A 118,751-nucleotide genomic window follows, 5' to 3' on the forward strand; every position below is an offset into this window, starting at 1 on the left:
TCTATGGTCTCCTGATTTGTTCATTTTAGCCACTCTGACTGGCATGAGGTTATCTCAGTGTGGTTTTGATTTGTATTTCCCTGGTGAGGAGTGATGTTGAGCATCTGTAATGTGCCTGTTGGCCATCTGGATGTCTTCTTTAGAGAAGTGTCTATTCATGCCTTCTGCCCATGTCTTCATTGGATTATTTGTTTTCTTGGGTGTGGAGTTTGGTGAGTTCTTTATAGATTTTGGATACTAGCCCTTTGTCCAATATGTCATTTGCAAATATCTTTTCCCATTCCATTGGTTGCCTTTTTGTTTTGTTGATTGTTTCCTTTGCAGTGCAGAAGCTTTTTATCTTCATGAGGTCCCAATAGTTCATTTTTGCTTTTAATTCCCTTGCCTTTGGGGATGTGTCAAGTAAGAAATTGCTGCGGCTGAGGTCAGAGAGGTTTTTTCCTGCTTTCACTTCTAGGGTTTTGATGGTTTCCTGTCTCACATTCAGGTCCTTTATGCATTTTGAGTTTATTTTTGTGAATGGTGTAAGAAAGTCGTCTAGTTTCATTCTTCTGCATATTGCTGTCTAGTTCTCCCAGCACCATTTGTTAAAGAGACTTTTTTTCCATTAGATATTCTTTCCTGCTTTGTCAAAGATTAGTTGGCCATACTTTTATGGGTCCAATTCTGGAGTCTCTCTTCTATTCCATTGGTCTATGTGTCTGTTTTTGTGCCAATACCATACTGTCTTGAGGATTAGAGCTTTGTGGTAGAGGCTAAAGTCTGGGATTGTGATGCCTTCTGCTTTGGTCTTCTTCAATATTACTTTGGCTATTTGGGGTCTTTTGTGGTTCCATAGAAATTTTAGGATTGCTTGTTCTAGCTTCGAGAAGAATGCTGGTGCAATTTTGATTGGGATTGCATTGAATGTGTAGATTGCGTTGGGTAGTATTGACAGTTTAACAATATTCTTCCAATCTGTGAGCACAGAATGTTTTTCCATTTCTTTATATCTTATTTAATTTCTTCACAAGCTTTCTATAGTTTTCAGCATACAGATCTTTTATATCTTTGGTTAAATTTATTCCTAGGTATTTTATGCTTCTTGGTGCAACTGTGAATGGGATCAGTTTCTTTATGTGTCTTTCTGTTGCTTCATCATTAGTGTAGAAGAATGCAACTGATTTCTGTACATTAATTTTGTATCCTGCGACTTTGTTGAATTCATGTATCAGTTCTAGCAGTCTTTTGGTGGAGTCTTTTGGGTTTTCCAGTGTTTCATCTGTTAAATGTTAGCTATTCTAGTGGATGGATATGATTTTACAACACACTCATGCACAAGTACTGTGCATTACATCTGGATATACACATAGAAAATATACAAACATGAATGGGGAGGATGGACACCGACCTCAGGACACTGACTACCTCCAGGCTGAGAGGAAAGCCTGAGGGTAGAAGTTACAACAGAAGGCTTCGTGATACAACATTAATTTTTAAACACGGCAAAGAAACATTTTTAGAACTGGGTGGGAAGTGTATGTGTGTCTTTGATTTTTCTCCATGTTATGTAGGTTTGATTTATACTATAATTAATTTTTTTCATTTAAGGAAAAAAGCTCTTAGAAGAAAAACGACACCCTTCATACGGAAGCAAACAAAGTCACAGTGTATCTGGTTATAAAAAACACCACTTGAAACTTGGCTAATAGATCAGACATTCCCCTCCTGGGTATAATTGTGTCAATATATAGAAATGTTTTAAGAAACTGTAGTACAGAATAAATAATAGGACTGGAAGCAAATATTAAAGGTGGACATCTTCATAATACATGTATATATTGCTAGGAGGGTAATTTCTCATGCTTGGTGATACCTCTCGAGTGTCCATTTAGAAAAAGACTGGGAGATCATGACCTGAGCCGAAGTCGGGTGCTTAACCGACTGAGCCACCCAGCCACTCAGGTAATTGTGACATTTTTAACCTGCCCACTGTCTTTAGCAAAGGAAACATTTATTTACTATTCATACGCTGTCAGCACACAGAGAAGAACCTTGAATGCATCCACTGGGATCTATGTCTCCCACCACGCCCTCATCACTGAGTGCCGCCGTTTCCCCTGCTTGGAACAGTCATGGCGGTGTTATTCCTGAAGGGTCCGATATTTACTTGTACTCATGTTTAGCTTTGGTTTTCTCATCCCGGCTTTCATAACCCACTCCTTCCTTCTGCATTCACTTTCCTTCTTTCAGAAACACATCCTTTAGCAGTTTTTTCAGACATTATAAATGGTCAACTCAGTCTTTTGTAAAAATGTCTTTATTTTTTCCTTCCTTCTCAAATGATGCTTTCGCTGGGCACTGCATTGCAGGTGGTAGTGATGTCTCCCAATCTATGGACCATGTTTTTCTGATGGCAGCCTAAGGGTCTTTCCTTGGCAGGTAAAATAACTTCTCTCTCACTAGCTGCTTTTCTTCTGTTAAGATATTTTATTTTAGGGTGTTCCGTTATCTAGGTAGGGAGAAACTTTTTATTTATTTTTTAAAAAATGTTTATTTATTTTGGGGGCAGGACAGAGAGAGAGAGAGTGAGAGAGAAAATCCCAAGCAGGCTCTGATGTCAGCACAGAGCCCAATGCAGGGCTCAAACTCACAAACCGTGAGATCATGACCTGAGCCAAAGTCAGATGCTTAACCCACTGAGCCACCCAGGTGTCCTGGTATGGAGAAACTTTTAATTTATTATGCTTGGGATTTAGTTTCTTCATTCCCATGTCAACATCAAAGGATGTTGGTGGGGGTCCACTTTACATAGTCACTCAGAGACCAAGGATAACACAGTCCCCCCCCCCCCCTCATCTTGTAGTTGCACCAACTGGGTTAGGAATCTGTTTTTGGAGCTCTTGCTCTCGACATTCTGACTTTGAGTTCCCTTTTCCTTTACAGAACTTGGGGGTTTCCCTTTCTCTCTCTTGAGCTCAGCTGGGTGCTAAGTGATTTTACATTTTCTACAACATTTATATCCATTTGAAGCAGCAGAACATTCATTTAATTAAAACTTCACATTGCCAGAAGTTGAATGTTTTTTTTCCTGTTGTTTATAAACCACCCAATTTCTGGTATTCTTTTAATTTTTTAAAAAATTTTTGCTTCCCTTCCCTTATGTTCATCTGTTCTGTGTCTTAACATCCTCATATGAGTGAAGTCATATGATTTTTGTCTTTCTCTGAGTGACTAATTTCGCTTAGCATAATACTCTCTAGTTCCATCCACGTAGTTGCAAATGGCAAGATTTCATTCTTTTTGATTGCTGAGCAATACTCTAGTGTGTGTGTGTGTATATATATATATATATATATATATATACACACTACATGTGTATATATATACATGTATATAGTATATGTATGTAGTGTATATATATATATATATATATATATATATATATATATACTACATCTTCTTTATCCATTCATCCATCGATGGACATTTGGGCTCTTTCCATACTTTGGCTATTGTTGATAGTGCTGCTATAAACATGGGGGCGCATGTGCTCCTTTGAAGCAGCATACCTGTATCCCTTGGATAAATACCTAGTAGTGCGATTGCTGGGTCGTAGGGTAGTTCTATTTTTAATTTTTTGAGGAAACTCCATACTATTTTCCAGAGTGGCTGCACCAGTTTGCATTCCCACCAACAGTGCAAAAGAGATCCTCTTTCTCTGAATCCTCACCAACATCTGTTGTTGTCTGAGTTGTTAATGTTAGCCATTCTGACAGGAGTGAGGTGGCATCTCATCGTGGTTTTGATTTGTATTTCTCTGATGATGAGTGATGTTGAGCATTTTTCATGTGTCGGTTGGCCATCTGGATATGTTCTTTGGAGAAGTGTCTATTCATGTCTTTTTCCCACTTCTTCACTGGATTATTTGTTTCTTGGGTGTTGAGTTTGAGAAGTTCTTTATAGATTTTGGATACTCACCCTTTATCTCATATGTCGTTTGCAAATATCTTCCCCATTCTGTCGGTTGCCTTTCAGTTTTGCTGATTGTTTCTTTCAATGTGCAGAAGCTTTTTATTTTGATGGGGTCCCAGTACTTCATTTTTGCTTTTGTTTCCCTTGCCTCCCGAGACGTGTTGAGTAAGAAATTGCTGCGGGCAAGATCAAAGAGGTTTTTGCTTGCTTTCTCCTCGAGGATTGTGATGGCTTTCTGTCTTACATTGAGGTCTTTCCTCCATTTTGGGTTTATTTTTGTGTATGGTGTAAGAAAGTGGTCCAGGTTCATTCTTCTTCATTTCGTGGACCAGTTTTCCCGGCACCACTTGCTGAAGAGACTGTCTTTATTCCATTGGATATTCTTTCTTACTTTGACAAAGATTAGTTGGCCATACGTTTGTGGGTCCATTTCTGCATTCTCCATTGTGTTCCATTGATCTGAGGGTCTGTTCTTGTGCCAATACCAAACTGTCTTGATGATTATAGCTTTGTAGTATAGCTTGAAGTCTGGGATTGTGATGCCTCCTGCTTTGGTTTTTTTTTTCAAGATTGCTTTGGCTATTCGGGGTCTTTTCTGGTTCCATACAAATTTTAGGATTGTTTGTTCCAGCTCTGAGAAGAATGCTGGTGTTCTTCACCAGGGATTGCATTGAATATGTAGATTGCTTTGGGTAGTATCGGCATTTTAACAATATTTGTTCTTCCTATCCAGGAGCATGGAATCTTTTTCCATTTTTTTGTGTTTTCTTCAATTTCTTTCATAAGCTTTCTACAGTTTTCATTGTATAGATTTTTCACCTCTTTGATTAGATTTATTGCTGGGTATTTTATGGGTTTTGGTGCAACTGTAAATGGGATTGAAATCTTGATTTCTCTTTCTGTTGCTTCATTGTAGGTGTATAGGAATGCAACCGATTTCTGGGCATTGATTTTATAACCTGAAACTTTGCTGAATTCATGAATCAGTTCTAACAGATTTTTGGTGGAATCTTTTGGGTTTTACATGTAGAGTATCATGTCATCTGCGAAGAGTGAAAGTTTGACCTCCTCCTAGCCGATTTGGATGCCTTTTATTTCTTTGTGTTGTCTGATTGCAGAGGCTAAGACTTCCAATACTGTGTTGAATAACAGTGGCGAGAGTCGACATCCCTGTCTTGCTCCTGACCTCAGGGGGAAAGCTCTCAGTTTTTCCCCATCAAGGATGTTATTAGCTTTGGGACATTCATATATGGCTTTTATGTTCTTGAAGTATGATCCTTCTATGCCTACTTTCTTGAGGGTTTTTATCAAGAAAGGAGGCTGTATTTTGTCAAATACTTTCTCTGCATCTATTGAGAGGATCATATGGTTCTTGTCCTTTCTTTTATTGATGTGATGAGTCACATTGATTGTTTTGTGGATATTGAACCAGCCCTGCATCCCAGGTATAAATCCTGCTTGGTCGTGGTGAATAATTTTTTTAAAGTATTGTTAGATTCGTTTGGCTAATATCTTGTTGAGGATTTTTGCATCCATGTTCATCAGGGAAATTGGTCTATAGTTCTCCTCTTTAGTGGGGTCTGTGTCTGGTTTTGGAATCACAGTAATGCTGGCTTCATAGAAAGAGTTTGGAAATTTTCCTTCCGTTTCTATTTTTTGGAACAGCTTCAAGAGAATAGGTGTTAACTCTTCCTTCAATATTTGGTAGAATTCCCCTGGAAAGCCATCTGGCCCTGGACTCTTGTGTTTTGCAGATTTTTGATGACTAATTCGATTTCCTTACTGGTTATGGGTCTTTCAAATTTTCTGTTTCTTCCTGTTTCAGTTTTGGTCGTGTATATGTTTCTAGGAATTTGTCCATTTCTTCCATATTGCCCGTTTTATTGGCATATAATTGCTCTTAATTTTCTCTTATTATTGCTTGTATTTCTGTTGTGTTGGTTGTGATCTCTCGTCTTCCATTCTTGATTTCATTTATTTGGGTCCTTTCCTTTTTCTTCATGATCAGGCTGGTTAGTGGTTTATCAGTTTTGTTAATTCTTTACAAGAACCAGCTTCTGGTTTCATTGATCTGTTCTACTGTTTTATTTTGGATTTGATAGCATTAATTTCTGCTCTCATCTTTATTAGTTCCTGTCTTCTGCTGGTTTTGGGTTTTATTTGCTGTTCTTTTTCCAGCTCCTTAAGGTGTAAGGTTAGGTTGTGTATCTGAGATCTTTCTTCCTTCTTTGGGAAGGCCTGGATTCCTATACACTTTCCTCTTATGACCACCTTTGCTGCCTCCCAGAGGTTTTGGGTTGTGGTGTTATCATTTTCATTGACTTCCATATACTTTTTAATTTCTCTTTCACTGCATGGTTAGCCCATTCATTCCTTAGTAGGATGTTCTTCAGTCTCCAAGGATTTGTTACCTTTCCAAATTTTTCTTGTGGTTGATTTCGAGTTTCATAGCGTTGTGTTCTGAAAATATGCAGAGTATGATCTCAATCTTTTTGTATTTACTTAGCTCTGATTTGTGTCGCACTGTATGGTGTATTCTGGAGAACATTCCATGTGCACTGGAGAAGAATGTATATTGTGCTGCTTTAGGATAAAATATCCTGAATACATCTGTTAAGTCCATCTGGTCCAGTGTGTCATTCAAAGCCATTGATTCCTTGTTGATTTTTTGATTAGATGATCTGTCCATTTCTGTGAGCGGGGTGTTGAAGTCTCCTACTATTATGGTATTACTATCGATGAGTTTCTTGATGTTTGTGATTAATTGATCTATATATTTGTGTACTTCCACATTTGGTGCATAGATGTTTACAATTGTTAGGTCTCCTTGGTGGATAGACCCCTTGATTATGATATAATGCCCTTCTGCATCTCTTGATACAGTCTTTATTTTAAAGTCTAGAATGTCTGATATGAGTATGGCTACTCCAGCTTTCTTTTGTTGACCATTAGCATGATAGATGGTTCTCCAACCCCTTACTTTCAATCTGAAGGTGTCTTTAGGTCTAAAGTGGGTCTCTTCTAAGTAGTATATAGATGGGTCTTTTTTTCTTATCCACTGTGTTACCCTATGTCTTTTGATTGGAGCATTGAGTCCACTGACATTTAGAGTGAGTACTGAAAGATAAGAATTTATTGCCAGTATGTCACTTGTAGATTTGGAGTTTCTGGTGGTGTTCTCTGGTCCTTTCTAATCTTTTATTGCCTTTGGTAATTATGTATATATATATATATATATATATATATATATATATATATATTTTTTTTTTTTTTTCACTATATGAAATTTATTGTCAAATTGGTTTCCATACAACACCCAGTGCTCATCCCAAAAGGTGCCCTCCTCAATACCCATCACCCACCCTCCCCTCCCTCCCACCCCTCCATCAACCCTCAGTTTGTTCTCAGTTTTTAAGAGTCTCTTATGCTTTGGCTCTCTCCCACTCTAACCTCTTTTTTTTTTTTCCCTTCCCCTCCCCCATGGGTTTCTGTTAAGTTTCTCAGGATCCACATAAGAGTGAAACCATATGGTATCTGTCTTTCTCTGTATGGCTTATTTCACTTAGCATCACACTCTCCAGTTCCATCCACGTTGCTACAAAAGGCCATATTTCATTCTTTCTCATTGCCACGTAGGATTCCATTGTGTATATAAATCACAATTTCTTTATCCATTCGTCAGTTGATGGACATTTAGGCTCTTTCCATAATTTGGCTATTGTTGAGAGTGCTGCTATAAACATTGGGGTACAAGTGCCCCTATGCATCAGTACTCCTGTATCCCTTGGGTAAATTCCTAGCAGTGCTATTGCTGGGTCATAGGGTAGGTCTATTTTAATTTTCTGAGGAACCTCCACACTGTTTTCCAGAGTGGCTGCACCAATTTGCATTCCCACCAACAGTGCAAGAGGGTTCCCGTTTCTCCGCATCCTCTCCAGCATCTATAGTCTCCTGATTTCTTCATTTTGGCCACTCTGACTGGCGTGAGGTGATATCTGAGTGTGGTTTTGATTTGTATTTCCCTGATGAGGAGCGACGTTGAACATCTTTTCATGTGCCTGTTGGCCATCCGCATGTCTTCTTTAGCGAAGTGTCTATTCATGTTTTCTGCCCATTTCTTCACTGGGTTATTTGTTTTTTGGGTGTGGAGTTTGGTGAGCTCTTTATAGATTTTGGATACTAGCCCTTTGTCCGATATGTCATTTGCAAATATCTTTTCCCATTCCATTGGTTGCCTTTTAGTTTTGTTGGTTGTTTCCTTTGCTGTGCAGAAGCTTTTTATCTTCATGAGGTCCCAATAGTTCATTTTTGCTTTTAATTCCCTTGCTTTGGGGAATGTGTCAAGTAAGAAATTGCTATGACTGAGGTCAGAGAGGTCTTTTCCTGTTTTCTCCTGTAGGGTTTTGATGGTTTCCTGTCTCACATTCAGGTCCTTTATCCATTTTGAGTTTATTTTTATGAATGGTGTGAGAAAGTGGTCTAGTTTCAACCTCCTGCATGTTGCTGTCCAGTTCTCCCAGCACCATTTGTTAAAGAGACTGTCTCTTTTCCATTGGATGTTCTTTCCTGCTTTGTCAAAGATTAGTTGGCCATATGTTGTGGGTCTAGTTCTGGGGTGTCTATTCTATTTCATTGGTCTATGTGTCTGTTTTTGTGCCAATACCATTCTGTCTTGGTGATTACAGCTTTGTAGTAGAGGCTAAAGTCTGGGATTGTGATGCCTCCTGCTTTGGTCTTCTTCTTCAAAATTACTTTGGCTATTCAGGGCCTTTTGTGGTTCCCTATGAATTTTAGGATTGCTTGTTCTAGCTTCGAGAAGAATGCTGGTGCAATTTTGATTGGGATTGCATTGAATGTGTAGATTGCATTATGTAGTATTTACATTTTGAAAATATTTGTTCTTCCAATCCGTGAGCACGGAATGTTTTTCCATTTCTTTATATCTTCTTCAATTTCCTTCATAAGCTTTCTATAGTTTTCAGCATACAGATCTTTTACATCTTTGGTTAAATTTATGCCTAGGTATTTTATGCTTCTTGGTGCAATTGTGAATGGGATCAGTTTCTTTATTTGTCTTTCTGTTGCTTCATTGTTAGTATATAAGAATGCAACTGATTTCTGTACATTTATTTTGCATCCTGCCACTTTGCTGAAATCATGTATCAGTTCTAGCAGACTTTTGGTGGAGTCTATCGGATTTTCCATGTATAATATCACGTCATCTGCAAAAAGTGAAAGCTTTGCCAATTTTGATGCCTTTGAGTTCCTTTTGTTGTCTGATTGCTGATGCTAGAACTTCCAACACTATATTAAACAACAGTGGTGAGAGTGGGCATCCCTGTCATGTTCCTGATCTCAGGGAAAAAGCTCTCAGTTTTTCCCCATTGAGGATGATGTTAGCTGTGGGCTTTTCATAAATGGCTTTTATGGTCTTTAAGTATGTTCCCTCTATCCCGACTTTCTCAAGGGTTTTTATTAAGAAAGGGTGCTGGATTTTGTCAAAGGCCTTTTCTGTATCGATTGACAGGATCATATGGTTCTTCTCTTTTTTTTTTTATTAATGTGATGTATCACGTTGATTGATTTGCGAATGTTGAACCAGCCCTGCATCCCAGGAATGAATCCCACTTGATCATGGTGAATAATTCTTTTTATATGCTGTTGAATTCGATTTGCTAGTATCTTATTGAGAATTTTTGCATCCATATTCATCAGGGATATTGGCCTGTAGTTCTCTTTTTTTACTGGGTCTCTGTCTGGTTTAGGAATCAAAGTAATACTGGCTTCATAGAATGAGTCTGGAAGTTTTCCTTCCCTTTCTATTTCTTGGAATAGCTTGAGAAGGATAGGTGTTATCTCTGCTTCAAACGTCTGGTAGAAGTCCCCTGGGAAGCCATCTGGTCCTGGACTCTTATTTGTTGGGAGATTTTTGATGACTGATTCAATTTCTTCACTGGTTATGGGTCTGTTCAAGCTTTCTATTTCCTCGTGATTGAGTTTTGGAAGCGTGTGGGTGTTTAGGAATTTGTCCATAACTTCCAGGTTGTCCAGTTTATTGGCATATTATTTTTCATAGTATTTCCTGATAATTGCTTGTATCTCGGAGGGATTGGTTGTAATAATCCCATTTCATTCATGATTTTATCTATTTGGGTCATCTCCCTTTTCTTTTTGAGAAGCATGGCTAGAGGTTTATCAATTTTCTTTATTTTTTCAAAAAGCCAACCCTTGGTTTCATTGATCTGCTCTACAGTGTTTTTAGATTCTATATTGTTTATTTCTGCTCTGATCTTTATTATTTCTCTTCTTCTGCTGGGTTTAGGCTGTCTTTGCTGTTATTTCTCTTCTTCTGCTGGGTTTAGGCTGTCTTTGCTGTTCTGCTTCTATTTCCTTTAGGTGTGCTGTTAGATTTTGTATTTGGGATTTTTCTTGTTTCTTGAGATAGGCCTGGATTGCAATGTATTTTCCTCTCAGGACTGCCTTGGCTGCATCCCAAAGCGTTTGGATTGTTGTATTTTCATTTTCGTTTGTTTCCATATATTTTTTAATTTCTTCTCTAATTGCCTGGTTGACCCACTCATTCTTGAGTAGGGTGCTCTTTAACCTCCATGCTTTTGGAGGTTTTCCAGACTTTTTCCTGTGGTTAATTTCAAACTTCATAGCACTGTGGTCTGAAAGTATGCATGGTATGATCTCAATTCTTGTATACTTATGAAGGGCTGTTTTGTGTCCCAGTATGTGATCTATCTTGGAGAATGTTCCATGTGCACTCGAGAAGAAAGTATATTCTGTTGCTTTGGGATGCAGAGTTCTAAATATATCTGTCAAGTCCATCTGATCCAATGTATCATTCAGGGCCCTTGTTTCTTTATTGACCATGTGTCTAGATGATCTATCCATTTCTGTAAGTGGAGTGTTAAAGTCCCCTGCAATAACCCATTCTTATCAATAAGGTTGCTTATGTTTGTGAGTAATTGTTTTATATATTTGGGGGCTCCTGTATTCTGCTCATAGACATTTATAATTGTTAGGTCTTCTTGATGGATAGACCCTGTAATTATTATATAATGCCCTTCTTGATCTCTTGTTACAGCCTTTAATTAATTAATTTTTTTTTCATTTGGGCCCACTTATATGTTTATTTTTTTTTCAATATATGAAATTTATTGTCAAATTGGTTTCCATACAACACCCAGTGCTCATCCCAAAAGGTGCCCTCCTCAATACCCATCACCCACCCTCCCCTCCCTCCCACCCCCCATCAACCCTCAGTTTGTTCTCAGTTTTTAACAGTCTCTTATGCTTTGGCTCTCTCCCACTCTAACCTCTTTTTATTTTTTTTCCTTCCCTTCCCCCATGGGTTTCTGTTAAGTTTCTCAGGATCCACATAAGAGTGAAACCATATGGTATCTGTCTTTCTCTGTATGGCTTATTTTACTAAGCATCACACTCTCCAGTTCCATCCACATTGCTACAAAAGGCCATATTTCATTCTTTCTCATTGCCACGTAGTATTCCATTGTGTATATAAACCACAATTTCTTTATCCATTCATCAGTTGATGGACATTTAGGCTCTTTCCATAATTTGGCTATTGTTGAGAGTTACAGCCTTTAATTTAAAGTCTAGTTTGTCTCATATAAGTATGGCTACTCCAGCTTTCTTTTGACTTCCAGTAGCATGATAAATAGTTCTCCATCCCCTCACTTTTAATCTGAAGGTGTCCTCAGGTCTAAAATGAGTCTCTTGTAGACAGCAAATAGATGGGTCTTGATTTTTTATCCATTCTGTTACCCTATGTCTTTTGGTTGGCACATTTAGTCCATTTACGTTCAGTGTTATTATAGAAAGATATGGGTTTAGAGTCATTGTGATGTCTGTAGGTTTCATGCTTGTAGCGATGTTTCTGGTACTTTGTCTCACAGGATCCCCCTTAGGATCTCTTGTAGGGTTGGTTTAGTGGTGATGAATTCCTTCAGTTTTTGTTTGTTTGGGAAGACCTTTATCTCTCCTTCTATTCTAAATGACAGACTTGCTGGATAAAGGATTCTCGGCTGCATATTTTGTCTGTTCATCACATTGAAGATTTCCTGCCATTCCTTTCTGCCCTGCCAAGTTTCAGTAGAGAGATCCGTCACGAGTCTTATAGGTCTCCCTTTATATGTTAGAGCATGTTTATCCCTGGCTGCTTTCAGAATTTTCTCTTTATCCTTGCATTTTGCCAGTTTCACTATGATATGTTGTGCAGAAGATCGATTCAAGTTACGTCTGAAGGGAGTTCTCTGTGCCTCTTGGATTTCAATGCCTTTTTCCTTCCCCAGATCCGGGAAGTTCTCAGCTATTATTTCTTCAAGTACACCTTCAGCACCTTTCCCTCTCTCTTCCTCCTCTGGAATACCAATTATGCATAAATTATTTCTCTTTAATGCATCACTTAGTTCTCTAATTTTCCCCTCATACTCCTGGATATTTTTTTATCTCTCTTTTTCTCAGCTTCCTCTTTTTCCATAATTTTATCTTCTAGTTCCCCTATTCTCTCCTCTGCCTCTTCAATCCGAGCCGTGGTCATCTCCATTTTATTTTGCAGTTCATTTATAGCATTTTTCAGCTCCTCCTGACTGTTCCTTAGTCCCTTGATCTCTGTAGCAATAGATTCTCTGCTGTCCTCTATACCGTTTTCAAGCCCAGCGATTAATTTTATGACTATTATTCTAAATTCACTTTCTGTTATATTATTTAAATCGTTTTTGATCAGTTCATTAGCTGTTGTTATTTCCTGGAGATTCTTTTGAGGGGAATTCTTCCGTTTCATCATTTTTGATAGAACTGCAGGACACTTCCCCTGTGCTGTCTTGAATAACTTGTGTTGGTGGGCGGGGCCGCAGTCAGACCTGAAGTCTGCCCCAGCCCACCGCTGGGGTCATAGTCAGACTGGTGTGTACCTTCTCTTCCCCTCTCGTAGGGGCGGGTTTCACTGTGGGGTGGCGTGGCCTGTCTGGGCTACTTGCACACTGCCAGGCTTGTGGTGCTGGGATCTGGCGTATTAGCTGGGGTGGATCAGCAAGGTGCACAGGAGTGGAAGGGGCAGGCTCAGCTCGCTTCTCCTTAGGTGATCAGCTTCGGGAGGGGCCCTGCAGCAGCCGGAGGGAGTCAGACCCGCCGCAGGAGGGATGGATCCGCAGAAGCACAGCGTTGGGTGTTTGTGTGGTGCAAGCGAGTTCCCTGACAGGAACTGGTTCCCTTTGGGATTTTGGCTGGGGTATGGGCGAGGGAGATGGCGCTGGCGAGTGCCTTTGTTCCCCACCAAGCTGAGCTCTGTCGTCTGTCTGGGGCTCAGCAAATCTCCCTCCCATTGTCCTCCAGCCTCACCGCTCTCCGAGCAGAGCTGTTACCTTATAACCTTCCAGATGTTAAGTCCCGCTTGCTGTCAGAACACACTCCATCTGGCCACTCCGCTTTTGCAAGCCAGACTCAGGGGCTCTGCTTGGGTGGCAAGCCGCCCCTCCACCCCAGCTCCCTCCCGCCAGTCCGTGTAGTGCGCACCGCCTCTCCGCCCTTCCTACCCTCTTCCGTGGGCCTCTTGTCTGCGCTTGGCTCCAGAGAATCTGTTCTCTCTCTCTCTATATATATATATATTTTTTTTTTTCATCTTTTCTCCCCTCAGAGAGTCCCCCTTAAAATTTCTTGCAGGGCTGGTTTGGTGGTCACATAGTCCTTTAAGTTTTGTTTGTCTGGGAAACTTTTTATCTCTCCTTCTATTTTGAATGCCAGCCTTGCTGGATAAAGAATTCTTGGCTGCATATTTTTATGATTCAGCACACTGAATATATCCTGCTACTCCTTTCTGGCCTGCCAAGTTTCTTTGGATAGGACTGCTGCAAACCTGATCTGTCTTCCCTTGTAGGTTAGGGACTTTTTTTCCCTTGATGCTTTCATGATTCTCTCCTTGCCTGAGTATTTTGTGAATTTGACTATGATATGCTTTGTGGATGGTCAGTTTTTGTTGAATCTAATGGGGGTCCTCTGTGCTTCCTGGATTTCGATGTCTTTGTCTTTCCCCAGGTTAGGAAAGTGTTTCGCTATGATTTGCTCACATAACCCTTCTACCCCTATTTCTCTCTCTTCCTCTTCTGGGACCCCTATGATTCTGATGTTGTTCCTTTTTAATGAGTCACTGATTTCTCCAATTCTTAAATCATGCCCTTTTGCCTTAATCTCCCTCTCTTTTTCTGCTTCGTTATTCTCTATAAGTTTGTCCTCTCTATCGCTTATTCTCTGTTCTGTCTCATCCATCCTTGCCGCCGCTGCATCCATCTGTGATTGCAAGTCAGTTGTAGCATTTTTTAACTTCATTCTGGCTATTTTTTACTTCTTTTATCTCTGCAAAAGGGATTTTAATCTATTTTCAACTCCAACTAGTATTCTTATTATCGTGATTCTAAATTCTGGTTCAGACATCTTGCTTGTATCTGTGTTGGTTAAATCCCTGGCTGTCTTTTCTTTGTGCTCTTTCTTTTGGCGTGAATTCCTTCGTTTTGTCATTTTGAAGGGAGAAAAGGCATTAATGAGGTAGAAAAATTGAAATTAAAAATGTGAAAATTTAAAAAATATTAATATTAAAAATTAAACACACACACACACACACACACACACAAAAGGAATAGATGATGCTAGATCCTAGGTGTGCTTTGGTCTGGGTGTTGAAAGTGGTTTGACAGATTAGAGGAAAAAAAAAGAAAAAAAACAGGGGGGTGGGGGAAAAAAAAGGAAATCATTTGAGAATTTGAAAAAATGAATATACTGAAGTAGACTAAAATGAGATGATGGGGGTAAAATAGAATTTGAAAAAGTATAAACAAAAGTAAAGAATACAATAGAAAAAAATAAAGGAAAATATTTTTGATAAAAATTAAAAAGAAATATGAATTTTTTCATTGTCTGTTTTTAAGAAAAAAGAAAAGAAAAAAGAGAAAAAAGATAAGAAAAACGGAAAAAGAAAAGAAAAAATCATTTGAAAATTTGAAAAAGTGAATACACTGGAGTAGACAAAATAAAATTAGTAAAATAGAATTTAAAAAATTACATAAAAGCAAAAAATATAGTAAGAAAAATTAAATAAAAATATTTTTAAAAAGGATTGAAAGTAAAAATGAAGTTTTTCTCTTCCTGCATTCAAGAAAAAGAAAAGAATTTAAAAGAGAGAATGGAAAAAGAAAAAACAACTGAATAGATGAAACTGCTAACAGATTGAAGTAGGACTGAAATTGCTTCGTTTCCCCTAGAGGTGAGTCCACGTAGCTCTTTAAATTCCATAAATTAGCCCGAGGTGAGGCTTGTGTTCTTGAAGAGCCAAGTTGGCCCAGTGGGCGGGGCTCAGTGTAACAGCTCTGCTCTCCACTAGATGGCGCTGCTAGCCTACCGGGTGAGGTGCTCATAGTTGCGTATGTGCATGCGCGGGTTTTGCGACAATGGCGCCCTCCAGCTAGTCTGTTCTCCCGAATCAGCAATCACGCACTGTCCTCTGTCTTCAGTTCTTGTCACTCCCCGCTTTTTCACTGTCTGTAACCAGGCCCCAGGCAGTACCTCTCTCCCAAGTTTTGTCTCAGAGGCGGCTGTTTTCCCCGGCCCTTTACTTCCGAAGGACTGCGGCTTTGACCCGTTCCCCCCTCTGTGGGAGGGTCTCACTGAACAATGGCTGAATGAGCAATGGCCCAATGCCGGCTGCACCCAGGAACGCCCGCTGGACCCTGCTGTTGCTGGTGTCCTGAGACTGCGGCCAGGTGCCACCCACCCCAGAAAAGGTTCGCGAGATAGTGTAGCAGCAGCGTTTCAGGGATTATGGAAAATCACAACGCACATCTGGCACCAGGTTTCACCCTTAATGACCTTGTTCTAGCACCAGCGAATGTGGCCATTCTCTGGGGTCTTGCTGGGCCCAGGTTGTCTCACAGCCGCTACCAAATGTCCTTCCAGCCGTGGAACTGCTCTTCCCCTTGTGGCCCAAGAACTTCCCACACCCCACTCTGCTCCTGGGGATTTGCCCTTCCCACCAGAGCACCACCAGGTATCAAGCTGCAGAGTTGCACTCTAAGCTCCCCTTGTTTACAGTCTTAATGGAATTTAATCCCTCTCCTTTCTCCTTTCTCCTTTCTCCCTTTTTAGTTCAGTCCCTGCGGCTGTTCCCAAGTTTCCGCTTTCTCTCCAGCTGCTTTCAGGGGTGGGGGGAGGTGCTTTTCTTCTATTCTCCCTCCCCTGTCTCTGTCCTCTCCCTGCACAGAAAAGCACCTCCTACCCTCAGAGGTTTCTCTCTCCCCCAGTTCACCTCTCTGCACTGTATACCTCCTGAATTCTGTGGTTCAGGGTGTGCAGATTGTTGTGTTAATCCTCAGATCAGTTTTCTAGGTGTGCAGGATGGTTTAGTGTTGGTCTGGCTGTATATGATGGACGCGAGACACACAAAAAAATTCCATACTGTTTCGCCATCTTGGCTCCTCCTAGATTGATTTTTTAAAGCACTTGGGCTAACTGGAAGTTCTGCCATTTTCAGTGTGTGACTTCCAAGGTCACCCTGGGCATTGACATTAGTGATCAGACAGTGGGAGAGAGAGAGTGGGAGCCAGGATACTGTGAACACCACATTCGGCCATATTATATTCGTGAGAACCCAGTCATAGGGCTCCCTTGCATATAAGGGGATGGGAAATGGTGAGTGACCTCCCAGCAGAAACTCTTCATTAGAGAAGGAGGGCATGAACATTTGGTGAAAAGGTAGACATGTCTGCCATACTTACATTCTCTTGGGTGCAGAGAGAATAGGGTGCAGACAATAAACACGTAAGTAGGTACATTGTATAGTATTTCAGATGATAATAAGGAAAACAAGTCAGGTGAGAAGAATAGGAGGTGCAAACAAATTGTGCAAATAATTTTCCTACATGGCTACTCATTGGGCCATATTGTCTACATAGCAAATGTGAGTTGATCCTTTGCATGAGCTACAAGTAAGGACTCTCCTTCCTGCTTTGTGCTGGAGCTCTCAGATTGGAAAGAGAGACCTTACATTCTGTCCAGACAAGCCCATATTGTCCTCGCCACAAATGCCCCCAGGGTTACAGAGTTTATTGAGTACAAAAGACGTTATCAAAAAACATAACAGATGCAGACATATAAAGTGGGTTTAAATTGCTTCTGGGCTTTTTCTATTCCTTGAGCTTTTGTGTGCCTGCAGTAACTGACCTAGGGTGAAATTCAGAAGCTTTTAGTTTTGACTCAGTTCCTTTTTCGATAATACCAACTTCTTGATTCTAGAAGGATCTACTTCCCAGATGTGTGTAGAATATCAAGGGTTGATTTCCTCCAAAGTAATAAAGGATGACTTGTTGCTGACGAATACTAGCTGGTTACCTAATATCAACAATAGAAGGTTAGTTGGAAAGGAGCTAGGAAGGAACTGAATGTTGCTAATAACATGGAAGAAAGTTCTGTTATTCAATGAGAGTCAGGGGGACCTAGTGGGCATTATGCTAAGTGAGAAAAGTCAGATTGAGAAAGCCAAATACCATATGACTTCAGTTATATGGGGAATCTAAAGAAACAACAGAAGTGAACAAACAAACACAAATCAGAATCGGATCTATCCATACAGAGACCTGCTGGTTGCCAGGGGGAGGGCGGTAGAGGGATGGGCAAACGGGTGAAGGGGTGTGGGAAGTGCGGGCTTCTAGTTATGGAACGAATAAGTGATGCGGATGAAAAAAGTACAGCATAGGGAATGTAGTCAATGATATCGTAATAGTGTCGTATGGTGACAGAAGGGAGCTACGCCTGTGGTGAGCACAGCACAATATACAGAGGCATTTAATACCTACGTATATGGTTGAAACCAATGTAATCTGTGCCAACTATACTAAAAAAAAATCTAATGAATCAAGAAAAAAGTCAGGGGCTTAGACATTTCTGAAAATACACCCTATGCCTTGCATCGTGGGCTCACCCAATAAGCATTTATTGATCCTTCTTGCACACCTGGCAGTACACTAGGCCCCGGCGACACAGCAGTGATGCAGTTCTGCTCCCCCACCCAGGGCTCACCACCCGGGCGTGGAAGACACTTCAGCCACCAGCAGGCTGGATTCCAGCTGCACTGAGAATGCCACGCTGACAGTCCTGCGTGTATGCTCCACGTTAGGGGAGAACCATCCAAGAGATGATCTCTCTGCTGGGGAGTGGGTAACAGACAAGCGTGCTGTGGCATTATTGGCAAGTCAACCTCTTTGCCCCTCATCTTCTTTGTCTGGAAAGAGGAGATAATAATAACTTCCCTGCCCATCTTGCAGGGCTGCTATAAAGATCAAATGAAATCATAATACGCTATTCAGGTGTCAAGAATGTGATTAGGGCTGGATAACAATCTAGATGTCTGGGAGCACACGGGAAGGCAGGTCCTGCACAGCGATGTTCCGGGAACATAGCAAAATCTTGAATCCAGCATGAGCATATCTAAGAGGGAGACCAGTCTTAGGAAAGAAACAAAAAACAAAAACAAACTTCATAAAAGAAACCCACCTCCCCCCCGCAAAAAAACAAACAAACAAACAAACAAAAAACAAACAACCTGAGTAATGGAATATTTTGCAAGAAAAGTGATTCTTTTTTTCTTATCATTTATTTGCTATTGAGAGACAGAGAGAGACAAAGCATGAGCATGGGAAGTGCAGAGAGAGGAGGAGACACAGAATCTGAAGCAGGCTCCAGGTTCTGTGCTGTTAGCATAGAGCCTGACACAGGGCTCGAACCCATCAACCACAAGATCATGCCAGGTACCCCTGTTTTTTTCTTTTCAAGTGAAGTTTGTCAAAAGTGAAAAAAAAAAAAAAAAAAACAAAAAGAGAAAATGCCCTAAGGTACAGATCAAAATGCAAATTCAGGTGTGAAGCAAAGAAAGGACCCCCCATGGAGTGAGGCAGCCCAGGCTGGTTCAGGACTGGCAGGAGGACTTCTGCAGGCATCAGGACCTGCCAGGACATGTGTGTGGCCTGCCTGCCCGAGAACCCCTCCAAAGTAATAGAGGCTCGACAGCTGTTGTCTGGCCCTGAGCAGACCTCCAGAGAATATTCCAGAAGTTCTCCTGAATTGCTTTTCCTCCAGGGGGTGCTTGGACCCAAGGGAGCTCACTGTTCCAGAAATAAGGACGTCTCTCGGCAGTGTTTTCATTCTTCACTCTAGTGATTTCCCACAAGTGTTGTTCCAGAAGGGAAGATGCTTCTGTTCAGGGGGCCTCGGGACTCATTTGGCCTTTCTGTGGACTTTGAGACTTCACGTGCCCACACAGTGTCTATTATAAACCAAGGCATTCCTTAGGGAAAACAGGGTAAGTTCACATAGCGTAAGCCATAGTGGCCCTATTTCAAGCCCCGAGATCCCATTCATTCAGCCCAAATTTGAGAATTCATCCCAACATTGAAAGCATATGCAGGAGATCTTCAGCTTGGGGAGGTGGGGGGAGGAAATGCTTACTTTGGACTGTTTTCTTCTAATTTGTGACATGTTGAAAACTTACAGAGAAGGAAATGGTCCTTGTTTTCTGTTGGATAATGAGCAACCATAGAAAGTCAAAGTTTTGCCAAATCTCAGTATTACGGAGATAAACCAGTTACTATAGTTAGTACAGAAATAAAACCTGAATGACAACAAAGGCCCTTATTAAAAATTTATTTCACTTTTGTTTTTTTAATGCTCACAGTAACAGAGGAATTTCACGTCTAGATAGAGAAAGAGGCTGAAGGTCAGTTGCCTAACCTGGGTCTCATTTAATTCTTACTAGATGGGATTCTTACAAAGTAGGCAGTCACCCCCATTTCATAAATGAGATTGAGACCAAGAGAGTGATTTTTGCCAAAGGTCACACAGCAGTTCTAGAGCGATTATTTAAGCCTGATTACCCAACCCTCAACACTGAGCTCTTTCCTCTGCCCCCCACCTTCACATTGAGAGTCTCCTAGGACTTTGGCTGCAGTCTAGCCAGGAGGAAGTAAAGGGCTTGCAAAACTGGTTGGATCAGTGGATAGAGGAAAAGCCTGTCAACCACAGAGATGTGAGTGTGGTCAGGGAGTATTGCCCTAGTATGAAATACCACCCATACTCAGTCCTTCTACCTCTCCCCACCTCCTTCCTCCTTCTTCCTTTTGGAGCACTTCTCAATCTTGCCTCTATTGACATTTAAAGACCAGATAATTCTCTGTTGTGTGTGTGTGTGTGTGTGTGTGTGTGTGTGTGTGTGGCGGGGGGGGGGGTTGCTGTCCTCTGCATTGCAGGGTGTTTAGTAGCATCCCCAGTCCCCAATTTCTTATCCACTAGATGCCAGTAGCACCTCTCAGTCATGGTAAGGACATGGGAATATTTCCTCCCGCCAACCCCCCAGTTAAGAGCCATTGTTTTATGGTGACGGGTCATCCCACTTTGTCCTGGACTGAGAGGTTGGTCCCAGTATGAGTGTTTAAAGCAGGATAGTGGGGACCAAACAGGGACGCTTGGTCACCCTACAAGTGAGATTTCATCTCCTGCTTAAATAAAGTCTGTGGAGCAAGAGGGCATTGTGTTGACAGTGTCCTGGCAGTCTGCGGTTTCAGTGAGCTGTTGCTACACCGACTACTTCTGCCTGATCCTCCTTTCTTCCTCCAGGTAGCCTGCGAGGGGCTCAGGGGAAGTGACCTCCTTCAAGTGACCTCCTTCAGAGAGGCTGGCTGAGTAGCCATGTGCGTTGTTAGAGGACTGAAGAAGACGGGCGGGAACACTCGTGTGTGTGCACGTGTGTGAGCTGGGAGGCACAGGTGGGTGCTGACCACAGAGAGACTATGGCGCCGTCCAGGTGGGCGACGTTCAGGTGTGTTCACACCAGAAATTGATACTGGATGGGAGAAGGCTTTCAGCTCTGTGTTAAGTTGGCCTGTGCCTCTATGGTGTGGCTGTTTTAATTTATTGATAGTATATTGGTTTATTGTTGATATTTTGAAATATTCTTAGGAGTTACTCTGGGAGCCAATGAGAGGCCTTTCCCTGAGAGAAATAAACAAAAGAAAAACTTCAAAAATCGTTTGTTATCAGGATGATTTTTCTTGTGCTGTTGAGAATACAGGCAGTAGTTGGAAATATTTGGGTTCTTGGCAAACTTACCAAGTACTACTAAAACGTATCATTTGCCTCTCAGGCACTCAGCTCTTGGGGTCATGCATATACCCATTTACAGGATGAAACCAGCTGAGTTCTGAAGACAACAATGCTGAGGTCCAATGCTAGGTTTTGCTTCTGGATCACTGGGCTCCGTGGCTTGTGACCCCTGTGGTCCTCCAGGCTGTGGGAGAATGAGTCCTTTGTCTAAGTGCTGAGTCTGGGTTGCTGTAAACCTGAATGGTAAAATGACAAGTGTGGACGTGGAGGGTGTGGGTCATTTCTACTACCGTGGCTCTGCACATGGCCCTTCTTCCTTCTGTGGCTGCAGCAGCGGGGAGAAGAAGCAGGTTCCATGAGGGCAGTGCTAATGACAGCAGGTCACCTGGCGGCAAGGCCCTCCCCTTCCGGGTTTCTGGGTTTCTTCACGGTCCTTCCACTGTGCTCTTTGACACAGGTGTGGGGAGGGCGATTTACCATGTAGGAGTGTTTGCATTTTTCTTGATTATGTAAACCGGTAGCTTTTGCCAAGAACACCCTGTGCCCTGAGGCTCTAGGCTGGTTTCTTCCCATTGGCTGGCCAGGTTTTATTTTATTGGGAGGTGTAGTTTCCAAGTTGTCAAGGGGCCATACCTGCTGGTGCCTCTTTGGAGCAAAGCACCTGGAGGCAGGGGGCCCACACCCCACCCCGTAACAATGACAGTGGATGAGTTGGTTTTCTTTGTGAATGGCAAAAAGGTAAGATCGAGCTGGCCTTTGGTCTGGCTTCTCCACTCCCCGGAAACGGAAGTTTGTCCTTTGGAAGAGGCCTGTTCTCTCTTTCCTATTCTCTTTCTCTCTCTCCCTCCAAAGCCTTGCTGCATTTGGGGTAACACTGGGGAGAGAAAACCTTCTCAGAGCTAGAACACAGTCAAAACACTCCAGGGGCAAAGGAGTGGGGGGGAGGCAGGCGAGAAGAGCGGTCTCAGTTGCCAGCGACTCTGCAGCAGCAGAGACCCTGGCACAAAGCTGGAAAAGGGCACAGGGTCCTTCCTGGGTGAGACTGGAGGTCACCCACCACGCCTCCGTCTTTGTGTTTATTCCAACACACCCTGAGGCTTTCGTTGTTGTCTTTACTGAGAGAAGAAGCAGGAACTTGTTTTCTTGCTAATACCAGGAAAGAAGATGTTCGTAGCCTTTGATTCAGATATTTCACATATGTAAATGTGACAGCTAACTTGTGAGGACATTTACTGACATCTTGTGGCAAGCCACAGTTTTGTGTTTTTTTTTCCTCCCCGTAAGGGGCATGTTTCTCTCCCCCTCCCCCCCTCCCCAGTATTGCAATAAATGTTTCTAGTCTCTTACTTTGATAAAATAGCCCCTTGGGTGACCTCCATTGGTGCATAGGGACGTGGGGAAGGTAGGGGTTGTGGAGCAGAGGGGGCCTTATGATGTGGGTACCAGTCTTCCAGGCACAGCAAGGCTATGAATCTTTGCCAATTTCACTGCAGGTGAGGGGTTGGGGGGGGTGTAAGCACGTGCCTAGTCCCATCCCCTTTCCCCCACCACTGCTGGGGTACCCTGGCCTGCTCCGGAAACCCAGTAGGGAATGAGAGGGACAGTAAAAGGACAGCCATAGTTTTATCTTGTAAATGGCCATGTGTCCAAGGTGCCCAACCCCCTCCAAACAAGGGTAGTTTTATCTGTTTTGCTCTATTGGCACTTTTGAGTTGAGAGATTGGGTGACGTTTGAGGTAATTTTCAAGAACGAAAATGTACTTCACAGGGCGGGTAGTGGTTAAATTGTCAGGACGTGTTTGCGTGACTAGCAAGGGAATTGCATGAGCCATGGCAACATCCATGCTCTGAAGACCGTCGGGTTCAGTTTGAGTGGTGCCACCGGGAGGCACTGAGGATGAGGTCAGCCGTGTTCTTCCGGGTTCTTGTGTCTCTCCCTGTAGATTTCTTTTCAGGACTGGCATCTGGCAGCTAGCCATGAGGCAGGGCAAACTTCCCTGTTGACGCTTGTGAGACTTTGGCATCTGACATTTCCAACAACTTTGTTGCACTCAGCGGTTGCGTTGGAGAGTGTCAAGAAACAGTAGAGTTAGCCTTCTGGAAGGGTTACCCGCACAAAGCATCTTCTGTGGCATTTTTCTGGTCAATGTTTGCGAGTGAGCACCTGGATTCAGTGACTTCCAAGGCCGTATCTTAGTCTCAGATTCTATTATTTGTTATGCCATCAGTTTGTGTGTGACAGGACAAGATTCTGCTCTTCTTTGGGGATGGTGTGCTGTGACCCACTGGATCTGAAAAGGACATTTCAGGGTCCAACTGGCTTGGCAAAGCTGTGTCCCACGTATTTTCGTTTCACTTTAGAAGAGCAATTTCAAACTTCTAGATGGTGTCATCACATCAAACCCTACTATCCCTGGAAGCTTTTCCTATTGTCAGTGTCTGTGATGCATACTCAGGTTCTAAGTTATAAACCTGTGGCCTCTTGAGAATCTGCTAGAAAGGGGGAGAGGCAGTATAAGAAGTGATGAGGTGAAAGCATTGCTTGGGAAACAAGACCAAGCAGGGATTCCCAGGCAGATCAAGGCAGCTGTGAATAAGTTTGTTTCCATTTCTATTTCCAAGATCTTTCTATATCTAACTCTTTTGGTGTTGGATATTATGCAGAGAACTTACCAGAGAAGCCGCTGGAATTGGTGACTCACTCTTTTTGTCTTTAAAATTTTTAATGTTTATTCCTGAAATAAAGAGAGAGAGAGAGAGAGAGAGAGAGAGAGAGAGAGAGAGAGAGAGAATGAGCGGGGGAGGGCAGAGAGAGAGACACACACACACACAGAATCTGAAGCAGACTCCAGGCTCTGAGCTGTGAGCACAGAGCATGATGCGGGGCTCAAACCCACCAACCGCAAGGTCAGGACCTGAGGCAAATTCAGAGGCTTAACCGACTGAGCCACTCAGGCACCCCAGAAATTAGTGACTCACTCTTAAATGTAAGCCTCTTATTCTCCCTGTGTGAGACCGTCCAGGACTCTGTCTCCACCAGCTCGGGTTCTGGACAGGGTATAAGATGCCACTGATCAAATACCTCAAGTGTTTTCTGTGGCAGTGATGGGCCTTGATGACCAGTGTCATATCCTCTGTTGTAGAGTCAGAGTTGGAGGGAAAGAAAGAACTGCCTAGGATTTTGGTGTTATCGTAGTGACAGTCATTTTGGTGGGTGGGATTCTAGAGGCAGTGACTCTGTTTCGTGGAGATTGAGGCACCTGGAGGAATCTGGCAGCTTTGGCACGTGGGGCGCAGCCAAAGGTGTCCACGAGTGATCCCCACAAGAAGCAGGTGGCAGCTACAGAGAGCCTCTCAGTGGCTTCCACTCACTCACTCACTCACCCCCATTTACAAGCTCCTCTGTGGACTAAGCCTGTGGGGTATGTACACACTAGAGGAATATGATCTCTAAGACCAGGCATCAGCCATTCAGGAGCTTGTGAACCAGTTAAGGAGAAGGATTTTCATTCGGCAAAGTAATATATTGCAAAATGTGTTTCACAGAAAACTCTCCCCATGAGATCCTCTTTTCAGATATTCTTTTTCTTTTTTAGAAGAGGGTGTATTTGTTTATTTTTTTTTAATGCCTTCCCAGAATTTTATTTTATTATTATTTTTTAATATAATTTATGGTCAAGTTAGCTAACATACAGTGTATACAGTGTGCTCTTGGTTTTGGGGGTAGATTCCCACGATTCATCACTTACATACAACACCCAGTGCTCATCCCAACAAGTGCCCTCCTCAATGCCCATCACCCATTTCCCTCCCCCTACCCCGCCTTCTTAAACCACTTAGCACAGTGTTGGCACGTAGCAGGTTCCCAATTAATGAGGACAGAATGAGTGAATGAGTACTAAAAGCCCTTAGAAATCCTCTACTGAAGAAGTTTAGTTTGTAAACTTTGCACTTTGAAATTATCTTAAATTTGCCTAAAACGTTGTAAGAAGAATACAAAGAGATATTACAGACTACTCACATTCACCAACTTAACATTTTGTCACATTTTACTTTATCATTAACTTTATCATTCTCTCTCTCTGTATGTACACACACATACACCCACGCACACACACACGTCGAGATGTTTATATGGTACACACACGTATTAGATTTTTATGTATCTATTTATAGATATGCATGTAGATATATAGATGTATATAAGTACCTAATTAATTTTATATATTTATTTATGTATGTAATTATAGGAATAAATACATAGAGTATACAATTTTCTTCTTGAACCATTTGAGGGTAAATTTCTGATCTAATGCCATTTTACCTCTTAAACCAAGCGTAAGAATATTCTTATAGAGCCAGTGTCTCTAAAAATCAGGGAATGTGGTATTGACCTAACACTATTATCTAATCTGCCACCCCTCTGCAGCATATTCCAATGTCCCCAATAATGTCATTTTTAAGTTCTCCTAGGGTCCCAGGGTCATACCACGGCAGGGTCCCAAGCCCGGGACCCAGGGTCATACTCTGGCAGTTGGTCGCCATGTCTGTTAGTTTCCCTCGAGCCAGAATGGCTCCTTAGCTTTCCTTGTCTTTTGTGACACTGAAGTTTATGAAGAGACTAGACCATTATTTCTTAGAATGTCTCTCATTTTGAGTTTGTGTCATGCTTTCTTTTGATTAGATTCAGAGTCTGCATTTTGGGCAGGAATTCCAGAGAAGCGATAAGTGGTTCTCAGTGCGTTGCATCAGGAGGCACATGGTGTCAGTCTCCTCCATTATTTGGGATGCAAACTCTGATCACTTGGTTATGGTGGCATCCACCAGTTTTCTCTAATGTAAGATTACTTTTTTACTCTTCAGAGTTAATCAATAATCCATGAGAAGATCCTCTGAGTCTATGAAACTATCTTGATCATCAAGCTTTCACCCACTAGTTTTAGCTCCCATTGATGTTTCTTGACTTGGTCAGTTATTGTGCTGATTGCAAGATTAGGCTAACTGTATTCATTAATTGGAATTGTTCTGTCAGAAAGAACTTTGTTTCTCTCCAATCTGTTTATTTATTAGTTACCACTTTGGACTCATTAGTTTTAGTTTTATTTAATGGGTTATAACCCATTAGAGCTATTATTTGTTTTGATGCTTAAATTTTATCAGAGCAATCTGCCGAACCCAGCATTTCCTAAGCTCATATCCCCACGAAGCGTCTGTCCTTCCGAATGCCCACTGGCGTCCTGTCGAGAGAGGATTCTGTGGAGTTTGCCGGAGCAACCCTATAGCTGTGCTGTGAGAGTGGTGCAGCCATTCTCTGTAGGAATTCAAGGAAGGTGGGACCAGGTGTGCCTGGAGTGATATAAAAAGTCTTTGCTGGAGAGGTTCACTGGAGTATAAAGTCTAGATTGTCAGGAAAGTAGAAGAGGAAAAGGCTGAAAATGAAGATTAGTAACATAATGGAAAAAGGCTTTGGAAGACAGTCTAAAGAACTTGGATGTTATCTTGAACATATGGGAAGGCACGGAAGGCACAGAACAGGGGACAGATGTGATGAAAACCGAATTGGATGATAAGCAGAAGCTACAATTTGGGGGGTAGTAGTAAGCTAAGAGGTTTCTTCCTGCAGGAAAGGAGGTAGGAATCTTTATTTGTGTGTTTATGACTTCTCTGAGAGAAAAGAAATAGCTCCTTGTGTGCACTTTGTAACCAGGACTTTGGACAAACTGGATCTGTGGGGTGTAATAAAAGAAAGCTAATTTGTTTTTCTACTTTCCTTGAAACTTTCTTCAAGGGGCAAATTCTGTCAGTTTTATGACTTGTTGGGTTGCTCCTAATCAATAAAGCAGTACTATGGTCATTTCTAAGTTTCCATACACAGTCTCAATTCAGGATAGAGAGGTGAGGATAGCAAGAAAGTTCTCATCTAATCAGTGCTGGTTAAGATGGCTTCCCACCACGGGGAGCATTCAACTGTAAGTCTCACGACATCGGGCATGTGCTTTCCTCTGGCCTGCAGCTCTTCCTCAGTCTCCAGTTTAGGGAGGACTACTCCACACAGACTCTGTTGGAGGTCCCATCACCCTCTGCAGTCAGCGTTCTGGGGATGATTTAAACAACTCCACACCAACTTTCCCTCTTCTGCATGGACTACACTAGGTCCTCAGGCAACCCTCCACATCCTCTGCTTTCCCAAACTCTGAGAGTGCTCACCAATTCCAATGCTGCCATTTCTTCTTCAGTAAGCCTATCTCTAGCTTTTAGATATGCAGACCGCTATATCCCCTGTCTACAAGGGCTGTATGTTAGCTTCACATGTAGGGCTATGGAAGCCCCTCACAAAGTTTGAGGTGTGAGATACCTCCTCTCCTCAAGCTTAACAAGATGTAAGTCTCACAGTACCATTCTCTGGAAAGAAATTCTTGTCACAAATTCTCTCTTTAATCATCCTAATCACCCAAACCCTATTACCCTTGATAACATATGATGAATGTGAGTAGTGAAATAGGTTGTCATGGATTTCCTTTGACTATTTGCACTGAAAACTGGTACCTCACTTTGTAGACCACATTTTCATCTTGTTGAATATATCATTTGTGGACCTTTGGGTTGAGATCTCCTCCACATCTCACATGTGTTGATGTTATTGACTGTGCTAGCCCAACACACACAATACTCCCTGTGACCACAGGCCAACAGACTGGCTCTCTACCGTCTGAGAATGTACATGCTGGGAGGCATAGCCAGAGACCTGCATGCTGCCATTCTTAGCTGTCCCTGGCATTCACAGGTGTGACCTAACAGCTGGAAATGAGATGTTTGACTTTAAGGGGGCTCTGCCTTGGCCAGCCCAACACGGCAGGTGCAATACCTAAGCCCTCCGTGGTAGGTGCAGAGCAAAGCACTAAGACTTTTAGATTTGGAAAATATCAGCATGTACACAGAACGGCTTGTAGTTCATATGTTCATTCTTGTGGAATTATCAAGAAAAAGACCTTGGTTTTCATGGTATATTTAGCACATCCCTGTTAACTCCACATTCTTGGGCGAGACAATGGGTAAGTATACTTAGGATATCTTTTCTTTTTGTTTTTACTCTTATAGGTGGTGGAGAAGAATGCGGACCCAGAAACAACCCTTTTGTCCTACCTGAGAAGAAAATGTATCCTGACTTTGGAGGGGGAGGAGGCGATGAGGACTCATTCTCTAGGCCTTATGTCACTTTCTAGTGATGGGTGGGAGGCCGTGAAGTGTGGAGGACAGAGCCCTAGAGTCTGGCTCTGGGCCCCTGTATTGTAGCTCTGTCACTCAGCAGCTGTGTGACTCTGGGAAGTCATCTGAACTTTCCCGGTGTAAAATTATCAGCTGTCCACTGAGATGATTCTTCCTGATGTTTCTTAAGATCTCTTCCAGGTAAGACTCAAGTGATGCCAGGGTTTAATCCAGGGCATGTAAAATGAAGAGCTGTGAATGGCCCTCATTAGTCTGGTAAGCCATTCCCCTTGAGGAGGGGGCCTTCCTCAAGAGATCCCTGTGGACCCATAGAGGGCTTCCTGGCAATCTTCCCAGCTCTGTGAAGACGGAGGGAAGGTCGGAGGAAGGGGTGTTCTTTGGGAAAGGATGCCTGAGTTGGGGAACTGTATAGAGGTGCCATCCATTGTGGAGATGGTGGGCCCCAGGAGGCACGGGACAGTGGAGTCCCGAGGGGCCCTTGGGATGCTCCTCTTCTCCCTCAGCGCAGGCAAGGTTCTGTAATATCTAATACCTTGTGGTCTTTGAAGGTAGGAAAGTACTCTGAGACCCTAGAACAGAAACAACAGAGACAATATGATAGGAGCTGGCATTTAAAGAGCATTTACTATATGTAGGTGGAGTTCAAGGTGATTTTCATACCTGATGTCACTGATGTCCATAGCAATTCCTTTGACAGAGGAGGAAGTGAGGCTGGCACATGAGAAGGTCCTGCTTCTTGCTCATGTTCTGGGCAAATGCTAACAGAGCCCAGGCTAAAGCCCAGAGCCAGGCTCTTAACCTCCTGACCATACTGGAAACTATTCAGGGTTGGTTGCCGGGATGATGCTCATCCTGACCTCCTCTCACCCCGGGGGCAGGGATGTCCAGTGGCTCATTCAGGTGATACGTCCTGGGACAACAAAGGATTTTTTCAGTTCTCACAAAAACAAGTCTGAAGTCCATGGCCTTACCTCTAGTTCACTCACCTCTTACCGGATGGTGTCTGGCTCTCGTGTACTTTGTCCTGGATTTTCCATCTGGAGAGTGCAAGTCTGGAGTTTCACAGCACATGAACTTGGTGGCTCTTTTGCAGAGGTGGAATCACTCAGTAGGCTCAGAAGACTGCACAGAAGTCTATTTCCAGCCTCTCTACCTGGGAGGTCTGAGAAGAGAGGCACATTCTCAGAGATGGTTGACATGAGATTTAGTTTTCTCATAAGGTGTCAAAGGCCAAAAATTCTCAGAAATGTCTGATCATAGCAATTGCTAGTTTAAAGGTCGAATCTTAAATGAAATCCCAAATGAAAGTTTTCACATATATGAAGGCCAGGTGGCTTCTTGATGTTGGTGGGGAGACTTCATTTCTGGGAGTTCTGGGAAAGAAAGAAAGAAAGAAAGAAAGAAAGAAAGAAAGAAAGAAAGAGGGAGGGAAAGAAGGAAGGAAGGAAGGAAGGAAGGAAGGAAGGAAGGAAAGAAAGAAGGAAAGAAAGGAAAGAAACAAAGAAAGGAAAGAAAGAGCCCAGTCTTGATCTCTACCCTGGATTCCAGAAAGATCCCTAGGCTAGAAGATTTTGTTAGACTTTGGGCTCCTACCATTGGTTTCCATGTGCCTCTATATTGTCTGAATTGCTGCTAATGACATATATTCTGATGAGTGAGAAGAATAACTTAGGGCACAAAGAGCATTTCCCAAATGTGTTTTGAAAGAGGTAGCTGCATGGTGAAAGAGGAGCCCCCAGATCTGGAGTCAGATGATAGTGTTTAGGCCCTAACACAAGGGAAATTGAAGGTCTGTGTTGCCTTGCAGGGCTCACATTACGTCCTGGGCCTCAGTTTGTTTTGTTTTGTTTTAATCTGTGGGGAAATAGTACCTCCTACCCCACTTGCTCACTAAATTATTGTGAAGATCAAATGTTCCCATGGGTGTATTTTTCAAGTGTAAGATACTATATCATCATTAGTTATTAATTTCATCTTGCCAGTGTGGGAAATGACCAGTGATAATGAACTCCCTCTTTGGCAGATAGCTGGATGGCTTAGAGGCCTGCAGTCTACTGGGAAAGCAGGCACATAGATGGTGTGTCTCAGGCAAAGGGGCTGCTTTAAGTGCTGTTCTCTAGAATAGCCTATTCCTTAGGTGTGTTAACAAACTCAAAGTTATCAACTCCTGCCAGTGTATGTAAGAGATGGCTCCAATAGTGGTCCCCAACCTCAAAGAATCTTCCTTTTAATTTATGTTCACATAGCCTATGGGTGGATATTCAAAAGCCCCTCATCCAACCCTAATTTTGGTTCCTGGACTTCATCAACCCAAAAGGTTCAAGGTGAAGAGTTGGGACTCAGTAGGTCCAGAAGAGATCAAAGTCTCTTTCCGGCCGGAGTGGATTCATTGCATACCCAGCCAGGATGATGTGAGGGCTGCCCCACATGCTCAGCCTTTTAGGTGCCAGATTCACCAGCCCAGTGAGACCACAGGGTTGGGAGCCTAGAAGAGCATGCCAGGAAGACCCCGCAGTCAAGAAAAGTCTCCAGGATTGGAGAGCAGTGGGACCCCAGTCCCAGGGAATACTTGGGTGCTGTCTGATGGGACCCTGATACCTTTCTTCTGTGCAGTGGGGATGATCCCATTCTCTGCCTTCCGGGGTGCAGTGCAGGCTTTTCTGGAGACAGAGGCTGTGTGGGTCTGCTACCTCCTTGGGTTGAGGGGCTTGAGCCTATGTGGGGCGATGGCTGGCTCTGCACATGCACTTCCCAGTGGCCCAGCAAAGACACTTCTGTGAGTTCATGTTCCTTAACCCTTGACCATCCAGTGGGGCTGAGCGGGACCAAGCTGGGCTGTGGAGAAGGGGGCTGCGGGGCTTGCACGGTGATGCTTTCCAAGTATGATCGTTTCCAGAACAAGATCATGTATCCTTTGCCGGCTACCTGATTGTCCATGCAAGGACTGTGATGCAGGGGTCAGGTTGTGAGTGTGTGTGTGCATGTGTGTGTGTGCATGCACACGAGACCTTTCTTGATGTTGATTTATTTTTGAGAAAGAGAGAGACAGAGCATGATGGGCAAGGGGCAGAGAGAGAGGGAGACACAGAATCCGAAGAAGGCTCCAGGCTTGAGCTGTCAGCACAGAGCCTGAGGCGGGGCTCGAACTAACAAACTGCAAGATCATAACCTGAGCCAAAGTCAGAGGCTTAACTGACTGAGCCACCCAGGCTCTCCTGAGACCTTTCTAAGATCCAGATTAATTTCCCATCCCACGAAATGCTTTACTTGGTCTCAACTGCCTATGGGATAAAGTCCAATCACTGTGCTTAGCACTCATGGCCCATAGAGGAAGGTGTGCCCCACCTTTCCATCTCCAGCTTTCTCCCTTCGTGGGACCAGCATCCCATCCTTGGGACAACTATGGACTCCTAACACTCTCTTCCCGCTGATTTCCTGGTCTTTGCATAAGTTGTTATACAAGTCTTAGAGTGCCCTTTTTCTAGGCCTTCTTTACTTGGCTAACTCTTGCTAGGTCTTTTGGACTGGGTAAAATATTACCTCCTCCGGGAAGCCTTCCTTGACCTCCTAAGGTTGGGTTGGGTACCCCTTGTCTGTGCAGGTCCCACAGCACCCTGTGCTCAGCCCTCCTGAAACGCTTACTATAAACTCTTTAGATTGCATCTTTATGCTGGCTTCTATTTTCCTGAGTTGACCGCAGACTTCTAAAGAGCATTGTACACACCTCCATTTCCTCAGCCCCCAGCAGAATGCCTGGCATGTGACTGGCCCTCAGTAACTGATGTTGAGTCAATGGATGAGGGGTTCATAGAAAAATGGATATCAGGAAGCTCTGTGTAAAGGGCTGTTGTCTCATGTTCCCCGGGGACTGCCCCTCCCTGTTCCCCACAGAGCATGGGAGAAAAGGAGGTAGCTGAGAGCTGGGGAGCAAAAGGGACTGGAGCTTCTGAAACTGCAGAGAGGCTTCAGAAGGGCCCTACAGAGAGAGGAGCATGTGCTGTGCCTGGAACCTGTGGCAACTTCCTCTTGACTCAGCCTCCAGGGTCGGGCTAAGAGGATACTGCGGGTAACCCTGGCGCCCGTACTCCAGCTCGGAGGCCTAGGATGCACTGATGCATGCTCCATAGGACCCTGCAGGGGCTCGTGTCTCCCCGGGGCATGGGGGGGGGGGGCTTCCTTTGTTGCTAGCCCAGAGTCCTTGGTGGAGGCTTGAGGACAGCTGCGGAAGAGGCCAGAATGTAACGTAGAGTGAGGAGTAATGACACAAAGCGTCTCAAAGTCTCTGATGGCCTGTGTGAACAATGAAATGACCTTAATCTGGGGCTCCAGCCACTTTTCTGTCAATGCCTGCCTGGCCCCCATCTGTTCTTTGCATCATGTTGCCGTGACGACTGTGGAAGGAATAGGAAGCACCAAGTCGAGGCTGCATCCTGTGCAGGTAACTGGAGGAAACAAAAGCTCAGGCCAGGGCTACAGACTTTCTTGGGAATGTGAGGCTGAGTGTCACTGCCAGGCTGGGAGGCGCTGTGGCCCCGTCACCTCTCCATCTCCTCTGGGGGTGGTGAGGTGGAAAGATGAGGCCCCAGGTCTAAAGCTCCCTCCTGGGACCATTACATGACCCCGAGGGAACCACGAGGTCAACCAGATCTGGTGGCCAGGGCAGTCGGGTCATGCCAGACCCGGAGGGGGGAGCGGCGATGGATCTCCCCACCCAGTCCCCCGAGTGTGCTTAGGGAACCCCTGTCATCTCATATTCAAGATTCCAAAAGCTCTGTGTTCTTGATTAAGAAGCCTGCCTATTCCCTGCTCCCTCGAATGGTAATCCCATGGCTCCTCTCATGTCCTGCCTGCAGAAAATACAGATGTGAGCTACAATGCCTCTATCGTCACTAACATGGAGGTTAGGATGGGCTTAAGAAGAGAATAGAGGCATCTGAATGTCTGACCGAGGCTTTTTTCCTGATGGTATCAGGCCACCTGGCAGTGGATGGAAATTAGGTACAAAGAGTGGACAGTAATCTGAGAGGTTTTGTGGAGAGAATCCTATGCTTTGGGGTAACGTGGAAGGAAATGACAGCAGAGCACTGTGGGAAGGGAAGGCCATTGTTTCCAGAGTTCTTTGTGTGGGGAAACTGATGCAGGGCTCTTCTGGACATTATAGTCACAGAAGGTACCAGAGGCAGGCCCACTGGCCGTTTGAGGTGACATGTTGCTCAGATCGTGCCTTTCTTGGACACTTTTACGTGAATGTGGGGCCAGGGCCTCTGGCTGAGCAAGCTGGCTGTATTCTAGGGGAGGCGTGTCCTGACCAGTCACCTGAGGTCACAGGAGTAATGGTTCACCTCTATGGCTTCCTTTCTTAGGGAGCAATAGGAGGAAATCATTAAACTTTTCCAACCAGCAGGAGATGTTAGAGGGTTAATTCTAGCCTTGTAATTTGCTTTGAAACAAGCAGATGAAAGACAGAACAGTTTAACCACAGGGATCATGTCTGAATAATCAGCCAAAACCCTCATTTCCAATGGTACAGATTCTTATTCCCAATGCTCTTATTTTGGCCCCAAGTAAGTTGTAGAGCCATATTTCACTTCTGCTTTTCCATTGGCTTTTTTTTTGTGGTTCCTATGACACTACGCTTTGCTCGAATTCCTCCTACTTCCAAGTTGGCGCCCACGTTCATCTCATTCTTAATAAACGCTGATTGAGGGGCGCCAGGGTGGCTCAGTTGGTTAAGCCTCTGACCTCGGCTCAGGTCATGATCTCACAGTTCTTGGGTTCGAGCCCTGTGTCGGGCTCTGTGCAGACAGCTCAGAGCCTGGAGCCTGCTTCGGATTCTGTGTGTCCCTCTCTCTCTGACCCTCCCCTGCTCACACTCTGTCTCTGCCTGTCTCTGAAAAGTGAATAAACATAAAAAATGTTTTTAAACTGCTGATTGATTTGGATTGCAGGCTAGTGTATTAAAAGAATATGACACAGCTCTTCCATTCACCATGTGCGATTTTGGCTAAATCTTTTAAAACTCTGGGCCTGCTTCGTCCTGTGTTCAGTGCAAAGAATGGAGGGTGAGAAGCCCTTCCGGTTCTACTGGTCAGTTTTCTTTGAAGAGGCTTTTCTGTGAATAACTAGCATCGGTCGACTACCTGTTATGTGCCAAGTGTGATAATGTCAAGGGTGTCATGTGAATTATGTCATTAAATCCTCACCACAGCCCCAGAGATAAGTACTAGGGTGGTCGTCATGATACAGATGAGGGGCCTGTGGCTCCCGAGAGGGTTGGTAGCCTGGCCAAGGCCACAGTCAGCACTAAGACTGACTTTGTGCAGTGACTGCTACCCCACGCCACCTGTCGACGTGGACTGACTTCAGCTGGGTCATCTAGAGAGCCTGAGAGCGTTTGTGCCAATGCATATGTCTACGTGGTCTGTCCCTTTTAGGAGAGAATTGCCAAAAGCCATGGCTCCCAGTGCGGGTTCTGCACCCCTGGCATCGTCATGAGCATGTACACGCTGCTCCGGAACCAGCCTGAGCCCACCATTGAGGAGATTGAGGATGCCTTCCAAGGTACGGGCCTGGAGGCACAGCCTAAGGGGTCGAATAGCAGCTGGGGCTCTCGGAGGTTAGGGAAGGGCCAGAGTGTCAGTCAGGAATGGGTTGGGATATGGGGCACTGCCTTTTGGAGGAAAGGCTCAGGTACCCAGTGTGGTGGCTACGGTCTGCTGGGAGCTTAGCCTCAGGGCTCTCTGAGAGCCCTCTCTGAGAAGAACACTCACATGGTCTGGAGACCTCCTGGGTCTCCTGCCTTAGTGTTCATCTTCCCAAGGTGTCCTTCAGTGCTCGGAAGGGGTGGCACTGCCTGGTTGGCACAGGAGGAGATCATGTGGAAAATTCCACAGAGGCTAGTCACGTGGCTTCCATTCTTCTCAGCTTTTATTAGACAGGATCCTGCAAAGGCCACTTAATGAGGATAGTGGCTGTGATTCTGAGCCTTGGGCAGGAACTGGCTTCCCACTTGGCCTTTTGTGAATGGGTCCAGGACCCTGGGCATGGTGTCTGTGCCTCTGAATTGAACACAGAAGACTTGCGTCCTTTCACCATTTCAATTCATCATTGACTCAATCAGTTGTATCGAGTCCTATCATATGTCAGGCACTATACAAGGTACAAGGGACACAGGGATGTCCCAGGGGATGAAAGATGGTCTCTACGCTCACGGAGTTTGCAGTCTGAATGGGAAGAGAGATTATAACGTAGTTTGATAAACTCATTGAGAAGGCCATGACCAGACACCAGGGGAGCGCTCAGAAGACACCTGATTCGGTCTGGGCAGTGTAGGAAGGCTTCCTGGAAGAAGTGATAGATGTTTTGAAGTCAGAAATACGAGGAGGAGGACAGGGTGTTCCAGGCAGAGACCACAGAATATGTAAAGTGAGTATTCAACTGAGCCAGGAGTAAAGTCACAAGCCCCTCACCTGCCCCCGGTGCCTGTGCTGACAATGCAGCTTTGTCCCTTGGCCCACAGGAAACCTGTGTCGCTGCACGGGCTACAGACCCATCCTCCAGGGCTTCCGGACCTTCGCCAGGGTAAGTGGGGGCTCTGGGACAGCTCCTCAAGCAGCGACACTCCACAATCCCAGTTGGCAGGGTCCAAGGGCCCCTGGAGGAAGAGGAAAAGGGGGGATGGCCAGCTGGTGGATCTACCTGCATTGGACTCTGTTGTCTTTGTTCCGTCCACGTCAGTAGCACGAGGACTTCCCTTCCAGGGAAGGCTTGTTCCTGGAAGAAGCACGATGCCCAAGGCTAATTTCCTCCAGGGCATTTGGGTCTGACAGTGCTCTTGTGGCCCAGGTGCTGAGCCCTGGTGTTAAGTAACAACCCAGCCCACCCCGCAGCTGCGCCTCTCCTCCTTCCTCTCCCAGCTGCTTTCCGTGGTTGGCACTCTGTGGGGCCTATAAACCTGCTAATGAGGTCTCCAGACAGTGTGTGAATCCCTGCAGTGTTCGTACACCTCCGAGGGAGAAGTCTGGGGCTGGCTGTGCGGGCGCTGATTACATAAACACGACACACACCTGCCATCTGCCAGGGGAGGCGGACAGAGGGCTGGCCTCTCCCTTCTTGGCTTCTCTCCCCAGCTTCTACCTGGCCCCCCAACAGGGTCGAGTTGACTCTGACCCCAATCAAACCGTCTCATCTCAATTTAATTTTGGGTTGGGGGCAGAGTCAGATGCCTTTCACTGACCTTTCGGGGTGCTACATTAGGAAAAGGATATTGTATCCAGATGACCACAAAGAGTGGAGACACAGACAGAGCCTATGGGAGGGAGGGCAGCCCACTCTGCTGAAGGCGTTTGATGACAAAGAACAAGGAGGTGCGGATTTAAATGAAAAAGATCCAAAGACTCCTCCAGTCTTGGAGTCTGCAGACCTGGGTTCAAATCCTAGTCTTTCACTTACCCGATGTATGACCCTGGGCAATTTCCTTGTTTCTCAAATGGGGATTATAATGGCACATACAATATTATAACGTTATAATAATACATATATAATTATAATAATATTATGAAATTATATAATGCCTATAATAATTCTTATAGTGTTTGTGGAAAGTACTTCTTGTAAAGCCCTTAGAACAGTGCCTGGCACATCTTAAATATTAAGTATTTCGTCTCTCACGCAATATTTGATCTACATAAATTGCTCAAGCTTCCCTGAGAGCCAAGGATTGTTAATCTCGCCCACGTATTTATTTCTTAAGAGGCTTCTCAAAGAGCTACAATCTTATCAGCCCTCCTACTTTCTGAAAAAGTGAAGGGCTTTTGAGTGTAGTAGATGGTTATGTCCCTTCTCAGGGTTGGAGTTTTATCATCGTTGAAATGGTCCTCGACCAGCTGCCAGGCGGTGTAGAGCTGAGTGGCCTGAGCTCCCCAAATGACTCGCACACAGGGTGTGCTCAGAAGCTCATGCACACCAGTCGTTGGAGACCCCTAGACCCCTGTCCCCAAGGTCTTATTCAGAGCCTTTGAACTCTGACTTTACCCACCGTTCTAACAAACCTGCCTACCTCATTTTCATGCCCATAGCACACATTAGGTAAGTGAAGAGGATTTGCCAGAAGGAGGCACACTGTTCACAGCAAGAAATGGCACTGTCCATCTAGCAGCAGGGAAGGAAATGGAGGAACAGTAAAACGAGCACAAGCCTAGTAGTCTAGTACGCTGAGAAAAGGAGAAATCTCTCCAGGGGAGAAAAACCCAGCCTTATCCAACCTCATTGACATTAGACATTGAGGGAGTGACACATTATTGTACATCCCAGTAATTTATGTCATGGCCATGGCAATGGATTATCAAGAAGAACAATGTCAGGAAGAATGAGCTGACACTTCATCCGGAAAGGGTACTTTGGTGAAATATGTCCTTCCCCTGCCAAGCACCGGGTGAGCGAGGCCGATGGCTTGCTGTATGCAGGTTCCCTCGCTTTGGTTAGGGCCTGGTGATTCTCCTGCATCACCCCTCTCCAGGAAGACAGCTGAGAAGAGACACTACAGGGACATTTATTTCTTCCAGAGGAAAAGGCAAGGCCATGGTGGGAGGGTCCAGAGGAGACAGCACTGTGACATCCAAGGCAAGGCTGTGAGTGCAGAAGGTGGCTGTGCACAGGGCAGCATGTGCAGGGGCTAAGGCCAGGGCAGGGTTCTCTGTTGGTGACAGGTCTAACAGCACTTTCTTAAAGGCCATACTTTCAGCCTCCGTGGCCCTTTGGGGACTTTCCTGGGCCCACTAGTGGGGGTGTGACTCATCCCTTGGGAACTGGCAGCACGGAATGGTGTTTCCCATGATTCAAGTGCAGAAGGGCCACCCCAGACCTGCTGCTGTAGGAACTGGCTGCCTTGGAGGGGTGCCCGGGGCAATGTCTGGGAATTTCTCCCACCTTTGTCTCTGAGCATGATTCCATGATTCTAGAGTGTCTCCCAGGTCCTGAGCTGAGACTCCCGTCTTCTCAGGATGGATCACTCAGGTGGACCCACCCCTTCCCCACCCTCATTTCCTTCGTTCTGGGAGCTCTACCCTGTGCTCTGCCCCTGGCACCCTGAAAGATCTTGAGCTAGTCTTTCCCCAGGGTGATGGGTCATCAGACCTGTACCCATCCTCAAGCATAGGATCACAGTGAGGAAGGAAGTATGTCTAGCTTTCGTGAGGTCATCTGGCACACTGGCTGGACACCTCTTTGAACCCAACACTGGGCCCAGACATGCTTTGAAGGAGCTCCACAAGACCCCAGCCTGGAAAGAGGCCATCCGGGCCCCCTCAGAGCTTGACTGATGTAGAAGTAGAGGCTCTTGGGGGCCCAGAGAATAAAGGGAGAAAATGGAGCTAAAGATATGTTTTGGTAGAGTAGGACTTAGCTTTAATAGAGACATTTTCTCAAAATTTCCTGGTGCTTCCAGGAGAGATCTTACTTGTCTAGTCATGAGTGACTTAGTCTCCATCAACCAAGAAAGGGAGAGTGGTTAGAGCAGAGGTCTTCCGTCTGCGCAGAGGTCAGTGGAATGGGAGCGGCTGGCGGCTGTTTCTACTGATGCTGGCACAGCAGCAGGCCTCAATTTCGTTGAATATTCACGATCCAGCATCTGTAGCTTCTGTGCAAACTCTTTGCAAATATTTCTGTGTGAATATCTGTCATCTTTCTAGGATGGTGGGTGCTGCGGAGGAAGTGGGAACGACCTGAACTGTTGCATGAACCAGAAGACAGACCACAAGGTGAGTGGGACCTCCTTTCTCTGGAAGCCTGGGGGCCAATCTCAGATCCAAGGAGCAGCGGACTCTCTTCACAACCTCAGCAGTGCGGCCAGAAGAGGAAACGTTGATGCCCACCCTGAGTGGGGGGTGAATGTGCACATTAGCCCCGGGGCCTCTGGCAAGACCTCCTTGTTCCTGCCTCCCAGGAGCAGCACGGCCCCCCGCCAAGCCTGCTGGGGTGGGGGTGGGGAGATGCAAACAAGCTCGCTTGGACAAAGGATTGGGTAGATCATACAGGTGTTTTAGAGGAGGAGATGAGGTATCACTCATCTGTTCCCTTTCCCAGCAGATCACTCTCTCGCCATCTCTATTCAACCCGGAGGAGTTCATGCCCCTGGATCCCACCCAGGAACCCATCTTCCCCCCAGAGTTGCTGGTAGGTGATGCCCCGCGGAGAGGCCCCGCTAAGTCTGTGTGCCATGAGCCCCTGGAGACCCACTTTATTCATACCAATGGGGACCTTTGTGTCCTTGTCCTTTGGGTTTTCCTTTCTCCTTCTGACACTGGAGGTCAAGTCCCTCTGTCACATACTCCCAAAGGGACCCACACTTGTCGCACACATGTCACTCTGAGCACAGAGAGTGGATCCCTCCAGGACCCTGTGTAGAGTAACAGGTGCTCCAGAAGCATCTGCTGACCTGGCTACGTCGGATGTAAAAGTAAGTCCCTTAGCACCCATTCTCCTCCTTGCAAGCAGTCCATTATTTTACAAACCAACCACAAAGAAGCAAAGCTGTACTCAGAGGGCACAATGCATGGCTTGCTGCTCTGGTTTAAGGGCACTCTCACACCCACCCTCCCACCGTGACGATTCTGCTTCTTCGCTCCCACATTCATGGCAAGGAAAGAATCGTGCCTCTCTCTAAGTTCCCGAGTGCAGATTCCCTGGGGGTGTTGAGCACATGAAGACAGCCTATTGAGTCCAATGGGACAGAAGGAAGGGCTTTGGGGCAGGCCACCGGCACACCTTTCTCTGGATCGTGCAACCTTGAACAAACTGTCAGTTTGATTTGGGTTTCTCTCGCCCAGCCCCACGTCACCCCTCACACACTAGAACCAGCCTCTGCTGCGTTCCCTCCTGACACCCCTTCCTTTGCTACCTCGTCCCCCCCACACCTTGTCCACTGCACCTGCTGGGGACAGCGGGGGTGGGGCAGGGGGCACTGCACTGAACCTGGGCTTTTGGTCCGAACAGTTCAGGTCACCTGGTGGCAGGTGAAGGTCCCATAACCTCCTGGGTCCTCAGGTTCATCCCGCACCTGTGAAAGGTGGGGCTAACGATGCTTCCTCCCCGGAGGTCTCCTAAAGCCTAAGTGAGATCATATGTGTGCCACGTCCTCCCTGCCTCAGTACGTGCAAGTTCCCCTCCCTTCTCCCCGGACCTGGATCCTCGTTCTGAATTCAGTATTGAACGAATCAGTAGAAGACTAGACCCCTTTGGGGACCTAAATTCATCAGGGAATGGGCGTAGGAAGGAGACTGTGTGGCAAGAAACTACATTTTCCAGAGGCTGAAAGATACTCCTCAGAAGCAGCTGCGTTTTGAAGGCGAGCGAGTGACCTGGATCCAGGCCTCAACCCTGCAGGAGCTGCTGGACCTCAAAGCCCAGGACCCCGAGGCCAAGCTGGTGGTGGGGAACACGGAGATCGGTGAGAGCGGGCCCGGCCTGCAGCCTGCAGGGGGCCAGTCTGCCTGGGCAACCCCACGCTGGCTGTGTGTCCTCAGGAAACTTGCTTTTCCTCCCCTGGCCCTGGTTCCCATTATATACAGGGAGGAATAACACCTCCTCAAAGGGCTGTTCTGAGTATTGGATGAGATCCTTACTGACCGCTCTCCGGAAACACGTCAGGTGCCAGCTATGTGCCGGGAACTGTGGGAGGAGCTGGGCTACCCAGATCAGTGTCTTCGTTCGTTCTCTGGAGTACCTCCCAGTGGAAGTGAGGGGGGAGCAGTGGAAGTCAAGGTTCTAGGCCAGTGACAGATGCTAGGGGTTCCAGAAATGACATTCTCTCGTCCCCCACTTTTTCTGGGGGGTGATGTGGTAAAGGCAAAGGGGAGATGTGCCAGTGTGCCTGTGTCTGTGTTGCCCACGACTGTGGCCACCGGCCCTGTTCCTGCCACCACCTGGGACGTGAAGCTCACAATACGTGAATGGGCCAGGGTGGCTGGGGGATGTGTAGCTCTCTTCCCCAGTGCTCGAAGGGACGGAAGCAGAGGTGCCCAGGTCGCTGCTAATGTCCATCCGTTCCTGGAGCTGGCTTGGCCCTTTTCTCCTTTGCTGGCTCCCAAGCCCAGGGAGGCTCCAAGGAGAGGATCGTGGCATAGCCAAGGTCTTAGAGGACCTCTGGTTTCGGGGCAATCGACATACTTTTAAGCCACCACAACCATCCTGTGGGAGACTCCTGGCTGTTGTTCTGGAAAGAGTCCCCTGGGTCCTGGGTTTTTGTTGGATCTGAGGACACAGAGAGGAGGGCCTGGCTTGGCTCTAAGCTAGCAGAGTACAGATGCGGCCCTGGCCCCGTGAGCACAGGTGTGGCACAGAGACCCCATGTGCAGTAACGTGGACACGCTGGGATGGCAGGGTGGCCTGTGAGATGTGCCTCAGGTGATGTGGTCCTGAGGGTCTGCGTAGCTGTGGCCCTGGGGTCCAGGGCAGCATGAGTTAAAGTGGAGGACGACTGTCTGGAAGAGTCTTTGATCTCCTTTGACATGTGACATGTTCCTTGTCATGGGTCACCTAACATCCTGGACCCAGTTAGATTCTAATAGAAGGGAATCCATAAACATTTCATGAGCTCCAAGTGAGAGGGAATTTCTTACGACCACTCCCTCTGCCTCACCCCTTCTCCCTTATATATACACACAGCAGTGTAACCACTGACAGCCAGGGTAGGGTGCTGGGGAAGCCGGGCATAGAGAGAACCTTGTCAAGACAGGCCACGGATGGCCTCTGTCTGCAGTCTTTATCCTGGGAACCGGTATTCAAACAGGCCAGACTCCTCAAAGCCTGAGCCACCCATCAGACACTCTGAATAGCCCCCGAGAGGGTGGGGAGGATGGACAGACATTTCTTTTTGAACCTTCCCATCTGTAGGTCTGTGAGAGGGGCTGGGAGGTGCAGAGCTAACCAGGTCTCAGGAACAGAACAGAGGGGCGTCTGTTCACAGACCTTTCTAACTTGACAGAAGGCCGGTAGAGACGTGTGGTCCTGCAAAGTCCTGCTCAGGCAGGTGTCGGGGACCAGGAGGCAGATTTGATGTTTTCTCTCTCAGACGATTTTCCTTTTTGTCTGAATGCTAGACTTTCGTATTATTAGGACTATTATACCCCAACTCTAAGAATTGTCTGTTCTTAGCTGTGTAATGTGGGCAAGAGCCTCACCTTCCTGTGCCTCAGTTTCTCTTTCTATAAACTGAAAATCACAGTATCTCCCAAGGCTATTGTGAGGATTTAATGAGTTAAAACATGTAAAGTGCTTACACGGGTTCCTGACATATTTTAGCATTCTGCGGCTTCATCTATTATCCCCCACCCCTGTCCCATACACAGACACACCCTCAACACACAGGTTAATTCACATTTCATCTCATTTAACACTAAAAGACACGTCAGCAGGGCCTACGGTGGTTCCATGTGTGCGAAGTGTGTATGACAGGATCAAGCAGGCTCTCCTTACTGAAGAGCAGAAAATCTGAAGGTGTTGAAGGTCCAAGCACAGAGTCAGAAAGCTAAATTAAAAAAAAAGGAAGCTTTTCGGGTGATAAAAGAAATCAAAAGGCAAAAAAGAATTTCATCTCATCTAAATTCCACTAGGATTTTTGGGGGGAGGGAGAGAAAGACAAGTTTGCCGGCTGATAGTGTGGAAACTGCACTGAACCCCACATCTTATCTCCTGCACCTGCCAGTCCTAAGACACCCACAGAGCATGATGCGATCGTGAATATGTCATAGGTCCTGTGTGCGTGGTGGGAACAATGCCGAGGCCCGCCTGGTAGAAGCCTGTTAACTTCGGGTTTCTTGTTTTTCTCGAGGCATTGAGATGAAATTTAAGAATAAGCTGTTTCCTAAGATGGTCTGCCCAGCCTGGATCCCTGAGCTGAATTCAGTGGAGCATGGACCTGAGGGTAAGGAGGGGTTTGCCCTGAGCCCACGGAAGGCTGTGATGCTGCGGATGGGTCCCTTGGGAGGGGTGGCCGGTGCCAGGAGAGCCTCTCCTTTGGCTCCACTGCCACCTGCTTCTCCTGGAGCTGCCTTGCGTGGGGAGCAGGGACCCCCTTCATTGCCTTCCTCCACTGAGCATCTGTGGCAGACTGCCAGTGGGCAAGGGGGGCTGTGAGATTCTCCACAGTCATTCTCAATCCTGGCTCCACATTAGAATCGCTCACAGGGGGAGGGGGTCAGTGCTGGGAGATCTTGGGCACTTTCAAAAAAAAACAGGACTTCTCCCTCAGAGATCTGATTTTATTGAGACGAGAACCACTGGTTTAGAGAAGAGAGCATTCTGGTTGTAGGATCAAGAGGGCTGTGGTTCAGTCCTGGCTGGTGTATTAGCTGGGTGGCATGGGGCAAGTCACTTCACCTCTCTGGGCATTAATTTCCTCATCCTTATAAGGATGTGAGAGCTGGTTCATCGTCACTCAGGTACCAGTAAAGCGTCGTAGGGGCTGTGTGTCCAAGTGTTTTCTGAACTGTGAAGGGAATCGCTGTTTTTCTGCGCATGTGTTCCCAGGTATCTCCTTCGGAGCCTCGTGTCCCTTGAGCTTTGTGGAAAAGACGCTGCTCGATGCAGTCGCCAACCTTCCTGCCCACCAAACAGAGGTGTTCAAAGGTGTTTTGGAGCAGCTGCGCTGGTTTGCTGGGAAGCAGGTCAAGTCTGTGGCGGTGAGTCCCTGTTCAGGAGCCCTCAAGGCTGAGGTCATGGGGCCTTTTGTCACAAGGCAGATGCGCTAGTCTGTCGTCTGCTGAAGATCTGGTGCGCCCAAAACTCTAGTGTTTAGAACTTGTGGGGTGTTTGTTAAAAATGCAGTTTCCTGGGCACTGCTCTCAGAGATTCCGACTCAGTAGGGCTGGGATGGAGCCCCAAAGGTGCTTCTGGGGAAGGGGGCCTGCGGGTCACTCTTGGAAGCACATGCTGTGTGCCTCAGTCTTTACCCCTGAGGTTGGCAAGATGGAGCCTCCTGCCCACCTTGTTCCTGAACTTGGCTGAAGCTATCAGCAAGTGGGTGAGAGATTGAGCCAAATGTAGTCTTGGACTACCTTTCATCGTTGGGGGGAGAGCCAGAGGTAGACACCCCCAGAGAGGAGGGAGGGGTCCAGCTGTTGACTGTTCACAACTAAACTCCAGACTAGCCCCCAGGTTCCCCATTTGCTAGCGGCATTCACACACCCAGGACCATTGGCGGCTCACAACAGCTGACGGTGTAGGGTTGGCGGGGGTGGGGGTGGGGGAAGGAAAGCCACCCCGTCCATTCTATTTTGTTGTTTTCAATTAGAACAAAACCCAAAGGAAACAGCCCCCACCCCGTTCCCTCACCCTACCGCAAGCATCTGACACCTCTGATTGTGGCTGAGTAGACAGAAGCTCAGAAAGCTCCACTAAATTCTCCAGCTGGGTGGGGATCTACTTCCAGGAAGTATTTGCTTGCATCATGTGATAAACCACCTCAACCCTTTCAGAAAAAGTTTGGATGAAATTGAGCAGATTTCAAGGAGCTGACCCACATTACCGACGAGTAAATTTTAGAGCTGAGATCCAATCCCAAGTGTTCGGATCTCAGGTTTTGCACGTGGTTCTAGATGCTTGAGTTCCGCCGGTCTTGTGCCTTCAGTGAGCAGGTGTCCCCCACCTGCCCTGTGTTCTGCAGCCTGCTGTGAGAGCAAGGTTTTCCTGGGTGGGCTGGGCTCTCACGCACACTCTCTGCTTGTTCTAGTCCATCGGAGGGAACATCATCACCGCCAGCCCCATCTCTGACCTCAACCCTGTGTTCATGGCCAGTGGGGCCAAGCTGACCATCGTGTCCACAGGTGAGAGCTACGTCATGCAGAAGTCAGGAAAGAGGGCCCCACGGGGGAGAAGGCTCACAAGATAGGTGACTTTTTGGAGAGACAGGGCCCACAATTCAATGACCCAGCCGTCCTAAGGTTTGGATCCCTGGGAACTGCAAGGGAGATATACCCAGAGTGGGGGCCAGGAGAGCCAGACCATTTCCTTATTAAGAATTCCCAACAGGATCTGTCACCTAGAAGCCTTACCTAGTAGTGTGCTAGAGCCAGAATGCACTGGCTCGCCACAGCCCACAGCTGGATTTTCAGGGAGTCTGTGAGTGTTTGATAGACATGGCCATTATTAAAAATTGAATTGTAGAAACTTACAATAAAATAAATTACATTAAAAATAAAGGTAATAAGTGCTCAAAATTCATCACGTCCTAATATTTGAGTTTATTTTACTATTGCCCATGCCCTTAGAGTTATTCCCATCTGTTATATCTGTAGAGTGGAAATGCTAAGTAATGATATGCTGCTATGCACCGTCCTTGTTGGAGGGTCCTCGAGACCATCCCAGTTTTGATGACTCCTAGGAAGTCAGGGAGGACTCCCAGGACTCAGCCTATCGTCATACTTATGGCTATGACTTATTAAGTGGGAGGACACAAAGTAAACTTGGCAAAGTGAGGAGGGACCTGGGGCACAGTCTGGAGGAATCCAGGCACAAGCTTCCAGAGACTTCTCCCGGTGGCATCACACAGGACACACATCATTCCCTCAGTCACAAGCTGCATTGTGATAACGCACGTGAAGTGTTGTCTGCCGGGGAAGCTCGTCAGAGACTGAACAGCTAGGGCTTTTTGGGGGGTTGTTTGCGTAGCCCTTCTTGGCAGGTACCAAAAGCCCAGGCACCCAGACAGAAAGCAGATGTTCAGCATAAACCATGCTGTTTGTATGAACAGTTTAGACACAGTCAGTCATCTTACCGGGGAATCTGCTGAAATGCAAGTTCCCAGAAGACAGCCATGGCCAACCATTGTAGGCAGTCCTTTCAGAGGACAGCAGGTGTGTCGTGTCAACTCTTTGCCACCCTCTTTCCAACTTCATGTTCACTGATGTCACTCCGGGAGCCTGAAATTGGCTATGGTGGGAGTATTGATACCGTAGAAATTAGCAAGTACTGCAAATCTGGACTCCCTCCGCCCACACATAGTCCATTGTTAAACATTCACCAGCACATCCCTGCGTAAGGATTTTAGATGGAGGACCTTGGCCCTAATTGTGCCAGCACTGCCCTCTGACTGTGGGTACCAGAGACCAGGATGGGGAATTTACCGGTGCCTCGTTCTCTGCTTTCTCACACTGGCCGCTCTGCATCCGGCCTGTGTACAGGCACCAGGAGGACGGTTCGGATGGATCACACCTTCTTCCCCGCGTACAGAAAGACCCTGCTAGCTCCGGAGGAGATACTGCTTTCCATCGAGATCCCCTACAGCAGGGAGGTGAGCTGCTCAGGAGCGTCCCATGTCACTCTTACCGCAGCGAGGCTCCAGACAAGAGACCGGAGTCTGCCTCGGGGACCAAGCTCAGCATCTCTCAACTTTAACAAAGTCTCTGAACACTGCCTTTCACCAGCCATAGTGTTCTCTGGGCAATGAAGAGCTTCAGGGCAGGGAAGAGGGCATTCCATGGACTCATGGCACGTGATCATGGGCAAATCGTTTCAGATTTCTGAGCTTCAGCTTGTTCGTCTGTAAACGGACACAGTGTTACCTACCCGGGAGGTTATTGTGAGGATTGAAATCAGGTATGCCTAAGGTTCCAGGTCGATGTCCAGAAACCAGTGGGGATCTCCATCTGGTAGCTAGCAACATGATTTCAAGAGCACATCCAGCCACTGAGCACTTCTGCCCCAGGTCAGAGGAGACTGGGGCTTGCACGCTGAGTGGAGGGGCTGCCCGTGGGTCGGGCCCACACATGTTGATGAGGTGTTTATTTGCTGACCTTGCTCTGAGTTGGCGTGGTTGCATTTCTGCTCATGGGAGTTTTTCTGTCCTGTTGAGGCAAGTCTGGGCACTTCTGGCTGCCTCGCTGTTGTTCCTGGGGGCTCGTGGTGGCGTCACCAGGTGCCTTTCTCTCCTCCCTCACCAGCTACACATTCCATAATGGGCCGTGTAGAAAAGTGATCTGTGTGAGGCTGGGAAAGCAGCTGTGATGGAGAGTATTAGGAGTTTTACCCAGGTAGCGCTTGAGCGCGCATTACGAGGCATGTTCGCCCATGCTAATTTTGGCCCCCTTAATGAGAATGCTAATTAAATTAGAGTCATGATGTCCCTGAGGTGGTTTCTTACTGATTTTCTAGCTTGTCCTTATAGACCATTTTGAGCAGTGATTCCCAGACTTTTTGTATTTCACAGATCAGTAAATTTTCCTCTTTTTAATTATGAGTTGGAGAAGGGAGGAGGGAACAGGCATACAAGAGTCCAGTTTTTATTTTGCCAGATAGGGACATTAGCCAAAAACATTTCATAGGGGCGCCTGGGTGGCTCAGTCAGCTAAGCTTCTGACTTCAGCTCAGGTCACGATCTCACGGTTCGTGAGTGCAAGCCCCACATTGGGCTCTCTGCTGTCAGCACAGAGCCCGCTTCAGATCTTCTGTCCCTCTCTCTCTGTCTCTGTCCCTCCTCTGCTCATTCTGTCTCTCTCTCAAAAATAAATAAATACACTGAAGAAAATCTTTAAAAACAAAAACCATGTCATGACAGAAAGGAGATTTTAATACCCAGAAGTAGGGAGGATTTCTCAAGAAAGGACAGCTGCCAATCTGACACTGACATGGCGTGGCACCCCAGTGGACACGTCACCGTGGACTGGCACAGTCCTGTTCCAGAACCAAGCGCAGACTCCAGGCTCACGGTCCCGGGGCCATGCTTGACATCGGGAATCCGGACTAGCGTCATGGTCAGGAGGAAGCCCGATGACTTCTTTGAACAGAAGCTTGTGGCCAGTGTGGGCGTCCACAGTGAGCCTCGTTGGGCTTTCTCAACAACGCTTCCCTTAAGCCTCTGCCTTTGACGTTAATCAGAATTTGCGGTGCCAGGTGGGTTCAGACCTCAAGCAGAACCTGGCCAGAAAGGGCTTGATATGAGATCGTTCTTACCTGGAAAGCGACTCACGCGGCCCTCCTATCCTGACAGACGGGGCCTGCCTGGAGCCCAGAGGGAAATGTGTGCTCAAAGCACAAAGGGAGCTAGTGTTTCATAGTGTGGTTCATTCTTTCAGGAAGCAAGGTTTCTAACCGTGAACAATAGACCAGTGGGAGAGACAAGCTAGAGAGAGCACGTGCACAGGCGTGGGTGAGGGTGCATTTCACACTCCCGGTGGCATCTCGTTGTATCTGCTCGAGAGGCAGTTAAGCCAACAGAGGTTTGGGCACAGCCGAGAGGCTGGGTGGGCTCTGAAGCTGGGCGCCAGGATGGGAGGACTGGGGGCTGGGGGACCCTGAGCAGCCTTTGTGAACATGTCTTTCCTCTTCCCAACCCTGCTCTCCTTTTCCTTGACTTTGGGTGTTCCTGACCGACAGGGGAAATTTCTCCCCTTTCCTGGCTCCTGGGAGTGTTGTCCGGGCCTCGTGCTGAGCACGGGACAGTCGGCGCTGCCCACATCTTTGAGTCCCACCGGCAGCCCCTTGCGGGGTTGCCATGGCCCTGTCCCTTCACCTGCCCTTTCACCCCCGTGCTTCAGCCTCACCATCTGCAGTTGTAGCAAATGCAGGGGAGAAGCAGGAACCTTTCTCTTGTTTTGCAGGGTGAGTATTTCTCAGCCTTTAAGCAGGCCTCTCGGAGAGAAGATGACATCGCCAAGGTGACCAGCGGCATGAGGGTCCTGTTCAACCCGGAAACCGCGCAGGTGAAGGAGCTGGCCCTTTGCTACGGCGGAATGCACGACAGAACCGTCTCGGCCCTCAAGACCACGCGGAAGCAGATAGCAAAGTGAGAGCTGCCGGCAGAGTGAAACGACCAGTGCCGCTCCGACTCCCGCAGTGCTGCTAGCTGCCGGGACTGCCGGCGGCGTTACTCTTGCTCCCGCTACAGCCATGACTTCCGCCCTTACCGGGGTTACCGCTGCTGCCACCCTGACTGCCGCTACCCGTAGCTCGATTCCTGGTAGCATGGCTGTTGCTGCGCTGGTTCCACCCTGCCTGCTACGGCTCCGCTGCTCTTGGTACCGCTGGGCCCGCCGTTGCTGCGGCCACGAGCGGCCACCGTTGCCATTGCTCTCACGGCTGGGCCTCTACTGCAATTACTGCGGCTGGCACTACTCACACTGGTACTGCTGCTTCTGTTGCTACTCTTCCCGCTGCTGTCACTGCTGCTGTTTCTGCCACCGTCACTCCTCGGACTAGTGTTGCCGCTGTGGCTTCCACTGCTGTTCCCAGCGATGCCACCACTGCAGTCTCTCTACCGCTGATGCTCGTATTGCGGCTCTACTCTTCCTGCGGCTCCTCCCGAGAGTACTGCCGACAGCGTTCCTGCTGCCACTGTGTGAATGCTGTTGCTGCCACCGTTGTGTGTGTCCCCACCGTGACTCTCGCCACGACTCACAGTCGTGCCTCTGCTGCTCCTCCCGCTACTAGTCACAGTGTCGCCAGCGCTGCTGCTACGGCTCTCACCACTGTTCCTCTTTCCACGACTTCTACGCCTTCTGCTTTTGCTTCTACCACGGCTGTTACTTCTGCTGCTCCTGTTCTGGCCACTGCTAGTATCCCTCCTGCGGTATTGCTGCTGCCCCTCCCGCTGCACTCTGACTGTGGCTACTCCTACTACCGTGGCTAGTGTGTGGCAGCAGTTATCCCGAGCCCTTCCCCAGCGCTGGCCGAATCTTCCCGTGCCTCAGTTTCCTCATCGGTAAAGGAGTATACAGATTTTCCATGCTACACTTTTACATGCTACACTTTTACATGGAAATGAAAAGTGATCTTTCGTAAAAAGCACGGAGGACATTGCTTAGGGCGTTATAAGGACTGAATAGATTTAGTTAGTATAATTTTGTGGTCGTTTTAACATTGTGTCTATTTTTATTTGTATTATTTCTGTATGTATGTATTTATTTATATTTATTTTTATATTTTAGCGAGAGACAGAGAGAGAGAGAGAGAGAGAGAGAGAGAATCTTAAGAAGTGGGGCTGACCTGAGCGGAAATGAAGAGTTGGGTGCTCAACCGACTGAGCCATCAAGGCACCCAAATTGTGTCTAGTTTTAAATTTTAGGAAACTGAGGGGTGCCCGGGTGCCTCACTCGGTTAAGTGTCTGACTTTGGCTTGATCTCAGGGTCATGATCTCAGGGCTCATGAGTTTGAGCTCGCATCGGGCTCTGTGCCGACAGTGCGGAGCCTGGAGCCTGCTTCAGATTCCTAGTGTCCCTCCCTCTCTGCCCCTCCCATGCTTGACTTGCATCTCTCTCTCTCAAAAACAGAGAAACATTGAAAAAAGTGTTTTAAAAAAGATGAGGAAACTAAGGCTCAAGCAAGTAACTTACCTAAAGTTACACAAGTATAAGTATCCAAGCCAAATTTTGAACCAAGTTTCATATGACTACGGCCCTGTGCCTACCACCCCACACAAGTGATTCTGATGGCTGAGTAGGAGCGCTCTCCCGCCTTCTGCTCTCTGGCAGTTTCTGGAACGAGGAGCTGCTGCAGAACGTGTGTGCGGGCCTGGCGGAGGAGTTGTCCCTGGCCCCCGACGCCCCTGGCGGCATGGTGGAGTTTCGGCGTACCCTCACCCTCAGCTTCTTCTTCAAGTTCTACCTGACAGTGCTTCAGAAACTGGGCATACAGAACTCGAAAGATGTGAGTGTGGGGTGTGGGCAAGATACAGACTGTCTGCAGGACTTTTGTTTGGGAATTTAGGAAGCCAGTCTGAGGGAGGGGTACGGTGGACCAGGTGGTAAATTGGCTTCTCCCTTCTGACATCTAAGGACTTTGCTCCAAGGACACACGGCCCAGGGAGCCACATGGAGATGGGAACCAACGGGATGGTTGAGAGGCAGAACACTGAACTGGGCGTCAACGACTAGGGTTCTGGTCCCGACTGAATCGTTACCTCCCTTGAAACTTGAATAGGTCACAACTCTCTTTAAGTCTCAGTTGGGAAATCTGCTGATCTGGGTGGTAGACCAGATGATCCTTTTGACAGGCTAGCTGTTTCAACTGTGGTTTTGTACTTAGAATGGAACGTGGAGTGAGATGAGAAGGTAGAGGGTGGAATGAGAATGTAACGGGTGCCACTACAGTCAGGAGACAGTGGTCACGGGGAGGGTGTGCATTCTGGAAAGGGTGTGGCTGAGCGGAAGCCCAGCTCCCCATATTGGTTCATTAAGCATTTACTTTGCACCGTCTATGCATAACATTGCACTTGGCCCCGGGGGCAGCCTCGTGTGGGAGAGAATGTGATCACTAAAGGCCAGCCTAGAGTGACAACTGATCAGATGGCGTGGGGAGTGCAAAGGAGAGAAGCTTCCACAGATGTGGGGACCGCAGACAGAAATCCCTCTTTAAAAAGCATCCCTAATAGCTTTCTTCTTTTTCTTTTTAAAAAGCATTTGTTTATTTATTTTGTTGGATAGAGAGAGAGAGTCCATGCATGCACGTGAGCGGGCAGGGGCAGAGAGAGAATCCCAAGTAGGCTCTGCACTGACAGCACAGAACCCAACGTGGGGCTCGACCTCAGAACTGTGAGATCATGACCTGAGCTGAAAGCAAGGGTCAGATGCTTAATTGACTGAGCCACCCAGGCACCTTGAGTTTTTTCTGATTATAAGAGTAATACATTTCCTGTGGCAAACTTAAAAATACAGAAATATATTAAAAATTAAAATAGAAAATAAAAAACATTTCAACTTTTTAAATAAAAAATTAAATACTTTTTTTATTACTTTTCTTTTTAATTAAATAGCTTTTCTCTCAGATTCTAGAGGAAACCACTGCTACTAGTCTTGCTTTTTCCTCTGATCTTTTTCCTACATTCATTTGTCCGTCTTCTGTCATTCTCTCTTTTCTCTTTCTTTCTATCTCTCCTTCCATCCCTCTCTCTGTATACCTGTCGTCTTCCTATCTTTTGATCTGGACACATCATTTTCTAAACAGATTTAGGGTCATGCTGCATATAGAGTTTTCCATTTCCCCTGATTCTGTTGAGATTATATTGTGCGCATTTTCCGTATCATTAAATATTTCCCATAGAAACGAGGAGGAAGAAGGTTTCCAGCAAGGCAAGGAGAGAGAGAGAGCAGCGTGAATAAATGCAGGAGGGAGGGAAACCATTTGGTGTGTTGGAGGAAGCACAAACATTCACCATGCAGGCTGCAGGGGTGGGAAGGGGCCCGAGGCTGTTATAAAATGCTGGGCTCTCAGAGCCCACGTTCTGATGTTGAGATAGATCCAGCCGGCACGAGGCATGTACGATGAGGAGGTGAGGGGAACAGTTGTTACTGTTGCCACTTGAGGACAACCAAGGGTGGGATCAATGATAGAACTAGTCATGATCACTACTGTTAACTTACCTCCACAGAAGTGCGGCAAGCTGGACCCCACCCATGCCAGTGCCACCTTACTCTTTCAGAAAGACCCTCCAGCCAACGTCCAGCTCTTCCAAGTGAGTATACCTGATGTATGGCTGATATGACAGGCCCTTGCAGGGCACATCAGATGATGCTGACCTTTGGTGAATGACTGACTTGAGTCGTATGTAGGTGCTTAAAGCTCCTACTGCTTTGCATAAATATCCGGTGAAGAAAATGGGAATCGTATTAATGTCAATGAAGCTCTTTTCCTCCTTCCGTACCTAAATTTTGTCTCTCTTGAGATTACTCTCATCTTCACCTGCTCCTTAAAGAATAAAAAAAAACCTGTTGTCCCGATTTTGTCTTTTCTGGTGCCTCTGTGGGGCTGATGTGCAAAGCCAGGAGTTCTCCTGGCCATAACAACAAAACAACAACTTTCTGTCAATGGCAAGTTTTTGAGAAGCACTAGGTAAAGGGTCAACTTTCTCTGTAGACACTTTGGGTTTTGTGGGCCCTATAGTTTCAGTTGATGCTCCTCAACTTTGTCATTATAGCATAAGAGCAACCAGAGGTAATACATAAATGAATGTGTGTGGTATGTACCAAGAAAACTTTATTTATAGAAGCAGGCAGTGGGCCAGATTTGGCCCACAGGCCACAATTTGTGGAACCATGCAGTAGAGGCTAGTGGTCCAGAGTGTGAACTCTGGGCTCCACTGCCAGGACTTGAATTCAAACTCTGCCAGTTTGTAACTGTGTAACCTTCGACAAGTCACTTCCTCTCTGTGGCTTTTGGGCAAGTTAATTATGCCCACCTGCAAGTGTCCCCATGATGGCACCTGTTTCCTAGGATGGTTCTGAGGATTTAATGTGTTAGTAAAAGTAAATAGCTTAGATTAGCTCCTGGGATATATTAAATACTCAGTGACATGTTAGCCATTATTATTATGTCTTTGAAAAACCACATACAACAGAATTTTGTTACAAATCCATTTTGGAACACTTTGGCAAGTACAGAAAGATATAAAGAAGAAACGAAAATGACCCAAGATCCCACCTCCAAGAGAAAATCATGATATTTTTGTTGACTTCTTTCCTTTTTTTCCTTTGCATATATGGACATTGACATGCTATGTTTATAACATACATATTTTTCCTACAGAATTCAAATCATCATACGCACACACAATGGTTTCTGTCCTGTGTTTACATGTAATGTGAACATTCTTGCCTTCTAATTTAAAGTCTTCAAAAGTATGTCTTAATAGTTGCATACTGTTTGATTGGATGCACGTAGCACCAGCTTTTTACTCCACCCCCCACGAGTGCACATTGAGGTTCTTCTTTAGTTATTTATTTTTCCCCCCGTATGGGGACACTGTGACCACCTCTGCTCTGCCGGTCTGTTCCTTTGCCCTGTGTCCCTCCTGCCTCCTCCGTCTTCACTCAGGTTTGCTTTGGCCTGAAGCTCCCTGCAGTTTCCCCAGGCCTGTAGGGAAACAGTGTCTTATGCAGCTCAGCTTGACTGATGACCATGTTGTTCCAGGAGGTGCCCAAGGGTCAGTGCGAGGAGGACATGGTGGGTCGGCCCCTGCCCCACCTGGCCGCGGCCATGCAAGCGTCTGGGGAGGCCGTGTACTGTGACGACATCCCTCGCTACGAGAATGAGCTGTCCCTCCGGTTGGTCACCAGCACCCGGGCCCACGCCAAGATCAAGTGAGTGGAGTAAATATCCTGAGGGAGGAGGGTGCTGGGAAGCTCCTCCAGGGCCTTCCAGTCTAGAGAGGGACTGGGAACTCACCTGAAAACCAGCCTGGAGAGGAGCGGGAGAGGTTAGGGACTCAGTGGTGCCTGGCAGGGTGAGGGGATGCTGTTGGAGGCACAGGCAGGGGCCAGAACAGGAGAGCCTCGGAATGCTGAACCGGGACATTGCACTTGAGCCAAAAAGCAGTGAGGAGCTTTTAACAGGAGCAGGTCAGCTCTGCACTTTGATATTGGGCTAAACTTCAATGCAGTATTTCAGGAGAACTTGAGTCAGCACTAAGGGGAAGAGCGTGGCGTTAGAGTCAGACCGACCCGGGATCGAGTCTCTGTTCCAGTGTTTACCAGCTGTGACCTTGGCCTGGGATGCCTAAGCTCACAGTTTCTCTATTCATAGCCGGGTGTTTTCATGATGATCAGTGACAGAGTCTGCAAGGACCTAGCAGAGAAGAGCCACCTGTGCCCGTCTGTTGAATTTGGAGAGCCCAAATGACAAGCATCGCCACTTCTATAATAATAGTAATACCCAACACTCATGTGGCACTTAATATTTGCTGTGGCCTTTAAAGCATTTTCCATACATTGGCAGCTTTACTCCTCACAACAACCCTACAGGCAGGTCCTGTTATGATCCCCATGTTCCAGATGAGGAAGCTGAGGCACAAGGGCGGTAAGTTACGTGCCCGAGGTCACAGAGTTGGTAAGCAGCGAAGCGGGAGTTTGAAGCCAGGCAGCATTAGCAGCCGAGCTGTGCTGCCTCTTGATGTTCAGGCCAGAGACTGCATTGATCTCCTGGTGGGCATCAGACACATATCCTGTTGAACAGAGCAGCTAGGAGAAACCCTCCCTTGGGCGCTGCCACTGCTGGGATTAGGGATCCCGTCTCCCCATCATTGGTTTTTCCCTCTGCCGCTCCTAGCTGCCTGGAGACAGGCTGCAGGAATGGTAACCTGGACACCGAGAAAACTTAACAGGTAAGTAAAGTCTTCCAGCTCTCTGAAAAAACTGTTTCAGACGATGTGGTTGCCATCTCTAGGGTAAATTCATTTGCTTTATCCTTGTCTTGAGCCCACACTGACCACACTGGCCACGATCCACATTGTCTACGTTCTTTGCTCCATCTGAACGATGTGTGAATGGATGGAGGAGGGTGGGGGGCTCTGTAGTAACGGCAGTGACCTGGACTTTCCCGGCTGCGTGCACTTGGAAAGAAGCGAGGACCTGGCTTTGGCTCTTCATAACCTAACCTCAGTCCTAATCCCACCTACGTTGCTCTCTGCTGGGTGACTTTGGAAAAGCTGCTCAATTTCACTGAGCTTGAGTTGCCCCAAAAGTAGAAGGAGGATAATGATGATGACGTTCTGGGCTCTGGTGAGGTTTGCCTGTTGGAAGTTGCTCGGCCCTTCAGAGTGGTTTCCATACCTTTCTGTGAGGTGCCTCTGCTCTATCTCCCCTTGGGGGCCCGGGCCATAGTGAGCAGAACATAGTAGAGACTGTTATTAGTGAAACAGTCTCCAGGTGTTCTCCCTCTCGGGCCTGATGATGGCCGGGCTGCCCTGCTCTTCTGGGATAGCTTCATGAAGGTGGGGAGACAAATTTGACTGTGTGACGATGTTCAGGGACATTCGATCAGTGGTGCAGCAAGGGCCCAAAAGTGCTGATTCTGTGTGGGTATTAGCTGTGATGTGGGTATGAGCTGGAGCTCTCAAGAGTAAATGCTACTCACTGTGATGTGGTTCCGTAGTAGAAGGTCCATGGGGGTGGGCCTGTCCTGTTCATTTTTTGTTCTCCACAGCACTCAGCATGGTGGCCTTCACAGGGTACGTATTTCATGAGCATTTGCAGAATAGGATAGGGTAGGATAGCCTATGGAATGTAGGCTAGGATAGAATATAGAATCTGGAAAGGATAGCATAGACTAGTGGATGGAGAAGGAAGGAATTTGAGTGGAGGAAAAATCAACATGAGGACAGTGGTATCCAGTTGGTGGTGGGTCTTCTGCTTCAGTTTCCCACCTGGGCCCCTCACTGTGCTCATTCTTGCAGGTCCATAGATACTTCAGAAGCTCAGAAGGTGCCAGGGTTTGTCTGCTTTATCTCTGCTGATGATGTTCCCGGGAGTAATATAACTGGAATTGGTAATGATGAAATGGTATTTGCAAAGGATAAGGTATGTGTTGGATTTTGTTTTTAGATATGAAGTTAGTGGAATGGGCACTTGAGTTTCAGTTTGTGCTCATTCCTCCAAATCCTTAATCTTAAAAAGATTACACATTGGTACATACTGTGGCCTTCATCGTGCAGGGCGATCAGTACAGGGATGGAATCGGTCTGGTGACACTTTTAACTTTCACTTATGTTTACTTGTTTATTTCATTGTTGGTGGCTTGTTGCACATGTTAGGATGACTCCAGGCCAAACTGGTATTAAAACAAGACTGGTGATTATTTTTTAAACTGCCAGTTAGGTTCTTCAGGGGATAAATAGCTCCTTTGTGAAAAGAAAATAAAAATATGGTAAACAAACTACCAGAATAAAAATCACAATGTTGTCACTATGTGTATTGAAAATTCACTTACATGAAAATTCATCTATTGATATCAAGCATATATGGAGTTTTGACACACACACACGCACGCATACATGTTTCGAAACTTTCAAGGTGGAAGTCACTTGACAATTTTAATACAGTTCAAATGCAAATTGGAGATGAGTTGGCGTTGCCTAAGGGCATATTCACTTTATTATTAATGTACAAGAGAAAGAGAGAATAAAAAACTACAACTATGAGACACAAGGACTCCATTTAACAAGAGAACAAATTGCTTTTGCAAATTTCGAGAACCTCTAAGACTACTGCTAACATGATGGTTAGTGAGAATTAGCTGGGATAAACCACCACAGCCCAATCAATTAAGTTAACAACTCAACTGGGTCCTCAAGAGATAACTATCAGAGACAGTATGGCTTTCTACTGTCAGAAACCTCATATTGCAAAGTGATGAGTTGGACAATTTTTTTTTGGTTCATGTTTGGGGATTTTTGGAAGAAAAATGCCTCTGAAGGAATGGAATCATTAAGTGGTGAGAAAATGACAATCATTGTTCTGAAAATCTAACAAAAACTGGTTTATTTATCAAGTCTGAGAACCCAAATTTGGGAAATACTGCTTCTGGGCATCTAGATGAAGTGCAAGACATGATTGCTGCCTTTGAGAAACTTTAGGTGTAAATCTGGAAACAGAAATTCAAAGGGAGAGGGGTGCTAGAAAGAAAATGGAACTGGAAGCCAGGGCCTGAGATTTAGTCATGGTCTATTAATGAGCCAAGGCAAGACTATGATCTTGTCTTCTGGGTCTGCGTCTCTTGACCTGAAGAACAAGGGTGTTGGAGTGCATCTGAGTCAACAAATAGACTTCATGCTTCCATACCATCCATTCTGCTCACGGCGACATGACTAATCAATCACCACTTTCCATCCTGGGCAACTTCTCAACAAGCTGCCAGCGGTAAATCATGAAATTGGTCCCTGAGATAAAGCGAGTTTGCCATCTTGATACTCGTGATCTCCAAGTCCTAGTCCAGTTCCACTACTTCTAAATCCTCAATGAAGAAGCACATAATCCCAAACAGTAGGACAAAGACATGCCAAGATCCCAGAGGCATTCCTGGATGTCCCTTAAGGAAACTGTGGGGGCAAGGACTTCCTTCACCTTTTGGGCAATCCAAAATCGTTTGCTTCATGAGGAGTGCATTATATGCTTTAACAGTTTGGCTCGGTTCCCAGGTGACTTGCATTGGGCACATCATTGGTGCTGTGGTCACCGACACCCGAGAACATGCCCAGAGAGCTGCTCAAGCGGTGAGAATCACCTATGAAGATCTTCCAGCCATTATCACAATAGAGGTAACTGAGAAAGGACTGCATGGGGAGGGGTGAGCCCCCTGTCCCTGGAGGCGCCTTTACTGGGATACTTTAGAGGGGGTTCCAGCAGCAGGTGGGATTCGATTAGACAGGAAGAGGTAAACCCTTCAGCCCCAGGATTGTGTGTTCTTTGGAAAACTTCCCCATCATGATCCCAGACTCAGTCTGCCAGAGGCCAGACTAGGTCCCTCCTTCCAATGCCAGCTCCCATTGGTTCCTTGAGGGACTCTACTTTTCCTCAAGATCCAAGCGTGTCCAACTATCTCTGAGGAAATGGAGGCACATGGCCCCAGGCTACATGCAAGCTTACTTGAAGTCTGTGTAGGACCCTTGTACAGATGCCTGTGTGAGAAGAGGGAGGGTGGTTGCAACAACCTCTCTTCCCTCTGGTGGGAATGACCTTCCTTCTCCTGAAAGTCTGGTCACTGAATCGTCTTTGTGGTCCTCAGGATGCTATAGCAAAAGACTCCTTTTATGAGCCTGAGCTGAAGATAGAGAAAGGAAACCTCACGAAGGGGTTTTCGGAAGCAGACAACATTGTTTCAGGTACGGCCGTGCCATATAGTCCTGGGGTATGGGCTGGCCCTGGTTTATGAATTAAATTCAAGAGCTGGACCTTGAGTCCTGGAGCAGGGGAGTGAATTTTTAACAGAAGAGTCCTCCTGATGTTTGTAGCAAAATAGTGGACAATTGGCAGGGAAAGACCCTCTCTCATTTTTTTAAAATTTAAATGTTTATTTATTTTTGAGAGAGAGAGAGAGAGAGAGAGCATAGGCTGGGGAGGGGTAGAGAGAGAGGGAGACACAGATTTGGAAGCAGGCTCCAGGCTCTGAGCTGTCTGCACAGAGCCCTACGAAGGGCTCGAACTCACCAACCAGGATCATGACCTGAGCCGAAGTCGAACGCTTCATTGACTGAGCCACCCAGGTGCCCCTAGACCCTCTGCCATCTTAATGTCCACCTCCTGTCTCTAGTTTACATATGTGTATGTGGTTCTGGGTAGCTGGGAAGGCTGTCTGGGGAATTAGTGGCTACAGGTCCTGGCCCTCCCTGTGGGCCTGTGGGGCACCCGTCTGCTGGTGACATCCCTTTGGGTATTGTTTCCTACATTGTCCATAGTGTATTCCTAAGCCACTGGTGAGTCAACTCTCCAACTGGCCTAATAGCTTCCGTTCCAGAAGGTGCTCTCATTTTTAGCTTTTCAGTCACATCTGTTAATTCCTTCTTTACCATTCTCCAAATTTTACCAAAGAGTTTGAAGGTCTGCAGTGAAAGAAAGCTTCATGCCTGATGCATTTTGGTATCATTCTGGTTTCTTTTTTTTTTTTTTTTTTTATTTTTTTTTATTTTTTATTTTTTTATTTTTATTTTTTTTTATTTTTTAATATATGAAATTTACTGTCAAATTGGTTTCCATACAACACCCAGTGCTCATCCCAAAAGGTGCCCTCCTCAATACCCATCACCCACCCTGCCCTCCCTCCCACCCTGCCCTCCCTCCCACCCCCCATCAACCCTCAGTTTGTTCTCAGTTTTTAACAGTCTCTAATGCTTTGGCTCTCTCCCACTCTAACCTCTTTTTTTTTTTTTTTTCCTTCCCCTCCCCCATGGGTTTCTGTTATGTTTCTCAGGATCCACATAAGAGTGAAACCATATGGTATCTGTCTTTCTCTGTATGGCTTATTTCACTTAGCATCACACTCTCCAGTTCCATCCATGTTGCTACAAAAGGCCATATTTCATTTTTTCTCATTGCCACGTAGTATTCCATTGTGTATATAAACCACAATTTCTTTATCCATTCATCAGTTGATGGACATTTAGGCTCTTTCCATAATTTGGCTATTGTTGAGAGTGCCGCTATAAACATTGGGGTACAGGTGCCCCTATGCATCAGTACTCCTGTATCCCTTGGATAAATTCCTAGCAGTGCTATTGCTGGGTCATAGGGTAGGTCTATTTTTAATTTTCTGAGGAACCTCCACACTGCTTTCCAGAGCGGCTGCACCAATTTGCATTCCCACCAACAGTGCAAGAGGGTTCCTGTTTCTCCACATCCTCTCCAGCATCTATAGTCTCCTGATTTCTTCATTTTGGCCACTCTGACTGGCGTGAGGTGGTATCTGAGTGTGGTTTTGATTTGTATTTCTCTGATAAGGAGCGACGTTGAACATCTTTTCATGTGCCTGTTGGCCATCCGGATGTCTTCTTTAGAGAAGTGTCTATTCATGTTTTCTGCCCATTTCTTCACTGGGTTATTTGTTTTTCGGGTGTGGAGTTTGATGAGCTCTTTATAGATTTTGGATACTAGCCCTTTGTCCGATGTGTCATTTGCAAATATCTTTTCCCATTCCGTTGGTTGCCTTTTAGTTTTGTTGGTTGTTTCCTTTGCTGTGCAGAAGCTTTTTATCTTCATAAGGTCCCAGTAATTCACTTTTGTTTTTAATTCCCTTGCCTTTGGGGATGTGCCGAGTAAGAGATTGCTACGGCTGAGGTCAGAGAGGTCTTTTCCTGCTTTCTCCTCTAAGGTTTTGATGGTTTCCTGTCTCACATTCAGGTCCTTTATCCATTTTGAGTTTATTTTTGTGAATGGTGTGAGAAAGTGGTCTAGTTTCAACCTTCTGCATGTTGCTGTCCAGTTCTCCCAGCACCATTTGTTAAAGAGACTGTCTTTTTTCCATTGGATGTTCTTTCCTGCTTTGTCAAAGATGAGTTGGCCATACGTTTGTGGGTCTAGTTCTGGGGTTTCTATTCTATTCCATTGGTCTATGTGTCTGTTTTTATGCCAATACCATGCTGTCTTGATGATGACAGCTTTGTAGTAGAGGCTAAAGTCTGGGATTGTGATGCCTCCTGCTTTGGTCTTCTTCTTCAAAATTACTTTGGCTATTCGGGGCCTTTTGTGGTTCCATATGAATTTTAGGATTGCTTGTTCTAGCTTTGAGAAGAATGCTGGTGCAATTTTGATTGGGATTGCATTGAATGTGTAGATAGCTTTGGGTAGTATTGACATTTTGACAATATTTATTCTTCCAATCCATGAGCACGGAATGTCTTTCCATTTCTTTATATCTTCTTCAATTACCTGCATAAGCTTTCTATAGTTTTCAGCATACAGATCTTTTACATCTTTGGTTAGATTTATTCCTAGGTATTTTATGCTTCTTGGTGCAATTGTGAATGGGATCAGTTTCTTCATTTGTCTTTCTGTTGCTTCATTGTTAGTGTATAAGAATGCAACTGATTTCTGCACATTGATTTTGTATCCTGCAACTTTGCTGAATTCATGTATCAGTTCTAGCAGACTTTTGGTGGAGTCTATCGGATTTTCCATGTATAATATCATGTCATCTGCAAAAAGCGAAAGCTTGACTTCATCTTTGCCAATTTTGATGCCTTTGATTTCCTTTTGTTGTCTGATTGCTGATGCTAGAACTTCCAGCACTATATTAAACAGCAGTGGTGACAGTGGGCATCCCTGTCGTGTTCCTGATCTCAGGGAAAAAGCTCTCAGTTTTTCCCCGTTGAGGATGATGTTAGCTGTGGGCTTTTCATAAATGGCCTTTATGATCTTTAAGTATGTTCCTTCTATCCCGACTTTCTCAAGGGTTTTTATTAAGAAAGGGTGCTGGATTTTGTCAAAGGCCTTTTCTGCATCGATTGACAGGATCATATGGTTCTTCTCTTTTTTTTTGTTAATGTGATGTATCACGTTGATCGATTTGCGAATGTTGAACCAGCCCTGCATCCCAGGAATGAATCCCACTTGATCATGGTGAATAATTCTTTTTATATGCTGTTGAATTCGATTTGCTAGTATCTTATTAAGAATTTTTGCATCCATATTCATCAGGGATATTGGCCTGTAGTTCTCTTTTTTTACTGGGTCTCTGTCTGGTTTAGGAATCAAAGTAATACTGGCTTCATAGAATGAGTCTGGAAGTTTTCCTTCCCTTTCTATTTCTTGGAATAGCTTGAGAAGGATAGGTATTATCTCTGCTTTAAATGTCTGGTAGAACTCCCCTGGGAAGCCATCTGGTCCTGGACTCTTATTTGTTGGGAGATTTTTGATAACCGATTCAATTTCTTCGCTGGTTATGGGTCTGTTCAAGCTTTCTATTTCCTCCTGATTGAGTTTTGGAAGAGTGTGGGTGTTTAGAAATTTGTCCATTTCTTCCAGGTTGTCCAATTTGCTGGCATATAATTTTTCATAGTATTCCCTGATAATTGTTTGTATCTCTGAGGGATTGGTTGTAATCATTCCATTTTCATTCATGATTTTATCTATTTGGGTCATCTCCCTTTTCTTTTTGAGAAGCCTGGCTAGAGGTTTGTCAATTTTGTTTATTTTTTCAAAAAACCAACTCTTGGTTTCGTTGATCTGCTCTACAGTTTTTTTAGATTCTATATTGTTTATTTCTGCTCTGATCTTTATGATTTCTCTTCTTCTGCCGGGTTTAGGCTGCCTCTGCTGTTCTGCTTCTATTTCCTTTAGGTGTGCTGTTAGATTTTGTATTTGGGATTTTTCTTGTTTCTTGAGATAGGCCTGGATTGCAATGTATTTTCCTCTCAGGACTGCCTTCGCTGCGTCCCAAAGCATTTGGATTGTTGTATTTTCATTTTCGTTTGTTTCCATATATGTTTTAATTTCTTCTCTAATTGCCTGGTTGACCCACTCATTCGTTAGTAGGGTGTTCTTTAACCTCCATGCTTTTGGAGGTTTTCCAGACTTTTTCCTGTGGTTGATTTCAAGCTTCATAGCATTGTGGTCTGAAAGTATGCATGGTATAATTTCAATTCTTGTAAACTTATGAAGGGCTGTTTTGTGACCCAGTATATGATCTATCTTGGAGAATGTTCCATGTGCACTCGAGAAGAAAGTATATTCTGTTGCTTTGGGATGCAGAGTTCTAAATATATCTGTCAAGTCCATCTGATCCAATGTATCATTCAGGTCCCTTGTTTCTTTATTGACTGTGTGTCTAGATGATCTATCCATTTCTGTAAGTGGGGTGTTAAAGTCCCCTGCAATGACCACATTCTTATCAATAAGGTTGCTTATGTTTATGAGTAATTGTTTTATATATCTGGGGGCTCGGGTATTTGGCGCATAGACATTTATAATAGTTAGCTCTTCCTGGTGGATAGACCCTGTGATTATTATATAATGCCCTTCTTCATCTCTTGTTACAGCCTTTAATTTAAAGTCTAGTTTGTCTGATATAAGTATGGCTACTCCAGCTTTCTTTTGGCTTCCAGGAGCATGATAAATAGTTCTCCATCCCCTCACTCTCAATCTAAAGGTGTCCTCAGATCTAAAATGAGTCTCTTGTAGACAGCAAATAGATGGGTCTTGTTTTTTTATCCATTCTGATACCCTATGTCTTTTAGTTGGCGCATTTAATCCATTTACATTCAGTGTTATTATAGAAAGATATGGGTTTAGAGTCATTGTGATGTCTGTATGTTTTATGCTTGTAGTGATGTCTCTGGTACTTTGTCTCACAGGATCCCCCTTAGGATCTCTTGTAGGGCTGGTTTCGTGGTGACAAATTCCTTCAGTTTTTGTTTGTTTGGGAAGACCTTTATCTCTCCTTCTATTCTAAATGACAGACTTGCTGGATAAAGGATTCTCGGCTGCATATTTTTTCTGTTTAGCACACTGTAGATATCGTGCCAAGCCTTTCTGGCCTGCCAAGTTTCAAAGGAGAGATCAGTCACGAGTCTTATAGGTCTCCCTTTATATGTGAGGGCATGTTTATCCCTTGCTGCTTTCAGAATTTTCTCTTTATCCTTGTATTTTGCCAGTTTCACTATGATATGTCGTGCAGAAGATCGATTCAAGTTACGTCTGAAGGGAGTTCTCTGTGCCTCTTGGATTTCAATGCCTTTTTCCTTCCCCAGTTCAGGGAAGTTCTCAGCTATAATTTGTTCAAGTACCCCTTCAGCACCCTTCCCTCTCTCTTCCTCCTCTGGGATACCAATTATGCGTATATTATTTTTTTTTAGTGTATCACTTAGTTCTCTAATTTTCCCCTCATACTCCTGGATTTTTTTATCTCTCTTTCTTTCAGCTTCCTCTTTCTCCATAACTTTATCTTCTAGATCACCTATTCTCTCCTCTGCCTCTTCAAGCCGAGCCATCGTGGATTCCATTTTGTTTTGCAATTCGTTTAAAGCGTTTTTCAACTCCTCGTGACTGTTCCTTAGTCCCTCGATCTTTGTGGCAAGAGATTCTCTGCTGTCCTGTATACTGTTTTCAAGCCCAGCGATTAATTTTATGACTATTATTCTAAATTCACTTTCTGTTATATTATTTAAATCCTTTTTGATCAGTTCATTAGCTGTTGTTATTTCCTGGAGATTCTTCTGAGGGGAATTCTTCCGTTTGGTCATTTTGGAGAGTCCCTGGCGTGGTGAGGACCTGCAGTGCACTTCCCCTGTGCTGTGGTGTATAACTGGAGTTAGTGGGCGGGGCCGCAGTCCGACCCGATGTCTGCCCCCAGCCCACTGCTGGGGCCACAGTCAGACTGGTGTGTGCCTTCTCTTCCCCTCTCCTAGGGGCGGGATTCACTGTGGGGTGGCGTGTCCCGTCTGGGCTACTTGCACACTGCCAGGCTTGTGTTGCTGGGGATCTGGCGTATTAGCTGGGGTGGGTAGGCAAGGTGCACGGGGGCTGGAGGGGCAGGCTTAGCTCGCTTCTCCTTAGGTGATCCACTTCAGGAGGAGCCCTGTGGCAGCGGGAGGGAGTCAGATCCGCTGCCGGAGGTTTGGCTCCGCAGAAGCACAGAGTTGGGTGTTTGCGCGGAGCGAGCAAGTTCCCTGGCAGGAACTGGTTCCCTTTGGGATTTTGGCTGGGGGATGGGCGGGGGAGATGGCGCTGGCGCCTTTGTTCCCCGCCAAGCTGAGCTCTGCCGTCCGGGGGCTCAGCAGCTCTCCCTCCCTTTGTCCTCCAGCCTTCCCGCTTTCCGAGCAGAGCTGTTAACTTATGACCTCCCAGACGCTAAGTCGCGCTTGCTGTCGGAACACAGTCTGTCCGGCCCCTCTGCTTTTGCCAGCCAGACTCGGGGGCTCTGCTTGGCCGGCGAGCCGCCCCTCCGCCCCGGCTCCCTCCCGCCAGTCCGTGGAGAGCGCACCGCCTCGCCGCCCTTCCTACCCTCTTCCGTGGGCCTCTAGTCTGCGCTTGACCCCGGAGACTCCCTTCTGCTAATCCTCTGGCGGTTTTCTGGGTTCTTTAGGCAGGTGTAGGTGGAATCTAAGTGATCGGCAGGACGCGCTGTGAGCCCCGCGTCCTCCTACGCCGCCATCTTCCGGAACCCTCCTCATTCTGGTTTCTTTGTTGGGGTGGGGGATTTGGCTCCCCCAGGTGGCTAAGGCTTTGAGACCCTTTTCACCCCTGCTGGGAACTAGAGGTACCTGTGTGTGAGCAGCTGGTTGCTGCCCAGGGCCCTGGGGAAGTGCACTCTCCTTCAGCAAACTCTGGATCACCATGGGGGTCACATTGCCTCCCCAGGCGAGTTGTACATTGGTGGCCAAGAGCACTTCTACCTGGAGACTCACTGCACCATCGCTGTCCCCAGAGGCGAGGCAGGGGAGATGGAGCTCTTTGTGTCTACACAGAATACCATGAAGACCCAGGTACCGTCCTGTGGGTCAGCTCCAGGGCCTGGGCACGGCACTGGGGAGCTTCTGGCCGACTAGGAGCTGGCAATGTAGGACATGGGAAAAGGGAGATCTGGGCTGGTCCAGAAGGGGATCTGAGGGTAGTGGTCCTGGAGCCAGACCCTATCAACAAACAAGCTTGTGTCACTGAGTTGTGACATAACCTTTCTTGGTTTCCTCTTCCATACAATGGGCCTGGTAGGGTGTTGTAATGACTAGTTGTTTACTACTAGGATGGCATCTAATAAGAGTTGGTTTTTATTTTTCCAGTGAGATATGGCCTTGGTCAAATCATATCCGATCTCAGGCTCCTCATCTGTAAAACGTGGGTGATGGGTTTAGTGATAGCCACAGAGACCACTAAATTATCTGTGGCAGCTCAAATATGGCGGCTCCCCATTTCTCTATTGCTGGTAAGGCGACAGTACTGGCCAGCATTGTGGGCAGCTGGTCCTACCCCCGCAACTCACCAGTTCTTGGCTGGATGAAATGAACTTTGACTCTGAAAGTCTGCTGTGGCCAGCCGCTGACCCCCCTTGCTAGAAACAAGTGTCTGAATTCAGTCTGCACTGACTAATGAGTGTTAGACTTCAGCACCTCGAGATCAAGGGCTGCCTGGGGAGGTGAGGGGGATTCCGGAATCAAGGAATTTCAGAATTGACGGCACTAAGTAGGCTTGCGGAGGGCGGGCGGCTCTAGGTCAGGGTGAGGTAAGTCCAGATGATGTGTTCAGTGCAAGTAATTTTTCTTTTGTCCACAGAGCTTTGTTGCAAACATGTTGGGGGTTCCGGCAAACCGGATTTTGGTCCGGGTGAAGAGAATGGGAGGAGGCTTTGGAGGGAAAGACACCCGGAGCAGTCTGGTGTCTACAGCAGTGGCCCTGGCTGCATACAAGTGAGTCCCCCTAGCCAGCTCAGAGGAGGAGAATAAGGCTGCCTCTGCCAAGAAGGCTTTCTGGATTTCTCCCTTTTAGAAGTAGATTTCTCTTGCTTTGAATTGTCACAGCCTTCTGCTTTTAGAACTCTTAGGCACTGGGGTGAGGGTAACACCACGTGTTTCTTTGTGTTCGATGCATGGATCCATGTTTAGCCTCCCCTGCCTGGCTGTGAGGGCCCTCAAGGCAAGGGCACACATCATATCCTTATATTCCCCATGTGTCCAGCAGCTTTATTTCTAGACAGTGAAGCAACCCAGCTCCAGTCCGCTTGTGCGCCAGGTGGAAAAAGAAGTCTCCCTTGCTTCCTCCCTGAGACCCAAGGACTGGGCTGTTGCAGAACCTCCAAGGGTGCTAACCCTCTGATGCCTCCCTTAGGACGGGCCGCCCCGTGCGCTGCATGCTGGATCGTGATGAGGACATGCTGATAACTGGTGGCAGACATCCCTTCTTGGCCAGATACAAGGTTCTAGTTGTCGGGAGCTATGTCGGGGCGGAAGGGGAATGCCATCTCACTGGGAAACCTGGAGATGAAGATCCAGGGATCTTGGGATGTTCTCTTATGTTTTTCACGAATACTTGTAGAAGTTGAAAGAAGAAATAGCAATGGGAAAAATTTAAATCTGCCAACAGCAACATAGAAAGGTGAGGCTGGCCGGCCACCTCCCTAGTGAGGTCACAGCGTGATGTTTACACCTTTTGTGAATTTTCTCTGGCCCGTACCTAGTCTTTCTCCTCTCGGGCTCAGAAGCATGAGTTTTCAGTAGCCCTGGGGTAAATCCCTCCTGCAGAATGACCTAATGTGTTCATAGCCAGATGCAAAGATCAGAATGACTACTTTATAATTTACAGTGAGAAATAAAGCTTCCAGGTTGTTAGGGTGGGCACCTGCTCCACCAGACCAGGGGTGGCGGTCCCTTTGCTGAGTCTCTGTGGATGACCAGCATCCTGTCCCTCTAAACACTAGTACAACCTGACAGATCCCAGTCTGGGAGCCCTTTCTCTCCATTAGGTGGCTTTGAACATTCCCCCTGTGACCTCTTCTCGTTTTGTTTCCTGATTGAACTCCCCTGAAGGGATTATATTTCCCTTCTTCCCAAATTCTTGCAGACCTGAAGAAAGTCCCAGGTCCTTACTTATGAAACGGCCTATAAAATTTGTTCTGATGGCTACCTAAGGTCAGGGATGTGAAAGCACATTCCTGCTTGTTGTGCACATTCCTGGTTGCTGTGGCTTGCTGGCCAAAATGTGTGAGGCATATCTCCAGTATCTCTCTGTTTCTCTTCCTGGCTCTCCCCTTTCTGCTTCCTCACTCCCTCTCGTAGAACCAGAGCCAGTGGTACTAGGTTCTAGGTAGAAGGAAGGGGGAGCATGGGGAGAGGGTGTGTCCAGAGTTGAGGACCCATGGAGCGTCACTGGAGAGATGTCAGGTCCTCTCTGCTTTACCTGTTAGCTCCAGTGACTTTGTTTTCATGGTATGATGTCTTGTTCTTTCTGCTTCCTCCAGGTAGCATAAGTGGGAGAGGATGACTCGGGTTAGGTGGAGGAAGGGGCTATCGAGAACTCACTCTCGTTTTCATCAGGTTGGCTTCATGAAGACTGGGAGGGTTGTGGCTCTGAAGGTGGAACACTACAGCAATGCGGGGAACACCCTGGATCTCTCCCAGTATGTAAGTAGGGTGCGCACCTGCATGAGGGGAGTGACTGGGAGGTCATGGGCAGGCCCCACAGCCCCATAGGTACAGGCCTCCTCACTTCCTGCCTGGGACTATTGCAGTAGCCTCCCCATTGGTCTCCACCTTCAGGCTTTCTACCCCTGGTTAAATTCTAAAGCACAGAGATAATCCTATTACTTTTCTCATTGGAAGTTCTTCCTTTGGGGTGTTGGGTGGCACAGTCAGTTAAGCATCATCATCGGATTTCACTTCAGGTCATGAACTCACGGTCTGAGATCGAGTCTTGCATCAAAAAAAAAAAAAAAAAAAAGAAATCATAGTAATAATAAAAAGAAAAGGAAATCCTTCCTTATTTTTCAGATATTTTGCCAAGCAAGCCAAATGACTTACAAAATTTTATGCAGATTATGGTGACATTGTGTATATGTGTCTGTAAAATGAAAATATACCTCTGTTTTACATATATATACACATATATATGTATATATATATATGTATTATATATATAATGATGTGCATGGAAAATTCCAAAAGAACATACACTAAACAGTGATTAGATGGGATGAAGGTGAGGGGATCACTCACTATCATTTTCTGTGTAACACATTTTTCGTGGTGTTTGAATTTTAAGTAATGAATTTCTTTCTTCTTTTTTTTGGTAACAGTTTCACTGAAATATACAATTTAAGGGTTTTTAGTAAATATTAAGAATTATGTAACCATTATCATACTGTAATTTTCGAACACTTCCATTACCTGAACGTCATCTCTTTCCATCACTCCCGTTCTCACCCGCTACCCAGCCCAGACATCCACCAATCTACTTTCTGTCTTTATAGATTGTCCTCTTGTAGTCCATTCATATAAATAGACTCATACACTGTGTAATCTTTTGTGTTTGACTTTTTTTCTCAGGTTCAATTATTTATTTATAGTTTTATTTATTTAAGTGATCTCTGCATCCAGCGTGGGGCTCAAACTCACAGCCCTGAGATCAAGAGTCGCACGTTTCTCTGACTGAGCCAGCCAGGCGCCCCTCAGGATAATATTTTAAGATTCCTTAGTCCTTCATTCTTTTCTCTTGATGATATTTCATTATATGGATAGGCCATTTTTTGTTTTCTACTCACCACTGAAGAGACTTTTGAGTTGTTCCTAGTTTTCAGCTTTTATGGATAAGGCTACATTGAACATTCTCATACTAGTCTTGTATAGACATGAAATTTTGTTAATTTGTGTTAACTTTGTGTTAATTTTGTTGATTTTGAAATTAGCAGTTACCTTTGTGGTATTACTTTTTATAATTTTTTTAAATCCAAAAATTATAACCATACTAGGTACAAACGTGTAGACTTTTCTTATAAAAGTCAGTCAGACATTTCAGGGCAAACAGAAGTTCCTGTTAGTCCCCACTCCCCATGCCACTCCTCCTTGCTAGGGGCTAACCGGTTCCATTATAAAACTTCACACTTCAGATGCAGTGTAAAAACTGCTCAAAATAAGCAACACATTTAGTCTTCTCACCATTTGCAACCTGGGCCTCTAGGTGTTTTGGAAAAATCAGGTTGAAAAAGATACAGTGCTTGTCCCCAAAGATCTTAGAAGCTTTTAAATCCAATCCAGCGAACATTTATTGAGCGCCTAGGGTGGCAACATAAAGAAGAATAGATGGCATTGTTTCTGCCCCGGGAGGTTCATGGTACGGTGGGGGAGACAGATAATAAAAGACAAAATGAAATAGAAGTACGAGTTAGAGTGCTAAGGGAAAGCAAAAACGGAATTAATTGAGACATACTCAAAACATCTAGGATGACTAAGACTAAAATAATCAAGGGCACAAAAAGCAGCCTGTCTGAGAGAGAGAATATACATGGGAAGTAAACCAAACCCAAAATGAAACGAACAAATAAAAGCTGCCATTGATCTCATCAGGAAGATGAGTTATTACACCTTCAAGAAAGAATAGGAGGCCATAAACATGAAGCATTTGGAGAATAAAAACTAACTCTGGTGAGATAAAACTCTGAAAGCAAAAGGGTTGAAAGACACTTCAGCAAATCTCTCCAAACAAAAGAAAAAAAATACAGAAAAATTGGAAAGAAAATACAATGAAATTCGAGGACTAGTCCAGGAGACCCAAACGATAGAAGTTTCAGAGAGAAAGAATGGAAACAAGAGAGAGGAGGCAACTATCAAGAAGTAACTCAAGAAATCTCCCCAACTATGGAACTGGAGAGTGTTATGCTAAGTGAAATGAGCCATGCAGAGAAAGACAGATACCATATGGTTTCACTCTTATGTGGACCCTGAGAAACTTAACAGAAACCCATGGGGGAGGGGAAGGAAAAAAAAAAAGAGGTTAGAGTGGAAGAGAGCCAAAGCATAAGAGACTCTTAAAAACTGAGAACAAACTGAGGGTTGATGGAGGGTGGGAGGGAGGGGAGGGTGGGTGATGGGTATTGAGGAGGGCACCTTTTGGGATGAGCACTGGGTGTTGTATGGAAACCAATTTGACAATAAACTTCATATATTGAAAAAAAAAAAAAAAAGAAATCTCCTCAAACTAATGGGCATACACTTTAAGGTTAAAAGAGCCCATCCAGTAACAAGCACAATGAAGGAAAACAGAACTATGCTAAGTTATATCACTGTGAACTTGGAGAAACCTGGAGATAAAGATTTTACAACTTGCAGGGAGGAGAAAAACACAACTATTTCCAAGAACTGGAAAGACATCGATTGGATTTGTCAATACTGGAGAGCTCGAATGCACTACCAAAATGCCTTCAGAATGTTGAGGGAAACCAGAAAACCTAATTCCAACCAAGAATCCTATATATATCCAAATCATCAGTTAAGGGTAAGAGTAGAAGAAAGACATTTCAGACATGCAAGTTTCAAAAATGTACTTCACGAAGTATTGGACTCTTTAAACTACTTGCCATACAACTTCAATGGGAAAAGAAACTGCTTTAAAAAGAATTCAAGGGTGCCTGGGTGGCTCAGTCGGTTAAACGTCTGACTTTGGCTCAGGTCATGATCTCGCAGTTTGTGAGTTCGAGCCCCGCATCAGGCTCTGTGCTGACAGCTCAGAGCCTGGAGCCTGTCTCATATTCTGTGTCTCCCTCCCTCTCTCTGACCCACCCCTGTTCATGCTCTGTCTCTCTCTGTCTCAAAAATCAATAAACTTTAAAAAAAATTTAAAAAAAAACACAAAATGAAATAGAAGTACAAGTTAGACAGAGTGCTAAGGGAAAGCAAAAACGGAATTAATTGAGACATACTCAAAACATTTAGGATGACTAAGACTAAAATAATCAAGGGCACGAAAAGCAGCCTGTCTGAGAGAGAGAATATACGTGGGAAGTAAACCAAACCCAAAATGAAACGAACAAATAAAAGCTGCCATTGATCTCATCAGGAAGATGAGTTATTACACCTTCAAGAAAGAATAGGAGGCCATAAACATGAAGCATTTGGAGAATAAAAACTAACTCTGGTGAGATAAAACTCTGAAAGCAAAAGGGTTGAAAGACACTTCAGCAAATCTCTCCAAACAGAAGAAAAAAAATACAGAAAAATTGGAAAGAAAATACAATGAAATTCGAGGACTAGTCCAGGAGACCCAAACGATAGAAGTTTCAGAGAGAAAGAATGGAAACAAGAGAGAGGAGGCAACTATCAAGAAGTAACTCAAGAAATCTCCCCAAACTATGGAACTGGAGAGTGTTATGCTAAGTGAAATGAGCCACACAGAGAAAGACAGATACCATATGGTTTCACTCTTATGTGGATCCTGAGAAACTTAACAGAAACCCATGGGGGAGGGGAAGGAAAAAAAAAAAAAGAGGTTAGAGTGGAAGAGAGCCAAAGCATAAGAGACTCTTAAAAACTGAGAACAAACTGAGGGTTGATGGAGGGTGGGAGGGAGGGGAGGGTGGGTGATGGGTATTGAGGAGGGCACCTTTTGGGATGAGCACTGGGTGTTGTATGGAAACCAATTTGACAATAAACTTCATATATTGAAAAAAAAAAAGAAATCTCCTCAAACTAATGGGCATACACTTTAAGGTTAAAAGAGCCGATCCAGTAACAAGCACAATGAAGGAAAATAGAACTATGCTAAGTTATATCACTGTGAACTTGGAGAAACCTGGAGATAAACATTTTACAACTTGCAGGGAGGAGAAAAACATAACTATTTCCAAGAACTGGAAAGACATCGATTGGATTTGTCAATACTGGAGAGCTCGAATGCACTACCAAAATGCCTTCAGAATGTTGAGGGAAACCGGAAAACCTAATTCCAACCAAGAATCCTATATATATCCAAATCATTAGTTAAGGGTAAGAGTAGAAGAAAGACATTTCAGACATGCAAGTTTCAAAAATGTACTTCACGAAGTATTGGACTCTTTAAACTACTTGCCATACAACTTCAATGGGAAAAGAAACTGCTTTAAAAAGAATTCAAGGGTGCCTGGGTGGCTCAGTCGGTTAAGCGTCTGACTTTGGCTCAGGACATGATCTCGTGGTCCGTGAGTTCGAGCCCTGCATCAGGCTCTGTGCTGACAGCTCTGAGCCTGGAGCCTGCTTCAGATTCTGTCTCCCTCTCTCTTCCCCTCCCCCACTTGTGCTCTATCTCTCTATCACTCAAGAAAATAAATAAACATTAAAAAATTAAAAATAATTCGTAAAATCACCTCTTTTTTAATTTCTTTTTTAAGAGAGGCAACTGACCAGTCCTAACTGGGGAGTCTGGGAAGGGCTTCCCCAGGGAGGAACTGAATGAGGATGTTAGTAGATGGGAAACGTGCAGGGGAGGGCGGGCATATCAGGTGAGAGTAACATATAGTCAGAAGAGAGGAAAAAATATATTGGGGAAAAGTCATAAAGAGTCTTGAGTTCCATGCTGAAAGATGTATGAACTTTACTCCGAAAAGATTAAGTGCCATTTTTAAGCAAGAGGTTGACACGAAATGACCTTATGTTGTAGTTTGAGGCAGAGATTAGAGGAGGGAGAGACACAGAGGCCAGGAGCCCAGTAAGGAGTCTGTTGCCGTATCAGAGAAGAAATAATTTGGGCCTGAGGAGGAGCAGTGACCAGTGGGGCTGGAAAGGCAAGGATGGGTGCAGCCCTCAACATCCCTTTCTTGAGGAGCCAATGAAATCGGTGCACTGCTCTCTCCCATTTTGGTTTCCTCTGCTGCAGATAATGGAACGAGCTCTATTCCACATAGACAACAGTTATAACGTCCCCAACATCCGGGGCACTGGGCGGATGTGCAAGACCAACCTGCCCTCCAACACAGCCTTCAGGGGCTTTGGGGGGCCCCAGGCAATGCTCATTGCCGAGTATTGGATGAGTGAAGTCGCAGTGACCTGTGGGCTGCCGGCAGAGGAAGTAAGCTGGGAATTTGGTGGCACAGGTTCACCTACTTTGAGGGGACAGTGATTTGTGTCTTGGGCATTTCCCATGGGGGCAGAGGAGAGGGGTTGGATCCTTAACTTTAGGTTGTATCCGTTCATCTCTTGCCACCAACAAGGCCTCAGTGTCTCTCTCCTTGCAAAGGTGCGAAGGAAAAACATGTATAAGGAAGGGGACCTGACCCACTTCAACCAGAAGCTTGAGGGGTTCAACTTGTTCAGGTGCTGGGATGAATGCCTAGCAAGCTCTCAGTATCATGCCCGGAAGAGGGAGGTTGACAAGTTCAACGAGTAAGCACCGGGAGGGGAGGAGTCTGATATTCTGGCATTCTTTCGGGTTTCATATTCCACAGCCCATTTGCCATACTCAGAATACCAAGCTAGTAAGGTGCTTGAGGGTGCTGAGTTTGCTGACCACTCCCAGCCTTCTCTTTAAGATACTCAAATGATTTGTTCAGCCTAGGGGCAGATGGGCATATACAGCCTGCACTCAGTATAGCCCATCAATATGGTTCACTTTTACACTCATCTGCTGTTGGGGCACACCAGTCGAGGACTAAGAATACCACAGTTTTACAGTGGCCTCTAACATGAATCTATCACTGTGACCTTACAGTTACTCCATCTCCTTGGGCCCCAGTTTCAGCATCTGCAAAGTGGGGGTAATTACACTGGCCCTGATTCCTCACTGAGGTGCCCAGAAAACCAAACAGAAAGCACAGAGAAGGTGTTACCACTATCATCAGTGAGTGTCATAAGTGACTGTCTTCCCTGGTACAATCACAGTCCAAGGTCACCAGGGCACCCTGACTCTGCCTGAGCTCCATTCTGGGAGGAAGTGATGATACTTTCAAGTGCAGACCCTCAGGGTTGGGTCCTCCTTCAGCAGAGCTGAAGAACACAAATCGCACCCCTTTTTCATTTGGTTTACCCAACTGGGGCACAACTCAGTTATGATAAGTACCATGTGGGCTGCTCCAAGGATGCCTTGTTCCAACTTTACAAAGATGTTGACTGAAACTACATCTGAGCTGACACAACCATGATAGAAAAGGTTCTATGAGACTCTTCCTTTTTTCTCCAGGGAGAATTGTTGGAAGAAGAGAGGGTTGTCCATAATTCCTACCAAGTATGGAGTAAGCTTCTCTATTCCTTTTCTAAATCAGGTAAGTGCCTTATATAATTTTCTGAGTCTCCACTGGGCTGGGGCCCCATTTCCCCCTCTGACTGCACTATCACATGGGAAAGGCCATTGTGGCTGGTACCAGAGCAGAGTGGAGGGGCTCTCTGCTGTTTAAATGGACTTGAACTTGCATATCCCTATTTGTCCAGGATGTCACAGGTCAGTGAAGGCAGCACGAGACTCAGAGATCTGGGGTCAACTCTCAGGTCTCCTTCTTCCTGACTAAAGGGCTACAGACAGCTACTCTGCCTTTCTGATCCTATGGCTTCATCTAAAAATGAGCACAAAGACATTTGACCTCCTTCCCTCTGTGGAAGACACACAGAAAGAGAGAGAGTGGAAATTTTTCGGGAACTATTGAAGGGCTACATGATTAAATCACAAGATTCACGGTGCTTTAATTTGAGTCTGAGGCTTTAATCCAAAATGCTGCTTCCGGTTTTCTTTCTCCTGGGCTCCAGAAATATTGGCCCCAAGCATCTGGCTGAGTTAGGATTGACCCAATTTTGTGTTTGGAATCCTTCTCTTCCTGTAGGCAGGAGCCCTGGTTCACGTGTATACAGATGGCTCTGTGCTGCTGATCCATGGAGGCACTGAGATGGGCCAAGGTCTTCACACCAAGATGGTCCAGGTGAGCAGCCTGCACATGGGGGCGGGGGGGGGGGGTCCTCTCCGACATCATGGCATCCATGTGAGGGAGGATGCTATGAGCAAGTGAGTGGTGGCACACCTTAGAAGCAGAAGCCGGCCTCAGCTGTGGTCGGTCCCGGCTCTGCTGCCCATTTTCGTGTGACCTCGGGCAAGTCTTCTCCCTTCTTGGACTCTGTGTCTTCCTCTGTGCAAAGCGGTTGGCCGGGTGACCACTCAGGTCACTTCCGTTACCCACATTCTAGGGCCGTGGGGTTGTGTTGGTTTACAAATTGCTCGGGAGCTTCTTGGGAGTAATCTGAAACTGGCCCCTGGACTCAGAGGGCAGAGGCAGACAGAAAAAAGAGGCCCAGGTTGGCAGGTCACAGTTCTAAGATGCAAAGGGAACTTACATGAGAGGCTTGCCTTGGGTGGCAGCAAGACGAATGGATCCCTACCCCCGCCCACCAAATCTTAAACGTTTGTAGGGAGAGAGGCCTCAACTGGGTTTAGCCAAGGTACTGTGCAGGTGTTCTCAATCCCACGTCATCATCTCGAGGCTGTGTCCTAGAAGCAGCATCCAAGAGCCAGAAAGGCAAGCAGAACCCACATTCCAAGGACAGGGGAAGTGGTGAGGAGCCTCTGATCCTTTGAGTCCAGCTCATGGGTCAACTGGTGGTCACATTAAAAAACAAAAAAGGTTACTTATTTATTTTGAGAGAGATAGAGCATGAGCAGGGGAGGGACTAAGAGAGAGGGAGAGAGAGTTCTGCACTGTCAGTGTGCAGAGCCTGACTCGGGGCTTGAACTCATGAACTGTGAGATCATGACCTGTGCTGAAACCAGGAGTCAGACGCTTAACCAACTGAGCCCCGGGGAGCCCCCTGGTTGGTCACATATTTTTGATGACCTTGCCTAACACTGTGTAAGTGGCTGTGTTGTGTGTATAAAGGCTTCCCCCACACAGAGGAGCTAGGACATTGGAACTGGAGTAGAGTTGGAACACCTGCTTAGCTCATGGACTGGCCAGAGTAGATTTTTTAAAAAGCCAAGGTTAGCTTTAGAAAGGTTAGCTAGTCACCATTAGGTTTATGAATTTTTTTTTTTTTGTAGCAAAATCACTCCATAAAGTTTTGCTTCCAATTGAGACAGATATAAGAACATCCCAGTCTCAGTGGGCTTATGGCTTATAAAATTATTATATTGCCTGTAATGGTGAACCTTAAACGGTCTTGGGGAGAAGGCAGCCAAGCCCCATGCCAAGCCCTCCCTGAGAAAGTGATGTTGTCTCTTTTCTCAGGTGGCCAGCAGAGCACTGAAAATCCCCACCTCTAAGATTTACATCAGCGAGACAAGCACGAACACCGTGCCTAACACGTCTCCCACAGCTGCCTCCGTCAGCACTGACCTCAACGGACAGGCCATCTATGTAAGGAGCCTGGGGAGCCAGCAGAGCTGAGGGCCAGTCAAGGGCTTTGGGCCCAGAGCGCTCCCTGGGGTGGAAGCTGGAATGGTCCTTATAGGCTCTTTGGCTGTGGCCATGCCTTTGGCTGTCTTATCCAAGAGAATGCTGTTCCTCCCAACACCATGTTGAAAGAGAGACCTAAAAGCCACAATCACTTCTGTCAAAGTCAAGAAGGATGAGTGTAGGATGGGGAGGAGACTTGGAGGGTCCCAGGGGGCATTCTGCAAAGACATACTCCCCAGTGTTAGAACTGGCCACAAGACCATGGACTGAAGTTGGAATTCGATTTTGCAGCTGGCCAGGTCAGACCAACTCACTTCTCTTTCCACATAGAGGCTGTAATTAACAGATGAGTTTGATGGGAGAAGTCACTTCCTTTGGGTTCCCTCAAATATTTCATCTTCTGTAGCCTAAGAATCGGGTGTTCTCCCAGCAAGGGCCAATGCCCGTTCCTGTGGCAGGGTCCTGGAGTGGAAGCCACCCAGTCATTCCTAAGAGGGTGGCAAGACTATTTGAGTGGCACCTTGGGCACAGCATTACTTGGAGGTAGCCTTGCTGAAGCCCTTGGGGTTTTGCCTGGGCCAGGAGATGCGGAAGACTGATATGTCTGGTGTGTGGGCATGTGTTCTTAGGAAGCTTGTCAGACCATTCTGAAAAGGCTGGAACCCTTCAAGAAAAAGAATCCCAGTGGCTCCTGGGAAGACTGGGTAAGTCTGAGCTGATCCAACGTGCTTTTGAAGAGGAGAGAAATTAAAGGCAGGTTCTCTGTCCCTGCCGCAGCAGGAATAGGTCACGATCTAGTCCCAGAGGCAGAGAAGCTGAGTGTTCCATAGGGTTCCACAGCACAAGTAAATGCTCCACCTTGCTGGGCCCCTTTCTCTAGGGTTTTCATAGTGGAGGGAAGGCACTGGAGGAAAACTTCTGAGCCAGGATCTTGACAACCCCATGGCGACTGGGGGTTTGGCTGCCCTGAGCCTGAGAAGGTAGGGTGACCGCTGAAGGTGCCTGACTCGGGCCTGGTTCCATACCCCGCTTGTCCTGAGGCTTGAGGAGTCTGGTTTTCCTCAAACCTGCTCTCTGAGGGCTGCTTCGCAGTACTTCCCCTTCCTCAGCTCTGGAGTCTGGGTCCACTGAGGCTCCATCTGTGAAGGAGTGGGGAAAAAGACATTTCCCAAGAGTTTATATCCTTCCTGTGGTTTTTTACAAGTGGCAGGCAAGCCACTCGTCTCATCACAAGAATGAGTCCAGTTCTCTGGTTTCTGGTTTGGTGCCTGTGTGTCAGGAACCCTCAGAGGGAAGTGGTAAGGAAGTCTCTCTCGGGGGGCAGGCAGGGGGCTTCATCTCTTCCAACAAGCAGACATCTCAGTGGCAGCCCTGCTTTACTATCTCCCAGAGTAGAGTTGGGGTGGGAAAGTGAGCACAGTGGGAACATAGAAAATGAGCCCACACCTGACCCACCTCAGATTGTACTAGTCTCCCTCCATAGACTCAAAGAAAATAGCTATTTTTCTCAGACCCACTCGCCTTATTGTGCCGCACGTGACCTCTACTTCCCTTCCACACTCACAGATACCGCACACATATACCCCACGAATGTAGGTTGATTTTGGTAGTTTGGATTTTAGCGAGGAGACCCGGAGAGGCAAACTTGAGCTGGTCGTTGAGGGGAGAAAAGGATCGGGAGAGATACAATGCAGGAACCACACGAATGGAGGTGCAGAGGTGTGGGAACATGGAGGGACTAAAATACATGAGTTTGGCTGGCATGGTGATGACACGTGGGCAACATAAAGCCAGAGAGAGGATTGGGGTCCTTAATGTGAAGCATTTGCTCTATGGACAATGGGGAGTCAGCCAAAGTTACAGAGTAGGGGAGTGATGTAGGCAGTATGGTATGTTAAGATGCTCACTGTGATTGGGTTGGGCTACCTGGCAGCGTGGGGAGGCTATGTGATGGGGGAGGAGGCTACTGTAGTCCCCCAGGCTTCCAATGGCGGGGACCTAGTGCAGGTGAGAGCACAGTGCGGTCACCCAGTGCAATGAGAATGTGAGGCAGGGTGTGGAAGCGAGGACCACTGGTACAAATAGTCAGTCAGCTTCCGGAGGAGAAGGGGAAGCTCATGAAAACTTAGTGCTGGGTCAGGGATTCTGGCACCCATGCTCAGCCCTTCCTGTTGTCTCTTTCCTCTCTTCAGGTCACAGCTGCCTACCTGGACGCAGTGAGCTTGTCTGCTACCGGGTTTTATACGTAAGGACAGTGCTGCTGTCACCCACCTCACAAACTGTGGTCATCCTAGCCTCTGAAGTCCCCTCCCGCACCAAATGCTCTCAGCCTTTGGTCAGGAGAGAGCAGTCCCACCGAGACGCTTCAGTGGACTTGTGCCAATTTCAATTGAAAGAAGCTCTGGAATACCTGGCTTTGCCAACCTATGTGCCAAGGAGGCAAAAGCATGAGCTGCCATTAAGAGAAGACCTGTGTTCTAGTTCTGGTCTTAAAGGGTACCATTCCATTTGGAGAAATGAGGGATTCTCTCTGAGCCCTTTTCCTCATTTATGACGTGGTGGGACCATCCCTCCCTCGGCATTCCCCTAGACCCAGGGCTGTCTGCTGTGTGGCGTTACCCTTGTGTGTTAGTTACTCTGCTGTGTGTGTTGGCTTTCTTTACGGAGGCTTTCCTGGGACAGAAAGAGAGGAAGATTTAGAACACGTGGTCTCGTTACAAAGTGCAGAGTTCAGGGGAACTTGACGTGGGACTTGGAAAAGAGCACACGCCTTCTGCTACTTTGAACTCCAGTAGCAGTACGAAGAGCTAGAGACCCCGCCCAGCTGATGTAAAGGCTGGAAGAAGATGGGATCCAATTTGCTATCTCCCATAATGTTCTAGTTTTCTCTGGAGAATTTAATTAGGACCTTTTCTTTCACAGATCAGTGGGTTTGGAAAAATAGTTCAGTATGCATTTTAGGCAAAGTCACGTTTTGCCAGTGCTCTTTGGGTTATGTGACATTTGACCTGCACAGGCAGAGATTAGAACAGATGTTCTCGGATGTTCTCGTTCCGTTGTCAGAGTTGGTAAGACTGGGTAGGATACAGGAACACCCAGGTGAAGATGATGACCTGGTGGGTTCTCCTGGGAGAAGCCTTTTCCCTCAGCTCCAAGTTGGTTTTGTTTTCATGCAGATTCCGATCCCTTCAGCTCAGGTTATTTCTGTGTTATGTGTAGAAAAACGGAGAGGCAGAGTACTGTGAATTCCAGGTGGGAGAATATGCACGCACACACGTGTGGCTCGTGTGAACTTGGAATTGTATAAGATACTCAGGATCAAAGAAGAAAAATGTAGAAGAGAGCATCTGCTTTTATGAATAGCACTTTCCCCGAATCATTTGTTGACACCGAGAAGGGGCCAGTAGCCAAGGAGAAATGCAGGCAAGGGGTTAAAGGTACACCCAGGCTGACATGAGATGCTGACCTTAACTCTCCCCTGGAGAAAGGTGAGCAGCCCAGGAGGTGGCACAGGCAGGGGCTTTGGTTCTGAGAGCTTGAACTCTAATCCAACACTTACTTTGGGTGTGGCTTTCGTGTCCTTCGTGAACTTGGGCAAATGTGTCACCTGCTTCTACCACATAGAGGCGGGCACACAGATACTATACACCCCTGGGCTGTACAGAAGGCGTCACATAAGGGCCATTGGCAGATCCTAGCAGACATGAGGCAAGAAACTCTGGAATACCTGGGTTTCATTAGCAGGTCCAAAATATTAAAAATATGTGGACTCTTTTGAAGGGCAGCTGAATGAATAAGTAAAACCTGTGGAGTCTTAGGATTTTGTGGGACAAGCTGTGTGTGTGTGTGTGTGTGTGTGTGTGTGTAGGTGGGGGGCATGTTAATCTTAATACATATGCAGTGTTTTCTGTTTTCTCCTCCAGAACACCCAACATTGGCTACAGCTTTGAGACGAACTCTGGGAATCCCTTCCACTACTTCAGCTATGGGGTGGCTTGCTCTGAAGTGGAAATCGACTGCTTAACAGGGGATCATAAAGTAAGGAGTTTGCAAAATCTTAGTACTAAGTTAGGGGAAAGAGAAGAGAAACAAGTGAGTTGCAAACATCAAGAGCCAGTAGAGACACACTTTCTGGTTGGGAGAATAATGTGTGATGTCACAGCCTGGCAAACTTCCGATGAAGGACCAGAGAGTAAATATTTGAGGCTCTCTGGGCCACAAAGACTCTGCCCCAACTACTCAATTCCATCACTGTAGCATAAGATCAGCCATGGATGTATGCAAATAAATGGGCATGGCTGTGTTCCAGTACGATGTGATTTGTGCACACTGAATGTGAATTTCTCATGGTTTTCACATGTTGCAACATATTCTTATTTTTGTCAGTCATCTAAAACCGTAAACACCATTGGGGCACCTGGGTGGCTCAGTCGGTTAACGTCCGGCTTCGGCTCAGGTCATGATGTCACGGTTGATGGATTTGGACCCCACATTCAGCTCTGTGCTAATAGCTCAGAGCCTGCAGCCTGTTTCAGACTCTATGTCTTCCTCTCTCTCTATCCCTGCCCTGCTCGTACTCTGTCTCTCTCTCTCTCACAAATAAACAAAACATTCCAAAATCTTAAGAAAATGTAAACACCATAATTAGCTCACAGGTCCTACAAAAACAGGGCACAGACTAGAATCAGCCCGTGGAATGTAGTTTGTTGTCCCCTTCCTTACACTATCTCTCCAGACTCAGGTTCCGAGTCCCAGGAGCCTGGGAACCAGCCTTCCTGCTCATGGGTGTGTGTGCCTGTGTGTGTGTGCACAGTTCCTTCTGATCGCCCAGAGAGTGTGGCCACTCCCTTCCCCTGCCTAGTGGCCACAGACTCAAACTTCAGCATTGACCATGCCAGTGCAGACTGACAGGGATAGGAGCACCCTGCCTGAGCATGCCCAGGGCACGCTGCTTCTGAAAGTCCTATCTGGGTTGACACAATAATTTAAGGGTCACTGCGCCCCATCTATCATTCCGCACATTCCTTTCTTCTCACACTATTTGTATTTTGCCATCCACTTTAGAACCTCCGCACAGACATTGTCATGGATGTCGGCTCCAGTCTGAACCCTGCCATTGATATTGGACAGGTAAGGCACATGGGTGACCAGGGTGGTCATGGACTTGGCCAACCTTCAGTGCTAATGCCTTCGCTCTGCCTACACCACTGCCTGGCGAAGGCCCAGATAGCTGATCCCAGGCCGGGCAGGAGCCAGCTGGGCTGTCTGCAGAGGGCTGTTTTCAGCTTCTTTCCTCGCCCACTCCCCGTGGGGCTTGGCGCCTATTGTGGGAAGCGGTATCTGTCCTTGGGGAGGGGTAGGCAGAGTGGCCATGGTCTCTGTCTGGCCTGCAGGTAGAAGGGGCGTTTGTCCAGGGCCTTGGCCTGTTCACCCTGGAGGAGCTGCACTACTCCCCGGAGGGGAGCCTGCACACCCGTGGCCCCAGCACCTACAAGATCCCTGCGTTTGGCAGCATCCCCAGTGAGTTCAGGGTGTCGCTGCTCCGTGACTGTCCCAACAAGAAGGCCATCTATGCTTCCAAGGTACTGTTGCCCTGGGTCTGCACTGTGGGAGGACATGGGGGTAAGACCCACCTACCCCGTGGGTCTGCAGGGGGCTTGTCTGGAGAGGCCAGGGTGCTTGACACGAGTTTTGGCGAGGATGGTGGAGCGATGGGCAGTCCCTGCCTGGGAAAAAGAAAACTGGGATGACACCAGCTCTGTGTGGCCAAAGCCAGCTCCTTTGGGTGCACTCGGAGAGATTCCTTTAATCCAGTCCTGTAGGTCAAGTCCTGACCGACATCTATGTCTCAGGTGTGCATCTTGAGCTTGGTCCTAAAGAGGACCCCACAGGTACACACCCCTCCCTGTTATCCCTTAAAAATAGCACATTCACTGCAGATGGGGCAATACTTCTGTGCAATCCCTTGTGCCTCCTTCAGTGGCTGGCACCTGACTTGAAACTTGATCTGCACGTCTCAAGGATTAGAGTCATCCCTTATTTCCTCCCGGTCCCCAGTAATTATGAAAAATGGTTGAAAATCCCATAAGCTGATTGATACAGTCCTAATCAAAGAAGGAAAACACATAATCACTTGTAACCAGTGAAACATACCCATTTGTTCCTTTCATGATTTACTTCACTGTGGTTGGGTCTGGGACACTTTTTGATCTCGCCATCGACTCTCACGCTTTAGCATGCCTTGGGATCACTGCAGGCTCATGATAAAAATACATTTTGGTGAGACCTGTCCCTAGAAATTTGGTTCAGGAGGGCTGGAGTAGGACCCTGCAACATGCATTTTTAATAAGCATCTCTAGTACTTTTGATACATGGAATTTCTGGTCAGTGCTTTGGGGGAACAAAACCAACTCTGCTAGTAAATGTTTAATTCCTATTGGTCGTGATGCCTAGATTCCAGATGACGTTGTAAGTATAATTAGGGTGCCTACAAGTATAATTAAGGTGCCTGTAAATGTGGGTGTCAGAGTTGCAGGTAGAGGATTCCCCCAGCCTTATAACTGCGAGGAAAGGGTCCAAATTCAGGTCAGACACTTTGTCCATAAAATATAATTATTTAAAACAGCTTTGAATGGTGCATTTTCTTTGCATGGTGTCATCAGAGAAAAGTGATACAGTAAGAGTTGAGAATGCCATGGAGGTTGAGTCATTTACCAGATTGATCTCAGCCCTGAAGAATTATGAGCAGCCTTCCTGCCTTGCTGGCTGTGACCCGCTGGGGCTGGCTGGGGTTCCTGGCATCTCCAGCCCTCCTGGCGCAGAGGCTGGGGTCCTGTTGCCTGACTCCCTGTCCTGCGCTCTGTCTGCCCAGGCTGTCGGCGAACCGCCCCTCTTCCTGGCAGCCTCCATCTTCTTCGCCATCAAGGATGCCATCCATGCAGCTCGAGCTGGGAACCCAGATTGTAAGGCAAAGAAGCTTTTCCAGCTAAACAGCCCCGCCACCCCGGAGAAGATCCGCAATGCCTGCGTGGACCAGTTCACCAGGCTGGTATGAGGCCCCTCGAGCACCCACTCTGTTGGGGGGAGGCCGGGCAGAGGCGGCCCATGCAGAGAGGAGAGCGGGATGTCAGGCTGTCTGTCCACTGGGCAGCCTTGGGTCTTCGCTGCCTTCCTTGTGCCATTGAGGCACCTCCTCGAACTTGCTGGAAAAGAGCAAGAAATGAAGTTTGTAGCTGGGCTTCCTTAGAGGAAAGAGGGCTCTTTGGTGCACAGCTGTCAGCCACAGATTTAATTTTTTCCCTTGAAGATGAGGGTGATGGGTAAACGTCCGGAAGAGCCTAGTCTTTAGCGTCCATCACTAGCACTTTGGGGACCCTTCTTTGCGAAAGCCACCGTGTGAGTGCTGTGGAGACGGAGACGAAAAGGGGAGTTAAGGAATTGATTAGATGCACCACGTTCGTTCTGAGATGACCACGTGCCATACCGATGCTGGCACACACGGAGCCCACAGAGACTTTGTGGTATTTTAGGAAACCAGCTAATCGTATTATGTGGTGGCTGGTTATGACCTTAGTGTACGTAGCAGCATGTAGCAGGAATTCTGTGGTCTTTGGACCATGGGAAGCGCTTCCATGATACTTGTAGTGCGCAACGCCTGGCCACAGAGGACCATGCAGGGACAGATTCTTCCCCTGTTGCCTCTGAGTTGTGCTGAAGTGGGCTCCGCCCACACAGGACCCTCCAACTGCCTTTACAACAGCAGCCCCTGTTGAGTTAGCAGAGCCAGATTCTTCCTGATAACCCAAGTTGGATTTCCTCCTGGGTATTTGATAGAAGATTTATTGGGCCTTTTTGGTTTAGAGGTGAAATGGGTACTCGTGGACCGAAAGGGTTCCAGGGATGGGAGGTTGCGGGAGAAGTCTTGAAAGCAGGCCAATCTGCCTTTTCAGGCCTCAGCACCAAGGGTGAGGGAGACTGAGGGGTCCCCAGGTAGGCCACTGTCATCTGCCAATAGCTTTAGCTATGGGGTAAGACCACCAGACCACGTGTCGAGTTTCTAGGCAGTGAGGATGCCCACAACTCTGCAGCAACCTTCCCACAGCCCAGAACCTTCTCACCATGGCCACATGCTGACAGTTTCCCAAACCCCTTCCCTGGGAAACGAGGTGCTGCCTGGCTCCCGATAAGCTTACCCAGGTGGCCAAGTTAGCTCCTTGAAAAGAATCTGATGCAGAACTCATTGATTTAATGAAACCCTCCAGGACCTCGGACCTAAAGCACAGATTCTGACCCAAGCCCCTTTGCTCTGTTATAACACACCAGTGAGTTAAATCCCTGCAGCAGGTTTGCATGAGTAACTGATTCTATGACCCAACCATGATTTCACGGACTGTGTGTAGCACGTGTGAAGGGACCACTTTCATATTTGGTCATTCCTGTGGCTTCGGGGCCTACTAGAGTGCCTCCCACATGGGAAGTGCTTGGCAAAACAAAGGAATGACTAGGCAGTTAGGGGGCCCTGCCCTGGGGGCACTCCCAACAGCTGAGACTGCAGAGGGATGGCTGGCCTTGGAATGGTGGCCGGCAGTGGTGGGAGGTGGCATGGGCATCCGAGTGGGCAACGTGTCCTGTGCTATGGGAAGACCCCAGCGATGAGTTTTCTATCATTCCTTCCTAGTGTGTCACTGGCACTGCAGAAAGCTGTAAGCCCTGGTCTGTGAGGGTCTGACGAGAAAGCCCCCAGCACAGTCTGCTTATGCTGCGCGGGAGTTTCCATGGAGCATGAGACATGCCTGCAGAACATGATCTATACATGTCATGGGGTGACAGTGCTGTGAGTCATCAGGATGATGTCTGGAAGCACACGGAATGCATTGGAAGATTTTGTTTTGTTTTCGCTGAAGATTTTGATCAAAAATATGGTTTGCAAACATAATGATAAGCAAATTCAGAACTCTGAGGCCACGTGGCTAATATGCAATGAGAGTCTTTGTATGTCTGCTTTAATCATGTATGTCAAATAGGTGTACGTGCTCTGTCCCAGCTCACAGTCAAGGCTGTATAGCCTTAGGTGCTGACAGTGTCTGTCCTTCAAAGAAGATGCCCCCCCAGCCTCCGGAAGTTTCCATCCTAAACCAGAGTCTTCCCTTCAAACCAATGAACATCACATTATAACCGCTGACCCATAGTCAACTTTGCAATGGGACAGTGGGGTGAGATTCAAATCCCTAACCACCTTTGATCATTGAAGAGAATAGACACTGAAACGAATTCAAGGTTAATCTAACCTTGTTAAGTGGCAGCAAGGAAATTATTCTATAGCATCCAAAGCCGACCAACCCATTTACTGAGCACCTACAATGTGCTAGGTTTCTTTCTCTTCCCCTTTGTACAGTAAAAGAAATCAGGTTTAAAATGTTTCACTCAAGGGGCTCCTGGGTGGCTCAGTTGGTTCAATGTCTGATTCTTGATTTCGGCTCAGGTCATGATGTCACGGTTCGTGAGATCGAGCCCCGCGCCGGGCTCTGTGCTGACAGTGCACAGAGCCTGATTGGGACCTTCTCTCTCTCTCTCTCTCCCTCTGTCTCTGCCTCTCCCATGTGCATGTTCTCTCTGTCTCTCGAAACCAACAAACTTTATAAAAAATTAAAAATCTTCATTCATTGCCAGAGTAATTTCCATTTAGAAATCATGCAACCAAAAGCAAGATCAGCCCGAAGAATCACAGTCAAGAAGCCTGGGTTCTCATCCCAGCTGCGTCTCTATCTGTGTGACCTCAGTCTGTCACTTCTCTTTTCTGTGCTTTTCCTTACTCTAGAAGGAGAGAACTGGACTGGACTAATCCCTAAGGCCTTCCCTGGCTCTGAAAGTCTATAAATATACGACCCGAAAACTCTAGTTACGTAAGGGCTCTGCAGCTATCAGAGACGTGGCTCCCTTACTGTGATGTGACATCTGGGCTTATTGAACTCTGCTTCGATTCTCCCAAGTTCTTGAAGTTGGTGAAGAGCACAGGAGAGGAGCAAGCATCCCTCTAGCTGTTCCAACAGGTGATTTCATCGCTGTATGGTGCTGGGTGAACGATGTGACATCGTCCTGCGCCTTCACTGCTCCAAACACCCAACCTTGTCCCAGATGGGGCCATGGCTCTGGCCATGGAGGGAGAACAGGGCAAACCATACAGTTGAGCCCAGCGCTTGATGCCACTAAGAAATGAAATGGTCAACTTGTTGGCATGTGAGAAATGCTTATTAACCATCATGATCTCACCAAATGGGAATATCTGCCATATCTTAGCTTCATTTCTAGAGAACACAGGCACACAAAACACTCACACACATGCACTCACACTACACACACACACTTTCTTACAAAATTCCTTTCCTCAGAATAGTCTAGATATGCCAGCCATGTTACAGCACAGTTAAAAGTGAGGAATATTTTATTTTATTTTATTTTATTTATTTTATTTTATATGTAATTTATTGTCAAATTGGTTTCCATACAACAATCAGTGCTCATCCCAACAGGTACCCTCCTCAATGCCCATCACCCATTTTCCCCTCACCCCACCCCCCCCCCCAACCCTCAGTTTGTTCTCAGTATTTAAGAGTCTCTTATAGTTTGCCTCCTTCCCTCTCTGTAATTCCCCCCCCCCCCCACCATTCTCCTCCCCCCTGGTCTTCTGTGCAGTTTCTCAGGATCCACATATGAGTGAAAACATATGGTATCTGTCTTTCTTTCCTGACTTATTTCACTCAGCATAACACTCTCCGGTTCCATCCACATTACTACAAATGGCCGGATTTCATTCTTTAAAAGTGAGTAACATTTTAAGTTGAACTAATAGTTCCATGGAGATCCATGCAGGTCCGTTTCATTGACTATCTGGAATGTTCTAGAACATTAGGACAGTAGCCCAAGATGGAGATGTGCCAGCTGTTATTAGCCAGGCTGTAAGCACTGGATAATGACTGTGAATTCTCTCCTGAGCTTAGCAACAGAGGCAAGGCAGGGTGGTTAAGAAAATCAAACAAGCGAGCGCTCTGTGCGCTGTACATCACTGTTATGCCGAGGTGGTGTTCTCAGACACCTGGCCTTGCCCTGCTGTCCTAACCTGTAAACCTTCTGGAGTCTGTGAGGCAGGGTGCCTGGTGTTCCTGCCAACAGCGCCTGCAGTTTCGCACCGCGACCTGCAGAGGGCGGAAGACGACCGGACAGGAGACCAAAGCCTCCAGGGGCACCACCTCTGGGATCAGTTACCAGGGAACTGACTGAGCATCTCGGAGTGGACCGAGTGTCTTCAAAGGCCCCTCCAGGAGTTGGACCTAAAGCCGACTTAGGGCTTCAGAATGGCAAAATCTCCGCCAAAGAGCCCGTGGCAGTGAGCTTTTGATGCGGGGCTAGTATGGGGAAGGGAAAGGCAAGTCTTCTTTCCTGAGCGTCTGCAACTTGCCAGATGCCACATTTCGTGCTTTACCTGCAGGGTTTCCTTGAACCCTCCCAGGGGCCTTAAGAAGTGTTCACTGAATCTCTGAAGGAGAAGCCCTACCCGCAACTCCACAGAGGACTTTCCATTCGGGGGTGTTTACTGCTGGGGAAACACCACAGGCGGTGCCCTCAGCGAGCCTGCTGTAGACCGGGAGTCGTTGAGCCTGACAGCGCGGACTCGGGCTCAGGAGGCTGGCAGAGGCTGCCGGAGGCCCCTGGATGCTATCTCTTCCGCCAGAGGCGGTGTTGGGTTGTAACGCTGGCGTGGCCAAGCTGCTGAACTGTTGTCCAAAGGCAGCTGAGGAACGTGGCCCTACTCCAGAGCTGGGGTGGCTGGAGGGCCAGGATGGAGACGACAGGATGCATGGAGATCACAGGAGGAACCCCAGGCAAAGGCTGGGAACAGAAAGGGGCCTAGCCTATCGGTTTAGGACTGGGAACATCCCTGAGGCTTGGTTATTTTTATCTCTAGCCTAGGGGGAGCCTGGAAACCATTTGCTGCCTATTTTAGGTCCTGGGATAAGGCTATTTGGAACATGTAGCTTCCTGGACCTGCTGAAGTTTGACATCACCCCGTGGCCCCTGGGCCCGGGGGCCTGCCCTTTCGTTTTGTCTATCCTGAATTGGAAGAGTACGCGTTCCCAAGGCAGGAGACAGATCTTGTGACAATCTTGTCACCTGCAACACAGCAGCCCATGGATGGAAGGGGAAATATGAGGCTTTGCCCTTGAACTGGCCCAGCCCTGGTCTTGCACCATCCCCCAGACCAACTCAGCGCTCTGGAGTGTGGGTACCATCAAGGTCAAGCTCTTTGTGTCAGACCTGAGAAACCTAAGCCCAGAGAGGGTAATTGACTTGTTTGGGGTCCCACAGCCCTTCAGCGTGAGACACAGGCTTACGACAAGGGTGCCAGATTCCTGGTCCAGACTCTCTAAATCACACCTCTGCTCATCAAGTGGGCCTTCTCTTATGCAAATGGGTCAGATTTCTGGGGGGTCAGATAGAAATCCAGTTATGCTGGTTGGGAAGAAGATATGGAAGGCTTGGGGCCCAAGACAAACACTGTGGCAAGGGGGGCAGGATGCTAAAATGGGATTCTTTCTTAAGCCCCACGGATTGGAATAAAACAGTAAGTGGAAAACATCCCCCTCATTCCGGAGTGAGATGCTCAGTCACCTACGCAAGACTTGTAGAGGGGGTGGCTGGAAACGGAGTCATTTAGCTCATCCCCTACCTCCAGGAAACAAAGGGTTGAAATGGACTTTGAGAGATTGGAGAGAGAGGATTTCTCTGAAGAGAGCAAGCTGTACATCCTCCCTGCCAAAGAGGAGAGAGAGGGGTGGGGTGGGAGGGGGAGAGAGAGAGTGTGTGTGTATCATAGGGGGAAGGTCTCCCCAACCAGGCCATTGGAGGGGGAGTTTCCAGTGGACCACTCAAGGACCCAAACGGTGACCGTTGCTTGAGAAGCTGTGGTTGGATGAGCCAGAAGCAGCAGGAAGGGAGTGTGAGCGAGCCACACATTCTCCAGTGTCCAGGCAAGGGTACCGGTGTGACCACAGGGGACGTCGAAGGTTACTCTGCATCTTGTTTACACTTGGCTTTTCCATCTTTAAAAAATTTTTTTTACATTTAATTTTTGGGAGAGAGAGAGAGAGAGAACAAGAAAGAGTGAGAGAGAGGGAGAGAGGGAGCCCGAGTAGGGGTGGGACAGAGAAAGAGAGAGACACACAGAATCGGAAGCAGGTTCCAGGCTCTGAGCTGTCAGCACAGAGCCTGATGCAGGGCTCAAACTCACGGACTGTGACATCATGACCCAAGCTGAAGTGGGACGCTTAACCGACTGAGCCACTCAGACACCCCAATAGTTTCTCAACTTTTATTTTTTATTTATTTTTATTTTTTAATAATTTGAAATCCTTTTTTATTATTTATTTTTTTCATAGGGAATTGATTGTCAAATTGGTTTCCATACAACACCCAGTGCTCATCCCAACAGGTGCCCTCCTCAATGCCCATCACCCACTTTCCCCTCCCTCCCACCCCCCATCAACCCTCAGTTTAGTCTCAGTTTTTAGGAGTCTCTTATGGTTTGCCTCCCTCCCTCTCTGTAACTTTTTTTTTTCTTTCCCTCCCCCATGGTCTTCTTTTAAGTTTCTCAGGATCCACATAAGAGTGGAAACCTATGGTATCTTTCTCTGTATGACTTATTTCACTTAGCATAACACTGTCCAGTTCCATCCATGTTGCTACAAAAGGCCATATTTCATTCTTTCTCATTGCCACGTAGTATTCCATTGTGTATATAAACCACAATTTCTGTATCCATTCATCAGTTGATGGACATTTAGGCTCTTTCCACAATTTGGCTATTGTTGAGAGTGCTGCTATAAACATTAGGGTACAAGTGCTCCTATGCATCAGCACTCCTGTATCCCTTGGGTAAATTCCTAGCAGTGCTACTGCTGGGTCATAGGGTAGATCTTTTTTTAATGTTTTGAGGAAGCTCCACACTGTTTTCCAGAGAGGCTGCAGCAGTTTGCGTTCCCAACAGTGCAAGAGAGGTCTCGTTTCTCCACATCCTCGCCAGCATCTATGGTCTCCTGATTTGTTCATTTTAGCCACTCTGACTGGCATGAGGTTATCTCAGTGTGGTTTTGATTTGTATTTCCCTGGTGAGGAGTGATGTTGAGCATCTGTAATGTGCCTGTTGGCCATCTGGATGTCTTCTTTAGAGAAGTGTCTATTCATGCCTTCTGCCCATGTCTTCATTGGATTATTTGTTTTCTTGGGTGCGGAGTTTGGTGAGTTCTTTATAGATTTTGGATACTAGCCCTTTGTCCGATATGTCGTTTGCAAATATCTTTTCCCATTCTGTCAGTTGCCTTTTTGTTTTGTTGATTGTTTCCTTTGCAGTGCAGAAGCTTTTTATCTTCATGAGGTCCCAATATTTCATTTTTGCTTTTAATTCCCTTGCCTTTGGGGATGTGTCAAGTAAGAAATTGCTGCAGCTGAGGTCAGAGAGGTTTTTTCCTGCTTTCACTTCTAGGGTTTTGATGGTTTCCTGTCTCACATTCAGGTCCTTTATGCATTTTGAGTTTATTTTTGTGAATGGTGTAAGAAAGTCGTCTAGTTTCATTCTTCTGCATGTCGCTTTCTAGTTCTCCCAGCACTATTTGTTAAAGAGACTATCTTGGGGCGCCTGGGTGGCTCAGTCGGTTAAGCGTCCGACTTCAGCTCAGGTCACGATCTCACGGTCTGTGAGTTCGAGCCCCGCGTCGGGCTCTGGGCTGATGGCTCAGAGCCTGGAGCCTGCTTCTGATTCTGTGTCTGCCTCTCTCTCTGCCCCTGCCCTGTTCATGCTCTGTCTCAAAAATAAATAAAACGTTAAAAAAAAAAAAAAGAGAGACTGTCTTTTTTCCATTGGATATTCTTTCCTGCTTTGTCAAAGATTAGTTGGCCATACTTTTATGGGTCCAATTCTGGAGTCTCTCTTCTATTCCATTGGTCTATGTGTCTGTTTTTGTGCCGATACCATACTGTCTTGAGGATTAGAGCTTTGTGGTAGAGGCTAAAGTCTGGGATTGTGGTGCCTTCCGCTTTGGTCCTCTTCAATATTACTTTGGCTATTTGGGGTCTTTTGTGGTTCCATAGAAATTTTAGGATTGCTTGTTCTAGCTTCGAGAAGAATGCTGGTGCAATTTTGTTTGGGATTGCATTGAATGTGTAGATTGCGTTGGGTGGTATTGATAGTTTAACAATATTTATTCTGCCAATCCGTGAGCATGGAATGTTTTTCCACTTCTTTATATCTTCTTTAATTTCTTCATAAGCTTTCTATAGTTTTCAGCATACAGATCTTTTATATCTTTGGTTAGGTTTATTCCTAGGTATTTTATGCTTCTTGGTGCAACTGTGAATGGGATCATTTTCTTTATGTGTCTTCCTGTTGCTTCATCATTAGTGTAGAAGAATGCAACTGATTTCTGTACATTAATTTTGTATCCTGCAACTTTGCTGAATTCATGTATCAGTTCTAGCAGTCTTTTGGTGGAGTCTTTTGGGTTTATCAGTTTTTCGTCTGTTAAATGTTAGCTATTCTAGTGGTGGATGGATATGATTTTACAACACACTCATGCACAAGTACTGTGCATTGCATCTGGATATACACATAGAAAATATACAAACATGAATGGGAAGGATGGACACCGACCTCAGGACACTGACTACCTCCAGGCTGAGAGGAAAGCCTGAGGGTAGAAGTTACAACAGAAGGCTTCGCGATACTCACAACATTAATTTTTAAACACGGCAAAGAAACATTTTTAGAACTGGGTGGGAAGTGTATGTGTGTCTTCGAGTTTTCTCCATGTTACTTAGGTTTGATTTATACTATAATTAATTTTTTTCATTTAAGGAAAAAAGCTCTTAGAAGAAAAACGACACCCTTCATACGGAAGCAAACGAAGTCACAGTGTATCTGGTTATAAAATACACCACTTGAAACTTGGCTAATAGATCAGACATTCCCCTCCTGGGTATAACTGTGTGAATATATAGAAATGTTTTAAGAAACTGTAGTACAGAATAAATAATAGGACTAGAAGCAAATATTAAAGGTGGACATCTTCATAATACATGTATATATTGCTAGGAGGGTAATTCCTCATGCTTGGTGATACCTCTCGAGTGTCCATTTAGAAAAAGACTGGGAGATCATGACCCGAGCCGAAGTCGGGTGCTTAACCAACTGAGCCACCCAGCCGCTCAGGTAATTGTGACATTTTTAACCTGCCCACTGTCTTTAGCAAAGGAAACATTTATTTACTATTCATACGCTGTCAGCACACAGAGAAGAACCTTGAATGCATCCACTGGGATCTATGTCTCCCACCACGCCCTCATCACTGAGTGCCGCCGTTTCCCCTGCTTGGAACAGTCTAGGCGGTGTTATTCCTGAAGAGTCCGATATTTACTTGTACTCATGTTTAGCTTTGGTTTTCTCATCCCGGCTTTCATAACCCACTCCTTCCTTCTGCGTTCACTTTCCTTCTTTCAGAAACACATCCTTTAGCAGTTTTTTTCAGACATTATAAATTGTCAACTCAGTCTTTTGTAAAAATGTCTTTATTTTTTCCTTCCTTCTCAAATAATGCTTTCGCTGGGCACTGCATTACAGGTGGCAGTGGTGTCTCCCAATCCTTGGACCATGTTTTTTTGATGTCAACCTAAGGGTCGTTCCTTGGCAGGTAAAATATCCCTCTCACTAACTGCTTTTATTCTTCTTCTTTTTTTTTATTAGCTTTTTTGAATAATTCCTTTTTTAAATTTTTTTATTTTTAAAAATTTACATCTAAATTAGTTACCATATCATGCAATAATGATTTCAGGAGTAGATTCCTTAGTGCCCCTTACCCATTTAGCCCACCCCCCCTCCCACAACCCCTCCAGCAACCCTCAGTTTGTTCTCCATATTTATGAGTCTATTCTGTTTTGTCCCCCTCCCTGTTTTTATATTATTTTTGTTTCCCTTCCCTTATGTTCATCTGTTTTGTGTCTTAAAGTCCTCATAGGAGTGAAGTCATATCATTTTTGTCTTTCTCTAATTTCACTTAGCATAATACCCTCCAGTTCCATTCATTAGTTGCAAATGGCAAGATTTCCTTCTTTTTGATTGCCAAGTAATCCTCCATTGTACATATATACCACATTTTCTTTATCCATTCATCCATCTAGGGACATTTGGGCTCTTTCCATACTTTGGCTATTGTTAATAGTACTGCTATAAACATGGGGGTGCATGTGTCCCTTTGAAACAGCACACCTGTATCCCTTAGATAAATGCCTAGTAGTGCAAATGCTGGGTCGGAGGGTAGTTCTATTTTTAGTTTTTTGAGGAACCTCCATACTGTTTTCCAGAGTGGCTGCACCAGTTTGCATTCCCACCAACAGTGCAAAAGAGATCCTCTTTCTCTGAATCCTCGCCAATGTCTGTTGTTGCCTGAGTTGTTAATGTTAGCCATTCTGACAGGTGTGAAGTGGTATCTCATTGTGATTTTGATTTGTGTTTCCCTGATGATTAGTGATGTGGAGTATTTTTTCATGTGTTGGTTGGCCATCTGGAGGTCTTCTCTGGAGTAGTGTCTATTCATGTCTTTTGCCCATTTCTTCACTGGATTATTTGTTTTTTGGGTGTTGAGTTTGATAAGTTCTTTATAGATTATGGATACTAACCCTTTATCTGATAGGTCATTTCCAAGTATCTTCTCCCATTCTGTCAGTTGCCTTTTAGTTTTGCTGATTGTTTCCTTTGTTGTGCAGAAGGTTTTTATTTTGATGAGGTCCCAGTAGCTCATTTTTGCTTTTCTTTCCCTTGCCTCCGGAGGTATGTTGAGTAAGAAGTTACTGCGGCCCGGATCAAAGAGGTTTTTGCCTGCTTTCTCCTCAAGGATTGTGATGGCTTCCTGTCTTACACTGAGGTCTTTCATCCATTTTGAGTTTGTCTTTGTGTATGGTGTATGGTCCAGGTTCATTCTTCTGCATGTCGCTGTCCAGTTTTCCCAGCACCACTTGCTGAAGAGACTGTCTTGATTCCTTCGGATATTCTTTCCTGCTTTGTTAAAGATTAGTTGGCCATACATTTGTGGGTCTGTGTCTGGGTCTCTATTCTGTTCCATTGATCTGAGTGTCTGTTCTTGTGCCAGTACCATATTGTCTTGATGATTACAGCTTTGTAGTGTAGCTTGAAGTCTGGGATTGTGATGCCTCCTGCTTTGGTTTTCTTTTTCAAGATTGCTTTGGCTATTCGGGGTCTTTTCTGGTTCCATACAAATTTTAGGATTGCTTGTTCTAGCTCTGTGAAGAATACTGGTGTTATTTTGATAAGGATTGCATTGAATATGTAGATTGCTTTGAGTAGTATTGACATTTTAACTATATTTGTTCTTCCTATCCAGGAGCATGGAATCTTTTTCCATTTTTTGTGTCTTCTTCAATTTCTTTCATAAACTTTCTATAGTTTTCAGTGTATAGATTTTTCACCTCTTTGGTTAGATTTATTCCTAGGTATTTTATGGTTTTTGGTGCAATTGTAAATGGGATCGATTCCTTGATTTCTGTTTCTTTTGCTTCATTGTTAGTGTATAGGAATGCAACCGATTTCTGTGCATTGATTTTATATCCTGCAACTTTGCTGAATTCATGAATCAGTTCTAACAGTTTTTTTGGTGGAATCTTTTGGGTTTTACATGTAGAGTATCATGTCATCTGCGAAGAGTGAAAGTTTGATCTCCTCCTGGCCGATATGGGTGCATTTTATTTCTTTGTGTTGTCTGATTGCAGAGGCTAAGACTTCCAATACTGTGTTGAATAAAAATGGCGAGAGTGGGCATCCCTGTCTTGTTCCTGGCCTCAGGGCGAAAGCTCTCACTTTTTCCCCATCAAGGATGATATTAGCGTTGGGTTGTTCATATATGGCTTTTATGATCTCGAGGTATGCTCCTTCTATCCCTAGTTTCTTGAGGGTTTTTATTAAGAAAGGATGCTGTTTTTTTCAAATGCTTTCTCTGCATCTATTGAGAGGATCATATGGTTCTTGTCCTTTCTTTTATTGACGTGATGAATCACATTGATTGTTTTGCAGATATTGAACTAGCCCTGCATCCCAGGTATGAATCCCGCTTGGTCATGGTGAAAAATTTTTTTAAAGCATTGTTGGATCCGGTTGGCTAATACCTTGTTGAGAATTTTTGCATCCATGTTCATCAGGGAAATTGGTCTATAGTTCTCCTTTTTAGTGGGGTCTCTGTCTGGTTTGGGAATCAAGGTAATGCTGGCTTCATAGAAAGAGTTTGGAAGTTTTCCTTCCATTTCTATTTTTTGGAACAGTTTCAAGAGAATAGGTATTAACTCTTCTTAAATGTTTGGTAGAATTTCCCTGGAAAGCTATCAGGCCCTGGACTCTTATTTTTTGGTAGATTTTTGATTACTAATTCTATTTCCTTACTGGTTATGGATCTGTTCAAATATTCTATTTCTTCCTGTTTCAGTTTTGGTAGTGTATATGTTTCTAGGAATTTGTCCATTTCTTCCAGATTGCCCATTTTATTGGCATAAAATTTCTCATAATATTCTCTTATTATTGTTTTTATTTCTGTTGTATTGGTTGTGATCTCTCCTCTTTCGTTCTTGATTTTATTTATTTGGGTCCTTTCCTTTTTCTTCTTGATCAAACTGGCTATGGTTTATCAGTTTTGTTAATTCTTTCAAAGAACCAGCTTCTGGTTTCATTGATCTGTTCTACTGGTTTTTTTTTGGGGGGGGTTGATAGCATTAATTTCTTCTCTAATCTTTATTATTTCCTGTCTTCTGCTGGTTTGGGGTTTTATTTGCTGTTCTTTTTCCAGCTCCTTAAGGTGTAAGGTTAGGATGTGTATCTGAGATCTTTCTTCCTTCTTTAGGAAGGCCTGGATTCCTATACACTTTCCTCTTATGACCACCTTTTCTGCCTCCAAGAGGTTTTGGGTTGTGGTGTTATCATTTTCATTGACTTCCATATACTTTTTAATTTCCTCTTTAACTGCTTGGTTAGCCCATTCATTCCTTAGTAGGATGTTCTTCAGTCTCATCTGATATACTCATCTCAATACTTTATACCGCTGGATAAAGTATTTGTTACCTTTCCAAATTTTTTCTTGTGGTTGATTTCGAGTTTCATAGCATTGTGGTCTGAAAATATGCACGGTATGATCTCGATCTTTGTGTACTTACTTAGGGCTGATTTGTGTCCCAGTATATGGTATATTCTGGAGAACGTTCCATGTGCACTGGAGAAGAATGTATATTCTGCTGCTTTAGGATGAAATGTTCTGAACATATCTGTTAAGTGCATCTGGTCCAGTGTGTCATTCAAAGCCATTGTTTCCTTGTTGATTTTTTGATTAGATGATCTATCCATTGCTGTGAGTGGGGTGCTGAAGTCTCCTACTATTATGGTATTACTATCGATGAGTTTCTTTATGTTTGTGATTAATTGGTTTATGTATTTGGTTGCTTCTGCCTTTGGACCATAAATGTTTACAACTGTTAGGTCTTCTTGGTGGATAGACCCCTTGATTATGGTATAATGCCCTTCTCCATCTCTCGATACAGTCTTTATTTTAAAGTCTAGATTGTCTGATATGAGTATGGCTACTCTGACTTTCTTTCGTTGGCCATTAGCATGATAGATGGTTATCCATCCCCTTATTTTCAATCTGAAGGTGTCTTTAGATCTAAGTGGGTCTCTTGTAAACAGCATATAGATGGATCTTGTTTTCTTATCCATTTTGTTACCCTGTGTCTTTTGATTGGAGCATTGAGTCCATTGACATTTAGAGTGAGTACTGAAAGATATGAATTTATTGCCATTATGATGCTTGTAAAGTTGGAATTTCTGGTGGTGTTCTCTGGTCCTCTTTGATCTTTTGTTGCTTTGGTATATATGTGTATATATATATATGTATATATATATTTTTTGTTGTTGTTGTTTATCTGGGAAACTTTTTATCTCTCCTTCTATTTTGAATAACAGCCTTGCTGGACAAAGAATCCTTGTCTGCATATTTTTCTGATTCTAGCTGCTTTTCTTCTGTTAAGATATTTTATTTTAGGGTGTTCCATTATCTAGGTAGGGAGAAACTTTTTATTTATTTTTTATAAATATATATTTATTTTGGGGGTGGGGAACAGAGAGAGGGAGGGAGAGAATCCCAATCAGGCTCTGATGTCAGCACAGAGTCTGATGCAGGACTTGAACTCACAAACCGTGAGATAATGACCTGAGCCAAAGTTGGACGCTTAACCCACTGAGCCACCCAGGTGTCCTGGTATGGAGAAGCTTTTACTTTATTATGCTAGGGATTTAGTTTCTTCATTCCCATGTCGACATCAAAGGATGTTGGTGGGGGTCTACTCTACATAGTCACTCAGAGTCCAAGGATAACACAGGCCCCCCCATCTGGTAGTTGCACCAACTGGGTTAGGAATCTCTTTTTGGAGCTCTTGCTCTCGACATTCTGACTTTGAGTTCCCTTTTCTTTTCCAGAACTTGGGGGTTTCCCCTTCTCTCTTTTGAGCTCAGCTGGGTGCTAAATGATTTTACATTTTCTACATTTATATCCATTTGAAGCAGCAGAAGAACATTCCTTTAATTAAAATTTCACGTTGCCAGAAGTTGAATGTTTTAAGAGGTTATATTCTAAAACATTTTAGATCCCAACTTTCCTATTTATTTTGTGTACGAATTTACATCTCAGAGCCAACTGCCAGAGCGCTCAGATTCCAAGCATCCCAAAATTAGCATATCCTATTTCTGCACATTCTGGGTTTTCTTAGGCTGTCAGTTTCCATCATCAGTCGGCTACTCCTCTGGATATCTGCAAATATTTCTGGGGTCCATTACCACAGCAATTCATTTTATTAAACAATAGCCACCCATAGAGGTCATGGGACATCCTTCCAGCAAAAATTTAACAGTGTTTACCTATGAGGTATGTGCTATGCCCTGGAAGGAAAATAAAGATGAGGAAGCCTCAGATACAGCCCCAAGTAGCACACAGTCTGGTAGGAGAGAGAGGACATGTATGTAAATAACCTTTATATAGGTGGACCATGATAATGGCTGAAGAAACTCAGGAGCAGCAGAATGCTTTGAGGATTCAGAGGGGACACACTCATTTATAGATGGAGAAACCAGAGAAGGCTTCATGGAAGTGGTGTTTGTACTGGTGCTCAAGGATGGTGTGTTAGCTTTCCATTGTTAGCCTAACAAGTTACCACAAGTTTAGTGCCGGACACAACACCTTGTAAGGTACAGCACAGGGCTATAGTGAACAATACTGCATAGCCTGTTTGAAAGCTGCTAAGAGAATTACTGTGATGAAGTTCTGTAGGTCAGAAGTGCGAGTACAGTGAGGCTCCTCTGGGTCCCTTGCTTAGTTTCACAAGGTCAAAATCAAGGTGTTGGGAGGGCTGCGTTCCGTTCTGGAGCCCCTGGGGATGAATCTCACTCAGGTTGCTTAGTTCCTTGTGGTAATAGGACTGAGGTCCCATATCCCTGCCAGCTGTCATCTGGGGGCCTGTCTTTGCTTCTAGAGGCCACCACATTCCCGCCTGTGCTTTATATGTCACCCTCTTCAGCAGTGGGAGGTGAGTCCCTCTCAGGCTTTTAATCTCTCCTTCTGTTACATCTCTTCTGACCCCAGCTGGAGAAAGTTCTCTGCTCTTAAGGGCTCCCGTGATCATATCTCCACCTGGAGAGTCTAGGCAACTCTCCCTGTTTTCAGGTCTGTAACCTACATTGCACCTGCAGAGTCCCCTTTGCCATGCAAGGTAACTAACATGTTTACAGGATCCTGGAATTAGGGCGTGGGCATCTTTGGAGCACCATCACCTTGCCTACCCCTGATGGTTAGAATTTACACATGCTGGGCCATGTCAGAGGGTTCCTCGTGCAGAGGGAATGGAGAGGACAAACCGTGGAGGCAGGAGACCACGTGCAAGGAGAGTGAGAACAGCTGGCTTTTCTAGAGTATAAAATGGCCAGCTTCCTCCAAATGATGAGATACGTGGGCAAGCTCTTGGGTAGAGTCAGACCTTTTGAACGAGAGTAAGGCAGCCACAGACCCCCGAGGGCCTGGAGAGTGACGTGCCGTTGCATCAGCACTGCGGGTGAAATTGCTGTGGTAGCGCTTCTACGCTTCCTGCGCAGATTTCCTTCCTCGCGATTTAACCGTGTAAAAGCTGGGCGCCTTCAGTAAGTAACTTTTACATATTATTACATATCCGTTGCACAAAGTAGTGACCAATCAGAAGAACGTAATAATCACCCATCACCCGAAACTCTCAGAACTGTTGCTATGTGATATGCTAATGCTAATGCTTTGTGAGATGCCTTTAAAAGTTAGTAATGCATGCACTCAGCTTTCCATGTCTATTAATATTTTCTCTCGATGTTATTTTTAATGGCTATGTGGTTTTCTATTGTATGGGTGGCACCACAGTTTGTTTACTGCGTTCCCCGATGTTGACATTTGGCTCCGTCCCAAGTTGTTTTACTATCATAAACAACTCTGAGATGAACACGACAAGAGTTGTTTTTACGGGGCATGTTGACCAGGATGTCAGCAGACCCTCGGCGGGACTGCAGAGGGGGGCCTGGGTGTGGTCCCAGCTGTAGGGTGTGTGGCCCCTCGCCCAGTTTCTTCACCCAGGCCTCTCGGCTGTGCCCAGGTGTGTGGTTTGTTGTTAACTTGATCCAGCTGCTCCTGAGGGTTCTGCCTGGGACCCTGGAGCTGTGGCAGGAGGAGGGGCGCGGAGCAGGGGCTGAGGGCTACGGAGGGCAGTGGGAGCTCAGGTGCGGGGGGGGGGGGGGGGGGGGGGGGGGACCTGATGGGTGTGGGGGGCTGGGCAGGCCCAGAGTCCTGGTGAGAGGGGGCCCCTAGGGAGACCCAGCCGAGCTTCCCAGGAGGCCTCTTGGAAGTTGTTTCCCTTGGAAGGAAAGGGAAGAAAACAGCAAAGGCATGTTGCTTTAACAGGCTGTAGGGAGGATGAACAAACCGTGGCTGCAGGCTGTAACTAGGACAGTGACAATATTTGTGCTTCCTTGGCTGCTTCCAACTCCTGCTACCCTGTTTTCTCCTCCCCTGCCTCCAGCTGCCTGAGCAAAATGGAAGGTCTGAGTGGGAGACCGCACAGGGATCTTTCTGGGGCCATGGAAACATTCTGTTAAATGGGGTGTGCGTTTTGCATCTATTAAAACTCACGGAATGGTGCACTTAAGGGCTATGTATTTCACTGCATATAAATGATCCTCAATATTTAACAAAAAAATTAAGGGTTCTACGTTTGCAAACCAGTAGGATCTTGCGATTTTTGTGCAAGGGAACATAAATGGTTTAAGGCGGAGTACAAACAGGAAGGAAGGCCCAGGAGGGGCTGACCTCCTCGGTATCCAAGTGAGGGGATCCCTGGTGAGAGGCTCAGTGTAGTGGGCTCTGACCCTCAGCCCTCATCTGCACGAAGGAGACAAAGCCTGCCTTGCAGGGGGGTGCTGTGGTGCAGGTTTAAGATCCTGTATAAGACAGCCGAGCACCGGGTGTGACGAAGGACAGGGAGTGAACATGTGGGAACCATTCCTAAAACTTTGCCAGGGATATCAGGCTGCCACTGTGCTCTGTGATTCCCTATGCAGGATGGGGAAGAGTCAAGGGGCCCCCTGGGAAGAGGGGAAAGAAGCTAGACCTGGGGATGCTTCTAAGTATTTCTGAGTGCCAGGAAAACCCCCATCCAGGACTGCTACCCTGTGCCTTGGCAGGGTGGGCACTAGGGGAAGGGGCGAGTGGGGAAAGACTCTAAGGGGGCGAGGCAGGGCCCCAAGGACTTGGCAGTTCTGACCGAAGGAGGTAGCACGGGGTGCAAAGCCAGCAAAAGGGAAGGGCCGCGTAGCTCCTCGTGGCGCAGTGCTGGTCACATGACTCTTCTTGAGGCCGGCCAGCCCCACCCTTTATTCTGCCGCCTGTAAAATAAACCTGGTTACAACAATAAAGTATTAATCTAAAGTAAATTTTGGAGAGATTATAGAAATACACATCTACTTTAGCTTTAATATTATTCATATTTGAACAGCAAGCTGCACGTGTTAAAGTCTAGTTCCTGAGAACACACGTATAGGCTATGCTTGTGTTGATATCTGTACCCCCTACGTACTATAGGGCTCACCACGCACCCTGTAATAAGTTAAATCAACAACGATGAACCAACCGTAAGTTATTACCAAAGGCTTAGAAGAGCAGCAATTTAAAATCATGACAACAGGGGCGATCCTCTGATTATAGTGAGTCCTTCTAAACCTACTGGGGACCTGCCGTGAGTTTTTTGGACACATGCCTCATAGAGTCCACAGGATGGCCTTGTACTGCATGGCTGCCCTCTTCCTGGGGAGAACAGTGAGTTGGGGTCCACTGTAAAACTGAGTAAATTTCATTAAAATTTTTTTAAAAATTTATTTTTGAGAGAGATACATAGAGCGTGAGTCAGGGAGGGGCAGAGAGAGAGGGAGACAGAATCCGATGCAGGCTCCAGGCTGTGAGCGGTCAGCACAGAGCCCAATGTGGGCTGGAAACCACGAACCCGGTGAGATCACGACCTGAGCCGAAGTTGGATGCTGAACCAACTGATCCACCCAGGTGTCCCTAAAACTTAGTAAGTTAATTTTTTTTTTATTAGAGAGAGAGAGAGAGAAAGCACAAGTGGGGGAGAGGGACAGAAGGAGACAGAGAATCTCCACACTCAGCATGGAGCCCAATTCAGGGCTCAATCCCACAACCCCTGGGATCATGACCTGAGCCAAAATCAAGAGACACTGAACCAACTGAGCCACCCACGTGCCCCAAACCTTAGTAAATTTTTAACGTGAGTTTACAAATCCCAAATAATAGTAATTCACTTAATAACTCATTAGATAGGTATTTGCTAAGTAATCTTTTGATGTAAAATGAAATTATATACAAATGAAAGGGAGGGTCGGTGAGTGATTTACCAGAACCCTCCCAGCACTCCATGGGACTAAATATTATACACTGCAAAGCCTTGGCCTTGAGCCATGGACTTGCCTCAGCTGGTTATTGAAAATGCAGCTTCTAGCCCCCCGCCCCCCCTTGGAGAGATTATAGGAGTTAAAAGTGGGATCTAGGAATCTGCACTTTAAACAAGCTCTTGAAGGGATGCTAATGTTAAATGGTCCACAAGTAGGAAATGATTGAGAATGCCCTGAAAAAGAGGGGGTCACTCTAGGCCAGGTGCCGTGCACACCTGCTATTCTGAGAATGTCTCCAGCATGCCTGTGTGTTTCTTTATGAGTTTTGGGTGGATCGGGGGTTAGGCTGGTTCCTACAGCCAGAGGCAGGGAAGGCAGTGAGGAAGGGCCCAAACACGGTGGGCTCTCTATTTGGGAGGAATGTTGTGGTTGGTCAATGAGTGGTGGCAGCCTAGAGAGAACTCAGGGCCTCTCACTGAGGGTGGGGCTGAGGGATGAGAGACTTAGAAGTTGAGGAGAGAGGGGGAGAGGGAGAGCACCATGGAGAAGGCCGGAAGTCCTAGGGGAAGTAGCAAAGGAAAAGTAATGCACACAGCACCAATTACCTACCTCATTCACAGCTCTGAGCTGGGCATTAGCATACCCTCCTACATGTGGGGAGATGGTGCTAGGCAAGGTTAACCAATTGGCTAAAATGAATATGGATGTCAGGTTTCCATTCCAGGCTCATACAGTTCCTGAGCTCTTCTCTTTACCTAATGCTTCGTAAAGCAAGTAAATGATTTGTAGCCACTCCAGCCAATGTTTTATCAGTATTTTATTCATGCACCCGGCATGATTGAGCTTCTACTAAGTGTGAGGCGCTGAGATAAGGGCAGGGGTTTGATTGGTAAATTAAAAAGACACTTTCCGAGACTGAGTTACGTGTAACTCTAACTTTGCAAATAGTTGCAAGAACTAAAAAGGAAAATCACAGCCTTCATAAGCAAGACAGCAGGGGCTCTTAATTTAGACTGGGGGAATCAGAAAAGTCTCTGCAAGAATGTGATATTTGAGCTGAGACTTGAAAGATGGGTAGGAATTAGCCAAGCTCAAGTGTGAAGAAGAATGTTCCAGAACTATACTCCCCAAAGGAACTTTCTGTGATGATAGAAATATTCCATATCTGTGCAATCCAACATGGTAGCCACAAGACACATGTGATGATTGAGCACTTGAAATCTGTCTAGTGTGACCGAGGAACTGAAGTCTTTTTTTTTTTTTAATGCTTTATTTTGATTTCTGAGAGAGAGAGAAAGAGAGTGAACTAGTGGGAGAGGGGCAGAGAGAGAGGGAGACAGAGGATCCAAAGTGGGCTCTGTGCTGACAGCAGCAAGTCTGATGCGTGGCTTGAACTCATGAGCCATGAGATCATGACCTGAGCTGAAGTCAGATGCTCAACTAATTGAGCCACCCAGGCACCCCAAGGAACTGAATTTCTAATTTTATTTAATTTCAGTTGATTTGAATATATATATATATATATATATATATATATATATATAGAGAGAGAGAGAGAGAGAGAGAGAGAGAGAGAGAGAATGAGAATGAGAATGCGTCACATGTGTCTAGTGGCCATTATATTGGGCAGCACATCTCTAGAGCCAAGTGAAAGTTTGTGCAAAGCACTTGAGTTCAAAAAGGCTTCTAGAATGTTGGGTAAAAGGGGGAGGCAGGAGGCGGGAGCAGGCAAGGCCTGGAGGGAATGGTGTTCAGAGTGCAGGCACCTGTGGGCTTCATGGGGTTTTCAGTTTTATAGCTATGGGGACATTGAAGGGTTTTGAGAAGAGGAATACCGTGGTCAGTTTTATATTTTAAGAAAATTGCTCAGGCACCTGGGTGGCTCATTTGGATTGAGCATCTGACTTTGGCTCAGGTCGTGATCTCACAGCTCGTGGGTTTAGGCTCTGCGTCGGGCTCTGTCCTGACAGCATGGAGCCTGGAGCCTGCTTTGAGTTCTGTGTCTCCCTCTCCTTCTGCCCCTCCCCTTCTCATGCTCTGTCTCTCACTCTGCCCTGTGGCAAAAGCATTATAGCAGGTGAAAGTGGGAGAAGAGAAACCAAGGATGAAGAGATGCTGGTGGTTCACTGGAAATGATGACAAGTGGGTGGATTTGTGGTCTAGTTTTCAGGTAGAATTGATGGAACCCATGGTTTGAAAGGCATAGAATCTGGCTTCCTAGATCTGTGTTGTCTAATATGGTAGCCACCAGCCCCTGTGGCAACTCACATTTAAATTCATTAAAATAAATGGTGTTGCTTGCCTGCACTGGGCACATTTCATGGGCTCAGTGACCACACGCGCCCCCTGGCTGCCATTATGGGACAGCGAAGCTTTAGTGACCTTTCCCACCATCGCAGAAACCTCTACTGGATAGTGCTGAGGTCACTAGGAAAAGTATTTACAGTAGGATCTAGAAGAGATCAAAGAGGTCATCAAGTCAAACACCTTCATGTTAGAGGTGATGGGCCAGAGGACGCTCAGCTGATGTCCCTAGAGTGGTACATACACCAGGTTCTCAGCCAGCAGCCTCCTCCACTCGCAAGCTTTGTAAGCATCACTGGCAGAAACACCAGCTTCCCAAAGGGTTTTGCCTCTCAAGGGAAAAGCCTTGCTTCAAGAACAAGAGCAGAGCACTTCTTGCTTTTCCCCAAGTTTTGTCCGGAGGAGGGGGATGGGAGCAGGGGAGAAGGGCACGCGGATGGCCTGATGACCCCATTGACAGAAGGTTAAGTAAAGAGCTACTGGCAGTGGCTGAGTAAGCAAAGCCCTCTGGAAGTCTCAGGCCTGATTCTGATTCAGACCATTTAATCATTGCATAGTAGCCTGGAGAAGGAAGAGTGAGATACAAACAGCAAGACGCAACCGCCATTATTGTTTCTAGCTAGCATGGCCCAGTGCTGGAGGCCCAGGGACCAGGGTTTCCATCCCTTCTGCAGAAAAGAACTCACGGCCTTCTGAGACCACATTGCACACAGCAGGGCCCATTTTGTCATTCAGCCCCATACCCTCGCTTGGTGTCTCCAAAGACATCCCAAAGAAGTGGGTTCCAAAGAACTACCACCGGCTTACACTTTACATATGAGTCTAGACCCCAAGTAGGTCTTGTTTCCAGAGAAGCAAAAAGAAAAACAATAAGGAAAAAAAAAACCTGAGCTAGCAAAGCTTCCTGGTGACTTGGTAATTCTGGGAACAATGAAGTGAGTACACAGGAAGTAGGTAAAAAGAGAAAGAAAAAAAAAAAAGCCTTGTTTTTGTCACCTCTGAGCTTTTGGTTATGGTCAGGGCTTAGTTTCAGATAAGTCAGGTGGTAGAAGGGGAGGGGGAGGCTGCCTGAGAGCGGGCTTGGGAAGTTGAGGAACACACAGTGGAAGCCAGCAGATGTCTAAGGGCCTGTGATGCTCCAGGACTTTGACTTGCTGAACCTGAGACAGCTTCCCTGTGGACAGTGGCATGGGTTTCTCTCCATCTCCCCTCCCAGCTCAGGCTGCTCAGGACTACAGGACTCAGGTTCGTGGCTCACAGCAGACCGCCATATTCCCCCTTGATGAAGGCAGGTGTGTTCTGATGGCCTTTCAGCTTCTCCTGCCACTCTCTGCCTTCTTGGACTATGGGCAGACGACCCATTACTATGACACAGTAATATGTCCTCTCCTTCAGTCAACGCTTGGATTCACATCTCTCCTATTAGTGTTGTCATCAGTGTTTGAACAGAACAACCATTAGTTGAGCGCTGTGTGCTGGGCACTGTGGTGAATGCTTCTCATGCATTAGCTCAAATAAACATCTCAATACTCTGTAGGACTATGTTATCTCCACTTTACCAGTGAGGAAAGTGAGGCTCAGAAAAGTTAGAGCAACCATATGATCCAGCAATAGCGTTCTTCAGTATTTACTCAAATGAGCTGAAAACTTATGTCCACACAGAAACCTGCACATGGATGTTTATAGCAGCTTTATTCATAATTGCCAAAACTTGGAAGCAACCAAGATGTCCTTCAGTAGGTGGAGAGATAAATAAACTGTGGTATAGCTAAACAGTGGAATATTATTCAGTGCTAACAAGAAATGAGTTATCAACTCATGAAAAGACATGGGGAAACCTTAAATAGATATTACTAAGTGAAAAAAGCCAACCTGATAAGGCTACATATTGTAGGATTCCAACTATATCCCATTGTGGAAAAGGCAAAACGATGAAGACAATAAAAAGACAAGTGGTTGCCAGGGGTTCAGGGGAGGGATGGATGAATAGGTGGGACACAGAATTTCCAGGACAGTGAAATCATTCCCTATGACACTATAATGGTGGATACGTATCATTTTTTATTTGTCCAAATCCACAGAATGTACAATACAAAATGAACCCTGATGTAGGCTGTTGGCTCTGGGTGACGATTTGTCAGTGTAGGGTTCATTGATTGTAACAGATATGCTGTTCTGAAGGGGGAGGCTGTTGCAGGGATTGAGGTATATAGAATGCTGTGATTTCCATTCAAGTTTTCTGTGAACCTAAGAGTGCTCTAAAAAATAAAGTCCATATTAAAAAATGTTTAAGTACCCGTCCAAGGTCATAGCACTAGTGAACAAGGGGACTGGGACCCAAGTGCTGGACTCTTTAATTCCAAATACAGTAAAACCTTGGATTGTGAGTAACTTCTGCAAGTGTTCTGTAAAATGAGCAAACATTTCTAGTAAATTTTAACTTGATAAATGAGGGATGTCTTGTAATATGAGTAGTACATGATGCCAAATGTCACATGATCACAACTGCATCGATGGTTCTTGAAATTCGGTTTGATAAACAAATGCTTTGGATTACAGGCATGCTTCTGGAATGAATTATGCTCACAAACCAAGGTTGTTCTGTACCATATCCTTCACCTTCATGCTATCCCACCTCACTGTAGTCTTTCGTACCTCACAAGTAGTTTTATTTTTCACTGTGATTCCATGATGTGGCGATTAATTCCATTTTCCAGATAAGGAAGTAGGCTCAGAGAGCCTAGCCAACTCACTTGAGTCACCAACTTGATGGGGGAGTAGCTGAGTGGGAACTTGAATCTATGTCAGCGGATTCAAAACTCTGTTCTTATCAGATAACACCTTGACCCTCTGATCTAGAAACTCAGTTGGCCTCGAAACACAAAGTAGTGTCTTGACTGATTGCCTCTACCTCCCAGGTACTACATTGCCCCATGTTGAGTTATTCCATCAGCTGCTGAAAGTGGATGGAGCCCTGTGAGTCCAGGACTTGGGTCATGTCTCCACCAAGGCAAGATGCACAAAAAACAGCTTTGTCACTGGTCCACACCCTGAATAAAGGGGTGTGTGATAAATGCAGAGAAGGGATCAGGGATGTAACTGAGCTCCCTTCACTTCTCACCAGAGAAGGCTCAGTTCTTCCTGTGAAGATAATGTGATTCTGGGCTGGCCAGACCTCCTGGTTTTGTGGGGGGAAACTTGCAACAGGGATGGAGAGTCTCTTTGGAAACACTGGTAACATTCAGGACTCCCTTCTTTCTGTGTCCCCTCTTTAGAGGGAAGTTTGACAATGCCTTCTCCTCCTCTGTGGGCTGAGAATGTGCCTGAAATAAATCCTGACTACATTGGTCTTCCCCTCCTCCTTGTCTTTCTTCCCTTTGCTTCTAGGTCATGCCCCCTTCCCTATTCACTCAGGAAAGATGGAGGCTGCTGGCCATGTCTGTAGGATTCCATGTCTTTCAGGCTGGCACCTCTCTTTCTTGGCCAAAATCTACACTCTAGCTCAATGATTTCACTGTTCTATGGGGCGGTGGGGGGACAACCTGCAAGACAGTAAAATATTGAGTGCACAGCCACCCTGCTGTGGAAGAGGAACTCAAAACTTAAGGTGATAACCATTGAGGCTGCCAATGTGGAGTTAGGCAGGTTGTGCACTGTCCAAAGGTGGATGGTGGGGGAAGGAGTGATGAGTGGGGTCTGAGATAGAGACCTGCGTGTCTTGACCGAGCCGTGCCACCTCAGTCCAGAGAGGTGTATCTAATAAACACAGAAGTGCCAGGTGGCCTGAGGTGGTTTAAAGAGCAATGGTGATCACTGTTCATAATCAGCATTACTGTTATTTTTATTCCTAAATACTATTTGGCATAGCATGGAAAGGGGCTGGGCTTGGGAGTCATGTCCTGGGTTCAATCTAACTTCTCCACGTACCAGAGGTAAGAACTTTGTAAGTCTCTTGGCCTCAATGCATCACCCCAAAATGCTTCCAAATACATATGTTCATAAACACACACACACACACACACACACACACACACACCCCAAAGAACAAAGGCTCTGTAAGGAAAGCAAAGCATGGGTCACCATTCTTGTTTAACAGAGGTAAAGTTAAGTGATTTGCCCAAGGGCACTGAGTTGTAAATGGTAGAGAAAGGATGGAAGCTGGTCTTCTCTCTTGGCTCCAGCGCAGCTCACCCCCACCCCCACGTGCACACAAAGTGCTTCATACCTGTGTGTACCAGCATGATGTTCAGAGCACTCACATGTTCATTATCTTCTGTGAGTCTCAAGGAGAAGCAGGTGAGGAGGATGGTGGATGCATTTAGGGTGATCACATGTCTGTTTTATCCAACACTAGGGCATGCGTATCCAGCATTAGCCACGAGTACAGTTAGGGAACACAGTTCACCAGCCATTTGCTGAACGATATTCTTTAGTTTTTGCATAGACATTTGCAGTTCCAAATGTACTTCCAAATATAATATTGAAGATCTTGTTTGATCTCTACAGCTCAGGAAGGAAGTGGCTGTTTTGCAGATCAGGGGGTGGGGGCTGTGAGGAGCAGGCTGGCCGGAGTGCGCCCATCTGAAGGGCCAGAAGTGCCACCCAAATGGCGTTATAGTGCTGAGCCGGCACCTTCCCCAGGACACCCTTTGCCAACTCCATGGCTGCCTTTCTGTGTATCTCTGTATCCCCACCTATTCTCTCTCTCCCTCTCTTCCCTTCACACACACACACACACACACACACGCATGCACACACTCTCTCTCACACATTCACACTCACTCACACATCATTAGGCTATAGACTTGGACCTCCCGCCCCCCGACCTGGCCACAAACACACATCCTAGAGGTGGGGTGTAGACTTTGGCCCCCTCCATACATGTACACACACACACACACACACACACACACACACACACACACACACCAGCTGTGGGGTGTAGGCTTGGACCACAGCCTGCTCCCTCCAGGGTGGAAACTTTCCTTTGCCTCAGCCCCTCTCCAGGGCTGGCTGTCCCCTACACACAGACCCGGGCCTGTCCTCATCCTGAAAAGGCAAGGAAGGTACTGGAAGCTAGAGTCGTGGAGGAGGCATCGGGGAAGCAAACGTACCAACTTCTCGACTTGGTGGTCACATAGGCTTTTCTGTTTTTACTTCATTGGACTTGACAGCTATCAGGGAAATACACAGAACTTAGTTGGGTTTCTTTCTAAGAAAGAATCAACAGGGGCGCCTGGGTGGCTCAATCGGTTGAGTGTCCAACTTTGGCTCAGGTCATGATCTCGCAGTTCATGAGTTCAAGCCCCGCTTTGGGCTCTGTGCTGACAGCTCAAAGCCTGGAGCCTGTTTCAGATTCTGTGCCTCCCTTTTTCTCTCTGACCCTCCCCGTTCATGCTCTGTCTCTCTCTGTCTCAAAAATAAATAAACGTTAAAAAAAAAAAAAAGAATCAACAGTCCTCCTATATCATGTCTTCTAGGACCTTCCAAGCCCCAGAAACACTTCTGTTTGCAGTCTCCTCACCAAAGGCCCTCAGAGCAAGGCATGAACGCCCTGTGGAAGAGCTCTGGATATTTTCAGTCATGGAACGTTCATGTGACCTGGAATGGGAAAGGGCTTAGGGGGAGCTCTGTGGGTTTTCTCTTATTCCTAGACCCTCAGTGGAGCAGAAATTCCAGGCTGTGTGTATTTTTTTTAAAGGTTAATTTATTTTTGAGAGAAAGTGGCAGGGTAGGGTAGAGAGAGGGAGACACGGAATCTTGAAGCAGGTTCCAGGCTCTGAACTGTCAGCACAGAGCCTGATGCAGGGCTCAAACTCACGGACCATGAAATCATGACCTAAGCCAAAGTCAGACGCTTAACTGACTGAGCCACCCAGGAGCCCCTGCGTTGTGTGTATTTAGAGAAGGCCACAGGAACCCTGAGAGAGGAAGGTAACACTGGCCTCCATTCTGATGGGTACCTGGGAGTGCAGAGGCTTCTCCTTTCTATTCCTGATGCTCCAAACCCAGGACTCTGTCCAGGGGCTCCCCTAGCTGTGCCAGGGAGAGAGGGGAACCCGGCAGCAGAGTCTCTCATGGGCCTGGCTTTGGACCTAAACTGTTACCCACATCTGCCCCTGCCAAGTCTGCAGGTATTTCCAGAATGTCTCTTGTGGGTGTGCTGTGCTTTCCTCAGCCCCGGGGGAAATTGCTGAACTCTGGGTCACTTAAGGAGGGACCTAAGAGATGGTGATGCCAGCCTGGCCCCTGGTGCATAGGACTACCCAGTAAATACTCAGGAAGTGGGTACTTATTCCTGGCTGATATCAATAGCCTGTTGCTGACTCTGTATGTGAGCTTTCATTCCAGCCCCAGCTATAGCTACACCAGGCCACATGGCAGCCCCCAAGGGTGTGAAAAGAACAGAAAGCAGGCATCACGGTCTGCTGATTTAATTACTGCTCTACAGAGCAGCCGAGGTTTGGTCTGGAAAGCTCCTAATGGCAGGTCTGTCTGTGCAACAAGAGCAGACATTGTGAGCTTTAAATAAGGGGTTGACAGGCCACTGCTCACAGCAGTGTCAGACCAGCCAGTCAAGGCAGACTCCTCTGGCTTCTGCTCACTTTCTTTTTGGCCTCAGGCATCAGGCGTGGTGCTCAGATGAGCTCCACACTGGCCTGGAGGAACCTGTGGCCAGGATGGGTAGAGTGAGATGGGCCAGCCCCTCTGCGAAAGCCGAGGCTCTATTGTGATGTCCAAAATGTGCATGTTCTTTTCATTTATCCACTCAAACGTTTATCAAGCTCCTAGTGTTTGCCAAATGCTGTCCTTCCCTGGGGATGTGATTGTGAATGGGGTCCTTTCCTGGGGATGTGATCGTGAATGGTGAATCTGGTGGTGAATGGTCAAACACCCTGTCTTTGTGAGACTTTTTGTTCTCCAGTGCACTTCAGCTGGTGCTTGTGCCTGGCTGTGAGTTCACGGAACAAAGGAGGGCTCTCCAGCCAGTGTTCTTGTGCATTATGTGGAATTTGGCCCCAGGTCTAAGGTGACTTCAGTGTTGACCCTCAAAACCCCCAGTGAAGGAGTGTGGTCCTGTTTGCATCCTACTCCCCAGGCAAATCATGGCTGCCCTACATGGCCCGAGGGGCCAGTCAGTCCAGTGGCCACAGCTCATGCTCCCCCAGGTGGCCACTTTGTGCATATGCGTGTGTGTGGTTGGGTAATTTCATTTGTGTTCAAGCTAGAGGTCAGTGCCTCATTTATCCCACTTAGTTGTTTTTTTTTTCTCCTAAATCGGGATTATTTTCTTTTTCTTGATCAAGTTGAAGGCCTTGCTTTTTCTTTCTTTTTATGATGCTAGTGTAACTTTATTTAAAAAATTTTTAATTTAGAGAGAGTTGACATGTAACATTATATAAGTTTCAGGTGTGCAACATAATGATGTGTGAGAGAGAGAGAGAGAGAGAGAAAGTGAGAAATGATCACAATATGTCTGTTTAACATCCACAACCACACATAGTTACACTTTCTGCTTTCTGGCCCAGATGGCCAAACACACACAGCATGTGTTTGGTGGAGGAAGGGCAAACTTTTCTCTGTAAGGACTGGCTGTTATTTCAGATCTTCTCAGGGAGGAAACTCCTAGGCAGCCGACGCATTTCCCGGGGCATGTATGTAGACTGAACTGTAGGATGTCATGACCCATCCGCTTGCATCGGGGCTGTTCAGAGATGCCACGCAAGGCTTCTGTCAGGGCTCTGGGGGCTGCCCCGCTCCACCCCTCCTTCCACCCAAGCCAGCGAGAAGCAGCCACGCCATCTCCCCACGGACCGCTCTGGGTACACATCCCTTCCTTTGGCCCCCATGGCATTGCTCTTGTCCTTGAAGCCTTCAGTCTGGTATGGCTGAGAGTGAAGAACCGTGCAATGCGGTGATGTTAGCATGTAGAGGATTCAGACAGGACACCTGAACACCAAGGGATCAGATGGCCGGTTCCCTCTCTCTGTGTTATTCTCCATTTACTCTCCCAATTTCTTGTCTCACATGCTTTCATTTGAAACTAATAATGAGGGCCAACTCCGTGCCGGGTGCTGCATTTGTATGAATTGTTTGGCCCAGTATCTCCATGGTCTGACCTCAGATCTCCTGCCCTAGTCACTGCAGTATGCAGACCCTCCAGGACAGGTGATGCCCATGTCATGCATGCCTCATTCACGGTCAAGGCTAAACTTTGTCCTTGAACCTGTCATTCAGTTAGTTCAAGAAGGTGGCTGACATTTTTTTGTTTCTTGCTTGTAAGACCTGAGGCTCTACCTCTCCATGCCCTTGGGTGAAACCTGCCCAGGCCTATAGCCCACAGGTCTCATAAGCATCACTTGCCTTTTCTAGATCCACCATCATAGATGCCCCCAAAAGGGACCCTCCCTAGGAGGGGGGTGATGGCAAAACTACCCATGAAGTCCTGCTCCAATGTCCATTCTCTGCATGATCTTTAGGCAAGTTCATAAAGCCTCAGTTTCATCATCTGGGAAATGGAAGTAAAATGAGAATCTACCTCATGCTGCTGTTGCTGAATTATATGCCGTATCTTGCTGTAGGCTTTTAGCAGAGTTGACACATAAGCACTCAACAATTACTTACCTATTATAGGTCCACAGCCTGTTATCTACAGCTATAAAGTAGAAAAAGCTCTGAAAATTGTATGGTTGGTGTCAAAACTCATTTGGAAGCAAAGCCTATCCTGAAGTGGCACACAGCTATATTTAGAAACGCTAATGAGCGAGTGCTCTGGAGCCCGCAGGGGCTGTTACATGATGTACACGCCGCATTCCCCGTCTAAACTCTGAAGCATTCTGAATTCTGAAACACACCTGGTTCCCAGGGTTTCAGATAAGGGATTGTGAACCTGGACTACTTAGAAGTGCAGAGTCAGTATGTCCTCTGACTGACTTTCAGTAGCAGTGACTGTCAGCTCTGGAACTCTGAGAGCCAAAATCCTAGAAGGAATGGAATTAACTCTTTTCTCCTAGAAGAAGTCACAGATGGGTAGTGAAGGGCAGAAAGGACCAGGGGTGAGGCCGTCAGTTGAAACAATATATTTCTTGCTTCTTTGCTCTTGTGATCATTGGAGAGTTTCTACAGGGATCTGGTCCTGGAAGAGAACTATCTTTTCAGCCCATTTCCGTTCCCAGATCCCAGGGTGCTCTGGTCACTTTCTGCTTGTTCAGTGTTTTGCTAGGCAGAGCTGGGGAAAGGAAAGCAGAACAATTGTCTTGTCTCCAGTAATCTCTGCTCTTACTGAGGATAAAGGGTGTGCACTCTTGAAACAGGTGGGAAATACGTTAGAAGATTAGGTTAGATCAGAATATATTAGAAGATTAAGAAATCAATGTTCAAGTGAGTAACAGAACTAGTAAGTACTGTATGTAGGAGTCCAGAAAGGGACCCCCAGGGTGGAGGGGCTAATCTAAGGCCAGTTAAGTCTTAGAAAAGCCCATGGAAGGAGGAATAAAGGAGAGAAGAAGCAGCACTGACATTGGAACAGAAGGAAAAGTGGAGACTTTGGAACTCAGTCTATACCCCTTGAGTCCCAGCTGTGTGGTTTGGACAACCTAGCTAACTTTTCTGAGCCTCCGCTTCCTCACCTCTAAAGTAGAGATAGAGATAGTTGATCTCACTCCAGCTACGGTTATTATACATGTTAGGTAAAATACTATATGTAAAGAGTTATCAGAACACCCCTTCTTCTTTTGGTGGCCGTTGTCCTTGCCCTTTGTCTTTCAGAATCTTAGCTCTCATTGGTTCCATGGCAAAGGCATATCAGCCAGGAGGAAACAAATAACCAAACAACCATTCAATTGGTCAAAACCTCGAACAGATCTGCCTCTCCCCCCACCCCACCCCCCAGGGCAACATTTGACAGCTCTCTGGCACTCAGCCCCTCCCATCGCTGTAGTGAAGTCACATCTTCCATCACACAGTGGACTGGGAGAAGCGGTTGGCCAGTGGAACTTTGCCCTCAAGTCAGAGATATTTGCTCTCAGGAGATCTCATTTTATTTTCTTCTTAGGACCTCTTGGCCTATTGACACACAGCACCACCCCATGAGAATATTCCCCATAGATGCCAATTGTCCTGCTATCTTGATTCCAATGTCCCTGTCCAGCTTCAATAGGTCATAAAAATACCCAAACTATATAAATCCTACATATCAACTAGGGGAGAGGTCAAGGGGAAATGTAAAACAAAGGAGAGCAGAGGTTATCCTGGTAGAAATGCAGGGTGAGAGAAGGCTGAACCTTATCTAATATAGTAGGAAAAGGGGAAGAAATAGCCGCCAGGGAGGAGTTAACACCAGAGCCAGCCACCCAAGCAGGGAGCTCAGGAAGGCTGTCTCAGTTCTGAGGGGAAGCATCCGCACCCCAATATCAACACTTTGGAGAGCTGGAACAGAGATGGCTTTGGCCGAAGGGAAGCTTTCATAGTATAGCAGCAGGAGTCTGGGAGCATTATCATCATCATCTAGCTTCATGAAGGATGAAGGTTCACAAGGATCCTTTCTCTTGCGGGGGCTGGTCAGGAAGAGCACATGGGCCTCTGTGGCCGGTGACAGTGGGGACAGCAGTCTGGCTCACGTAGACAGGATGCTTGGTGGTTTAGATGCAGAGATTGGGGGATTTTGAACACTGAACTGAGACTTCATCTGCAGTCACTGGGGTGCCGTTGGGCATTGTTGAGAGAGCTAACTTGGTGACTAAAAATGGTGTGAAAGGAGCCCTGTGATGACAGGTGAGTGTGAATGTTTAAATGAGGAAGGGAAAGAAGTCAGGGAAACTAGTAGGAATAAAAAGGAAAGGATGGGCCCTGGTGAATTTTTGTTTGTTTATTCCAATTTGTTTTATGTTATTTTATCCACTTAAGTTTTTGTATGATTTACTGAGGTGAAATTCACATGCAATTAACCATTGTAGAGGGAACAATTCAGTTGCACTTAGAATAGTCATAATGTTGTGTAACCACCACCTTTCTCAAGTTGTAAACTTCTCCGTTACTCCAAAGTAAGACCCTGTACCCATGAGACAGTTTCTCTCCATTGCCTTCTCCCTCCAGCCCCTGGTAGCCACCAGCAGTCTTCTTTCTTTATGGATTTATCCCTGTGAGATGTCGCATCAATGGAATCACACAGTATGTGACCTCTGGTTTCTGGCATCTTTCACTCAACATGTTTTTGAGTTTCATCCACATTGTAGCACATATCAGTACTTCATTCCTTTTAAGGGCTGAATAGTATTCCATTATGTGGATAGACCAGATTTGTTTACTCGTTCATCTTTAGTGGACATTTGGGGTGTTCCACAATTTGGCTATTGTGGACAGTCAGTAAGAACATATGTGTACAATCCTGATGACATTTAAAAAAATTTATTTATTTATTTTGAGACAGAGAGAGAGAGAGAGAGCAGGGGAGGGGAAGAGAGAGAATACCAAGCAGGCTCCACGCTGTCAGTTCAGAGCCCAATGCAGGGCTTGAACCCACAAACCATGAGATCATGACCCGAGCTGAAACCAAGAGTTGGACGCTTAACTGACTATGCCATCCAGGCACCCCTCCCCCTCCTGATGACATTTGGAAGATGACTTTAATGCTGTGTCTTTGTGTGTACTTTGCCTGGATGCTGTGAACCTCTGACATGTACTTCAGAGGTTAGGGGCCCAATTTTAGTCACTGGTGAGCCAGGACACTGGCATCAGTAGGCAGAAGAAGCTATATATTGAATATCCCCCATCCTGTTGAAACAGCTCCAAGTCAGCTCAAGAAGCCTGGGAGAGCGGGAGAGCACCGTCTGGTCGCAAGCACCTTAGGTTGGGGTCAGAAGGCAGGCCAGTTTTTAAGTGGTGGCCCTGCCACTCCCAGGCTGGGCAGTAGCTTGTACGTCTCTCAGGGTGTGCCGTGACCCCTGCTGGCCTTCCTCATAGTGCTGTTGAAAGGCTGAGGGACCTGTCTTCTGGAGGGGCTTCTCAAGCAGTCAAGGATCACGAATTTGTGTTCTGTTATTTCCCTGTTAGATGATGTGCAAGCTGACACTTCTGAGTCACCCTCTGTACACGCATGTGTTAGTCACAAGGCGTTATTTGCAAGTATTAGAAAATGAACATGTTCAGAAGGCGACTGGGTAGCCCACAGAATTGGAGAAATGAATAATCGGGCTCACAAGGGCAGGGACTGCACAAGAACCGGGTCATTTTTCTGCCTTGCATGGCTCCACTCAAGGTTCCCGCTCCCAGGAGAGGGTCTGGATGATGGGCTACTCACTGGACCAGGGGAGGGCAAGACTTCCTGACTGAAAGCTCCATCAGGCCTGCCCCCTGGGGGGGGAGGAGGTGGCTCTCCAAATGCAAACAAGGGAGCTGGTACCAGAAGGAAGAGGAAGTGAATGCTGGGAGGCCCCAGAACCTCAAATGTCCACCAGAGACAGTCTTCGAACGGTTTGTGCAGAAGCCAGCTGGGGCTCTGGTGCTGCCCTTCTGTGCCACGTTCCGCACGTGAGGTCCAACAGCTCTGCCCGAGAAGTTCAGACCAAATGGCATCTGGCAACTAAAAATACCCTGGGCTCCGGGGAACCAGCAGAAAGAGGTCTTCCGAAGCCAGCCAAGGTCCTCGATGTATGTAGGAAACTATTAATCACACCCTGTGATTCTTCTTGGCAGGAGTTGTCTTTACACTTTAAAAATAAATCAATGTGAACTGAGGCCCACTGGCCCCTCCTTTCTTTAATTATCCATGCCGGAAATAGTTGGTAACCCACCCCACTGTCCATGCCCCCCACCCTCCAGCAGGGTGCCCTGCTCCATGGGAAAACAAGAATTTCTTATCAGGTCAACAGGAAATTCTATTTTTATTGATGTTAGAATTAAAAACACCAAAGGGAGAGAAAGCACTCTCCTATCCGAGGCGGGCACTAAATTTATCCCCTCCCTGAGGCGCTCCCCTTCGAAATCGAAATCGTTAACTCCCAGCGCTCAGTCCTGGGTTTGCTCCCAGGC

General features: G+C 46.2%; 1 protein-coding gene across 3 annotated transcripts; it reads left to right on the forward strand.

Moving 5' to 3' along the window:
- The first annotated feature begins 21,752 nt into the window (after positions 1–21,752).
- Positions 21,753–86,454, forward strand: LOC122216453 (xanthine dehydrogenase/oxidase-like). 3 transcript variants are annotated; one of them, XM_042933312.1, is made up of 37 exons: positions 21,753–21,858; positions 28,219–28,276; positions 31,158–31,254; positions 32,677–32,785; positions 34,782–34,908; positions 35,867–35,928; positions 39,036–39,104; positions 39,433–39,519; positions 40,651–40,792; positions 43,175–43,267; positions 43,873–44,024; positions 45,074–45,167; positions 46,524–46,633; positions 48,939–49,123; positions 50,809–50,983; positions 52,704–52,787; positions 54,242–54,411; positions 56,502–56,625; positions 58,242–58,361; positions 58,829–58,925; positions 65,893–66,017; positions 66,802–66,935; positions 67,354–67,441; positions 68,559–68,645; positions 73,864–74,055; positions 74,224–74,369; positions 75,163–75,244; positions 75,797–75,892; positions 77,189–77,317; positions 77,986–78,060; positions 79,549–79,601; positions 80,576–80,608; positions 81,280–81,394; positions 82,421–82,486; positions 82,750–82,938; positions 84,228–84,404; positions 86,034–86,454. In XM_042933312.1, the coding sequence occupies exons 1-37, from the start codon at positions 21,817–21,819 to the stop codon at positions 86,082–86,084; spliced, it is 4,035 nt and encodes a 1,344-aa protein (XP_042789246.1). In that variant the 5' UTR covers positions 21,753–21,816; the 3' UTR covers positions 86,085–86,454. The 3 variants fall into 3 exon arrangements, with proteins under 3 accessions (XP_042789246.1, XP_042789247.1, XP_042789248.1); XM_042933313.1 differs by lacking the exon at positions 80,576–80,608 and having other exon boundaries at positions 39,430–39,519; XM_042933314.1 differs by lacking the exon at positions 80,576–80,608.
- The last annotated feature ends 32,297 nt before the right edge of the window (positions 86,455–118,751 follow it).

The sequence above is a fragment of the Panthera leo genome, chromosome A3, assembly GCF_018350215.1.
Source record: "Panthera leo isolate Ple1 chromosome A3, P.leo_Ple1_pat1.1, whole genome shotgun sequence".
Classification (NCBI taxonomy): Eukaryota; Metazoa; Chordata; class Mammalia; order Carnivora; family Felidae; genus Panthera; species Panthera leo.

Coding starts and splice junctions, on each gene's coding strand:
- LOC122216453 (XM_042933312.1), top strand. CDS start 21,817: ATGACAGTGGATGAGTTGGTTTTCTTTGTGAATGGCAAAAAG. Junction 68,646..73,863: donor CCCTGGATCTCTCCCAGTAT/GTAAGTAGGGTG, acceptor CCTCTGCTGCAG/ATAATGGAACGAGCTCTATT. Junction 77,318..77,985: donor TCAACGGACAGGCCATCTAT/GTAAGGAGCCTG, acceptor ATGTGTTCTTAG/GAAGCTTGTCAGACCATTCT.